Here is a 144,179-nt window from a genome sequence, read left to right as displayed (position 1 = left end):
GTCCATGGGGTCACAAAGAAACTATCATGACTGTGTGACTGAACTGAACTGAATACATAAGAATTTAGTATTTTCAAGTACTTGTTTTGAGAGGTCATGTAACAGAAAGCTCATCTAAACCAACTAATTCAAGTTTGTGTGGATGAAATGAGTTGATATATATGTGTGTGTGTGTGTACATATATATATATATGCATTGATGGAAGAATTTTTCACAAATTGAGGTGTAGAGAAGTCAGTCTGGTATACACACAATTTGATTTGAACTTTAGGCCAACCAAAATAGCCTGTTTGTGTCATATTAAACATGCATTGTACATCTGCTTTAACCATCAAAAAAAGAATGCGTTTAAAATCCAGCAAGGATCTACTGCATAACACAGGTGCCTCTACAGATCCTTATGTAATAACATAATGGTGAGTATAATAATATAATATAGCATTATATAATAACCTATAAAGGAAATAATCTGAAAATTATATATATATATAATATAAATATATATATTTCACTGGAAGCACTGTACACTTGAATTTTGATATTGTAAATATAATATTGTAAATCAATACTTCAATTAAAAGTGTTTTTAAAAGAATTTTAAAAATTGAGTAACTGTGATTCAGGCATCCAAAATGAAGCCAGGTGGCCAATGTGACTGTGGTTTCAGACACATTCTGCATGACTGAGACCTTGAATTTTTTGAACTGTATCAAACTGCACCAGTCACTCTCAAAACAATGTCTTTCAGCAGCTACCATCTCCAACTTTATGGACTAATGCACTCCCCTTGTAATTATGCATCCATTGTAGACCCCACCCAATCCTGGCTTAATAAGTGTCCTTCCTTCTTGCCAGCTCCTATCTTAATTCTTGACAAATGGCTTATGTAATTTTATGTTTCTTTGCTTTTATAAGCTTCCCTCATTTTGTGGTTTAGCAGAACACAATTCACGTGCTTTTTGTTTTTTTTTTTTTTTTTTTATGATGGTTGGGTAAGAGAATTTATTTATTTATTTATTTTTTTTGGTTTTAATTTTATTTTATTTTTAAACTTTACATAATTGTATTAGTTTTGCCAAACATCAAAATGAATCCACCACAGGTATACATGTGTTCCCCATCCTGAACCCTCCTCCCTCCTCCCTCCCCATACCATCCCTCTGGGTCGTCCCAGTGCACCAGCCCCAAGCATCCAGTATCGTGCATCGAACCTGGACTGGCAACTCGTTTCTTACATGATATTTTACATGTTACAATGTCATTCTCCCAAATCTTCCCACCCTCTCCCTCTCCCACAGAGTCCATAAGACTGTTCTATACATCAGTGTCTCTTTTGCTGTCTCATACACAGGGTTATTGTTACCATCTTTCTAAATTCCATATATATGCGTTAGAATACTGTATTTATGTTTTTCCTTCTGGCTTACTTCACTCTGTATAATAGGCTCCAGTTTCATCCACCTCATTAGAACTGATTCAAATGTATTCTTTTTAATGGCTGAGTAATACTCCATTGTGTATATGTACCACAGCTTTCTTATCCATTCATCTGCTGATGGACATCTAGGTTGCTTCCATGTCTTGGCTATTATAAACAGTGCTGCGATGAACATTGGGGTACACGTGTCTCTTTCCCTTCTGGTTTCCTCAGTGTGTATGCCCAGCAGTGGGGTTGCTGGATCATAAGGCAGTTCTATTTCCAGTTTTTTAAGGAATCTCCACACTGTTCTCCATAGTGGCTGTACTAGTTTGCATTCCCACCAACAGTGTAAGAGGGTTCCCTTTTCTCCACACCCTCTCCAGCATTTATTATTTGTAGACTTTTGGATCGCAGCCATTCTGACTGGTGTGAAATGGTACCTCATTGTGGTTTTGATTTGCATTTCTCTGATAATGAGTGATGTTGAGCATCTTTTCATGTGTTTGTTAGCCATCTGTATGTCTTTTTTGGAGAAATGTCTATTTAGTTCTTTGGCCCATTTTTTGATTGGGTCGTTTATTTTTCTGGAGTTGAGCTGTAGGAGTTGCTTGTATATTTTTGAGATTAGTTGTTTGTCGGTTGCTTCATTTGCTATTATTTTCTCCCATTCTGAAGGCTGTCTTTTCACCTTGCTAATAGTTTCCTTTGATGTGCAGAAGCTTTTAAGGTTAATTAGGTCCCATTTGTTTATTTTTGCTTTTATTTCCAGTATTCTGGGAGGTGGGTCATAGAGGATCCTGCTGTGATGTATGTCGGAGAGTGTTTTGCCTATGTTCTCCTCTAGGAGTTTTATAGTTTCTGGTCTTACGTTTAGATCTTTAATCCATTTTGAGTTTATTTTTGTGTATGGTGTTAGAAAGTGGTCCAGTTTCATTCTTTTACAAGTGGTTGACCAGATTTCCCAGCACCACTTGTTAAAGAGATTGTCTTTAATCCATTGTATATTCTTGCCTCCTTTGTCGAAGATAAGGTGTCCGTATGTGCGTGGATTTATCTCTGGGCTTTCTATTTTATTCCATTGATCAATATTTCTGTCTTTGTGCCAGTACCATACTGTCTTGATAACTGTGGCTTTGTAGTAGAGCCTGAAGTCAGGTAGGTTGATTCCTCCAGTTCCATTCTTCTTTCTCAAGATCGCTTTGGCTATTCGAGGTTTTTTGTATTTCCATACAAATTGTGAAATTATTTTTTCTAGCTCTGTGAAGAATACTGTTGGTAGCTTGATAGGGATTGCACTGAATCTATAAATTGCTTTGGGTAGTATACTCATTTTCACTATATTGATTCTTCCAATCCATGAACATGGTATATTTCTCCATCTATTAGTGTCCTCTTTGATTTCTTTCAAAAGTGTTTTATAGTTTTCTATATATAGGTCTTTAGTTTCTTTAGGTAGATATATTCCTAAGTATTTTATTCTTTCTGTTGCAATGGTGAATGGAATTGTTTCCTTAATTTCTCTCTCTGTTTTCTCATTATTAGTGTATAGGAATGCAAGGGATTTCTGTGTGTTGATTTTATATCCTGCAACTTTACTGTAGTCATTGATTATTTCTAGTAATTTTCTGGTGGACTCTTTAGGGTTTTCTATGTAGAGGATCATGTCATCTGCAAATAGTGAGAGTTTTACTTCTTCTTTTCCAATTTGGATTCCTTTTATTTCTTTTTCTGCTCTGATTGCTGTGGCCAAAACTTCCAAAACTATGTTGAATAGTAATGGTGAAAGTGGGCACCCTTGTCTTGTTCCTGACTTTAGAGGAAATGCTTTCAATTTTTCACCATTGAGGATAATGTTTGCAGTGGGTTTGTCATATATAGCTTTTATTATGTTGAGGTATGTTCCTTCTATTCCTGCTTTCTGGAGAGTTTTTATCATAAATGGGTGTTGAATTTTGTCAAAGGCTTTCTCTGCATCTATTGAGATAATCATATGGTTTTTATTTTTCAATTTGTTAATGTGGTGTATTACATTGATTGATTTGCGGATATTGAAGAATCCTTGCATCCCTGGGATAAAGCCCACTTGATCATGGTGTATGATCTTTTTAATGTGTTGTTGGATTCTGATTGCTAGAATTTTGTTAAGGATTTTTGCATCTATGTTCATCAGTGATATTGGCCTGTAGTTTTCTTTTTTTGTGGGATCTTTGTCAGGTTTTGGTATTAGGGTGATGGTGGCCTCATAGAATGAGTTTGGAAGTTTACCTTCCTCTGCAATCTTCTGGAAGAGTTTGAGCAGGAGAGGTGTTAGCTCTTCTCTAAATTTTTGGTAGAATTCAGCTGTGAAGCCGTCTGGACCGGGGCTTTTGTTTGCTGGAAGATTTTTGATTACAGTTTCAATTTCCGTGCTTGTGATGGGTCTGTTAAGATTTTCTATTTCTTCCTGGTCCAGTTTTGGAAAGTTGTACTTTTCTAAGAATTTGTCCATTTCTTCCACGTTGTCCATTTTATTGGCATATAATTGTTGATAGTAGTCTCTTATGATCCTTTGTATTTCTGTGTTGTCTGTTGTGATCTCTCCATTTTCGTTTCTAATTTTGTTGATTTGATTTTTCTCCCTTTGTTTCTTGATGAGTCTGGCTAATGGTTTGTCAATTTTATTTATCCTTTCAAAGAACCAGCTTTTGGTTTTGTTGATTTTTGCTATGGTCTCTTTTGTTTCTTTTGCATTTATTTCTGCTCTAATTTTTAAGATTTCTTTCCTTCTACTAACCCTGGGGTTCTTCATTTCTTCCTTTTCTAGTTGCTTTAGGTGTAGAGTTAGGTTATTTATTTGACTTTTTTCTTGTTTCTTGAGGTGTGCCTGTATTGCTATGAACTTTCCCCTTAGGACTGCTTTTACCGTGTCCCACAGGTTTTGGGTTGTTGTGTTTTCATTTTCATTCGTTTCTATGCAAATTTTGATTTCTTTTTTGATTTCTTCTGTGATTTGTTGGTTATTCAGCAGCGTGTTGTTCAACCTCCATATGTTGGAATTTTTAATAGTTTTTCTCCTGTAATTGAGATCTAATCTTACTGCATTGTGGTCAGAAAAAATGCTTGGAATGATTTCTATCTTTTTGAATTTACCAAGGCTAGCTTTATGGCCCAGGATGTGATCTATCCTGGAGAAGGTTCCATGCGCGCTTGAGAAAAAGGTGAAATTCATTGTTTTGGGATGAAATGACCTATAGATATCAATTAGGTCTAACTGGTCTATTGTATCGTTTAAAGTTTGTGTTTCCTTGTTAATTTTCTGTTTAGTTGATCTATCCATAGGTGTAAGTGGGGTATTAAAGTCTCCCACTATTATTGTGTTATTGTTAATTTCTCCTTTCAAACTTGTTAGCATTTGTCTTACGTACTGTGGTGCTCCCGTGTTGGGTGCATATATATTTATAATTGTTATATCTTCTTCTTGGATTGATCCTTTGATCATTATGTAGTGACCTTCTTTGTCTCTTTGCACAGCCTTTGTTTTAAAGTCTATTTTATCTGATATGAGTATTGCTACTCCTGCTTTCTTTTGGTCCCTATTTGCATGGAAAATCTTTTTCCAGCCCTTCACTTTCAGTCTGTATGTGTCCCCTGTTTTGAGGTGGGTCTCTTGTAGACAACATATGTAGGGGTCTTGTTTTTGTATCCATTCAGCCAGTCTTTGTCTTTTGGTTGGGGCATTCAACCCATTTACGTTTAAGGTAATTACTGATAAGTATGTTCCCGTTGCCATGTACTTTATTGTTTTGGGTTCGAGTTTATACACCGTTTTTGTGTTTCCTGTCTAGAGAATATCCTTTAGTATTTGTTGGAGAGCTGGTTTGGTGGTGCAGAATTCTCTCAGCTTTTGCTTGTCTGAAAAGCTTTTGATTTCTCCTTCATACTTGAATGAGATCCTTGCTGGGTACAATAATCTGGGCTGTAGGTTATTTTCTTTCATCATTTTAAGTATGTCTTGCCATTCCCTCCTGGCTTGAAGAGTTTCTATTGAAAGATCAGCTGTTATCCTTATGGGAATTCCCTTGTGTGTTATTTGTTGTTTTTCCCTTGCTGCTTTTAATATTTGTTCTTTGTGTTTGATCTTTGTTAATTTGATTAATATGTGTCTTGGGGTGTTTCTCCTTGGGTTTATCCTGTTTGGTACTCTCTGGGTTTCTTGGACTTGGGTGATTATTTCCTTCCCCATTTTAGGGAAGTTTTCCACTATTATCTCCTCAAGTATTTTCTCATGGTCTTTCTTTTTGTCTTCTTCTTCTGGAACCCCTATGATTCGAATGTTGTAGCGTTTAATATTGTCCTGGAGGTCTCTGAGATTGTCCTCATTTCTTTTAATTCGTTTTTCTTTTATCCTCTCTGATTCATTTATTTCTACCATTCTATCTTCTAATTCACTAATCCTGTCTTCTGCCTCTGTTATTCTACTATTTGTTGCCTCCAGAGTGTTTTTAATTTCACTTATTGCATTACTCATTATATATTGACTCTTTTTTATTTCTTCTAGGTCCTTGTTAAACCTTTCTTGCATCTTCTCAATCCTTGTCTCCAGGCTATTTATCTGTGATTCCATTTTAGTTTCAAGATTTTGGATCAATTTCACTATCATTATTCGGAATTCTTTATCAGGTAGATTCCCTATCTCTTCCTCTCTTGTTTGGTTTGGTGGGCATTTATCCTGTTCCTTTATCTGCTGAGTATTCCTCTGTCTCTTCATCTTGTTTAAATTGCTGAGTTTGGGGTGTCCTTTCTGTATTCTGGCAGTTTGTGGAGTTCTCTTTATTGTGGTGTTTCCTCGCTGTGTGTGGGTTTGTACAGGTGGCTTGTCAAGGTTTCCTGGTTAGGGAAGCTTGTGTCGGTGTTCTGGTGGGTGGAGCTGTATTTCTTCTCTCTGGAGTGCAATGAAATGTCCAGTAATGAGTTATGAGATGTCTATAGTTTTGGGGTGACTTTGGGCAGCCTGTATCTTGAAGCTCAGGGCTGTGTTCCTTTGTTGCTGGAGAATTTGCTTGGTATGTCTTGCCCTGGAACTTATTGGCCCTTGTGTGGTGCTTGGTTTCAGTGTCGGTATGGAGGCATTTGATGAGCTCCTGTGAATGAATGTTCCTTGGAGTCAGGAGTTCCCTGGAGTCAGGGTTTGGACTTAAGTCTCCTGCTTCCGATTATCGGTCTTATTTTTTACAGTAGTTTCAAAACTTCTCCTTCTATACAGCACCATTGATAAAACATCTACATTAAAGATGATAAGTTTCTCTACAGTGAGGGTCACTCAGAGAGGTTCACAGGGTTACATGGAGAAGAGAAGAGGGAGGAGGGAGTTAGAGGTGACCCAAATGAGATGAGGTGAATCAATAGTGGAGAGAGTGGGCTAGCCAGTAGTCACTTCCTTATGTGCACTCCACAACTGGACCACTCAGAGATGTTCACGGGGTTATACAGAGAAGAGAAGAAGGAGGAAGGTAACAGAGGTGGCCAGAAGGATAAAAGGGGGGAATGAAAAGGAGGGAGACAGATCCAGCCAGTAATCAGTTCCCTAAGTGTTCTCCACCGTCTGGAACACACAGAAATTCACAGAGTTGGGTAGAGTAGAGAGGGGTTAGGGAGGAGACACAGGCGACCTGGTGGAGAAAAAGGAGGGTCCAAAGGGAGAGAGAGTAGTCAAGCCAGTAATCTCACTCCCTAGTGAAAAATGGGTCCTGAAGATTGGGTCCTTAAAGGTACAAAATTGGTAACAAATACATAAAAGCAAAAATTAAAAATCTAGAGTAGATTTTGGAATTTCAAAAATACGATGTTAAAGAACAGAAGAAGGAAAAGAAAGAGAGAAAGAACGAACAAACAAAAACAAAGAAGGTCGCGAAAATTATAAAGAAAGTACAGGTACAAAATTGATAACTAATACCAGAAAGCGAAAATTAAAAATCTAGAGTAGAATTTGGAATTTCAAAAATACGATGTTAAAGAAAAGAAGAAGGAAAAGAAAGAGAGAAAAAACGAACAAACAAAAACAAAGAAGGTCGCGAAAATTATAAAGAAAGTACAGGTACAAAATTGATAACTAATACCAGAAAGCAAAAATTAAAAATCTAGAGTAGAGTTTGGAATTTCAAAAATACAATGTTAAAAAAAAAAAAAAAAAAGAAGAAGAAAAATAAAGAGAGAAAACAAACAAACAAATACGAACAATGTCACAAAAATTATACGGAAAATACAGGTACAAAATTGATATCAAATACCAAAAAGCATAAATTAAAAATCTAGAGTAAAGTTTGGAATTTCAGATATACAATGTTATATAAAAGAAGAAGAGAAAGAAACAGAGAAGAAGAAAAAAAAAAAAAAAAAGTCACAGAAATTATATAAAAAAAAACTATAGGTACAAAATTGATAACATATACCAAAAAGCGAAAATTAAAAATCTAGAGTAGAGTTTGGAATTTCAAAAATACAATGTTAAAGAAAAGAAGAAAAAAACAAAAACAAACAAACAAAAAAAAACAAGGTCAAAAAATTATAAAATATATATATATGAAGTTTGCTGAAGAAGAAAAAAATAGGGTCTTTTTTTTTTTTTTTTTTTGCAAAGTAATAGGTTATAAAAGTGAAAATTAAAGGAACAATAGAGGACTTAAAAAAATTTTTTTTTTAATTAAAAAAAAAAAAAGAAAGAATGATCGTAAAAATAATAAAAAATATATCTAGGACTTTTTTTTTTTTTTTTTTTTTTGTGGGTGTTGTGGGTTCAGTTCATTTTTGGCTAGTTCCTTGGTCAGATTTATATTTCTCAAGATCTATAGGCCCCTTCCTATGTAGTCCGTAGTAACCACAGGGTTTTGATCTATTGCCTGTAGCTTCCAAGGCGTTTCCCTCTGTTATATCTTCTTCTGTTTGCTAGTCTCTTCAGTATCTGGTTTCCGCCCTGACTCAAAGGGCACGGTGGCGGACACTTTTTTTTTTTTTTTTAGGCTTACTTGTTCAGTCGCGCTGTGGGGAGGGAGGGAGGGATGCTGCAAACAAATAACACTGGCGTGGGCTCGCAATGCCTCAGCCACCCTGGGTCTGCCCCTGCTCACGGCGCGTGTAGCCTCCCTGTCCACACTGCTCGGACTCTAGGTTGTTCCGCCGGGAACAATCCGAGGCTGGCCCTGGGCTGCATGCACCTCCCAGGTCCAAGCCGCTCAGGTTCAGGCACTCGGGTAGTCCTCAGAGGCGCAGACTCAGTTGGGCCTGCGTTTTGTGCTCTTCCCAGGTCTGAGCGCCAATTTGCTCTTCCCAGGCGAGCGCCAATGCTGCGACTTACCGCCTCCCCGCCACTCGGTTATCTGGATGTAAAACCGGCGCACCTTCTCAGGCAGATATTGACCGTCCAGACCCCCAAGAAGTTTTAGTTAGCAAAGAAGCCTGCTTACAGTTTTATAGATAATGTCTCTCTGGGGCTGCGATTGCCCCCTTCCGGCTCTGGCTGCCTGTCACCGGAGGGGGAAGGTCTGCAGCCGGCTATCTCTGTTCAGTCCTTTGTTCCGTGCGCAGGCCTGGCGGTCTTAGGTTAGGGCTGGCTTTTCGCGTGATAGGTATCCCACAGTCTGGTTTGCTAGCCCAAATTATTTCGCTCAGATAGCGCTCAGGGTATTCAGGCCAGATTCTTACTCTCAGCGATGCAGCCCACGCCGCGCCTCCCTGCCCAGCCCCGGTTTGCTAATGGCGGATGCAGGCGTCTGCGCTGCTTCTCTGCTGGGGGAGTTACCGTAGGGCTCGCAATCTGCGAGTTTTAAATTGTTTATTTATTTTTTCTCCCTGTTATGTTGCCCTCTGTGCTTCCAAAGCTCGGCACAGATTCGGCAGTGAGAAGGTTTCCTGATGTTTGGAAACTTCTCTCTTTTTAAGATTCCCTTCCCGGGACGGAACTCCGTCCCTCCCTCTTTTGTCTCTTTTTTTTTGTTTTTAATATTTTTTCCTACCTCCTTTCGAAGAGTTGGGTTGCTTTTCTGGGTGCCTGATGTCCTCTGCCGGCATTCAGAAGTTGTTTTGTGGAATTTACTCAACGTTTAAATGCTCTCTTGATGAATTTGTGGGGGAGAAAGTGTTCTCCCCGTCCTACTCCTCCGCCATCTTGGCTCCTCCCTCTTCACGTGCTTTTTGAATCTATGTCTCCCAGGCTATAGTCCCCAACTTGGCTCAAATAAAAACCATTTTTATACGTATTATAGATTGGTTGTTGATCATTGCATTGACAGCATTTCAAATTGCAAAACACATGACAAAAGTTATCTATTTATAGTTGTTAATGGGATCACAAACAATCAGCCATGACTTAGCGACTGAACAAGTTGTTAATGATCACCTCCCTTAAATAAACTGTATTATTCACACAGGCATCAGCATAGTAGTTGAACTAAATAATCGTTTTGTTCAATTATTGTAATTACAACATGCTTTAAGTTAATAGTATAGATCTTGCACTTTTTACTTTTACATTTTATAAGGAAAGTAAACTGTTATAAAAATATTCTAACCTGGTCACAGATATGAGGCGCTAGGTCTATATCTATATATCAAGTAACTAAAGTTAGTAAAGTTAAAATAGTATAATTATTGCACATATCTTCTACTTAGATAAAACTTTAAGGGAAATTTTATTTATACTTTTTTTATGACCTTTCCAGCAACTAATACTTTCTTCAAATTTTTACAGTCTATGGAAAAGCTAACCTGAGTATATTAGGTTGGATCCAGACCAAACGCCTTGACACAGACCAGGAGAGTTTCCAAGCTTCCAGATGAAAGAAAAATGGTTTCTTTTTGGTGGTCTACCTACTTTGGGATCTCGGAGATATTTCTTAAAACAGTGTTTCTAGAAAATGCGTGCAAGGTTATGATCCTGACCTGTTCGATGATATGGTGTCTATAGTAACAGACCTGAAGAAAAGACTGCTTGCTGCCAAAAGGATCACTGTGAAATTTAAAGAAATACTTTAGAGCAACAGAGACTTATGTATTTTTATTTTCCCATATTAAAATCTCTGCTGCTATTGTGTGTGGCTTGAAAATAAGTGACTTGATGGTAATTATAAGTAAGAATTTCTCATTTTACAGGGACAACACATATTTGTAATGGTTTATGTACACATATCTTTTAAGTTTATGTGTCTAAAAGGCAATGGCATTATTTTCCAAACAAGGGTGACTATCAGCATGTGGGTGAGGTCACAGCAAAATAGGAGAACTGTCAAAACTGTCAATGGAGGGTAGCCCTGGTCTCGCTTCTGGTCTCAGGGGGTCGGGGTGTCTTGTGGCAAGTGAGGGGCCACTCAGCTGACAAAATGACAGTGAGGCTCACAGCAGGAGTCCCTGTAGATATGGCTCACATGGGATTGGTCTGCTTGTGGCCATAGTTTTCTCTGGTGAGGTCAGATGTACAGAGAAGGAAGGTATATGAGTCCTGGAGGTTTGTTGGGTGGGGGGACGGTCTATACTCCCTTGTACAAGTATTTGGTAGATTATTGCTCCAGCAAACAAGAGACAATGTTAGTTCAAAGGACTTGGAAAAACAGAAAGTGCTACATAAGTTACCATCAGTGTAATTTAATTCATCTTAAGTTGCTTTTGAATGTCAAAGTTATTTAAATATTTAATTTTCTTCTGGATGAACAAGTACTGAGAACAGTCTTTCAGAAGTAAAGGCAGAAAAGCTTTGTATTTGCTCTGTTTAACACTATAAACATTTTTCATGAGCAGCTCATGGAGATGCAGTCATAAGGTCTATGTGATTGGTTCGGATGTTTTCCCAGAACTTTCCTAAGGAGACAATATTGAAAGTTATTGGAGAATAATCACAAATTCTATTTATCTTTTGATTACTATTCAGTCTAACAAGGGTTCAGAGCAGAGACATTTCTATGGGTATAGCAAGAAGGAATTTTTTTTTTTTTTTTAATCTTTTCTTCCTACAAAGTCCCTTCAATGAAGCTGCATTCAGTTTCCCAGATCAATGGCATTCCATTTTCCATGCCCACATTTTCTCCTTCTTAGGAAATGACAGTATCAAGCATCATGGATGCGAGTGTGTTACCCTGGATTAAACTTTATTGATTAAATAGATATTAAGTCAAAGTATTACCAAAAGTCACTGTCAACTCCTTGATACTCTTTTCTGTATCTCAGGGAGGGAACTACACTCCCAGCTGTGTATTGCTGTTCTGTGGTCAGGGTTCTCCAGATTTTCTTAGTAGCTCACACTGAAGTCAGAGGAACCGCTTACACGCTTTATTTAAAAGGACTTCTCTTTTCCCTCTGACAAGTGTTCTAGTTACAGGAACAAAAAGAAACAGATGGCAACACCAAGAAGCTGAACAAGTGACAGATATAAAAGTGCTGCTACAAACTGAAAGACAGATTTACCATTAATAATTTAGTGGGATAATTGGCAACTGTGGTGATGCCTCACCATTCCTCAGACTTCCAGTTCTTGGCTGCTAGAAGAAACCTCTAATCCCCAAAACTAAAAAACAGATACAGTTTCCCATCCTGCTTGCTGTAGGAGACTAGATATAAAAGATAATCTTGGTTATGGGATATGAGGCAAAACTTTCTGGGAGTTTTCTAGAAAGGATTCTTTTCCTCTAAATAAATAAAAATGTCCAAGGAGAGGCCTTTTCTTTCCTTCTGGCATTGCATAATGTTAAAGGAGACCTAATGCTTGAAGCTTCTGCAGCCATCCTGTTGAGAGGGTAACAGGCAGGAAGGCCAAGGGTCTCCAAACAGAGGAAATAGCCTGCAAGTGTCAGACATTTTTGTCTCTCTTGAGCTCCAGGAGGAAACAAACTAGTGATATTTTTTCCTTCTCTATACAAATTTAAAAGAAGGTGGTACATATACACAATGGAGTATTACTCAGCCATTAAAAAGAATACATTTGAATCAGTTCTAATGAGGTGGATGAAACTGGAGCCTATTATACAGAGTGAAGTAAGCCAGAAGGGAAAACATAATTACAGTATACTAACGCATATATATGGAATTTAGAAAGATGGTAACAATAACCCGGTGTACGAGACAGCAAAAGAGACACTGATGTATAGAACAGTCTAACGGACTCTGTGGGAGAGGGAGAGGGTGGGGAGATTTGGGAGAATGACATTGAAACATGTAAAATATCATGTAAGAAACGAGTTGCCAGTCCAGGTTCGATACACGATACTGGATGCTTGGGGCTAGTGCACTGGGACGACCCAGAGGGATGGTATGGGGAGGGAGGAGGGAGGAGGGTTCAGGATGGGGAACACATGTATACCTGTGGCGGATTCATTTTGATATTTGGCAAAACTAATACAGTTATGTAAAGTTTAAAAATAAAATTAAAAAAAAAAAGGAGGTTTCTCTTAAAATACTGTGTTGCCAGAATGACACCTGGTTTCACCTGAAGTTAACTATTCTCAAACCTAGGGATAACCAATGCCTTTTTCTTATGGAAATGTTTGTTTTAAGCTATGCTAATGTACTGTGCATTTACCCCAAACTCTGTCTTCAAGTCGGTTCTGCCTCTTGGCTCAGAACCTACTTGACAAACCAGTATGTTATACTCAGATATTGTTTCCCTAACCTATGTAAATAAAACTATTTGTATGATGGTCTGCCCTTCTTCACGATTCAAGTTAATAATTTTATGGCCCATGATAAACCATTTGGTGCCAAGATTATCCCAAAATGCATCTTATGGGTGAGGGGCCTTGTGCCATTCTGAATTTTAAGACATTCCTTTCTTTCATTAACAGACTGCTAGTGACTATATAACATCCAGCTGAAGACTAGCAGGGGGGTACTCTTTCTGCCCCCTTCTGATGCCTATGTTAGAAGCTTTTTCTGTCTCCTTGATACTTTAATAAAACTTTATTACACAAAAGCTCTGAGCGATCAAGCCTCGTCTCTGGCCCCAGATTGAATTCTTCTCCTCCGGGGGCCAAGAATCCTGGTTTCTTTGGGTGATTCAACAACAACCTTTCACTGTGATCATGAGGACAAAAGCAAGAGAATCACTGGAGGTTGATTCAGAGCTCTACTTTCACTGAACCAGTGCAGGAATACTTAGACTGCTATTTCCGAATAAGTATGTGATAAGAGATTATTTTTATTCAAAAGGGAAAAGAAACTGGTGGTAGACATACTTTGACGCTTGGGCAATCGGGAAACTAGTGAAGGCATTTGCAGAATGGTATTTATCCTTAGATGAAGCCTAGAGTGTAAACGGAGAAGGCAACGGCACCCCATTCCAGTACTCTTGCCTGGAAAATCCCATGTACAGAGGAGCCTGGTGGGCTGCAGCCCATGGGGTCGCTAAGAGTTGGGCATGACTGAGCGACTTCAATTTCATGCATTGGAGAAGGAAATGGCAACCCATTCCAGTGTTCTTGCCTGGAGAATCCCAGGGATGGGGGAGCCTGGTGGGCTGCGATCTATGGGGTCACACAGAGTCGGACACGACTGAAGTGACTTAGCAGCAGAAGCAGAAGCAGAGGGTAAAAAGGTATATAACTGAAGATAATGAGTATTTTAGAGTTCAGGTTCAAGCATGTTCATTAGCTTGGACCTCTCTGACTCTGCCTGCCCAGTTCCTCTGTCCTGGGATTATTCCAGTAGGAATACTGGAGTGGGTTGCCATTTCCTCCTCCAGAGACTCTTCCGGACCCAGGGATCAAACCAACTATTCATGCAGCTCCTGATTTGGCAGGCAGATTCTTCACTACTGAACCACCTGGGAAGCCCAGACATTAGTTACTGTGGTGAAAAAAAAGTGATTCAAATAAAGATATGTATATTTAATATGGGGACGTTCAGCCACATTCTCCTACTTGGCTCCAAATGTGCTGACCCAAGCACTATTACCTTCCAATCGAGGGGAGAAATAAGAAGGTTGATTATTAATGGAACTGACAAGGTCTAGAGATATTAATATATTGGGGCTCCACCTATAAAAAAAAAAAAAAAAGCAAAATTCCTTTCCATCTCTCTACTGTATTAGTTCAGTTGCTCAGTCATGTCCGACTCTTTGTGACCCATGAATCGAAGCACGCCAGGCCTCCCTGTCCATCACCAACTCCCAGAGCTCACTCAAACTCACGTCCATCGCGTCAGTGATGCTATCCAGCCATTTCATCCTCTGTGTCCCCTTTTCCTCCTGCCCCCAATCCCTCCCAGCATCAGAGTCTTTTCCAATGAGTTAACTCTTCTCATGAGGTGGCCAAAGTACTGCAGTTTCAGCTTTAGCATCATTCCTTCCAAAGAAATCCCAGGACTGATCTCCTTTAGAATGGACTGGTTGGATCTCCTTGCAGTCCAAGGGACTCTCAAGAGTCTTCTCCAACACCACAGTTCAAAAGCATCAATTCTTCGGCGCTCAGCTTTCTTCACAGTCCAACTTTCACATCCATACATGACCACTGGAAAAACCATAGCCTTGACTAGATGGACCTTTGTTGGCAAAGTAACGTCTCTGCTTTTGAATATGCTATCTAGGTTGGTCACAACTTTTCTTCCAAGGAGTAAGCGTCTTTTAATTTCATGGCTGCAGTCACCATCTTCAGTGATTTTGGAGCCCCAAAAAGTAAAGTCTGACACTGTTTCCACTGTTTCCCCATCTATTTCCCATGAAGTGATGGGACCAGGTGCCATGATCTTCATTTTCTGAATGTTGAGCTTTAAGCTGACTTTTTCACTCTTCTCTTTCACTTTCATCAAAAGGCTTTTTGGTTCCTCTTCACTTTCTGCCATAAGGGTGGTGTCATCTGCATATCTGAGGTTATTGATATTTCTCCGGGCAATCTTGATTCCAGCTTGTGCTTCTTCCAGCCCAGCATTTCTCATGATGTACTCTGCATATAAATTAAATAAGCAGGGTGACAATATACAGCCTTGACGTACTCCTTTTTCTATTTGGAACCAGTTTGTTGTTTCATGTCCAGTTCTAACTGTTACTTCCTGACTTGCATATAGTTTTCTCAAGAGGCAGGTCAGGTGGTCTGGTATTATCATTTCTTTCAGAATTTTCCACAGTTTATTGTGATCCACACAGTCAAAGGCTTTGGCATAGTCAACAAAGCAGAAATAGATGTTTTTCTGGAACTCTTGCTTTTTAAATGATCCAGCGGATGTTGGCAATTTGATGTCTGGTTCCTCTGCCATTTCTAAAACCAGCTTGAACATCTGGAAGTTCATGGTTCACGTACTGCTGAAGCCTGACTTGGAGATTTTTGAGCATTACTTTACTAGCGTGTGAGGTGAGTCCAACTGTGCGGTAGTTTGAGCATTCTTTGGCATTGCCTTTCTTTGGGATTGGAATGAAAACTGTCATCTCCAGTCCTGTGGCCACTGCTGAGTTTTCCAAATTCGCTGACATATTGAGTGCAGCACTTTCAGGATTTGAAATAGCTCAACTGGAATTCCATCACCTCCACTAGCTTTGTTCATAGCGATACTTTCTAAGGCCCACTTGACTTCACATTCCAGAATGTCTGGCTCTAGGTGATAGTTGTACCCAAAACACACCCACATAATCACATATTGCTTCCTACAAATATCAACAATAATTTGCTCTTAAATTTAACAGGATGACAAAAGATTACCTTCTATGCGGAAGAAGTAAGGTAAAAGCACCAGAAGAAAAACCCAAAGACACCTATAGTTAATGTCCTCTGAGTGGAAAGAGAATGTATTGTTTATAAGAAATGAGAACAAGATGCTATTAAAAATATTTAGTCAACGAAACTTTTGCTTTAGAAGTAAAATATTTGGAAATTATAAATCTAAGAGCAAAAATATAATTAACTGAAATTTCATTGAAGAACAATTCCCAGAAAGTAGAAAGAGAAAAACAAAGAAAGTTTTAGAAAAATTATAAAATTAATGTGGAAGGTTCAAAGTGAAAATGACAGGATTTTGGTACCATCTTTCTAAATTCTATGTGTGTGTGTTAATATACAGTACTTGCGTTTCTCTTTCTGACTTACTTCACTCTGTATTATAGTCTCCAGGTTCATCTGCCTCATTAGAACTGACTCAAATGTGATCCTTCTTATAGCTGAGTATTTGTATTTGTACCACAACTTTATTTATAGCACAAAAATAACCATTGTGTATACAGACCACAAATTCTTTATCCATTCTTTCAATGAACATCTAGGTTGCTTCCATGTCTTAGCTATTGTGAATAGGACTGCAATGAACATTGGGATACGTGTGTCTCTTTCAGTTCTGGTTGCTTTGGAACCAGAAAATTAATTCCTAGTTTTTTAAGGAATCTCCACAATGTTCTCTATAGTCGCTGTACCAGTTTGCATTTCTACTAACAGTGTAAGAGAGTTCCCTCTTTTCCACACCCTCTCCAACATTTATTTTTTGTAGACTTTTAGATGATGGCCATTCTGACTCGTGTGAGATGATACCTCATTGTGGTTTTGATTTGCATTTCTCTAATAATGAGCGATGTTGAGCATCTTTTCATGTTTTTATTAACCACCTGTATGTCTTCTTTGGAAAAATGTCTGTTTATGTCTTTTGCCCACTTTTTGATTGGGTTTTTTTGTTTTTCTGGTATTGAGTTGTATAAGCTGCTTGTATATTTTAGAAATTAATCCTTTGTCAGTTGTTTAATTTGCTATTATTTTTTCCCATTCTGACAGTTGTCTTTTCACCTTGCTTGTAGCTTACTTTGCTGTGCAAGAGCTTTTAAGTTTAATTGGGTCCCACTCGTTTACTTCTGTTTTTATTTCCATTACTCTAGGAGGTGGGTGATAGAGGGTCTTGTTTTGATTTATGTCATAGAGTGTTCTGCCGATGTTTTCTTCTAAGAGTTTTCCAATTTCTGGTCTTACATTTAGGTCTTTAATCCATTTTGAGTTTATCTTTGTGTATGGTGTTAGGAAGTGTTCTAATTTCATTCTTTTACATGTAGCTGTCCAGTTTTCCCAGCAACACATATTAAAGACACATTATATATTCTTGCCTCTTTTGTCAAAAATAAGGTACCCAAAGATGCATGGGTTTATTTTTGGGCTTTCTATATTGTTGCATTTGTCTGTATTTCTGTTTTTGTGCCAGTACCATAATGTCTTGATGACTGTAGCTTTGTAATATAATCTGAAGTCTGAAAGGTTGATTTCTCTGGCTCCATTCTTCTTTCTCCAGACTGCTTTGGCTATTTGGTATCTTTTGTGTTTCCATATGAATTGTGAAAATTTTTTATAGTTTTGTGAAAAATGCCATTGGTAGTTTGATAGGGATCACATTGAATCTGTAGATTGCATTTGGTAGTATAGTTATTTTCACAATATTGATTCTTCTTACCAAGGAATATGGATTATCTCTCCATGTGTTTATGTCATCTTTGATTTCTTTCATCAGTGTCTTAAAATTTTCTGTGTACAGTTCTTTTTTCTCCCTAGGTAAGTTTGTTCCTAGATATCTAATTCTTTTTGTTGCAATGATGAATGTGATAGATTTCTTAATTTCTCTTTCTGATTTTTCATTATAATTATATAGAAATGCAAGTGATTTCTGTGTATTCATTTTGTATCCTGCAAATTGCCCAATTCACTCATTATCTCTAGTAATTTTCTGATACTATCTTTAGGGTTTTCTACGTACAGTATATGTCAACTGCAAACAGCAAGAGCTTTACTTCTTTTCCAATCTGGATTCTTTTTATTTCTTTTCCTTCTCTGATTGCTTTAGCTAGGACTTCTAGAACAATATTGAATAATAGTGGGGAAAGTGGGCACACTTGATTTGTTCCTGACATTAGGGAAAGAGTCGGATACAACTGAGCAATTTCACTTTCACTTTAGGGGGAATGCTTTCAGTTTTTCACCGATGAGAATAATGTTTTCTATAGGCTTATATAAACATCAGAATGCAGAGTTCCAAAGAAAGCAAGAAGAGATAAGAAAGCCTTCCTCAGTGATCAATGCAAAGAAATAGAGGAAAACAACAGAATGGGAAAGACTAGGAATCTCTTCAAGAAAACCAGAGATACCAAAGAAACATTTCATGCAAAGATGGGCTCGATAAAGGACAGAAATGGTATGGACCTAACAGAAGAAGAAGATATTAAGAAGAGGTGGCAGGAATACACAGAAGAACTGTACAAAAAAGATCTTCATGACCCAGATAATCATCATGGTGTGATCACTGACCTAGAGCCAGACATCCTGGAATGTGAAGTCAAGTGGGCCTTAGAAAGCATCACTATGAACAAAGCTAGTGGAGGTGATGGAATTCCAGTTGAGCTATTTCAAATCCTGAAAGATGATGCTGTGAAAGTGCTGCACTCAATATGCCAGCAAATTTGGAAAACTCAGCAGTGGCCACAGGACTGGAAAAGGTTAGTTTTCATTCCAATCCCAAAGAAAGGCAATGCCGAAGAATGCTCAAACCACCGCACAATTGCACTCATCTCACCTGCTAGTAAAGTAATGCTCAAAATTCTCCAAGCCAGGCTTCAGCAATATGTGAACCGTGAACTTCCTGATGTTCAAGCTGGTTTTAGAAAAGGCAGAGGAACGAAAGATCAAATTGCCAACATCTGCTGGATCATGAAAAAACAAGAGAGTTCCAGAAAAGCATCTATTTCTGCTTTATTGACTATGCCAAAGCCTTTGACTGTGTGGATCATAATAAACTGTGGAAAATTCTGAAAGAAATGGGAATACCAGAACACCTGATCTGCCTCTTGAGAAATTTGTATGCAGGTCAGGAGGCAACAGTTAGAACTGGACATGGAACAACAGACTGGTTCCAAATAGGAAAAGGAGTACGTCAAGGCTGTATATTGTCACCCTGTGTATTTAACTTATATGCAGAGTACATCATGAGAAACGCTGGACTGGAAGAAACACAAGCTGGAATCAAGATTCCTGGGAGAAATATCAATAACCTCAGATATGCCAATGACACCACCCTTATGGCAGAAAGTGAAGAGGAACTCAAAAGCCTCTTGATGAAAGTGAAAGAGGAGAGTGAAAAAGTTGGCTTAAAGCTCAACATTCAGAAAACGAAGATCATGGCATAGTTCCCATCACTTCATGGGAAATAGATGGGGAAACAGTGGAAACAGTGTCAGACTTTATTTTTCTGGGCTTCAAAATCACTACACATGGTGACTGCAGCCATGAAATTAAAAGACGCTTACTCCTTGGAAGAAAAGTTGTGACCAACCTAGATAGCATATTCAAAAGCAGAGACATTACTTTGCCAACAAAGGTTCATCTAGTCAAGGCTGTGTTTTTTCCTGTGGTCATGTATGGATGACCACAGTCTTCTTCACAGTGAAGAAGACTGAGCGCCGAAGAATTGATGCTTTTGAACTGTGGTGTTGGAGAAGACTCTTGAGAGTCCCTTGGACTGCAAGGAGATCCAAGCAGTCCATTCTGAAGGAGATCAGCCCTGGGATTTCTTTGGAAGGAATGATGCTAAAGCTGAAACTGCAGTACTTTGGCCATCTCATGCGAAGAGTTGACTCATTGGAAAAGACTCTGATGCTTGGAGGGATTGGGGACAAGAGGAGAAGGGGATGACAGAGGATGAGATGGCTGGATGGCATCACTGACTCAATGGACGTGAGTCTGAGTGAACTCCAGGAGTTGGTGATGGACAGGGAGGCCTGGCGTGCTGCGATTCATGGGGTCGCAAAGAGTCGGACATGACTGAGCGACTGATCTGATCTGATCTGATCTAATATTGATTCAGGTTTCTTCTATGCCCATTTTTGGAAGAGTTTTAATCGTAAATGGATGATGAATTTTTCTCAAAGGCTTTTTCTGCATCTGTTGAGATTATCATATGCTTTCTATCCTTCAATTTGTTAATATAGTGTATCACATTGATTTATTTGCATATATAGAATCCTTGCTCCCCTAAAATCAGGAACAAGACAAGGGTGTCCACTCTCACCACTACTATTCAACATAGTTTTGGAAGTTTTGGCCACAGCAATCAGAGCATAAAAAGAAATAAAAGGAATCCAGATTGGAAAAGAAGAAGTAAAACTCTCACTGTTTGCAGATGACATGATCTTCTACATAGGAAACCCTAAAGACTCCACCAGAAAGTTACTAGAGCTAATGAATGAATATAGTGAAGCTGCAGGATATATAATTAAGACACAGAAATCCCTTGCATTCCTATACACTAACAATGAGAAAACAGAAAGAGAAATTAAGGAAACAATTACATTCACCATTGTAACGAAAAGAAAATAAAATACTTAGGAATATATCTACCTAAAGAAATATTGCCAGAGAAGGCAATGGCAACCCACTCCAGTCCTCTTGCCTGGAAAATCCCATGGGCGGAGGAGCCTGGTAGGCTGCAGTCCATGGGGTCGGGAAGAGTTGAACACGACTGAGCAACTTCCCTTTCCTTTTCACTTTCATGCATTGGAGAAGGACATGGCAACCCACTCCAGTGTTCTTGCCTGGAGAATCCCAGGGATGGGGGAGCCTGGTGGGCTGCCACCTATGGGGTAGCACAGAGTCAGACATGACTGAAGCGACTTAGCAGCAAAGAGACAAAAGATATATATATATATATATATATATATATATATATATATATATATATATATAAATAAACTATAAAATACTGATGAAAGAAATCAAAAAGGACACAAAAAGATGGAGAAATATACCATGTTCATGGATTGGAAGAATCAACATAATGAAAATGAATGTACTACCCAAAGCAATCTATAGATTCAATGCAATCCCTATCAAACTACCAACGGTATTTTTCACAGAGCTAGAACAAATAATTTCACAATTTGTATGGAAATACAAAAAACCTCGAATGGCCAAAGCGATCTTGAGAAAAAAGAATGGAACTGGAGGAATCAACCTGCCTGACGTCAGGTTCTACTACAAAGCCACAGTCATCAAGACAGTATGGTAGTGACACAAAGACAGAAATATAGTTCAGTGGAACAAAGTAGAAAGCCCAGAGATAAATCCACGCACCTATGGACACCTTATCTTCGACAAAGGAGGCAAGAATATACAATGGAGAAAAGACAATCTCTTTAACAAGTGGTGCTCGGAAAACTGGTCAACCACTTATAAAAGAATGAAACTAAAACACTTTCTAACACTATACACAAAAATAAACTCAAGCTGGATTAAAGATCTAAATGTAAGACCAGAAACTATACAACTCCTAGAGGAAAACATAGGCAAAACACTCTCTGACATACATCACAGCAGGATCCTCTATGACCCACTTCCCAGAATGTTGGAAATAAAAGAAAAAATAAATAAATGCGGCCTTTCACACAGCAAAGGAAACTCTAAGCAAGGTGAAAAGATAGCCTTCATAATGGGATAAAATAATAGCAAACAAAGCAACTGACAAAGAATTGATCTCAACAATATACAAGCAACTCCTACAGCTCAATTCCAGAAAAATAAACGACCCAATCAAAAAATGAGCCCAAGAACTAAACAGACATTGCTCCAAAGAAGACATACAGCTGGCTAACAAACACATGAAAAGATGCTCAACATCACTCACTATCAGAGAAATGCAAATCAAAACCACAATGAGGTACCATTTCACACCAGTCAGAATGGCTGCTATCCAAAAGTCTACAAGCAATAAATGCTGGAGAGGATGTGGAGAAAAGGGAACTCTCTTACACTGTTGGTGGGAATGCAAACTAGTACAGCCACTATGGAGAACAGTGTGGAGATTCCTTAAAAAACTGGAAATAGAACTGCCATATTACCTAGCAATCTCACTGCTGGGCATACACACCGAGGAAACCAGAATTGAAAGAAACATGTATACCCCAATGTTCATCGCAGTACTGTTTATAATAGCCAGGACATGGAAGCAACCCAGATGTCCATCAGCAGACAAATGGATAGGAAAGCTGTGGTACATATACACAATGGAGTATTACTCAGCCATTAAAAAGAATACATTTCAAACCGTTCTAATGAAGTGGATGGAACTGGAACCTATTATACAGAGTGAAGTAAGCCAGAAAGAAAAACACCAATACAGTATGCTGCTGCCAATACAGTATACTAACGCATATATATGGAATTTAGAAAGATGGTAATGATAACCCCACCTGTGAGACAACAAAAGAGACACAGGTCTATAGAACAGTCTTTTGGACTCTGTGGGAGACGGCGAGGGTGGGATGATTTGGAAGAATGGTATTGAAACATGTATATTATCATATGTGAAAAAGATCACCAGTCCAGGTTCGATGCATGACCAGGGTGCTTGGGGCTGGTGCACTGGGATGACCCAGAGGGAGAGGATGGGGAGGGAGGTGGGAAGGGGGTTCAGGATGGGAAACACATGTATACTCATGATGGATCCATGTCAATGTATGCAAAACCACTACAGTATTGTAAAGTAATTAGCCTCCAATTAAAATAAACAAATAAATAAATATATATATATATATATATATATATATATATATATATATATATATAAGCCTTGCTTTCCTGGAACAAACCCAAATTGATCATGGTGTATGAGCTGTGGCTCAAACGGTAAAAGCATCTGCTTACAATGTGGGAGACCCGCGTTCAATCCCTGGGTCAGAAAGATCCCCTGGAGAAGGAAATGGCAACCCACTCCAGTATTCTTGCCTTGAAAATCCCACGGATAGAGAAGCCTGGTAGGCTACAGTTCGTGGGGTCACAAACAGTCAGACACGACTGAATGACTTAACTTTCTTTTCTGAATTCTGTTTGATAAAATTTTGTTGAGGATTTTTGCACCTATGTTCATCAGTGATATTGACCTGTAGTTTTTTTTTTTTTTTTTTTGCATGTTGTCTTTGTCTGGTTTTTGTATTAGGGTATGGTGGCCTCATAGAATGAGTTTGGAAATGTTCCTTACTCTGCAATATTTTGAAAGTGTTTTAGAAAGATAGACATTAGCTCTTCTCTAAATGTTGGATAGAATTCTCCTGTGAAACCATCTGTCCTGTGCTTTTGTTTTATGGGGGATTTTTGATGACAGCTCCAATTTCAGTGCTTGTAATTGGGTTGGTCATAATTTCTATTTCTTTCTGGTTCAGTCTTGGAAGTTTGAACTTTTCTAAGAACCTATCCATTTCTCTAAGTTTATGCATTTTATTGTCATATAATTGTTAATAATAATCTCTTATAATCCTTTGTATTTTTGCATTGTCTGTCGCTACCTATCATTTCTATTTGTAATTTTGTTGATTTGATTCTTCTCTCTTTATTTCTTGATGAGTCTGGCTAAAGGTTTGTCAATTTTGTTTATCTTCTCAAAGTACCAACTTTTAGTTTTATTAATCTTTACTATTGTTTCTTTCATTTCTTTTACATTTATTTCTACTCAGATGTGTATGATTTCTATCCTTCTACTAATTTTAGAGCGTTTTTGTTCCAGTTCTTTTAGGTGTAAAATTTCTTGAGGTAGGATTGTATTGCTATAAACTTCCCTCTGAGGACTGCTTTCACTGCATCCCATAGGTACTTAGTTGTCATATTTCCATTGTCATTTGTTTCCAGAAATTTTTTATTTCCCTTTTGATTTCTTCAGTAACCTATTGATTATTTAGAAACATGTTGTTTATTCTCCATGTGTTTGTGTTTCTTACAGTTTTTTCTTGTAACTGATATCCAGCCTCATAGCATTGGAGAATGCAATGGCACCCCACTCCAGCAGTCTTGCATGGAAATTCCCATGGATGGAGGAGCCTGGTGGGCTACAGTCCATGGGGTCGCTAAGAGTCAGACACGACTGAGCAACTTCACTTTCACTTTTCACTTTCATGCATTGGAGAAGGAAATGGCAACCCACTCCAGTGTTCTTGCCTTGAGAATTCCAGGGATGGGGGAGCCTGGTGGGCTGCCGTCTATGGGGTCACACAGAGTCGGACACGACTGAAGCGACTTAGCAGCAGCAGCAGCAGCTCATAGCATTGTGTTTGGAGAAGATGCTTGATATAATTTCAATTTTCTTAAATTTACTGAGGTTTGATTTGTGACCCAAGATGTGGTCTATCCTGGAGAATGTTCCATGTGCACTTGAGAAGAAAGTGTATTCTTCTGCATTTGGATGGAATGTCCTGAAGATATCAAGGAGATCCATCTCATCTAATGTATCATTTAAGACTTCTGTTTCCTTAATAATTTTTTGTTTTGATGAACTGTCCATTGGTGTGAGTGAGGTGTTAAAGTCTCCTACTATTATTGTGTTACTGTCAATTTCTTCTTTTATGTCTGTTAGTGTTTGTCTTATGTATTGAGGTGCTCCTATGTTGGGGGCATAGATATTTGCAATTGTTATGTCTTCCTCTTGGATTGATCCCTGGATCATTATGTAGTGTCCTTCCTTATCTCTTGCAATCTTCTTTATTTTAAGGTCTATTTTGTCTGATATGAGAATTGCTACTCCAGCTTGCTTTTGCCTTCCATTTGCATGGAATATGTTTTCCTATCCTCTCGCTTTCAGTCTTTATGTTTCTTTAGCTCTGAACTGGGTTTTTCGTAGACAGCATGGGTCTTGTTTTTATATCCATTCAGCCTGTTTGTGTCTTTTGGTTGGAGCATTTTATCCACTTGCATTTAAAGCAATTATTGATATTGTTCCTATTGCCATTTTCTTAATTGGTATTGATTTTGTAGATCTTTTTTTTTTTCTTCTACTTCTTGACTAAATAAGTCCCTTTACCAGTTGATGTAAAGCTGGTTTGGTGGTAATGAATTCTCTTAACTTTTGCCTGTCTGAAAACCTTTTTATTTCTGTATCAAATTTGAATGCAATCCTTGCTGGGTACTGTAATCTTGGTTGTAGGTTTTTCCCTTTCAATTCTTTAAATATATCCTGCCATTCCCTTCTGTCTTGAAGAGTTTCTGCTGAAGGATCAACTGTTAAGTGTATGGGGTTTCCCTTACATGTTACATGTTGCTTCTCCCTTGCTGCTTTTAATATTCTTTCTTTGTTTTTGTCTTTGTTAGTTTGATTAGTATGTATCTTGGCATGTTTCTCCTTGGGTTTATCTTGTATGGGACTCTGTGCCTCTTGGACTTGATTTACTCTTTCCTTTTCCATGTTGGGGAAACTTTCAACTATAATCTCTTCAAAAATTTTCTCATACCTTTTCTTTTCCTATTCTTCTTCTGGGACCCCTATAATTTGAATGTTGGTGCATTTGATATTGTCCCAGAGGTCTCTTAGTCTATACTAAGTTCTTTTCATTCTTTTATTCTTCTCTTCAGAAGTAATTTCCACCATTTTATCATCCAGCTTACTGATTCATTTTTCTTTTTCAGATATTCTGCTATTGATTTCTTCTAGAGTATTTTAATTTCCTTACTTGTGTTTCTTGTCTCTGTATGTTTATTCTTTAATATTCTAAGTCTTTGTTAATTGATTCTTGAATTTTCTCCATTTTGTTTTCAAGGGTTTTGATCATCTTTACTATCATTATTCTGAATTCTTTTTCAGGTAGTGTGCCTATTTCATCTTCATTTATTTGGACTTCTGTGTTTCTGGATTGTTCCTTCATTTGTGTAGTACTTCTCTGTCTTTTCATAATTTTTTTTAACTTACTATGTTTGAGGTCTCCTTTTCCAGGCTTCAAGGTTGAATTATTTCTTCCTTTTGGTTTCTGCCCTCTTCATTTTGGTCCAGTTGTTTGTGTAAGCTTTGTATAGGGTGAGATTTATGCTGAGTTTTTTCTTGTTGGTTTGTTTTTCCACTGATGGTTGGTGATGCCAGGTATTTTATTCAAGTGGTTTTGTTTCTGTGAGTTATCACTATTTGATACCCCCTAGGGTTAGTTCTCTGGTAGTCTAGGATCTGGAGTCAGTGCTCCCACTCCAAAAGCTCAGGGCTTGATCTCTGGTTAGGAACAAAGATTCCACAAGTGATTTGTTATGGCATGAATTGAGATTAAAACAAATATCCAAAAATGAGAAACTGAAGATGAAACCCAGACAAATGGCAGTTACAAAATCAGGCAAATAATAATTAAATAATGGAATACACACACACACACACACACACACACACACACACACACACCCATGAGCAAAGTCAAAACAGTCCATCAAAAATAGAGTACAGTAGATTGAGTTGGCAAACAAAGGAAATGAAAAATTATATTTACCACTTAAGAACAAAACTAACTAAAGCACAAACTGGAAAACAAAATTAAAGCAAGGTGCCAAGTGGGGAATAAAGCAATGAAAACAAAACTAACAGATATATTGAGAGGAGAGAAAGAAAGAAAAATAAGAAAGAATAGATATGAAAAGTTAAACAGAGGTAGATGAAAAAGATGTATATACATTAAAGATTAACTGCGAGGGGAAAAGAACAGCAGGAAAGGCAGACAAAGTAATAAATGTAGAAAAATATAACAGGTTTAAAAAATTAAAAATTGAGTTTATAAAAAAGAGAAAATAAAAAAAAGGAAGAATAAAGAAAAAAAGAAAAAAAAAAAAAAAAGAAAACTCCATAGAACTGCAAAATCCAAATATAGAGGCAGACGTTTATAACAATAAAAAGTGTGACTGAATATACACATATACACATACACCCATAAGCAAAATCAAAACAGTCCAACAAAAATAAAAAGTACAATAGGTTGACCCAGTGAACAAAGGAAACCAAAAATTATATCTATCAGAACAAAACTAAATCACAAACTGGAAAGCAATACTAAAGCAAGGTGCCAATTGGGGAATAAAGCAATGAAAATAAACTAACAAATATGTTGAGAGGAAAGGAAAGAATGAAAAGAAAGAAAGAATAGATATGCAAAGTTGAATAGAGGTAGATAAAGAAGATTTGCATACCTTAAAGATTAACTGCAAGGGGGAAAGAACAGTAGGAAAAGCAAACAAAGGAATAAATGTAGAAAAAGTAATAATGAGTTCAAAAATTAAAAATTAAAATTAAAAAAGAGAAAAGAAAAAAGAAAAGAAAACTCCACACAACTGCAAAAGCTGAACATAGAAGCAGAGGTTTATAACACCAATAGAAAATGTGACTAAAAAAAAAAAAGCTCAAAAGCTTAATTAGATTTCATAGTGCCAATTAAAATCTACAATTACAACAGAGGGGGGAAAAAGAAAAAAAAAATCCAAAAGAATCTACAAAACAAGTCAAAACATAAGAATAATAAATGTTTTTCTTGAGTCACTGATGTCAGAGTCCTATCCCTTGCTGGGAGTCACAGTCCACCTCATCTCTCTAGGATGTCTTCCAACACTGTGCTGATCTCTGGACCTGCTGTGGGGGCAGCTCAGGTTCTAATCTGGTCCTACTCAACTGAGTTGCCTCCAGTGTCCACAGCTATCAGAACCAGTGCGCTTTCTTTTGTGGGAGCTCTCAATGTCCTTTTAGATATTCCATAGACATAGAGTCTGTCTAGTTGATTGTGTGGATTTAATCTGCACCTTGTACAGCTGGTGGTAAGGTTTTAGGTCTTCTTCCTTAGCCACACTGCCCCTGGGTTTCAATTGTGGTTTTATTTCCACCTCTGCATGTGGGTTGTCCACTGGGCTTTCCCCCTGAGGCTGTCTGGTGGACTTGGGTTTTCCCCTGTGAGGGCCAGGTGTAGAGGTGGTGCAGCTGCTTGGGTCGCAGAGGTTCTGTCAGCACCAGATATTCAGGCGGGTTGGCGGCTAGGGCAGCAGGAAATATAGTGCTCTAGAAGAGTATGGCGACCAGTATTGGCCAATACACTCCAGTATTCTTGGCTGGAGAACCCTCTCCCTGTCAGAGAAGCCTGGCAAGCCATAGTCTACAGGGTCACAGAGTCAGATAGGACCGAAGCAACCCTGAATGTATAGATGCAAGACTTGTTACGCCTATGGCAGCTCTGCCCCAGTGAGAGTTGAACGTGAAGATGCACAGCTGCTTGGCTTGTGGGATGCTGGCAGCATCCCCACAAGTGTGCAGAGACATGGACTGCCTCCACCACAGAAGTTATGGCCCTATCAAAGTCTTTTTTCGAGCCTTTTGTAGCTGGCAATCAGAAGGCTTCTTTGGCCAGTCTTTCTCCTAGCTCTGCTTGTTCAGGCACTTAGAGGACTTCTTTTCCTGGGGTCCTTCTCTGTTATTTGGTGCATCAGACACATAGAGGGGCCCCCCTGGGTGGGGTCCTAATCTGTAGATTGGTGCATCAGGTATTAAAGGGGCACCCTGGGTGGGGACCTACTCTGCAGTTCAGTGCATCAGGTGCTTGATGGGCCAGGCTCTCTATTGTTCAGGTGCCGCTGCTGGTGTGTGGGAATAGAGAGGCTATGGTGATGGCTCCATCCCTTATGCATGACTCAGCAGTATCACCTTGCTTCCATGACTGCCTAGCTTTCCTCCAAAGGCATTTCCCACCACAATCTCCCTCCTCACATCCCCTTTATCCATCTCTCTGCAGTCAACAACAGCCCTCACCCTGGGATGGCTCCACAATCCCCAAACTCCAGCTTCTAGCCACTGTGCCTTCCAGGGAACCCATATCCCTGTCTGGGATATATATGGCTGTGGCAAGGACTGTCTGATTCTCATTCCATTTAGGCTGCCCCAGATCAGCTGTTTCACTCTCAGCCTTAAATATTTTTCCTCTGACTCAGACAATTGCCCTGATGTGAAGATCATACCCTCCCTTCAGTTCTGCCACCCACCAAGGGTAGGTCCAGTCCTAACAACACTCCTGTTTTCCCACCTAGTTCCTTCATCCTACCAAGTTTTGCTTGAGTCTATATATTCTTTTTGGTGGTCAGGTACTCCTGCCTGCTCTCAGCTGGTATTCTGCATGCACTTCAGTGTATGAAGGTGTATTCCTGATGCATCCATGGAGAGATGTACTCCATGTCCACCTACTCTTCCACCAGGTTGTTCTCCACCCTTTCCTAGAGGTTTTATATTAACCTGTTTCACCTTTCATGCTACAACATCAGGTTGCTTTATCCTGTGCCAGATATATTACACACATCTGTCATTTCATGCTCAGGGTGACCTTTATGGAGTCCGAGCTGATTCTGCTCACTGCACAATAAGTCCATGAAGCTAAGACTAAGTGTTGGGATGAGGAAGGGATTTTTTTGGGGAGCCTGCTGATCAAGCATATGGCAGGCTAGCTCCTCAAAATAACCTTCTTGTTGGGGATTGGTGGCCAGGTTCTTTGTTCCACTTATATTGATTAAGTAAATGAAGTCACCATAATATTTCTAAGTGGTCTATTTAAACAAGTTCCTAGTACAATGGACGAAAATTCTTTATCTCTGGTGGCACCTCAAATATATTTTAGCAACATAGTTTTTAAAATGTGCTTAAGCTTTATTGGTATAATGAATCTCTTATATCAGCCTTATATAATAATTTATGACACCCCCCACACATATATAGATGTGTATATATATATATAGGCATGTATACACGTGATTTTATATACATGGTCATTCCATTTCTGTCACAACATCCTTGTGCATCCTTGAGTAACCTCTGTGGCACTTGCTACCATGTTTCTAAAGTAAGTATAATATCACTATCTAGCTTTTTGGTTTCTGTAAGAATTAAAGTAACACAAGTAAACACCTTAAGAGGACAGTCTGGCTTATTATAATTTTGGATAACATGCTGATTATTAATATGATAATGACAGTATACAGAACACTGAATTTGGATTTAATTCTTCTCTGGGTTCTTCTATTATGGAGCAAGACATTTAAATATGTGTTTTGCTTTCCTCATCTGTAAAGTGGAAAAAACTATAAGGGTGTACAACACAGTCCAGTAGAGTTTTCTGTATGTGATGGGTAATGGTTTATCACTGCACTGCTTTGTACAAAGCACTAGACACAGGAGAAGTAAAATTTTCTATTTAGTTTTAATTAATTTAAATGTATGGATGTGAGAGTTGGATTGTGAAGAAAGCTGAGCGCTGAAGAATTGATGCCTTTGAACTGTGGTGTTGGAGAAAACTCTTGAGAGTCCCTTGGACTGCAAGGAGATCCAAGCAGTCCATTCTGAAGGAGATCAGCCCTGTGATTTCCTTGGAAGGAATGATGCTAAAGCTGAGACTCCAGTACTTTGGCCACCTCATGTGAAGAGTTGACTCATTGGAAAAGACTCTGATGCTGGGAGGGATTGGGAGCAGGAGGAGAAGGGGACGACAGAGGATGAGATGGCTGGATGGCATTACTGACTCAATGGACGTGAGTCTGAGTGAACTGTGGGAGTTGATGATGGACAGGGAGGCATGGCATGCTGCAATTCATGGGGTCTCAAAGAGTCGGACACGACTGAGCGACTAAGCACAGCACCTGGGTCTAAAATGGATAGTGTTTATTCTTTCAGATATTTTGGTTTTGCATAGCTCTAAAGGCCACCTCATGCGAAGAGTTGATTCATAGGAAAAGACTCTGATGCTGGGAGGGATTGGAGGCAGGAGGAGAAGGAGGATGAGATGGCTGGATGGCATCAATGACTCGATGGACGTGAGTCTGAGTGAACTCCAGGAGTTGGTGATGGACAGGAGGCCTGGCATTCTGTGATTCAGGGGTCACAAAGAGTCGGACATGACTGAGCGGCTGAACTGAACTTAATTTAAATGTAAAGAATCCCATGTGTCTAGTAACTATTGTGTTAGTGAAGACATTAAGTCTTAACATTCTAAGATTCTGAACTTACCTATATTCATCAACAAAACAATATAAATGCAAGAATTTATTTGTAGGCCCAAGGTATTTATTTATTCCCCAAAGTGGTCAACTTTCAGACAACATCTGAGGTGCTGAGTATTATTGGGCCAAAATAACTTACTTCTCTTTACTTACAGACATATACTTTATTTTTCCCTTTGCATATTTCAATGATGAGTAGCCACTTTCCTAATAAAATCTGTGTTTCTGATTTTATGTATTTAAGATTTCTTAATATCTGGTGATCACACTTAAATTTCTCATCCATGCCCAGAGAAAGAGTTAACATACATTAATAGTGAGAAAAAAAAAAAAAAAAAAAAAACCACCAGGCTAGAATAGTTGTTTTTCCATTGTGGATGTACATTAAAATCAGTGGGGGGAGGGGCTTTAAAAATTCTGTTCCCAATGCTTCTGATGTAGTTGATGTGGACTGAGGCTATTTATTGGTGCATCCCCAGGTGCTTCAAATAGGCTGTCAAGGTGGGAGCCATTGGCTAAAACTTTGGGAAAGAAAATCATGTCATTAATTCTCCCAGAATTCAAGGAACTAGGGCTGTGTGTTGTTATTCTCATTTGAGAGTCATGTTTATTTAACTCTGTATGCTTAGAATTCCCTTGAGAGCTCAGAAGGCTCTTCATTTTGACAGGCAGAGCAGTGATTCTGATACAGGAGATGGATTGCCTGTGGAGAAGCAGGGCTTAGAGAACACACAGAGCTTATGGCAACTCCTTAAGTTTGGGATGAGATACAAAACAAAAGGAAAAATCTTGAAATGTTACATGAATGTGAAGTATTTCACATGTTTTAGATTGGGAATTCTTTATACTTGTTAGATTCCAGTAAGGAGGTTGGCACTGAATACAGTTATGGATGAGATGATGATGACGACAATGCAGACAGTGGTAGCACTAAAATGACTTGTCTGGGGGAACAAGGGACCTCATCTATTTGCCTCTTCATTGATGACAGTGGGGAGCTCCTTCCTCTTCAAGCTGTGACTGTGGAAGTTTAGGTGGGCAGAGAAGGGTCTCCCATGAGGATCATGACCATGAAACTTTTGGGTGCTTGTTGTCTGCTAAAAGTCTACTAGGTCACCTACTAGGGACCACTTATCACCATGGTCAATTTAAAATAACCTAGTTCTGGCCCACAGACCTAGAAACCTTATTTTGTCTGAGAGTATATACAGTCATTGAGTGTTTCATTTTTTATTAACCAAAGTAACTCAAATGTGAACAAAAATACCAATTTATCAACTCACAATAAAAATTTATTGCTGCACAAAGGATAATACTTATGTCCCATTAATGTACTTTATTCTCATAGGCTCATGTACCTGAGAAACAAAAGCATAATCTAAGCTCGTTTACAAGCCATAAAATAAGAAGAGAGTGTTCAGATTAATTGACCTGTCCTGCCTTCATACTAAAAAGAGATGGAATCTCCTACATCACAGCAGAGATGGTTTTATATGGGGCAAGAACACTTGCTGTCCCAGAGTTGGGCTTCCTCTCCCATGGGGCATGTTAGGATGGACATTGCCAATATTTTATTCTATGACTTTCTTTCCACTATGTTTCTTTCCACTGAGACTAAATAGCCCACTCTTTTAAAGGTACAGTCCTTTTCTAGAGATAATGCATTGAAATGAGTTTTAGTTTTCTACTAGCACTGGCTCACTGAAGTTGCAAAGATATTCAGATTTCCACAGGTGATGAGGTATGTAGGTTTATTTTGAGATTGCAAGCAAAGGGAACTTTGGTGGCTGGTATCAATCAACTTGAATATATATATACATACATATATATATATATATATATATATATATATATATATATATATAATGACCAAGAATAACACTAGTGACCTAGCATTAACACTTCTGTTGTCTTTGAGTGTCCTTACATCAGCATTCAGAGAGAGCACACAATCTAATCTCTTTCTTAAGTCAACCTAAATAAACCTAGGAGGTAATAAACAAACAGTGTTTATTTGGGAGCAGAGAATTGCCATTTGGTCACTAAGAGACAGCTGGCAGTCCAAACCGTGTCCTATTAGGAAGTAAAAGTCAGGGGCTTTTAGAGGCAAAGGAGAGAGGTTTACATTACAAAGAATTTTAATTGGAGCTGGAGGCAGAAGCCAGTATTGGCTGAAGGACTGATCACTAAGGCCATAACCAGAGGGAGGGAAAAGGCAGTGATGGTGACAGGCTGTAGGTTTTCTAGGATAGTCCTTGGAATATCAGTGACTTGACCCAGTTCAAACATTTATGGTTCCACCTGGTGAGGACACGGTTAATGCCCACCTTCTTAATTGCCTTCTGGCTCCACTTGAGAGCTCCTGGCACAAGTGACTCCATTTTTTTTTAATTTCACATTTCCCACTTACTAGGATAAAACAGCCATACTGGGTGGAGTTCCCACATGGTCTCTCTTCATAAGCCATTTGCTTTTTTACCTTCATTGTGTGATGACTGCCTTGCTTAGAATGCTGATCTGTGGTCTCAGTATAGAAGGCATGGGTAACTTGTGAACAAATTCCTGCTTTGGGCAGCCTCACTCACCAGAAGGCTATGGACTTGCTGGCTACCCAGGCCTTCATGCTACATGCCAGTCTTGCAGGACTAAAAGTCAGTGCATTTTTCTGAATGCTTCATAACTCTTAACTGTTGATATTCAAGTCTTGGGAGTAATTATTTCTTTTATTTATGAATTCCTAAGGGAATGCCCTCTTAATAACTACTATCAGTTCAGTTCACTTCAGTGGCTCAGTCGTGTCCAACTCTTTGCAACCCCATGGGCTGCAGTATGTCAGGCTTCCCTGTCCATCACCAACTCCCAGAGCTTTCTCAAACTCATGTGCATTGAGTCGGTGATGCCAACCAGCCATCTCATCCTCTGTTGTCCCCTTTGCCTCCTGCCTTCAGTTATTCCCAGCATCGGGGGCTTTTCAAATGAGTCAATTCTTTGCCTCAGGTGGCCAAAGTATTGGAATTTCAGCTTCAGCATCAGTCCTTCCAATAGTTACTATAACATAGATTAAATTGGGTCAACTTATTTTAAACAGAGTTAATTGCCCTAGCAAGAAAGTTCAGATATGAATTCTAGTCAAAGTAACTAGGAAAATTAAAAAAAAAAAAAAGACTATGTAGTAATATTTATTCAAAAGCTGATTGCATTCGAGAAGAAATGGCAACCCACTCCAGTGTTCTTGCCTGGAGAATCCCAGGGATAGAGGGAGCCTGGTGGGAGGCCATCTATGGGGTCGCACAGAGTCAGACACGACTGAAACAACTTAGCAGCAGCAGTAGCAGCAGCAGAATTTCCCCAGGTGGTGCTAGTAGTAAAGAACTTGACTGCCAATGTAGGAAATGTAAGAGATGCAGGCTCAACCCTTGAGTCAGAAAGATCCCCTGGAGGAGGGTATAGTGACCCACTCCAGTATTCTTGCCTGGAGAATCCCATAGACAGAGAAGCCTGGCGGGCTACAGTCCACAGTGTCTCAAACAGTTGGACATGACTGAAGTGATTTACCATGCACAATACAAAGGAAAAATTTTATAATCATCTTTAACATATGGTTACTATTTAGATGTGTTTTCATAATAGATAATATAAATTCAAGTTTTCATATTATAGCACAAAATACAGTTGCCATTTACAAAATAAGAAAAAGTGCAATCTTTTCATTAAAAGAAATGAGTGAATCTCAATTATTAAGTAAAATATACTTCCTGTTCTTTATTAAGCTATATATATTTTAGAGAAACCAGGATCTGCATGAACATAAAATTGGTATATATTGTATCTTTCATAAATATTAAATATCAAATCCAAACTCAAATGCTGCATGTAATAAATTCTTTGTAAATGTGTCAATCTAACTTTAAAGGAAATAAATATCAATATCTTCTTTAATTGCCATTAGAATTTTTTCAAACCATGTGTTAATATATTTCCTTAACATTTAATTATTTCCAGTGTATCTTATCAGAGAAGGCAATGGAACCCCACTCCAGTACTCTTGCCTGGAAAGTCCCATGGACGGAGGAGCCTGGTAGGCTGCAGTCCATGAGGTCTCAAAGAGTCAGACACAACTGAGCGACTTCACTTTCACTTTTCACTTTCATGCATTGGAGAAGGAAATGGCAACCCACTCCAGCGTTCTTGCCTGGAGAATCCCAAGGACGGAGGAGGCTGCCGTCTACGGGGTCACACAGAGTCAGACACGACTGAAGCAATTTAGCAGTGTATCTTATAGAACATATGTCATGTTGGACATAAAAATATATTTATGTTTAATATTAGTATCAGATATTTATGATTTTGACATTTGCCACCATTGTAAAATAAGTCTAGTGATTTACTTCAGTATTATATGTCTCTGGGAGTAAGTAGAAATAATAAGCAAATTCCGAGTCAGACTTAACTGGGTATGTACTATCAGCACTAATCAGCACTATCTTTCATGTGTTTTACACATAAATGCTTTGTGTTGCTCTATTATGCAAGTATAAATGTCAGTATAAGTAAAGACTCAATGTGAATCTAAATCTGCTTTCTTTCCACATTTTTGAGGATATGCTGACATTGAAATAAACAATTAAAAACGTTGAAACTATGGAGATACTTTTCCTCTTTCTGGAAAATGAAAAATTAAACAACTCTGTCAATTTGTCAAAGTAAACAAATCTGCTTACTTATGATTTCTTTCTTTGCCAATAAAATGTAAAAATGAACAAATTATATAGCTTTTAAAATACCTTTTAGTGCTGGTAAGTTTACAAATTCTCTGCTACATAAAGCAATAAGTGTGCTACTGGCTTGATGATGCTTGTCCTTCTCCACTGTATTTGTAAAACAAAGTCCCTAAGGTTGGAAGTGGGGAAAACCTTGAGCCACATACTTTATAACTTGCATTTTGTAGATGAGAAAAATGAAACTTAGAAAGCCTTGAGCTCCTTTATCACAGTTCTGTATGTTATAGGTGGATGCGCTGGGAAAACTCACAGTCCTGCTAACCAATGTTCTTTCCCTTATCCCAAAGCAGTCATTCTGTTGAATTTCAAATACTGTTTTTGTAAGGGTTTCTATAAGGGTCTGTTTTCCTCTTAAGGTTATTTCTATATCTAAAGGAAGGCAAATTTTTACATTTGATTGCTCCAAAAGATACCAGCTTTTCCAAAACCCAGCAGAGAAGATGTAGACAGGAAGGTAAACCTATGTTTTAAGACTCTAGCCTCTTTCAGGAATAGGTGGAGAATTTGAAATGGGAAAACTTGTCTTAGACACCTTTCCAAAGTGAAAAGGTATTTGAGGTTTACTTAGTCCTTCCTTTAAAATGTCTTTGTGGCTGGAGATTTAGTTAGATTATTTAAAAAATTATTTAATTTCCTTGGCTCATCTTTAATATGAAGAAATTCTAAAATCTTTCCCACATGATTTCAGTATATCTACACAAATATCTCAAAGCTTTCCCTTGAAAGGGATACAATTTTTAATCCCCCAAACATCAAAAGTATTTGTTTTGACCCTTCACCTAGTTAAAGCTCTCATATTGGAAATTATGTATTTATGATACAGATTCTTCAATCTATTGAAGTTTTAACTTATGAAATACAGCTTCTATTTCTGGATGTTCTCTGTGTGTTGAAGTCTAGTTTACAGGACATTAAAGCAGCCACTATCACCTTTTTAATGTTTACTGTTTGCACGGAATATTTATTTTTCATTTGATTACTTTTAACCAACTTGTTTTTAAAGTAGGTTTTACAGGCAACATAGAATTAATTTTCATTTCTTCATTCTAAATCCATGTTGATAATCTATGGCTAACTTTGAATCTGAGTCCTTAGTCAATGAACACTTTATTATTCAGTTTTATTTAGGTCTACAGTTTTACTATTATTATTGTTGTTGTCGTTATTACTTTCCTCTTTTACATTTTTTTCTGCCTTGTTTATAATTTTAAATACATACTCAAATAAAATCTTAAGATACTTATTATTTTTCACCTCACTATACAGATTTTTTAGTGGTAGTTCTAGGAATTACAATATATATCCTTTAAATCTCACAGTATATACAGAGTTGATTGTACCACTTCACATTGAATGTAGAAATCTTTCTACTGTCTAGGTCTATTTATCCTACCTCCCAACCTCTTCATAATAGATGTCATAGTAGAACTACATAGGTGCTATCTATTACAAAACATATTATAATATTTTTAAATTTCATATATGCTTAACAAATTAAAAAGAGAAACAGTCTTTTAAATGTTCTCTTATGTATATACTTTTCAGTGTTCTTCAGATTTTCTTGAAGATTTCATTTTCAATCATGTATTGTATTCTTTTAGTCTACTTAGCCTTTCTTGTAGTATACAGGTCTACTGGTGAAAAATTTAGTACTTTTTTAATCTGAAAAAAAAAAAAAACCCTATTTTTCTTTTTTAATATTTATTTATTTTTTAATTGAAGCATAATTGCTTTACAGAATTTTGCTGTTTTCTGTCAAGCCTCAACATGAATCAGCCATAGGTATACACATGTACCCTCCCTCTTGAACTGCTCTCCCATCATCTTCCCCATCCGACCCCTCTAGTTTGGTACAGAGCCCCTGTTTGAGTTCCCTGAGATATACAGCAAATTCCCATTGGCTATTTATTTTACATATGATAATATAAGTTTTCATGTTACTCTCTCCATACATCTTATCCTCTCCTCCCCTCTCCCCATGTCCATAAGTCTATTCTGTATGTCTGTTTCTCCATTGCTGCCCTGCAAATAAATTCTTCTATACCATCTTTCTTGATTCTGTATATATGTGTTTGTAAACGATAATTATCTTTCTCTTTCTGACTTACTTCACTCTGGATAATAGGCTCTAGGTTCATCCACCTCATCAGAACTGACTCAAATGCATTCCTTTTTAATGGCTGAATAGTATTCCACTGTGTACATGTAAGTAACAACTTCTTTATCCATTTATCTGTCAATGGAGATCTAGGTTGCTTCCATGTTCTAGCTATTATAAATAGTGCTGCAGTGAACATTGGGATACATGTGTCTCTTTCAGTTCTGGCTTCCTCAAAGTATATGCCTAGGAGTGGGATTGCTGGGTCATATGGTGGTTTAATTCCTAGTTTTTAAAGGAACCTCCAAACAGTTTTCCATAGTGGCTGTATCAGTTTGCATTCCCACCAACAGTGCAAGAGTGTTCCCTTTTCTCCACACCCTCTCTGGCATTCATTGTTTTTAGACTTTTTGATGATGACCATTCTGCCCAGTGTGAAGAGATATCTCATTGTAGTTTTGATTTGCATGTCTCTAATAAGGAGCGATGTTGAGCATCTTTTCATGTGTTTGTTAGCCATCTGTATGTCTTCTTTGGAGAAATGGCTGATTAAGTCTTTCCCCCACTTTTTGATTGAGTTGTTTGTTTTTCTGGCAGAGTTGTATGAGCTGCTTGTATACTTTGGAAATTAATCTTTTGTCAGTTGTTTCATCTGCTATTATTTTCTATCATTCTGAGGGCTATCTTTTCACCTTGCTAACAGTTTCCTTTGCCATGCAAAAGCTCTTAAGTTTAATCAGGTCCCATTTGTTTACTTTTGTTTTTATTTCTATTACTCTAGGAGGTGGGTCAGAAAGAATCTTGCTTTGATTTATGTCATCGAGTGTTCTGCCTATGTTCTTCTCTAAGAGTTTTATAATTTCTAGTCTTACATTTAGATCTTTAATCCATTTTGAGTTTATCTTTTTGTATGGTGTTAGGAAGTGTTCTAATTTCATTCTTTTACATGTAGCTGTCCAGTTTTCCCAGCAACACATATTGAAAAGTTGTCTTTGCCCAATTTTATATTCTCACCTCCTTTGTCAAAAATAAGGTACCCATAGATGCATGGATTTATTTTGGGGCTTTCTATATTGTTCCATTGGTCTATATTTCTGTTTTTGTGCCAGTACCATACTGTCTTGATGACTGTAACTTTGTAGTATAATCTGAAGTCAGGAAGGTTGATTCCTCCAGCTCCATTCTTCTTTCTCAAGACTGCTTTGGCTATTTGGGATCTTTAGTGTTTGCATATGAATTGTGAAATTTTTGTTCTAGTTCTGTGAAAAAATGCCATTGGTAGTTTGATAGGGATCACATTGAATCTGTAGATTGCATTTTTGGTAGGGTAGTCATTTTCACAATATTGATTCTTCCTACCCAGGAACATCTCTCCATCTGTTTATGTCATCTTTGATTTCTTTCATCAATGTCATAATTTTCTGTGTATGGTTCTTTTGTCTCCTTAGGTAAGTTTATTCTTAGATATTTGATTCTTTTTGTTGCAATGGTGAATGTGATGAATTCCTTAATTTCTCATTCTGATTTTTCATTGTTATTATATAGGTGATTTCTGTGTATTGATTTTGTATCCTGTGACTTTGCTAAATTTACTGATTAGCTCTAGTAATTTTCTGATAGTATCTTTAGTGTTTTCTATGTTTAGCAGCATGTTATTTCCAACCAGTGAGAGCTTTACTTCTTTTTTGATCTGGATTACTTTTATTTCTTTTTCTTCTCTGATTGTTGTAGCTAGGATTTCCAAAACTACTTTGAATAGTCATGGTGAAACTGGGCACCCTTGTCTTGTTCTTGATCTCAGGGGGAATTCTTTCAGATTTTCACCATTGAGAATAATGTTTGCTGTAGGTTTATCATATATGGCCTTTACTACGTTGAGGTAGGTTCTGTGTCAATTTTTGAAGAGTTTTAATCATAAATGGGTGCTGAATTTTGTCAAAGGCTTTTTCTGCATCTATTGAGGTTATCATATGGTTTTTACCCTTCAAATTGTTAATATGGTGTTCACATTGATTGATTTGTGTATATTGAATAATCCTTGCATCCCTGGAATAAGCTCAGCTTGATCATGATGTATGAGCTTTTTAATGTGTTGCTGAATTCTCTTTGCTAAAATTTTGTTGAGGATTTTTTCACATCTATGTTCATCAGTGATATTGGCCTATAGTTTTGTGTGTGTGTATCTGTGTGTGTTGCTTTGTCTGGTTTTGTTATCAGGTTGATGGTGGCCTCATAGAATGGGTTTGGAAGTGTTTCTTCCTCTGCCAATTTTTAAAGAGTTTTAGAAGGATAGACATTAACTCTTCTCTAAATGTTTGATAGAATTCTCCATGAAGCCATCTGGTCCTGGGCTTTTTTTTTTTTTTTTTTTGGAGTAGGGGGGTAGAGGGAGGTTTTTAATCATAGCTTTGATTTCAGTGCTTATAATGAAAGGTTGTTGTTGAATCACACAAAGACGCCGGGATTCTTGGCCCACGGAGGAGAAGAATTCAATCTGGGGCCAGAGACGAGGCTTGATCGCTCAGAGCTTTTGTGTAATAAAGTTTTATTAAAGTATATACTTCTGCCTGGGAAATCCCATGGATGGAGGAGCCTGGTGGGCTGCAGTCCATGGGGTCGCTGAGGGTTAGACACGACTGAGCGACTTCACTTTCACTTTTCAATTTCATGCATTGGAGAAGGAAATGGCAACCCGCTCCGGTGTTCTTGCCTGGAGAATCCCAGGGATGGGGGAGCCTGGTGGGCTGCTTTCTATGGGGTCACACAGAGTCGGACATGACTGAAGTGACTTAGCAGCAGCAGCAGCAGCAGCAGCAGCAGCAGCAGCAGCAAAGGAGATAGAGAAAGCTTCTGACATAGGCATCAGAAGGGAGCAGAAAGAGTACCTCCCTGCTAGTCTTCAGTTGGATGTTATATAGTCACTGCTGCTGCTGCTGCTGCTGCTGCTAAGTCACTTCAGTCGTGTCTGACTCTGTGCAACCCCATAGACAGCAGCCCATCAGGCTCCCCCGTCCCTGGGATTCTCCAGGCAAGAACACTGGAGTGGGTTGCCATTTCCTTCTCCAATGCATGAAAGTGAAAAGTGAAAGTGAAGTCGCTCAGTCGTGTCCGACTCTTAGCGACCCCATGGACTGCAGCCTACCAGGCTCCTCCATCCATGGGATTTTCCAGGCAAGAGTACTGGCATGGGGTGCCATTGCCTTCTCTGGCACAGTGCATTAGCATAGCTTAAAACAAACATTTCCATAAGAAAAAGGCATTGGTTATCTCTAGGTTTGAGAATAATTAACTTCAGGTGAAACCAGGTGTCATTATGGCAACATAGTATTTGAAGAGAAACCTCCTTTTAAATTTGTATAGAGAAGGAAAAAATATCGCTAGTTTGTTTCCTCCTGCCGCTTAAGAGAGAGAAAAATGTCTGACACTTGCAGGCTATTTCCTCTGTTTGGAGACCCCTGGCCTTCCTGCCTGTTATCCTCTCAATAACTGGGTTGTTCATAATTTCTATTTCTTCAGAATATTGAACTTTTTAAAGAATCTGTCCATTTCTTCCAGGTTATCCATTTTATTGCCATATAGTTGTTAATAATAATCTCTTATAATCCTGTGTGGGCTGCCCTGATAGCTCAATAGGTGCAGAATCTGCCTGCAATGCAGAAGACCCTGGTTCGATTCCTGGGTCAGGAAGATCCACTGGAAAAGGAATAGGCTGCCCACACCAGTACTTTCAGGCTTCCATTGTGGCTCAGCTGGTAAAGAATCTGCTTCCAATGGAAGAGACCTGCATTAAATCCCTGGGTTGGGAAGATCCCCATGAGAAGGGAAAGGCTTCTCACTCCAGTATTTTGGCCTGGAGAAGGCCATGGGCTGTATAGTCCATGGGGTTGCAAAGAGTCAGTCATGACTTAGCAACTTTCATTTCCACTTTCTTTCATAATCCTTTGTATTTCTGCATTGTCTGTTGTAACCTCTCCTTTTTCACTTCTAATTTTGCTCATTTGATTATTCTTTCTTTTTTCTTGATGATTCTAGCTCAAGGTTTGTCAATTTTATCTTCTCAAAGAATTAGCTTTTAGTTTTATTAATCGTCACTAATGTTTCTTTCATTTCTTTTTCATTTATTTCTGCTCTGAACTTTATGACTTCTTTCCTTCTAAATACTTATAGTTTTTTTTTGTTCTTTTCCAGTTATTTTAGGTGTAAAGTAAGGTTGTTTATTTGATGCTTTTCTTGTTTCTTGAGGTAGGATTGTATTGCTATAAACTTCCCTCTTAGAACTGCTTTTGTTACATCCCATAGGTTTTGAGTTGTCGTGTTTTCATTGTCATTTGTTTCTAGGAATTTTTTGATTTCCCTTTTGATTTCTTCAGTAACCTGTTGGTTATTTAGAAATGTATTGCTTAATCTAAATGTGTTTGTGTTTTTTACAGTATTTTTTTTTTCCCTTGTGATTGATATCTAGTCTCATAGCATTGTGGTTGGAAAATATGATTGATACAATTTTCAATTTTCTTAAATTTACTGATGTTTGATTTGTGACACACTATGTGGTCTATCCTGGAGAATGTTCCATGTACACTTGAGAAGAAGGTGTTTTCTTCTGCATTTGGATGGAATATCTTGAAGATATCAAGTAGATCTATCTCATCCAATGTATCATTTAAGACTTGTGTTTCCTTATTAATTTTCTGTTTTGATGATCTGTCCATTGGTGTGAGTGGGATGTTAAAGTCTCCTACTATTATTGTGTTACTGTCTATTTCTCCTTTTATGTCTGTTAGTGTTTGTCTTATGTATTGGGGTATTCCTATGTTGGGTGCACAGATATTTATAACTGTTATGTCTTCCTCTTGGATCGATCCCTGGATCATTATGTAGTGTCCTACCTTATCTCTTGCAATCTTCTTTATTTTAAGGTCTATTTTGTCTGATATAAGGATTGCTACTCCAGCTTTCTTTTGCTTTCCATTTGCATGGAATATATTTTTCCATCCTCTCACTTTCAGTATATATGTGTCTTTAGATCTGAACTGGATTTCTTGTAGACAGCATATATATGGGTCTTGTTTTGTATCCATTCAGCCAGTCTGTGTCTTTTGGTTGGAGCATTTAATCCATTTACATTTAAATTAATTATTGATATATATGTTCCATTTGACATTTTCTTAATTGTTTGGTGTTTGTTTTTGTAGATCTTTTTCTTTTCTTTTATTTCCTGACTATGTAAGTAAGTCCCTTGAACCTTTGTTGTAAAGCTGGTTTGGTGGTACTGATTTATCTTAATTTTGATTGCCAGAAAAGCTTTTGATTTCTTCATCAGTTTTGAATTAAATCCTTGGTTTGTTGAGTAATCTTCATTGTCAATTTTTCCCTTTCAGTACTTTAAATATATCCTGCCATTCCCTTCTGGCCTGCAGTTTCTGCTGAAAGATCAGGTATTAAACGTATGGGATTTCCCTTCTATGTTACTTGCTGCTTCTCCCTTGCTGCTTTTAATGCTCTTTCATTGTGTTTAATCTTTGTTAGATTAGTATGTGTCTTGGCATGTTTCTGCATGGGTTTATCCTGTAAGGGACTGCCTGCACCTCTTGGATTTAATTGACTATTTCCTTTACCATGTTGTGGAATTTTCAACTATAATCTCTTCAAAACTCCGTTTTCTCTTCTTCTTCTGAGACCCCTATAACTCTAATGTTGGTGCATTTAATATTGTCCAAGAGGTCTCTGAGACTATCCTTGGTTCTTTTCATTTCTTTTACTTTATTCTGCTCTTCAGCAATTATTTCCATCATTATTTCTTCCAGCTCACTGATCCGTTCTTCTGCTTCAGATATTCTGCTATTAATTCTTTCTAGAGTATATTTAGTTTCTTTACTTGTACTCTTTGTCTCTGTATGTTTCTTCTTTAATTCTTCTAGATCTTTGTTAATTGATTCTTGCATTTTATCCATTCTCTTTTCAAGGTTTTTGATCATTTTTACTATCATTATTCTGAACTCTTTTTCAGGTAGTTTGCCTATTTATTTGGATTTCTGTGTTTCTAGTTTGTTCCTTTATTTGTGCAGTATTTCTCTGCCTTTTCATTATATTTTAAATCTTATTTTGTTTGAGGTCTCCTTTCCCCAGGCTTCAAGACTAAATTATTTCTTTTGGGTTTCTTCCCTCTCTAGGTTGATCTATGGTTTATGTGAGCTTCATATAGGCTGAGATTTGAACTGAGTTCATTCCCCCCCCCCCCCCCCCCCCCCCCCGATGATCAGGGCGGAATGAGGTGATAATCCTGTCTGCTGATGATTAGGTTCATATTTTTGTCTTGTTTGTTGTTTGGATGAGGCATCCTGTACAGTGTGCTACTAGTGGTTGGGTGATGCTGGGCCTTATATTCAAGTGGTTTTCTTTGTGCAAGTTCTCACTATTTCATACTCCCTAAGGTTAGGTGTTCTCTGGTAGTCTAGGCTTTTAGAGTCAGTTCTCCCACTCCAAAGACTTAGGGCTTGATCTCTTTTATTTTTTCCTTTGTGCTTTCTGGAGTTTCACTAGCACCTAGGATGTGGCATGCAGAGGCTTTGTAGTCAGCACTTCAGATCAGAGCTCCTAGAGTGAAACAGCAGCTCCTAGAGCAGCTCCTAGGTGCTGCTCTCAACACCTCATCTGGGTGGCCAAGTGCACCCTCCTCCCATTCTTTTCACTTTGGTAACCATAGGTTTGTTTTTGAAGTCTGTGAATCTGTTTCTGTATTGTAAATAAGTTCACTTGTATCACTTTTTGGATTCCACATGTTAGTGATGTCATATAATGTTTATATTTCTGTTTGACTTATCTTACTTAGTATGATAATCTCAAGGTCTATCCATGTCTCTGCAATTATAGCATTATTTCATTTTTTATGACTGAGTAATATTCTACTGTATATATTCACCACATATTCCTTATCCATTCATCAGCTGATGGACATTTAGGTTGATTGCAATTCTTGGCTATTGTAAATAGTGTTGCAATGAATATTGGGGCTCATGTATCTTTTTGAATTATAGTTTTCTGTATATACAACTAAAAACAGAGCTACCATCATTGTTCAGTCACGACATTGTGTCTGACAATTTGCAACTGCATGGACTTTATCACAGTAGACTTCCCTGTCCTTCACTGTAACCTGGAATTTTCTCAGACTTAAATCCAATGAATTCATGATGCCATCCAACCATCTCATCCTGTCACCCCCTTCTCCTCTTGTCCTCAATCTTTCCCAGCATCAGAGTCTTTTCTAATGAGTCAACTCTTTGTATCAGGTGGCCCAAGTATTGGACCTTCAGCTTCAGTGTCAGTCCTTCCAATCAATACTCAAGGATCATCTCCTTTAGAATCAACTGGTTTGATCTCCCCACAGCCCAAAAGACTCTCAAGAGTCTTCTCCAGCACCACAATTTGAAAGCATAAATTCTTTGGTGCTCAGCTTTCCTTATGGTCCAGTTCTCACATCCATACATAACTACAGGAAAAACCATAGTTTGACTAGATGGACTTTAGTTGACAAGATGATGTTTCTGCTTTCTATAAGGTGCCTAGGTTTTCAATAGCTTTCCTTCCAAGGAGCAAGTGTTTTTTTAATTTGGGGGCTGCAATCATGCTCCACAGCAATTTTGGAGCCCAAGAAAATAATATCTATCACTGCTTTCACTTTTTACCCTTTTGTTTGCCATGAAGTGACAGGCTGGATACCATAAACTTCGTTTTCTGTATGTAGACTTTTAAGCCAGCTTTTTAACTCTCCTCTTTCACCCTCTTCAAGAGGCTCTTTAGTTCCTCTTCATTTTCTACCGTTATAGTGGTATCATCTGCATGTCTCAGCTTATTGATATTTCTCCTGGAAATCTTGATTCCAGCTTGTGATTCATCCAGCCTGGCATTTTGGATGACGTACTCTCATATGGGGCTTTCCAGGTGGCAACAGTGGTAAAGAACCCACCTGCCAGTGCAAGAGATATAAGAGACATAGGTTTGATCCCTGGGTCTGGAAGATCCTCTGGATTAGGAAATGGCAACCCACTCCAGTATTATTGCCTGGAGAATCCCATGGGCCGAGGAGACTGGTGTGCTACGTAGTCCATGGGGTCACAAAGAGTCAGACACAGCTGAAGTGACTTAGCACACACTCAGACACACTTTGCACATAAGTTAAATAAGCAGTGTGACATACAGAATTGATGTACTTCTTTCCTGATTTTGACCCAGTTCATTTTCCCATGTCTGGTTCTAATTATTGCTTCTTGACCCATATACAGGTTTCTCAGGAGACAGGTAAGTTTGTCCGGTATTGGTTTTTTACCTATGAGGCATGAAGTATCATATCTCTTTAAGAATTTTCCATAGTTTTCTGTGATCCACACAGTCAAAGACTTTAGTGTAGTCATTGAAGAAGATGTAGATGCTTTTCTGGAATTCCCTTGCTTTTTCTGTGATCCAACAAATGTTGGAAATTTGATCTCTGGCTCCTCTGCCTTTTCTAAATCCAGCTTGTACTCTGAAAGTCCTAAATTCATGTACTACGAAGCCCAGTTTGAAGGATTTTGAGCATAATCTTGCTCGCATGTGAAATGGGCTCAATTGTATGGTAATTTGAACATTCTTTGGGATTGGAATGAAAATTGACCTTTTCCAGTCCTGTGGCCACTGCTGAGTTTTCCAAATTTGCCAGCATAATGAGTGCTGCACTTTAACAGCATTATATTTTAAGATTTTATATAGCTTAGCTGGAATTCCATCACCTCCAGTACACTTGTTCATAGTAATGCTTTCTTACGTCCACTTGACTTCATATTCCACAATGTCTGGCTCTAGGTGAGTTAGTACACCACTGTGGTTATACAAATCACTAAGACCTTATTTGTACAGTGACAGACTTTATTTTGAGGGGCTCCAAAATCACTGCAGATGGTGACTGGAGCCATGAAATTTTTTTTTTTTCTCAACCTTTGCCTCATGGTTGTTTTTTTTTTTTTTTAATTTTATTTTATTTTTAAACTTTACAATATTGTATTAGCTTTGCCAAATATCGAAATGAATCCGCCACAGGTAATTGAAAGACGCTTGTTCCTTAGAAGAAAAGTTATGACCAACCTAGACAGCGTATTAAAAAGCAGAAGAATTACTTTACCAACAAAGGTCTAGTCAAAGCTATGGTCTTTCCCATAGTAATGCATGGATGTGAGAGTGGACTATAAAGAAAGCTGAGCGCCAAAGAATTGATAATTTGAACTGTAGTATTGGAGAAGACTCTTGAGATTCCCTTGGACTGCAAGGAGATTCAACCAGTCTATCCTAAAGGAAATCAGTCCTGAATATTCATTGGAAGGACTGATGCTGAAGCTGAAACTCCAAAACTTTGGCCACCTGATGTGAAGAACTGACTCATCTGAAAAGACCCTGATGCTGGGAAAGATTGAAGGCAGGAGGAGAAGGGGACAACAGAGGATAAGATGGTTGGATGGCATCACTAACTCAATGGACATGAGTTTGAGTAGGTTCTGGGAGTTGGTGATGGACAGGGAAGCCTTGTGGGCTGCAGTCCATGGAGTGCAAAGAGTCCAACACGACTGAGCGACTGAAGTGAACTTCTGAGAAAATGAAAAAGCAAAAAAACATCAAGTGTTAATGTCATTGGCCTAGAATATTCAAAATATAGAGTAATTTTTAAAATGATGAAAGAGGGAATGGAGGTTGATTAGAACATCTCAGCATTTATTGAAAGAGTGCTATTGGTAATATGATGTAATAAGCATAGAAGTAGAAACGTGAAAGACAAAAAACCCCACAAATATATCATTGTTTTATTCTATTTTTATCCATTGAAATACCACCTTTTCCATGTTACTGACTGTATTTGCCCATTAAAAGAAATTTAAGTCATAAATACTGGAAATGTTTTCAAATTGTGATAAAATCTGAGTGTTAAGATTCGTTGTCTTAACTGAGAACAAGATGGAGGAGGAGTAGGTGGATGTGGTGTCCATCTCTCTCCACAGATACATCAGGAATACACCTTCAGACACAGAATGCATGCAGAAAAATAGCTGAAAGCAGACAAGAGTACCTTACCAGCAGGAAAGAATATATAGATCCTCACAAAACTCGGTAAAATGAAGGAAATAGGGGGAAAACAGGAGTATTAGTAGGACTGGACCTTCCCTTGGTGGGTGGGGGAACTGAAGCAGGGATCTGATTCCCACATCGGGGCAATTGTCTGAGTCACACGAGAAATATTTAAGGCTGAGAGTGAAACAGCTGATCTGTGGCAGCCTAAATGGAATGAGAATCAGACAGTCCTTGCCACAGCCATACATACCCAGGTGGTACAGTGGCTGAGTGCTGGAGTTTAGGGATTGTGGAGCTTTACCCGGGTGAAGGCTGATGATGACTGCAGAGAGACAGATTGAGGGGATGTGAGGGAGGAGATTGCGGTGGGAAATGCCTGTAGAGGAAAACCAGGAAGCCATGGAAGCAAGGCGATACTGCTGAGTCATGTGTAGGGGGTGGAGCCATCACCAAAGCCTCTCTCCCACCACAAGCAAGCATCTGCAGCTGAACAATAGAGAGGCTGGCCCATCAAACACCTAATGCACTGAACTACAGAGTAGAACCCCATGCAGTGTGCCCCTTCAAGTGCCTGATGCACTAATGTAAAGAGTAGGACTCCAGCTGGGGGGCCCCTCTATGTGCCTGATGTACTGATATACAGAGAAGGACTTTGTGGGATTGCTTTAATAGTGTCCAACTCTTTGTGACTCTGTAGACTGTGGCCTGCTAGGCTTCTCTGTCAGGGAGGGTGGTTTTCCAGTCAAGAATACTGGAGTGTATTGGCCAATACTGTTTGCCATACTCCTCTAGAGCACTGTGTTTCCTGCTTCCCTATCTGCTAACTCCCCTGAGTACCTGGTGCTGCCAGAACCCCTGTAACCCAAAGAGCTGCACCACCTCCATACCTGGCCCTCACAGGGGCAAACCCAAGTCTGCCAGGGCAGCCTCAGTAGCAAACTCCAGGGGACAATCCACATGTAGAGCTCGAAAGAAAACCACAATTTAAACCCAGGGGCAGTGTGACAAGGAAGAGGACCCAAAACCTTCCCACCAGCTATACAAGGTGCAGATTAAATCCATAACAATTAACTAGGCAGACTCTGTGTCTATGGAATATATAAAACATCATTGAGAGCTCCCACAAAAGAAAACGCACTAGTTCTGATAGCTGTGGACACTGGAGGCAAGAACTCAGTTGAGTAGAACCAGATTAGAATCTGAGCTGCCCCCCACATCGGGTCCAGAGATAAGTACAGTTTTAGAGGGCATCCTAGGGAGGTGAAGTGGACTGTGACTCCGGTGAAGGAAACGACTCTGACAGCAGTGACTTAAGAAAAGCATTTATTATACTTATGTTTTGACTTGTTCCATAGATTCCTTAGTATTTTTTTCTTTTTTTCCTCCTCCTTTCCCCTCCCCCCGCCCCAAGTTGTAGTTGTTGATTTTATTGGCACTATGAAATCTAATTAAGCTTTTGAGCTTTTTTTTTTTTTTTTCCTCAGTCACACTTTTTATTGCTGTTATAAACCTCTGCCTCTATGTTGGGCTTTTGCAGTTCTGGGGAGATTTTTTTTTCCTTTTTTTTAATTTTAATTTTTTAAACCTATTATTTTTCTACATTTATTCCTTTGTTTGCTTTCCTACTGTTCTTTCCCCCTTGCAGTTAGTTATATATATATATATATATATATATATATATATATATATATATATATATATATATAAATCTTCTTTATCTACCTCTACTTAGCTTTGCATATCTATTCTTTCTTCCTTCCCTTTCAACATATTTGTTAATTTTATTTTCATTGCTTTATTCCCCAGTTGGCACCTTCCTTTAGTTTTGTTTTCCAGGTTGTGCTTTAGTTAGTTTTGTTCTTAATAAGTAGACATAATTTTTGGTTTCTTTTGTTAGCTGTGTCAGTCTAGTGCACTTTATATTTGTTGGTCTGTTTTGACTTTGCTCATGCATGTATATGTATATGTGTATATTCCTTTATTTTAATTATTATTTGCCTGATTTTGTAACTGTAATTTGTCTGGGGTTCATCTTTGGTTTCTTGTTTTTGGATAATTGTTTTAATCTCACTCAATGCCATAACAAACCACTTGTGGAATCCTTGTTCCTGACCAGAGATCAAGCCCTGAGCCTTTGAGTGGGAGCACTGACTCCAAGACCCTAGACTACCAGAGAACTAACCCTAGGGGATATCAAATAGTGAGAACTCACACAAAGGAAACCACTGGAATACAAGACTCCGAATCTTCCAGCCACCAATAGCACCCTGTGCAGGTTACCTCATCTAAACAACAAACAAAACAAAAATACAAACCCTATCATCAGCAGACAGGATTACCACATCACTTAGCCTTGCCCATTAGAGGAAAATCAAGCAAGCAAACAAAAATTCAGCACAAATCTCATCTTATATGAAGCTTACACAAACCCCTGGACCAACCTTGGGAGGGCAGAAACCAAAGGAAGAAATAATTCAGTCTTGAAGCCTGGGAAAAGTTGACCACAAACACAGTAAGTTAAAAAAAATAATGAAAAGGCAGAGAAATACTACACAAATGAAGGAACAAACTAGAAACACAGAAATCCAAATAAAGAAAGAGGAAATAGGCAAACTACCTAAAAAAGAATTCAGTATAATGATACGAAGATGATCAAAAACCTTGAAAACAAAATGGAAAAAATCAAGAATCAATGAACAGAGACCTAGAAGAATTAAAGAATAAACATGAAGAGACAAACAGCATAACTACTGAAATTAAAAATACTCTAGAAGGAATCAATAGTAGAATATCTGAAGCAGAAGACCGGAACAGTGAGCTGGATGATAAAATGGTAGAAATTACTTCTGAAGAGCAGAATAAAGTAAAAGGAATGAAAAGGAAAGAGAATAGTTTCAGAGACCTCTGGGACAGTGTCAAATGCACCAACATTCAAATTATAGGGGTTGCAGAAGAAGAGAAAAGAAAGGGTATGAGAGAAGTTTTGAAGAGATTATAGTTGAAAATTTCTACAACATGCAAAAGGAAATAGTCAATCAAATCCAAGAGGAATAAAGAGTCCTATAGAGGATAAACCCAAGGAGAAACATGCCAAGACACATACTAATCAAACTAACAAAGACTAAACACAAAGAAAGACTATTAAAAGCATCAAGGGAGAAACAATAGGTAACATACAAGGGAAACCCCATATGCTTAACAGCTTTCAGCAGAAATTCTGCAGGCCAGAAGGGAATGGCAGGATATATTTAAAGTACTGAAACGTTTCCTTTGATGTGCAGAAGCTTTTAATTAGGTCCCATTTGTTTATTTTTGCTTTTATTTCCAATATTCAAAGGAAACTATTAGCAAGGTGAAAAGACAGCCTTCAGAATGGGAGAAAATAATAGCAAATGAAGCAACCGACAAACAACTAATCTCAAAAATATACAAGCAACTCCTACAGCTCAACTCCAGAAAGATAAATGACCCAATCAAAAAATGGGCCAAAGATCTAAATAGGCATTTCTCCAAAGAAGACATACAGATGGCTAACAAACACATGAAAAGATGCTCAACATCACTCATTATCAGAGAAATGCAAATCAAAACCACTATGAGGTACCATTTCACACCAGTCAGAATGGCTGAGATCCAAAAGTCTACAGATAATAAATGCTGGAGAGGGTGTGGAGAAAAGGGAACCCTCTTACACTGTTGGTGAGAATGCAGACTGGTACAGCCACTATGGAGAACAGTGTGGAGATTCCTTAAAAAACTGGAAATAGAACTGCCTTATGATCCAGCAATCCCACTGCTGGGCATACACACTGAGGAAACCAGAAGGGAAAGAGACACGTGTACCCCAATGTTCATCGCAGCACTGTTTATAATAGCCAGGACATGGAAGCAAACTAGATGTCCACCAGCAGATGAATGGATAGGAAAGCTGTGGTACATATACACAATGGAGTATTACTCAGCCATTAAAAAGAATACATTTGAATCAGTTCTAATGAGGTGGATGAAACTGGAGCCTATTATACAGAGTGAAGTAAGCCAGAAGGAAAAACACCAATACAGTATACTAACGCATATATATGGAATTTAGAAAGATGGTAACGATAACCCTGTATACGAGACAGCAAAAGAGACACTGATGTATAGAACAGTCTTATGGACTCTGTGGGAGAGGGAGAGGGTAGGAAGATTTGGGAGAATGGCATTGAAACATGTGAAATGTCATTATGAAACGAGATGCCAGTCCAGGTTCAGTGCACGATGCTGGATGCTTGGGGCTGGTGCACTGGGACGACCCAGAGGGATGGTATGGGGAGGGAGGAGGGAGGAGGGTTCAGGATGGGGAACACATGTATACTAATTAAATAAAAATTAAATAGAAAAAAAAAAAAGTACTGAAAGGGAAAAATCTACACTAAGGTTACAGTAGCTGGTAAGGATCTCATTCAAAATTGATGGAGAAATTTAAAAAGGTTTTCAGACAAGCAGAAGTTAAGAGAATTCAGTACCACCAAACCAGGTTTATGACAAATATTAAAGAGGCATATATAGTCAAAAAATAGAAGAGAATAAAAAAAAAATATACAAAATCAACCCCAAACAATTAAGAAAATGGGAATAGGAACATATATATCAATAATTACTTTAAATGTAAATGGATTAAATGCTGCAACCAAAAGACACAGACTGGCTAAATGGATACAAAACCAAGACCCATATATATGCTGTCTACAAGAAACCCACTTAAGAGCTAAAGACATAGATAGACTGAAAGTGAAAGGATGGAAAATTATATTCCATGCAAATGGGAAACAAAAGAAAGCTTTTGTAGCAATGCTCATATCAGACAAAATAGACCTTAAAATAAAGAAGATTGCAAGAGATTAGGAAGGACACTACAAAATGATCCAGGGATCAATCCACAAGGAAGACATAACAATTGCAAATATCTATGTACCCAACATAGAAGCACCCCAATACATAAGACAAACACTAACAAACATAAAAGGAGAAATTGACAGTGACACAATAATAGTAGGAGACTTTAACACCCCAATCACACCAATGGACAGTTCATCAAAACAGAAAATTAATAAGGAAACACAAGTCTTAAATGATACATTAGATGAGATGGATCTCCTTGATATTTTTAGGACATTCCATCCAAGTGCAGAAGAATACACTTTATTCTCAAGTGAACATGGGACATTCTCCAGGAGAGACCACATCATAGGTCACAAATCAAACCTAAGTAAACTTAAGAAAATTGAAATTGTATCAAGCATCTTTTCTGACCACAATGCTATGAGACTAGATATCAATTACAGGGGAAAAAAGTGTAAGAAACACAAACACATGGAGATTAAACAACACGTTTCTAAATAACCAACAGGTTACTGAAGAAATTAAAAGGGAGATAAAAAAAATTCTATTAACAAATGACAATGAAAAGCTGACAACTCAATACCTATGGTTTGTAGCAAAAGCAGTCCTCAGAGGGAAGTTATAGCAATACAAATCTTAAAAAAATGGGCATAGAAAGAACCTACCTCAAATATAGTAAAGGCCATATATGATAAACCTACAGCAAACATTATTCTTATTGGTGAAAAACTGAAAGCATTCCCCTAAGATCAAGAACAATACAAGGGTACCCACTTTCCCCACTATTATTCAGCATTGTTCTGGAAGTCATAGCTATAGCAAACATATAAGAAAAATAAAAGTTATCCAGATCAGAAAAGAAGAAGTAAAGCTCTCACTGTTTTCAGGTGACATGATACTGTTCATTGAAAACCCAAAGTATAGTATCAGAAAAATTACCAGAGCGTATGGATGTGAAAGTTAGGCTGTGAAGAAGGCTGAGCGCTGAAGAATTGATGCTTTTGAACTGTGGTGTTGGAGAAGACTCTTGAGAGTGCCTTGGACTGCAAGGAGATCCAACCAGTCCATTCTTAAGATCAGCCATGGGATTTCTTTGGAAGGAATGATGCTGAAGCTGAAACTCCAGTACTTTGGCCACCTCATGCAAAAAGTTGACTCATTGGAAAAGACTCTGATGCTGGGAGGGATTGGGGGCAGGAGGAGAAGGGGATGACAGAGGATGAGATGGCTGGATGGCATCACTGACTCAATAGACATGAGTCTGAGTGAACTCCAGGAGTCTGTGATGGACAGGGAGGTCTGGTGTGCTGCGGTTCATGGGGTCGCAAAGAGTTGGACACAACTGAGCGACTGAACTGAACTGAATCAGTGAATTTATCAAGGTTGCAGGATATGAAATCAATACGCAGAAATCACTTGCATTTCTATATACTAACAATGAAAAATCAGAAGGAGAAATAAGGAATCAATCCCATTCACCATTGCAACAAAAAGAATTAAATATCTAGGAATAAGCTTACCTAAGGAGACAGAAGACCTATATGCAGAAAATGCTAAGGCACTAATGAATGAAATCAAAGATAAACTAAGCAGATGGAGAGATATTCCATGTTCCTGGGTAGGAAGAATCAATATTGTGAAAATGACTACCCTAGCAAATCCAATCTACAGATTCAATGTAATCCCTATGAAATTACCAATGGCATTTTTCACCAAACTAGAGAAAAAAATTCACAATTCATATGGAAACACAAAAGACCCTGAATAGCCAATGCAGTCTTGAGAAAGAAAAATGGAGCTGGAGGAATTAACCTTCTTGACTTCAGATTATACTACAAAGCTACAGTAATCAAGACAATATAGTACCAGCACAAAAACAGAAATATAGACCAATGAAACAAGATTGAAAGCCCAGAAATAAACTCATGCACCTATGAGTACCTTATTTTTGACAAAGGAGACAAGAATATAAAATGGGGCAAAGACAGTCTCTTCAATATGTGTTGCTGGGAAAACTGGACATGTACAAGTAAAAACTGAAATTAGAACGCTTCCTAACACCATACACAAAGATAAACTCAAAATGGATTAAAGATCTAAATGTAAGACCAGAAATTAGAAAACTCTTAGAAGAAAACATAGGCAGAACACTCGACAACATAAATCAAAGCAAGATCCTTGATGACCCACCATCTGCAGTAATGGAAATAAAAACAAAAGTAAACAAGTGGGACCTGATTAAACTTAAGAGCTTTTGCACAGGAAAGGAAACTATAAGCAAGGTGAAAAGACAAACCTCAAAATGGGAGAAAATAATAGCAAATGAAACAACTGGCAAAGGATTAATTTCCAAAATATACAAGCATCTTATACAATTCAATGCCAGAAAAACAAACAACCTAATCAAAAAGTGGGAAAAAGACCTAAACAGACATTTCTTCAAAGAAGACATACAGATGGCTAACAAACACATGAAAAGATGCTCAACATCAAAAGACACATGTATCCCATTGTTCATTGAAGCACTATTTACAACAGCTAGAACATGGAAACAACCTAGATGTCCATCAACAGATGGATGGATAAAGAAGTTGTGGTACCTATACACAATGGAATAATACTCAGCCATAAAAAGGAACACATCTGAGTCAGTTTTGATGAGGTTCAGTTCAGTTCTGTCGTGTCCGACTTGAGGTGGGTGAACCTAAAACATATTATATAGTGGGAAGGGAGTTAGAAAGAGAAAGTTAAATATCACATTCTAACACACATATAGAGAAGGGAATGGCAACCCACTCCAGTACTCTTGCCAGAAAATTCTCAAGGACAGAGGAGCCTGATAGGCTGCAGTTCATGGGGTTGCAAAGAGTTGGACACGACTGAGCGACTTCACTTTCACTTTTCATTTTCATGCATTGGAGAAGGAAATGGCAACCCACTCCAGTGTTCTTGCCTGGAGAATCCCAGGGATGGTGGAGCCTGGTGGGCTGCAGTCTATGGGGTCACACAGAGTCGGACACGACTGAAGCGACTTAGCAGCAGCAGCAGCAGCAGCAACATACATCTATGGAATCTAGAAAAATGGTACTGAATTATTTATTTACAGGGCAGCAATGCAGAAACAGACATAGAGAACAGATTTATGGACATGGGGAGAGGGCAAGAGAGGGTGAGATGTATGGAAAGAGTAACATGGAAACTTACATTACCATACGTAAAAAACATAGCTAAAGGGAATTTATTGTATGGCTTAGGAAACTCAAACAGGGGCTCTGTATCAACCTAAAGGGGTGGGGTGGGGAGGGAGATGGGAGGGAGATTCAAAAGGGAGGGTGTATATGTATACCTATCACTGATTCATGTTGAGGTTTGACAGTAAAAAATTCTGTAAATCGTTTATCCTTCAATTAAAAATAAATTAAAATAAAATTTAAAAAATCGGTTGTCTGTTTCAGTTTTAGGAGAAAACTTCAAAAAAGTGTTCACTTATGTTAAAATTATTTGAAAGTATTCTTCAATTTTTTTTTTAATTTATTTATTTTAATTAGAGGCTAATTACTTTACAATATTGTATTGGTTTTCCCATACATTGACATGAATCTGCCATGGGTATACTTGATTTAAGTTAACATACTTAAAATTACACTTGAAAATTTCCATAATTAATTTAAAATTAGTTAAAATTAATAATGCCAATATTTCCCTTAATTCATATAGTCTGGTATCTTCTCTTCAACAACACCAATGATAAAAAAAGAAAAAAAATTTTTTAAAGGATTTAGTTATTCAAGAAAACAAAAATATGTTCAAAGAGGAAATGACTTTATAAAATGCCACAGCGATTAATCACTATTCTTTTTAAAATATGTGAGAGTGGACTTCGCTGCTGATCCAGTGGTTAAGACTCTGCACTTCCACTGCAAGGGGCACAGGTTCTATCACTGATCTCCAAACTCTCTGCATGCAGACAAAAAGAAAAAGAGAAAGTGAGAAAACAACTTGAAAAGGCAGCAGGTAATCTTATTTTCTTTAAGAGAGCCTAAAACTTTAAGATCTTATTCATAAAGTTTTCCTATGGTTATTCTTTTAAAATTCATTAGTGCTGTGCTTCATATTTATAAAATTTGCAACAAGAAAAGACACAATAGGTCAAATATATAGCTTATCTAAGAAGCTCACAATATTCCAAATGATTTTTTAATGTGGTCTATTGTAAGTGGCTTATTTTGAGGACTGAAATCAAAATAGAGCTTCTCCCTTTGGGATGGAAAAATAGCTATTGGAACTTTTTATAATTAGCAGAGGGTCTTAACACTTTTATTGTTGTTCAGTCACTCAGTTGTGTCCAATTCTTTGTAACTCCACAGACTGTAGCTCGCCAAGCATCCCTGTTCTTCACCATCCCACGGAACTTGCTCAAACTCTTGTCCACTGAGTCGGTGATGCCACACAACTATCTTGTCTTCTGTCATCCCCTTTATCTCCTGCCTTTAATCTTTCCTGGCAGCAGGGTCTTTTCTAATGAATCAGCTCTACACACAAGGTGGCCAAAGTATTGGAGTTTCAGCTTCATTATCAGTCCTTCCAATGCATATTCAGGACTGATTTCCTTTAGGGTTGACTGGCTTGATCTCTTTGCAGTCCAAGGGAATCTCAAAAGTCTTCTCCACCACCACATTTCAAAAGCATCGATTCTTTGGCACTCAGACTTTGTGGTCCAATTCTCACATCCATACATGACTACTGGAAAAACCATAGCTTTGACTATTCAGACCTTTGCTGGCCAAGTAATGTCTCTGTTTTTTAATATGCTGTCTAGGCTTGTCATAATTTTTCTTCCAAAGAGCAAGTGTCTTTTAATTTAATGGTGGCATCACCATCTGCAGTGATTTTTGAAATAAAGAGTGTTACTGTTTTCCTTGTTTCCTCATCTATTTGACATGAACTGATGGGACTGGATATCATTATCTTAGTTTTTTGAATGTTGAGCTTTAAGCTTTTCATTCTCCTCTTTCACTTTCATAAAGAGGCTCTTTAATTTCTCTTTGCTTTCGGCCATAAGGGTGGTGTAACTGGCATATCTGAGGTTATTGATATTTCTCCTGGCAATCTTTATTTCAGCTTGTGTTTCATCCAGCCTGGCATTTCGCATGATGTACTCTCCATAGAAGTTAAATAAGCAAGGTGACAATACACAGCCCCGATATACTCTTTTTCCAAATTGGAACCATTCTGTTCCTCCATATCTGTTCCTAACTTTTGCTTCTTGACCTGCATACAGGTTTCTCAAGAAACAGGTCTGATTTTCATATAACTTTAAGAATTTTCCACAGTTTATTGTGTCAAAGGCTTTGGCACACAGTCAAAAGCTTTGGTATTATCAATAAAGCAAAAGTAAATGTTTTTTTCTGGGATTTTCTTGCTTTTTCTATGATCCAACTGATGTTTGCAATTTGATTTCTAGTTCCCGTCTTTTCTAAATCCAGCTTGAACATTTGGAAGTTCACAGTTCATGTACTGTTGAAGCCTGGCTTGGAGAATTTTGACCATTACTTTGATAGCGTGAGAGATGAGTGCAGTTGTGTGGTAGTTTGAACATTCTTTGGCATTGCCTTTCTTTGGGATTGGAATGAAAACTGACTTTTTCCAGTCTTGTGGCCACTGCTGAGTTTTCCAGATTTGCTGTCATATTGAGTGCAGCACTTTCACAGCATAATCTTTTAGAATTTGAAATAGCTCAACTGGAATTCCATCACCTCTACTAGCTTTGTTTATAATAATGCTTCCTAAGGCCCACTTGACTTCACATTCCAGGATGTCTGGCTTTAGGTGAGTGATTACACAATTGTGGTTATCTTAGATCTGAGGTCATGAGGTTTTCTGAGATCATGAGATCTTTTTTGTACAGTTCTTCTGTGTCTTCTTGTCACCTCTTCTTAATGTCCTCTGCTTCTGTTAGGTCCATACCATTTCTGTCCTTTATTGTGTCCATCTTTGCATGAAATGTTCCCTTGGTATCTCTAATTTTCTTGAGGAGTCTTTCCCTTCAGAACAAGTCTTTCTTCATGCATCGAACCTGGACTGGTGACTCGTTTCATACATGATATTATACATGTTTCAATGCTATTCTCCCAAATCTCCCCAATCTCTCCCTCTCCCACAGAGTCCATAAGACTGATCTATACATCAGTGTCTCTTTTGCTGTCTTGTACACAGGGTTATTGTTATCATCTTTCTAAATTCCATATATATGCGTTAGTATACTGTATTGGTGTTTTTCTTTCTGGTTTACTTCACTCTGTATAATAGGTTCCAGAGGGAGGGTATGGGGAGGGAGGAGGGAGGAGGGAGGAGGGTTCAGGATGGGGAACACAGGTATACCTGTGGCAGATTCATTTCAATATTTGGCAAAACTGATACAATATTGTAAAGTTTAAATAAAAAAATAAAATAAAAATAAAAGATCTTGAGGAAACTTAAAAAAAAAAAAAAAAGAAGAAGTCTTTCTTCTCTAGTCTTTCCCATTTTATTTTTTCCCTCTATCTCTTTGCATTGATCACCAAGGAAGGCTTTTTCGTCTCTCCTTGCTATTCTTTGGAATTCTGCATTCAAATGGGTATATCTTTCCTTTTCTCCTTTGCCTGTAGCTTCTCTTATTTTCTTAGCTTTTTGTAAGGCCTCATCTGAAAACCTTTTTGCCTTTTTGCATTTCTTTTTCTCCGGGATGGCCTTGATCCCTGCCTCACGTACAATGTCATGAACCTCCGTCCATAGTTCTTCATGCATTCTGTCTACCAGATCTAATCCTTGAATCTGTTTGTCACTTCCACTGTATAATCGTAAGGGATTTTATTAAGTCATACCCAAATTGTCTAGTGGTTTTCCCTACTTTCTTCAATTGAAGTCTGTATTTGGCAATAAGGAGTTCATGATCTGAGCCACAGTCAGCTCCCAGTATTGTTTTTGCTGACTGTATAGAGCTTCTCCACCTTTGGCTGCAAACAATATAATCAATCTGATTTTGGTATTGACCATCTGGTGATGTCCATGTGTAGAGTCTTCTCTTGTGTTGTTGGAAGAGGGTATTTGCTATGACCGGTGCATATTCTTGCCAAAACTCTGTTAGCCGAATTCGATTGGTCGAATTTAAATCAAGGGCTATTGTTTCTTTCATAGAAACCTAAATTATTAGGGAATTGATGTTGGAAGAACTTTATTTGATACTGGGGGTTCCTTAGAAAATATCTGATAAACACAAAAACTGTGGAATACATGTCACAAAAGAGATCAGTCTAATTTGTATTACTGTCAGTGAAATTCATTGTTCTTATTGGTACCACTCAATTTATAATAGTAAAAATAATTCTTATCATCTATTAGTAGACATATGTAGGGTCTTTAAATCTGTTACATCAATTTTTAACCAAATGACTGATTTTCCCATATTATACAGACATAGTATTTATTGAAAAATATATATAAATTAAATATAATTCTGATAATTAGAGATAAAATGGTAAATATTTTAATTCTTTGAGAGAAAATATACTGGTTTATATAGCCATTATTTACTATTATATTTCTCTTCTTTGTTATTTTAAGGAAGAATTTATCAAAACTTCTACAAAGCTTTATCTTTTTTGTTTATAAACCTTTATCGTTTTATCTTAGTAAGACAAATAACTTGATTTTTTAAGTAAATGAAATGAGAAAGTTAAAACTTCAATCAAACCCAACTAGCAGACAAAAATCCTTGTCAAATAATTTACTTGTAATTTCATGAAACCTATTAGAAAAGAAGGTGGCATAGTCAATAGACTTTTTCCTTTGTTACAATTTTAACTGAGAATGATTATATATGCATATTTGATATATATATAATAGTTTTAATATATTAAATAATATATTAATATATAGTGTTGGTAATATATTAACTGTATACTTAATGGGCATCTAAAATTTTTTATTCAAAGATGAGCTACTATTATTTTTTTAAGTCTCAGAAGTTTGCTGCTATATTATGAAATAAGCATATCAACCAGTGATATTCCAACTGTAATTTACTCAAGAAGTGGCATCAAAGCCAAATATTTTTTGAAAGCTTTCATTTGAAAAATATGTTTGTTTTTGAATCTTTAACTACTCTTTCCTATGATATTAAAACAGATACAAAGTTAGAATTTGTACTTTAAAAACAGGTTTGTATTCAATATTTTCCCCTGAAATTGTGTTTAGCATTACATTAGGAAATAACTATACTTGTTTCTTAAATAAAAGGTAAGCCACTTTTTGTTTTTAAAGCAAGTGCAATGCTAACTGTTTCACTGTATCAGGTATGACGTAGTTGATGTACCTTGATGAATGAGAATTTATTCATAGCCTCTGGGAGTATTGATGACTTTATATTATAAAGAAAAAAATGTCACGACTGTACCAGCAGACATTCAGAAAAAAAACATGCTGAGTGTTTTTCAGTTGACATTTGGGTTCTTCAGCGCCAGTCCTGGACAGCATTTGTAAAGCTTTTGTAAGGAAATGGTAGTAGCTGAATCAATAATCTGAAGCAATAACGTGTTGAATCTATACACAGTCCTAGAGCTAAAATGATCCACACAGTTGATCCTTTCATTCTCAGCTTGAGTCCACACTGGGTTAAAATATAGCTAAACAAGAAAGCATAGACCTCTACAAATACACAACATTTTTACAAGTGTTTTCTCTACTTCCACTCCAATGCAAAATGATAGCTATAGCCCTTGACAACCCTTAGAGTATTCAACATATCAGAGAATATAGCTTCATTCTAAGTCAGTAAAAACTGTTTGCAGTGCAGGAGACCCAGGTTCAATCCCTGGGTCAGGAAGATCCCCAGGAGAATGAAATGGCAACCCACTCAAGTATTCTTGCCTGGAGAACCACATGGACAGAGGAGCCTGGCAGGCTACAGTCCATGCGGTCATAAGAGTCAGACATGACTTATCGACTAAACCACCAAACCACTACTGAAGTAGGTATAAAGGAATTGGCGTCTAACCAAATATAATCAAATAATTCTCGTATTTGTGAGGATCATGAATCTGCCAATTCCTTTGAACTTACTGAGAAAGTCTATTAGAATGGAAAATCTGATTTAATTTGAAAATTGTATTTTGACTTTTGTTGGTAAAATTACATGATATAAATAATTTTGAAGCTAACATGATGATAATATTAAAAATTACTTTAAAATTCTGTGGATGATGTCCTTATATATAAAACAAACATAAAATATCATATTATTGGCAAGCATAGACTTTTGCAACTCCTTAAAAATCTTACTATGGTTTAGTTCTACTGATTACATCATGTTTTACTTTAGAGCCATGAAGGTTGATAACCAGGCTGGCTGAGTGACCAGAGCAGGAGATATGGGTAATGTGCATCCATATTTAAAATAACCTTGGGATGCTGACTTCCGTTTGCCAGGGAAACATCCAGTCTCAGATAAAGAGGAATAAATAATGTGTTGTTCATACTAGTGTCCTTTCCTCTGATCTGTTGTAGTGTCCCCTATTGACCAGTGTCCCCAGAACCCAGAAGGGGCAGAGCTCTTTTTTTTCTGTGTGATGAGCCAGTCTGTCCAGATCAGAGACAGAGAACAGGTGGCTGAGATTGGAGGACAAGTCTGGGGCGGGGGTGGGGGAGGGAGATCACCAGCATGTTGTTTTCTTTTCTTTCTCCTTTAAGATTCTGCCATGAGTTTAATTTGAAAGCTTAAGTTTAAAAACACTTTATTGAATGTTATATTCTGGTCACTATTATCTTTTCCACTTATAATAATCTTGTAAGATACAGAGGGAACAAACATGTTTTCTTTTAGAAAACCAGACCAACCTCTATTTTCCTGTCACTCTTATTAAGACAAAAACATTATGATGTTGAATGATATCAACCAAGTAGAGAATGGAATCCTATGGTGGAGTTTAACCCCATCATACCGATGAGTGGCCTTCACAACTAATTTAGTTTATGTTGTGTTTAAAAGTAATACTAAATGGGAGAAAATGTTTTTTCCGTATTCTGGAATATACCCCTTGTGCTATCTACAAGTGTTTCCCCCTCCCCCACCAAAACATCACACAGAAAAAAATCAAATGCTGAATACATAAGCAAAAGGAAATTGTTCCTGACCCATGTAGGTGACTGGTTTGCATCCTGAATATGATGTTTTATTACCCATATCATTGTCCTAGCTTGAAAATATTTATGAGTCATCATAAAATTAACTCTTTTTCTACCAATATTCAGTCTGCAGCATGTATGTTATTGACTTCCAGTAGAGGGCCTTGTCCTGGTTGACTATTTTATGTACCTTATTTAAAAAACTACTTCTTTTTAATTGGCTTGAAATTTCTCTCACCTTAATTTTCCATATTGTTCACAATTTCATATCATGAAAAAATTAAAGTTCAGAGAATATTCAGTTTTCATTGTATCTTTCACAATAGTTTCCAGCCAACTATATTTTCATGTTTAACTGTTTCAGTCAACAAACTTAATGTATATGTGTATTTATACTGGGAATAAAGCAGAAAAGCTCACTTATAAGTATTGTCTTGATATAGGAAACTAATTACACCACTTAGCATCCTTAACTTTTCTGTTGAAGGAAACGTTATCTTCAGTGAGGTCTTTTTTTTTTTTAATTTTATTTTTTATTTTTAAACTTTACAATATTGTATTGGTTTTGCCATATATCAACATGAATCTGCCACAGGTATACACGTGTTCCCCATCCTGAACCCTCCTCGCTCCCCGTACCATCCCTCTGGGTCGTCCCAGTGCACCAGCCCCAAGCATCCAGTATCGTGCATCGAACCTGGACTGGCGACTCGTTTCATATATGATATTATACATGTTTCGATGCCATTCTCCCAAATCATCCCACCCTCTCCCTCTCCCACAGAGTCCAAAAGACTGTTCTATACATCAGTGTCTCTTTTGCTGTCTATACAGAGTGAAGTAAGCCAGAAAGAAAAACAACAATACAGTATACTAATGCACATATATGGAATTTAGAAAGATGGTAACAGTGAGGTCTTAATACAGGATTTATGCAACAGAGACTATATCCTAAAGAAGTACAGTACGTCAGTTCCTAATTTGACTGTGTTTAATTTTCAAGTAACCCAGGTTTGATCCCTGGGTTGGGAAGATCCTCTGGAGAAGGAAGTGGCAACCCTCTAATACTCTTGCCTGGAAAATCCCATGGACGGAGGAGCGTTGTAGGCTACAGTCCATGGGGTCGTAAAGAGTCCGACACGACTGAGTGACTTAACTTTCACAGTATTAATATTAGAAATCAAAGCCTGAGGGAGGATTGAAGTGCTGCCACTTTCTTTAGGAAAGTCAAGTCCAAGGTGTACAGAATGAAAGACAGTGGATACAAGACAGAAGAAAGGATGAAAATGGCTACCGCGTCATAACCCCAAAGTGACACAGGCCCTTGTTGAGAAAGAGGCATGTTATCTGTACACGTGAGACTTTACTTGGAAGTATCAAGAGGAGAAATAACACCTGAGAGAAAAGTATAGGAAGCAGAAGGAGGAGGGTGGGTCTGTGTGTTTCCTTTTTCTGCCCATTTCTCACTGGTCAAGGGGCATTTTATGCAAGGATGTGTCCTGCCTTTCTGGCTGTGTCATCCCTTCACTTGGGAACCACCCAGGAAGCTATAGCCCATGCTCAACAGAGTGGCATTTTGTCAAAGCAAGAAAAGGCAGGAAGGTGAGGAACTCAGTGATTTAATCCACTATCCATGTAGGTGAGCTTGTCAAAGGAAATGTGTTTAGAAAGACAGGGTCAAGGACAAGAATCTGAGAAGGTTGTGTGCACTGGAAAAATAAATTAACTTCATGGCTTGAACTTGATAATGACTTAGAATGAGGAAACATTCAAGACTATGAGATATCTAATATTTAATGGTAATTATACTAGAATAACATCTGTGCTTGTTTTTCCCACTGAATTGTGAATGTTTGTACAAACACTTTTTCTCATTTAATGTTACAATTCATGAATGCCAGGGCTATATAATTAGTGGACACAGATATATGTATGCATTTATGTACCTATTTTCATTGCCACAATATTTCAAATAGTAGAGTTCTAAAAATGGATCATATATAAATATATAATTTCTAAAGGTGGTAATTTGGAGGGGAAATTATACTGTCACTTAGTTAAAACTTTAGAGTTAGCATTTGTAGGGAAAACTTACTGGATAGAAGTATACTTGGGAGATAGAAATTGGAAATCTTAAGCAGTGAATAAGTGGGGCACTATGCATTATCTCATTAACAAGGTCTTGGTTGTATATTGTAAAAACTAATTTATTTTATTTATTAAAAAAAAAAAAATCCAGGAACTTCCCTGGCAATCCAGTGATTAAGACTCTGTGCTCCCAATGCAGGGGTGGGAGTTTGATCACTGGTTGGGAAACTAAGGCCACACATCTGTGCCCCCACTCCAAATAATTCCATCCAATAATACTCATGAAATACCATACTATTCTCTATCCTGTTGCAGTATTGATGATGTGAAAATCAGTATAATATTACCTTCAGAAACTTGGAGTCTAATGAGGGAGACAGGCATGGAAACAATTCATTATTCATTATAATAACTTACAAGGGGTTCTTTCAGTTCAGTTCAGCCGCTCAGTCGTGTCGGACTCTTTGCGACCCCATGAACCACAAACCACTCCAGTGTTCTTGCCTGGAGAATCCCAGGGACGGGGGAGCCTAGTGGGCTGCCATCTCTGGGGTCGCACAGAGTTGGACATGACTGAAGTGACTTAGTAGTAGTAGTAGAAGAAGAACTGCAGCATGCGGTTCTACTCTCTGTCCATCAACAACTCTCGGAGTCCACCCAAACCCATGTCCATTGAGTCAGTGATGCCATCCAAACATCTCATCCTCTGTCGTCCCCTTCTTCTGCCCTCAATCTTTCCCAGCATCAGGGTCTTTTCAAATGAGTCATCCCTTCACATCAGGTGGCCAAAATATTGGAGTTTCAACTTCAACATCAGTCTCTGCAATGAACACTCAGGACTGATCTCCGTTAGGATGGACTGGGTGGATCTCCTTGCAGTCCAAGGGACTCTCAAGAGTCTTCTCCAACACCACAGTTCAAAAGCATCAATTCTTCTGTGCTCAGCTTTCTTTATAGTCCAAATCTCACATCCATACATGACCACTGGAAAACCAATAGCCTTGACTAGATGGACCTTTGTTGACAAAGTAACGTCTCTGCTTTTTAATATGCTGTCCAGGGGTTCTTTAATAAGCAAATAACAAACTAAGTTTCCACAAGCCAGCTTTTACAGCAGCAAAATTACTCTGGACTAGTTCCACTTAAAACTACAGCCATGACAAACAGAAAATCAAAATAATGCTGATGATTTACAGCACCTCCAACATATATAAAGAAGGAAATAGAATAAAAATACTAGAATAAAATCTGGTGCATAACATTGTAAAATCTGGTGCATAATTGTAATGTAGTCAATACACAGACTCATATTTCCTATAGGATAAATAAAAAATCCCCAAAATTTGTGAAACACAAAGGTCCATATATACAAAAATCTCAAATAATTTATTAAAGAAAAAAACCCGTTTCATTTTAAATATCACATGGTCTGAAGTTTCTTAGAAGATGTTTCTTTAAAATTAATTAATTATTTATTTTTATTGTTGTTTGTACGGTATCTTTGTTGCTGGACATGGGCTTTCTCTAATTGTAGTGAGTAGGGGCTGCTTTTCATTATGGTGCACAGGCGTCTATTGTTGCAGAACACAGTTTCTGGGTACATGAAGTTCAGTAGTTGCAGCAGGCCAGCTCAGTAGTTGCCCCATGCAGGCTCTAAAGTTCGCGGGCTTCAGTAGTTGTGACTCATGGTCTCTAGCAGGTGGACTTAGAATTTGTGGCACATAGGCCTTAGCTACCCGGTGTTATGTGGGTTCTTCCCCTACTAAGGATCAAACCCACGTCCCCTGCAATGGTAGGCAGATTTTTATCCACTGTACTACCAGGGAAGTCCTCAGAAGATGTTTTGTTTTATATTTTCATTCTTGTGCCCAATAGCAATAGCACATACTTGAGCAAGAAGAAAAGATGAAACTCTGAATTATAATTTTGATGATGTGGAATTAAAAACTCAGAACAATATACTTCTTTCTTCTTCCTCTCTACACCTCTAAAAAGTATATATATATAAGACAACTTACAAAGATGAGTCAAATCAACAAAAACCAAGAAAATGAAAAGTAAAAGGAAAACAGGGTAAAAAAAATGTTGTAAACAGCTAATTTAAGATATTTGATTTAGAATATAGTATGCTGGAATGTGGCACAAATGGGACCATAATATTTGTTGTTCTGTGTGTGTGTGTGTGAGAGAGAGAGAGAGAGAAACAGAACGTGAGTCTTGAAATTTAGAATTTATTGCATAACACTATTTTCTAAAGAGAAACATGATTGTTCTTGATACTGAAGTTTAAGTTATACTGCAACCTGGTGACATGTTTCAAATACCAATTTTCTCATATCGCCCTTTGTTTGGTGGTGTAACACCAAAGCAATGAGTACCCTTATAGGAAAAGAGAACAAAAGTAATGGGAGTCAGGTATTTGGCTCTCTGATGATCTATATTATTTAGGGGATAGATTTTAAATTCTCTGAAGAATGAATGAGTTGATATAATTCCTGCTATATTACAGGGATAACAAACTGAATACCCATTTACTCCATTTACTGAGTTTTTGAAAGCTTTATGTTTCAAATCAGAGCTTTTGAAGTTATACTCCAAGACAGGGGGCTAAAGCACCTGTATTCATTACAAAATAAGGTCACAGCTGTGTGCAGTTAGTAGCTGAGCTGGGGCTATGGCAGAAATTGTAGAACCCAATAAAGAAATATCCTTTGCAGTCAAATATGGAGAAGTTCTACACAGTCAGAAAAAAAAAAAAAAAAACAACTGGGAGTGGACTGTGGCTCAGATCATGAACTCCTTATTGTCAAATTCAGACTTAAATTGAAGAAAGTGGGGAAAACCACTAGACCATTCAGGTATGATCCAAATCAAATCCCTATGACTATATAGTGGAAGTGAGAAATAGATTTAAGGGACTAGATCTGATAGACAGAGTGTCTGATGAACTATGGACAGAGGTTCATGACATTGTACAGGAGACAGGGATCAAGACCTTCCCCAAGAAAATGAAATGCAAAAAAGGAAAATGGCTGTCTGAGGAGGCCTTACAAATAGCTGTAAAAAGAAGATAAGTGAAAAGCAATGGAGAAAAGGAAAGATATACCATTTGAATTCAGATTTCCAAAGAACAGCAAGGAGAGATAAGAAAGCCTTCCTCAGCAATCAATGCAAAGAAACAGAGGAAAACAACAGAATGGGAAAGACTAGAGATATCTTCAAGAAAATTAGAGATACCAAGGGAACATTTAATGCAAAGATGGGCTCATTAAAGGACAGAAATGATATGGACGTAACAGAAGCAGAAGATATTAAGAAAAGGTGGCAATAATACACAGAAGAACTGTACAAAAAAAGATCTTCATGATCCAGATAATCAAGAAGGTGTGATCACTCACACTCACCTAGAGCTGGACATCCTGGAATGTGAAGTCAGGTGGGCCTTAGGAAGCATTACTACGAACAAAGCTAGTGGAGGGATGGAATTCCAGTTGAGCTATTTCAAACCCTAAAAGATGATGCTGTGAAAGTGCTGCACTTAATATGTCAACAAATTTGGAGAACTCATCAGTGGCCACAGGACTGGAAAAAGTCAGTTTTCATTCCAATCCCAAAGAAAGGTAATGCCAAAGAATACTTAAAGTACTGCACAATTGTACTCATTTCACATGCTAGTAAAGTAATGCTCAAAATTCTCCAAGCCAGGCTTCAGCAATATATGAACCGTGAACTTCCAGATGTTCAAGCTGGTTTTAGAAAAGGCAGAGGAACTAGAGATCTAATTGCCAACATCTGCTGGATCATTGAAAAAGCAAGAGAGCTCCAGAAAAACATCTATCTCTGCTTTATTGACTATGCCAAAGCCTTGACTGTGTGGATCACAATAGACTGTGGAAAATTCTGAAAGAAATGGGAATAGCAGACCACCTGACCTGCCTCTTGAGAAACCTGTATGCAAGTCAGGAAGCAGCAGTTAGAGCTGGACATGGAACAACAGACTGGTTCCAAATAAGAAAATGAGTACGTCAAGGCTGTATATTGTCACCCTGCTTATTTAACTTATATGCAGAGTACATCATGAGAAACGCTGGGCTGGGAGAGGCACAAGCTGGAATCAAGATTTCTGGGAGAAATATCAATAACCTCAGATATGCAGATGACACCACCCTTATGGCAGAAAGTGAAGAACTAAAGAGCCTCTTGATGAAACTAAGAGGAGGGTGAAAAAGTTGGCTTAAAGCTCAACATTCAGGAAACTAAGATCATGGCATCCTGTCCCATCAGTTCATGGCAAATAGATGGGGAAACAGTGGAAATAGTGGCTGACTTTATTTTTCTGGGCTCCAAAATCAGTGCAGATGGTGATTGCAGCCATGAAATTAAAAGACGCTTACTCCTTGGAAGGAAAGTTATGACGAACCTAGACAGCATATTAAACATAGAGACATTACTTTGCCAACAAAGGTCTGTCTAGTCAAGGTTATGGTTTTTCCAGTGGTCATGTATGGATGTGAGAGTTGGACTGTGAAGAAGGCTGAGTGCCGAAGAACTGATGCTTTTGAACGGTGGTGTTGGAGAAGACTCTTGAGAGTCCTTTGGACTGCAAGGAAATTCACTCAGTCCATCCTAAAGGAGATCAGTCCTGGATGTTCATTGGAGGGACTGATGTTGAAGCTGAAACTCCAATACTTTGGCCACCTGATGCAGAAAGCTGACTCATTTGAAAAGACCCTGATGCTGGGAAAGATTGAGGGCAGGAGGAGAAGGGGACACCAGTGGACGAGATGGTTGGATGGCATCACCAACTCTATGGATATGGGTTTAGGTGGACTCCGGGAGTTGTTGATGAACAGGGAGGCCTGGTCTGCTGCGATTTGTCGGGTCGCAAAGAGTCGGACACCACTGAGCAACTGAACTGAACCGAATAAAGAAATGGAGGGAGAGTCAATGTGGAATGCCATCCCAAGTTTCCATGAAAGTAAAGAAAAGGAGTGTATCACTGATTCTGTCCATGACACCAATTGTCTCGCTGATCCTGTGTACAGTGCTTGCTGAACTCAAAGAAGACAAGGCGTGAGCTATGAGGCTGGAAGGAGACTGGAGCAGCCTTAGGAACTGCAGACACATTTATTGTCTTCTGGCTGGCACAGCAGGCGTAGTAGCAGGCATGCTATATTTTCTCTTCTAGTGGCTGACCCAGCGGACACAGCCATGATGTAGCAGTCATGTGGCTGCTTTTTAGGTGGAGCTCACATAGGCATACTGCTTGCAAACCCATGACCAAGCACGTACCTCAGGACATGCATGCACAGTGCTATGAATGATCTTAGCTGTTACACAGTGTTATTTACAAAACGTGGGGCGAGAGAGCCTGAATATGCCATCTTGGCTAATTTGCTCTCTCCCCAAAAGGATATATAATTGAAGCTGCATTTCTGTTTTGGGTGATTTGAGGTCTTAATAAACTTCCAAAGAAGATAAGAATAATGTTTTATTTTATTTATTTTGTCTTTTATTGAGATATAATTCACATATAATATTGCATAAATTTCAGGTGTGCAGCATGTTGATTTGATGCACGCGTGTTACAATATGATTCCCTACTAGAAGTCCCATATTGTCACAAAAATTGTCACTTATTTTTTGAGGTCAGAACAATGAAGACCTAGTCTCATTATCTGAAGAAACTCTTATTACCTAGTCATTTATTATCTGAAGAATGAATAAATTGAATGTAGTATTGCTGATTCTAATCCCTATGCTGTGCATCAGATCTCCAGGATTTATCCTCCCATCACAAGTTAATTCTCTGAAACATCTACCCAAACACCCTACCCTCTCATTCCTGGTAACTAGCACTCTACTTTTTGTTTCCCTGAGGTCAGCTTTTTGCCATTCTATATGTAAGTGATTCAAGCAGTATTTGGAGAGATGGGGTCGATTCAGTTGTAAGAAAACCCAAGACAAATAATACACACAAATAAAACACTTGAAGAACATAGGAGCTATGAGCTGTGGAAAATTCTGAAAGAGATGGGAATACCAGACCACCTGACCTGCCTCTTGAAAAACCTGTATGCAAGTCAGGAAGCAACAGTTAGAACTGGACATGGAACAACTGACTGGTTCCAAATAGGAAAAGGAGTATGTCAAGGCTGTATATTGTCATCCTGCTTATTTACCTTATATACAGAGTACATCATGAAAAACACTGGGCTGGGAGAGGCACAAGCTGGAATCAAGATTTCTGGGAGAAATATCAATAACCTCAGATATGCAGATGACACCACCCTTATGGCAGAAATTGAAGAGGAACTCAAAAGCCTCTTGATGAAAGTGAAAGAGGAGAGTGAAAACATTGGCTTAAAACTCAACATTCAGAAAACTAAAATCATGGCATCTGGTCCCATCACTTCATGGGAAATAGATGGGGAAACAGTGGAAACAGTGTAAGACTTTATTTTTTGGGGCTCCAAAATCACTGCAGATGATGATTGAAGCCATGAAATTAAAAGACACTTACTCCTTGGAAGGAAGTTATGACCAAACTAGATAGCATATTCAAAAGCAGAGACATTACTTTGCCAACAAAGGTCCATCTAGTCTAGGCTATGGTTTTTCCCATAGTCATGTATGGATGTGATAGTTGAACTATAAAGAAAGCTGATGCTTTTGAACTGGGGTGTTGGGGAAGACTCTTGCGAGTCCTTTGGACTGAAAGGATATCCATCCAGTTCATCCTAAAGGAGATCAGTCCTGGGTGTTCATTGGAAGGACTGATGCTAAAGCTGAAACTCCAGTACTTAGACCCTGATGCTGGGGGGCATTGGGGGCAGGAGGAGAAGGGGATGACAGAGGATGAGATGGCTGGATGGGATCACCGACTCGATGCACATGAGTTTGGGTAAACTCCGGGAGTTGGTGATGGACAGGGAGGCCTGGAGTGCCGTAGTCCATGGAGTTGTAAAGAGTTGAGAGACTGAACTGAATTGAAACCCACTTGTTTATTTTTGCTTTTATTGCCTTTGCTTTTGGTGTCAAAACTGATAAAAAAACAAATGCCAAGGTGGATACCAAGGAGATTATTCACTATGTTTTTTCCTAGGAATGTTGCGGTTTCAGATCTTACCTTCAAATCTTTAATCCATTTTGAGTTGACTTTTATGATGTAGAATAGGGGTCCAGTTTTATTCTTTTGCATTTGGCTGTCCAGTTTTCCAATTTTCCCAACACCATTTATTGAAGAGATTATCCTTTCTCCTTTGTATATTCTTATTCTTTTGTCATAAATTAACTGGCCATGTGTACATGGCATATAACAGAAAATTAAATTTAAGCAGTGCTTTGAGAAATTTTGGGGCTTCCCTGGTGGCTCAGTGGTTAAAGCGTCTGCCTGGAATGTGGGAGACCCGGGTTCGATCCCTGGGTCAGGAAGATTCCCCTGGAGAAGGAAATGGCAACCCACTCCAGTACTCTTGCCTGGAGAATCCCATGGACGGAGGAGCCTGGTAGGCTACAGTCCTTAGGGTCCCAAAGAGTCGGACACTACTGAGCGACTTCACTTTCACTTTGAGAAATGTTATTGCTATTTTATTCTTGATTTGAACTAAGTTTAACAGAGATGTCATATCTAAAGTGTGAACTAATGATATAATTGATTGAAAGTTGAGGAAAAATGTTTTTTTCTGGGGGTGGTTACTAGGGGGAAATATTTATTAACTCTTCTCCTTAGCATTGAATTTATTATATTTTAGAATGTAGCCTTTGTGCTCTAATGATCTATTTTTTCCAATGTCAAAATGAGCCAAGATTTGGGGAGCCTTGAATATTCTTTATTATTAGAATTAATATTTCTTTATTTTTCAAGAGATATGCTCTTTTTGTCTGTAAGCTTTTTAAAAAAAATAAATCCAAAGTAGAGTTTTAGTGGGAAGAAGGCAATGCCAGCCTAATGATGACAGTTCCCCAAAAGTCATTTTGTGTGTCAAGTAGATCAGTACAGATTAATTATATTTTGAAAGCTGAGATAAACAACAGATTACTAAATGTGAATTACATATTAAGAAATGTGAGTTCAACAATTTTGAAAATAAAGTGATTTTAATGAGTGAGTCAGAAGATTTTAGTAACAAAACGATCATTTAATTATGTGTATTAAACAAGAATGTACACAAAATGGAAAAAATAGTAAAACCCATTGCTTGTCTATAGCTGTTTTGTATAGTTTTTAATCTGTACACAAAACTTGATGATGCTTCTTTGTTTATAAGCCACCTGGTCATTTTATTAAGACATCTGTTTGTTCTTTTTATAAAAATTGTAGTGAAATCAGAATCAGTTCAGTTCAGTCATTTCAGTTGTTCAGTCATATCCGACTCTTTGCAACCCCATGAATCACAGCATGCCAGGCCTCCCTGTCCATCACCAACTCCTGGAGTTTACCCAAATTCATATGTATCGAGCTGGTGATGCCATTCAGCCATCTCATCCTCTGTCGTCCCCTTCTCCTCCTGCCCCCAATCCCTCCCAGCATCAGAGTCTTTTCCGATGAGTCAGCTCTTCTCATCAGGTGGCCAAAGTATTAGAGTTTCAGCTTCAGTTTCAGTCCTTCCAATGAATATTCAGGACTGGTCTCTTTTAGGATAGACTGGTTGGATCTCCTTGCAGTCCAAGGGACTCTTAAGAGTCTTCTCCAGCACCACAATTCAAAAGCATCAATTCTTTGGCGCTCAGGTTTCTTCACAGTCCAATTCTCACATCCATACATGACCACTGGAAAAATAAGAATAGATTTAACTTAAATGCAAACTGGAGATTGAATTTGTAGGTGTTCAAAGAAAGAACAACAAAATATACACTTTTTCTCTATTGGCAGTGTTGTTGACATAAAAATTTCAAGAATGGCACAAGGAAATATAAATTTTCTACCTGAAAAACATTTCTTCTTTTTCTCACTAAATCTTCCATTGCCCTGATCCTAAATGGCTCTGCCTTTGCAGAGTAAAAGTACTGAATCACTATGGTTTAAAATTTAATGTAATTCAGCCAGTTGTTAACTTCTAAAAGCTTGAGTGATCTAGCTGAAGTGAAATCTTTTGCAAACATAGTGGTTTTTATTGAGAAGAGACATGAATTATATGCTGCATGAAAAAAAAAAAAAAAAAAAAAGAAGAAGAAGAAGGTTTAGCTAATAGATCTCTTCTCCCACTTGTCTTTCTCCTCTCACATCTAGAATAAGGATCTTTTTATTTCCTAGAAGGCATTTGATGCTGATCCCCAAGAACTTTGACAGTACTTTCCCCAGTCTGATCTATGACCTTGTTATGATATGAATGCTGTGACCCTTCAAAATTGAAATAGTGTGATAGTATTAGGAAGTGGGGCCTTTGGGAGGTGACCAAGTTTAGATGAGGCCAAGAAGGTAGAGTGTGATTAGTGCTTTTGCAAGAGTCACAAGAGAGCTTGCTTCTTTATCTGCTTCCACCCTGTGAGAAGCCTGCAACTCAGAAGAGGTTCACCAGAACCTAACATGTTGGAACACTGGTCTCAGACTTCCACCATCTTCAACTGTGAGAAGTATATGTATGTTATTCCTAAGTAGGAGAAGGAAATGGCAACCCACTCCAGTGTTGTTGCCTGGAGAATCTCAGGGATGGCAGAGCCTGGTGGGCTGCCGTCTCTGGGGTTGCACAGAGTTGGACACGATTGAAGCTACTTAGCAGCAGTAGCAGCAGCAGGATTCCTAAGTAAGGGTTACAAGGACATGCACTTATCTTCTCCTGCAAGAGCACCAAAATTGCAACTAGCTGCTGAACAACCATTGATAGGAGAATGTTGTATCACCCCCTCCCCCCAACAAAACATACCCAGGTGCAAGGGCAAAGGGAAAGCCCCAACTAGACAGTAAGACGGGTGAGTCCATGTTTAGAATCAAACCTCATACCCACCAGAGATGCTCAGAGGGGGCAAACAAAGCCATTGTGCATACCAGCACCCAGAGAAAGGAGCAGTGATCTCCAAAAATTAAGCCAGACCTGCCTTGGAGTGTTTGAGTGTCTCCTGCAGAGGCAGGGGTTAGCAGTGGCCTGCCGTAGGAACAGGGGCTCTGGTTTCAAGGCCTGGGAGGCAAGGCATGTGGCATAAGTCCTTCTGGAGTAGGTGGGGCATTAGCCCCACCACAGAGTAATGGGGCAGAAGAGTCACAAACTGGAAAATAATTATACCAAAGAAGTTCCTGCACTGTTGCAAAAGTTCTAGGGACTACAACAGATTTCCCAACCTTGGAATCTGGCAAGGAGAATGAGAACCCCCAGGGAATTTGAGTTTGGAGGCCAGTGGGATTTGATTATAAAACTTCCACAGGAATGTGGAAACAGACTCTTGAAGGGCACAAACAAAACCTTGTGCACACCAGGACCCACAAGAGACTGAGCCAGACATGCATGTGAATGTCCTGGAGTCTCCAGGGGAGGCATGGATCTACAGTCAGGGGCACTGAATGCAACAGTTCTGGGAGCCATGGCTTCTGGCATATGTCTTTTTGAAGGAGGTTGCTAGTACTGCCATTAACCCTACCATAGTTGGCCTCAGCCCAAACCTACAGTGAAGGAACACAACCCTACCCAATAGCAGAAAACAGCATTAAAGATTTACTGAGCATGGCTCTTGCATTTACAGAGCAAGATATAGTTTCCCCACAGCCAATCCCTCCCATCAGGAAGCTTCCACAAGTCTCTTACCCTCATCCATTAGAGGGCAGATAGAATGAAAACCACAATCACACCAAACTAACCAATCTGATGGCGTGGATCACAGCCTTGTCTAACTCAATGAAACTATGAGTCATGCCATGTAGGGCCACCCAAGACAGAGGGGTCATGGTGGAGAGTTCTGACAAAATGTGGTCAACTGGAGAAGGAAATGGCAAACCACTGCAGCATTCTTGCCTTGAAAACCCTATTAACAGTATGAAAAGACAAAAAGATATGACACCAAAAGATGAACTTCTCAGGTTGGTAGGTGCCAAATATACTACTGGAGAAGAGCAGAGAAATAGCTCCAGAAGAAATGAAGAGGCTGAGGCAAAGTGGAAGCAACACTCTGTCGTGGATGTGTCTATTGGTGAAAGTAAAGTACAATGATGTAAAGAACAGTATTGCAGGGGAACCTGGAATGTTAGGTCCATGAAGCAAGGTAAATTGGAAGTGGTCAAACAGGAGATAGCAAGAGTGAACATTGACATGTCAAGAATCAGGGAACTAAAATGGGCCAAAATGGGAGAATTTAATTCAGATGACCATTATATTTACTACTGTGGGCAAGAATTCCCTAGAAGAAATGGAGTAACCCTCATGGTCAAGAAAAGAGGCCAAAATGCAGTCCTTTGGTGCAATCTCAAAAATAACAGAATGATCTCTGTTAGTTTCCAAGGCAAGTCATTCAATATCACAGTAGTCCAGGTCTGTGCCTCAACCCCTAATGCCAAAGAAGCTGAAGTTGATCAATTCTATGAAGACCTACAAGACTTTTTAGAACTAACACCAAAAAATATGTCCTTTTAATCACAGGGGACTGGAATGCAAAAGTAGGAAGTCAAGAGACATTTGGAATAACTGGCAAGTTTGGCCTTATAATACAAAATGAAGCAGAGCAAAGGCTAACAGAGTTTTGACTAGAAAATGCACTGGTCATAGCAAACACTTCTTTCCAAACACAAGAGATAACTCTACATAGGGAATCACCAGATGGTCAACACCAAAGTCAGATTTATTATATTCTTTGCAACTGAAGATAGAGAAGCTCTATACAGTCGGCAAAAACAAGACCAGGAGCTGACTGTGGCTTAGATCATGAACTCCTTATTGCAAAATTCAGATTTAAATTGAAGAAAGTATGGAAAACCACTAGATCAGTAAGGTATGACCTAAATCAAATCCCTTGTGATAATACAATGGAAGTGACAAATAGATTTAAAGGATTAGATCTGATAGAGTCCCTGAAGAGCTATACATGGGAATTCATAACATTGTACAGGAGGCAGTGATCAAAACCATCCCCATGAAAAAGAACTGCAAAGAAGGCAAAATGACTGTCTGAGCAGGCCTTACAAATAGCTGAGAAAAAAAGTGAGAAGCAAAGGAAAAAATGAGATATATGCATTTGAATGCAGAGTTCCAAAGAATAGCAAGGAGGGAAAGAAAGCCTTCCTAAGTGATCAATGCAAAGAAATAGAGGAAATCAATAGAATGGGAAAGACTAGAGATCTCTTCAGAGAAGGCAATGGCATCCCACTCCAATACTCTTGTCTGGAAAATCCCATGGATGGAGGAGCCTGGAAGGCTGCAGTCCATGGGGTCTCTGAGGGTCAGACATGACTGAGTGACTTCACTTTCACTTTTCACTTTCATGCATTGGAGAAGGAAATGGCAACCCACTCCAGTGTTCTTGCCTGGAGAATCCCAGGGACGGTGGAGCCTGGTGGGCTGCTGTCTATGGGGTCGCACAGAGTCAGACATGACTGAAGCGACTTAGCAGCAGCAGCAGCAGAGATCTCTTCAAGAAAATTAGAGATACCAAGGGAACATTTCATGCAAAGATGGGCACAGTAAAGGACAGAAACAGTATGGACCTCACAGAAGCAGAAGATATTACAGAGAAGTGGCAAAGATATACAGAAGGACTATACAAAGGAGATCTTAATGACCCATATAACCCCAATGGTGTGATCACTCACTTTCAGCCAGACATCCTGGAGTGTGAAGTCAAGTGGACCTTAGGAAATATCCCTAAGAACAGAGCTAGTGGAGCTGATGGAATTCCAGTTGAGCTATTTCAAATCCTCAAAGATGATACTGTGAAAGTACTGCACTCAATACACCAGCAAATTTAGAAAATTCAGCAGTAGCCACAGGACTGGAAAAGGTCAGTTTTCATTCTAGTCCCAAAGAAAGGCAATGCCTAAAAAATATTTAAACTACCACACAATCGCATTCATCTCACAAGCTAGCAAAATAATGCTCAAAATTCTCCAAGCTAGGCTTAATTAAACAGTACATAAACTGAGAACTTCCAGATGTTCAAGCTGAATTTAGAAAAGGTAGAGGAACCAGAGATCCAGCATTCGTTGGATCATAGATAAAGCAAGAGAATTCCAGAGAAGCATCTACTTCTGCCTCATTGATGATGCTAAAGCCTTTAACTGTGTGGATCACAACAAACTGTGGAAAGCTCTTAAAGAGATAGGAATACCAGACCATTTTACCTGTCTCCTGAGAAACCTGTATGTGGGTCGAGAAACAACAGTTAGAGCCCTGTATGGAGCAACTGACTGGTTCGAGACTGAGAAAGGAGTATGACAGAGCTGTCTGCTGTCACCCTTTTTGTTTAATCTACACACTGAGCACATCATGAGAAATGCTGGGCTGGATGAGTTACATGTTGGTGTCAAGATAGGCAGGAGAAACAGCAACAACCTCAGATATGCAGATGATACCACTTTAATGGCAGAAAGTGAAGAAGAACTAAAGAGCCTCCTGATGAGTGTGAAGGAGGAGAGTGAAAGAGCCAGCTTAAACTGAATATGAAAAAAAAAAAAAAAAGATCATGGTATCCAGCCCATTACTTCATGGCAAATAGAAGGGGAAAAGGTGGAAGTAGTGACATATTTCCTCTTACTGGGCTCTAAAATCACTGCAGATGGTGATTACAGCCATGAAATCAGAAGACTTTGTTTCTTGGCAGGAAAGCTATGACAAACCTAGACAGTGTGTTGGAAAGCAGAGGCAATAGTTTGCTTACAGAGGTCCGTATAATCAAGGCTATGGTCTTCCAAGTGGTCATGTATGGTTGTGGAGAGCTGGACAGTAAAGAAGGCAGAGTGCCAAAGAATTGATGCCTTTGAACGGTGGTGCTTGAGAAGACTTGTGCGAGTTCCTTGGACAGCAAAGAGATAAAATAAATCAATCTTAAAGGAAATCAACCCTGAATAATCACTGGAAGGAGTGATGCTGAAGCTGAAACTCCAGTATTCTGGTCATCTGATGCGAAAAGCTGACTCACTGGAAAAGTCCCTGATGCTGGGAAAGATTGAGGGCAGGAGGAGAAGGGGGAAACCGAGCATGAGATGGCTGGATGGCATCATCAAAGCAATGGACATAAACTTGGGCAAACTTCAGGAGACAGTGAGGGACAGGGAGGCCTGGCGTGCTGCAGTCCATGGGGTTGCAAAGAGTCAGATAAGACTGGGTAACTGAACAATAACAAGAACATGATTTAAATACCACCAACCTTTTAAAATATTAAAAATTTACCCCCTGTGAACTATTCCTTTTCATGGGCCCTAGTGTTATAAATCTTGATTTGCACAGATCTCCAATCCTAAATGGCTTGGACAAAGACTGAAGTTCACTGCCATTCTGTACAAGAACAGGCATTACATGTTGCCCAAATGCAGAATTCTGCTGCTGCTGCTGCTAAGTCGCTAAAGTCGTGTCCGACTCTGTGCGACCCCATTAGACGGCAGCCCACCAGTCTTCCCCGTCCCTGGGATTCTCCAGGCAAGAACACTGGAGTGGGTTGCCATTTCCTTCTCCAATGTGTGAAAGTGAAAAGTGAAAGTGAAGTCGCTCAGTCGTGTCCGACTCTTTGCAACCCCATGGACTGCAGCCTACCAGGCTACTCTGTCCATGGGATTTTCTAGGCAAGAGTACTGGAGTGGCTTGCCACTGCCTTCTCCAAATGCAGAATTAGCCCTGCTCAATTCCTTTGTTTAACAAATGCTATTTTAGTACCTTCTATGTGTCAGAGACTATGCTCAATGTCAGATATATAATAATAACAATTATAAACTGTAGTGTAAAAGCTTGGTAATACAAGCCAATTAGTGAGTGTAGTAAGTATTGTGAGCCCAACACAAGGTGTCTTAAAAGCTTTCTCTGACCACCCCCACCTTCCGGCCCCTGCCGTCGTCTCATTGGATTAGATACTTCGAAAATGAAGGTTGTAAGCTCTGAAAGGCTTCTACAAATATATGGTGTCTAAGCCAAAAGCTGAAACAAAGCAAGACTTGGCCAGATGATCGGGAGGCAGTGGACTGAAAGATTATCTCAAGATCAAGGAACAGTATATGCTAATTCCTTCTAGATTATTAGGGAGCCTGATCTACTTAGTGATTAAAGAATATTTCAGTAATGCTGAAATATAGTGTAAGGAGAAAGGTAGAGAGTGCTGTGTAGAAAGATGAGCTTAGTGAACAAGCAGATGCCTTTTCAAGAATATTTTCAAACCATACTGTGATATAGCTGTATATTTGGAAGTTCCTCATTCATCTTAAGAATTGGAACTTGGAAGTATTCTTCTGCCTGTATGAACCTAATGGATGAAATATATAGCCCATGTGCCTGTGTAGCTTTTCGCTTGCATCCTGGTTTCTACTCTTCTGCTTGTGTGGGATAGAAGCTTCTACTCTCCTCAAATTCCTGTCCCCATCCTCTGGTTTTCACACTTCTTTGCATTTTGTTGGTTTACTGGTAAGAGTTATCCAGAGAAACAGAACCAATAAGATATATAGATAGATGCACAGATATATAATACAAGATAGATAGTTAGGGAGATAGATAAATATAGAGACAGAGACATAGAAAGATATTTATCATGAGTGATTGGCTCACATGATTATGGAGGCTGAGAAGTTGTATGACCAGTTGGAGGCCCAGGAAAGCCAGTGGTGGAGTCCCAGCCCCAACACTGAAGACGAGGGGAGCCAAAGGTGTAAGTCCCAGTTCAAGTCCAAAGGCCTGACCCAGATGCTTATCTTCCAGAAACACTCTCATGGACAGACTCAGAAGTAAGGTTTTACTAGCCATCTGGGCATTGCTTAGACCAGTCAAGTCTACATATACAATTAACTATCACAGCAAAACAGTGTCCCCCAATGCTTGAGCACTGCCTCTCTTAGGCCACTCTGATCACTGGTTAACCTACTCACTAACTCTCTTAACTCTCATCTTGGATACATATATGAATAAGAGTTAGACTAGACTGGCTATTTCCATATCTGTCTGAAGAATGTTAATTTCTTATGAGGAATACAAGTCCCATAGTCAAGTCTTTCAGGAAAGTGTTGTGAGGGATGGCTCTGATTGGGGCCCCACTAAGCTTGGACAAATCCACAGCAACCACACAGGCGACGCCTTCATCAGGCATAGAGAGCTACTAGCTCAGAGCTACCATGAAGGAAATAATAGAATTGGAAAGCCTAGAGATCTCAAGAAAATTAGAGATACCAAGGGAACATTTCAGGCAAAGATGAGCACAATAAAGCACAGAAATGGTAGGGACCTAACAGAAGCAGAGGATATTAAGAAGAGGCAGCAAGGATACACAGAACTGTACAAAAAAGATCTTCATGACCTAGATAACCACGATGGTGTAATCACTCACCTAGAACCAGACATCCTGGAATGAGAAGTCAAGCGGGCCTTAGGAAGCATCACTCTGAACAAAGTTAGTGGAAGTGATAGAATTCCAATTGAGCTATTTCAAATCCTAAAAGATGATGCTGTTAAGGTGCTACACTCAATATGCCAGCAAATTTGAAAAGCTCAGCAGTGGCCTCAGGACTGGAAAAGGTCAATTTTCATTCCAATCCAAAAGAAGGCAATGCCCAAAATATTCAAACTACTGCATAATTGCACTTGTCTCACAAGCTAGCAAAGTAATGCTCAAAACACAACTGTGAATTTCCAGATGTTCAAGCTGGATTTAGAGAAGGCAGAGGAACCAGAGATCAAATTGCCAACATCCGTTGGATCTTAGAAACAGCAAGAAAATTCCAGAAAAATACCTACTTCTACTTTATTGATTACACCAAAGTCTTTGTATGGATCACAACAAACTGGAAAATTCTTAAGGATATTGGAATACCAGAACACCTTACTTGCCCCTTGAGAAATCTGTATGCAGGTCAAGAAGCAACAATTAGAACCTGACATGGAACAATGGACTGGTTCCAAATTGGGAAAGGAGAACGCCAAGACTGTATAATATCACCCTTCTTATTTAAGCTATATGTAGGGTACATCTACATATGAAATGCTGGGCTGGATGAAGCACAAGCTGGAATCACAATTGCCAGGAGAAATACCAATAACCTCATATACACAGATGACACCACCCTTATGGCAGAAAGTGAAGAGGAACTAAAGAGCCTCTTGATGAAAGTGAAAAAGGATAGTGAAAAAGCTGGCTTAAAACTCAACATTCAAAAACTAAGATCATGGCACTGGTCTCATCATGTTTTGGCAAATAGATGGGGAAACAATGAAAACAATGGTGGACTTTATTTTCTTGGGTTCCAAAATCACTGCAGATGGTGACTGCAGACATGAAATTAAAAGACGCTTGCTCCTTGGAAGAAAAGCTATGACCAACCTAGACAATATATTAAAATGCAGAGACATTACTTTGCCAACAAACGTCCATCTAGAAAAGATATGGTTTTTCCAATAGTCATGTATGGATGTGAGACTTGGACTATAAAGAAAGCTGAGCACTGAAGATTTGATGTTTTTGAACTGTGATACTGGAGAAGACTTTTAAGCGTCCCTTGGACTGTGAGGAGATCAACCAGTCCATCCTAAAGGAAATCAGTCTTGAATATTCATTGGAAGGACTGATGCTGAAGCTGAAACTCCAATACTTTGGACATCTGATGTGAAGAACCGACTCATTTGAAGAGACCCTGATGCTGGGAAAGATTGAAGGTGGGAAGAGAAGGGGATGACAGAGGAAAAGTCCATCATCAACTTGATGGGCATGAGTTTGAGTAAACTCCAGGAGTTGGTGATGGACAGGGAAGCCTGGCATGCTGCAGTCCATGGGGTTGCAAAGAGTCAGACACGATTGAGTGACCGAACTGAACCATGAGGTCATCTACCATTGTTTGTCTGGCTCCCCGGAAGGGCTGGCATGAGACAGATTCTTATCACCCCTGGACTCTGATAAGATGTGGGGCTCTCTGCCCTGACTGCCTTGGAATTGGGCTGCAGAACTGTCAGAATCTAGATTCACCCAGCTGCATTCTCACATTTCTAGCCATGGAGAACATCACAACATGAATCATCCATTCCCTTTCATTTCAGGGTAGTCCTCTTGGGTGTGTGGACAGGATGACCTTCTTTTCAGTGTGTAAATAATTGCCTAAATCTGAAAGTGTCTTGTCACATCTTTACCAGTAAAATCCTTCAGACCCTGCCTTGCCTTGTCCTGTGTATGCTGACCTACTGCAACCAATGTGCACCTCTTAGAAACTCACAAGTTAGGACCTCATGGATATGAGTAGTCTAGTACTAAAGACATTTGAGCATTTTGTTCAACTCAGTATTTCCTAATTTGTTTCAATGCAAAGTTTTCCCCACAAAATCCTTACTAAAACCACAGGGAACAAACACACTCTGAGAATCACTGGATAAAATATTGCTGTGGAACTCACATTTTTTGTCCTTTGGAGAAGCTTATAAATGTCAGTTTCATTTGCATTCCTGTAAGAATTAGCATGTCCTCTCTCATTGTCTGAAGAGTATGTTTGCACATTCATGGACAGAATCTCTAATTCTCTAAGGTAAGTGTCAGCATTTAGTTCACTGCCTTCAGAAATTTTGTAAACATGCAGTAAAACTATATTCTCTAGAATAAAATACTACAATTTTTTTTTTTTTCATTTCCAAGTCTCACATTCAGAAGAGAAACAAGATTATAGGGTAGCTAGTGTTTGTTGAAACCAGCAGCAGCAGCTAAGTCGCTTCAATCATGTCCAACTCTGTGTGACCCCATAGATGGCAGCCCACCAGGCTCCTCTGTCCCTGGGATTCTCCAGGCAAGAACACTGGAGTGGGTTGCCATTTCCTTCTCCATTGTTGAAACCAAGGCACTTGTTAGTTTTACACAAACTAGCCTTCCTTAGAGGAAGGCTACTCCTTGCTGTTTAGGTTAGGTTAGCTGTGGGACGATGGGCTGTTGCTATTATGCAGACACAGACCATACTTCAAAATTCCTAAATTTTGCCCTCTAGTACTTGATTTAAAAGTGTTTTCAAACTTAATATACATTTGAAAACCAAATTATCTTCTTTTTTGACTATTTAGGGATAAACTGCTTTTCAGCAGTTTAAGGGGTGATTTTGGATGACAAATAATGCCATAAGTAGTACTGCCTAGGGAAAAAAAAATGTATCTGGAAATATTTCCATTAATTAATCTATAAGTTTTTAAAGGGTCAACATTCAAAAGGTACTCTCCAGAATCTGGAAAATGATATGAGTAATATTGACTACTTAATCTTAAAATGGTAGGTTTATATTTTGTTTTTAGATGAAGAATAAAAGTTATTGAAGTGAAGGGATAATTTAACAACTGACAGAATGGAGTAAGTGCTTCACAGAGGTGGGTTGATATTTCCTTCTTTGATCTGATTATTAAGGAATTTTGGTTGGCATCTTACCAGTGTGTGACTATTAATCAGTGTAAAGCAATGAATAAAAAAATGGCTTGTAATAAAAGCAGAGGCATAGATTTCAAAATTGGTTATTAAATGTTCAACAACTTAATCAGCATTTTAAGGTTAAATTGATATTTAAGGATAAAAGCCTCGGGCCTTTAAAACTGGCTATTATGAAGATATATATATATCAAAATATTATAAAGATATATTTGACTTTAGAGAACTCAAAAGTTCCTAACAGTTTAATCAAATTTGATTTCATAATATGAAATTTATGAGGTGCTTAGTAGGCACTTCATAAAATATTTGTTACATGAGTGAATGATTTTCATATTGGTATTTAATTCTAATAGGTGCTATTGAGTAGAATAAAATTATTTCAAGAAGGAAAGAATCTATAATGTTTCTGGCCAATAGCTGTCTCTCTTCTCTCTCTCTCTCAAGCATCTTACCCACCCTAACAGCACAAACACACCTTCAAACACAAGCACATAAACCCTTGCCCCTGAATCAATGTAAAGTGTATTCTAATGAGATACAGCTAATTAAAAACCAAAAAACCATTGTGTATTCAACTGGTCCCATTCCGAGAGAGAGGATACAGGTGGATGCATTAGTCACAGAAGTTTTCTTGAGTTGGGAGGAGATGGCAGATGGATAGGAAGCAATGAAAGACTTTCAAATGTGGTGCCAGAGACACAAATGACTCATGTGTGAGGGGATCAAATGAAACTGCATTGCTGAGAGTGTAAAACCTGTGTTTTTGAGAAGTTGTGAAAAAGTTAATAAGATGAGAGTGACTTAGTACAGAAAAAATATTAATATTTTTAAATTTCATTTTATTAAAAGAGAGGTTTCCCTGGTGAAATTCTTTCCCTCAGTGGGTAAAGAATCTTCCTGCAATGCAGGAGACCTGGGTTTGATTCCTGAGTGAGGAAGATACCCTGGAAAAGGGAATGGCAACACACTCCAGTATTCTTGCCTAGAAAATCCCATGGACAGAGGAGCCTGGCAAGTTACAGCATGGGATTGCAGAGTCAGACACGACGGAATGACTAACACTTTCACTTCACCTTTACTAAAAGAAGCAGGGGAAACTTCCAAAAAAGAAATAAGCAACATGTTTAACTTGAGGAAATAATTGGGGACCAGACATCTTTGAATCTCTAGAGCCTAACAGAGTGTGATATAGTGAATGCTCAATATTGATTACCAGTATCAAACTATTAGCTTCTGAGAAGGCACTGCATACTGTACTGGCTTGGAGACTTGAGAGACTGGTGCCTGGGCTTAAATTTAATGTCCACCACTTACCCTGTGGCCTTGGGAAATTATCGCCTTCATAGAAAGGAAATGATAACACCATCCAGATTACATGAATGAATATATGTCAAGTCCTTTAAATTGTGCTGGTAAGTGCTATATTAAGTTTGAGTGCTGAGTGCTGAGTTGTTCAGGCATGTACAACTCCTTGTAACCTTATGAACTGTAACCTGCCAGATTCCTCTCTCTTTGGAATCTTTCCAGCAAGACTACTGGAGTGGGTTGCCATTTCCTACTCCAGAGGATCTTTCCAACCCAGGGATCAAGTCCCAGTCTCTTATATCTCCTGCATTGGCAGGCAGATTCTTTACCACTGTGCCAGAAATCAAGTTTAATATGGCATTTTATTTTATTTTATTTTATTTTTGCAAAGTTAGGGAAAGTCTTTAGAGAAGTCTAAGGAAGTTGGCAAAGAAAACAGGAAATTGATCTATGTATTTTCTTTTGCTTAGAGTATTTGATAAAATGCTGATTGAAATTGGACTTACCAAAGAAGTTTAGTGATCATATATGGGACCTAATTTATAGAAAAATGTGGTAAATTATTTCCAAAACTTTTTGTACAAGAGAACAAAAATATCATGTGCCCTTGACATAAAGATACGCATCAGATATATGTACAAATCATATATTGAACATATGTATAATGTACAGAAGTTATTTTTTTATAATTAACTATAACATTAGTAATAGAACTTTATGAATGTATGAACCAAGAGACTCTTGGTTAGATTCTTTCATTTTCCAAATAAGAAAACAGACTCAATGAAAGTAATCAGTATTTCAATGACACACAGCCAGAACTCTGGAGTAATTCTACTGCTCAATGCCTTGTTCATTACAGCATGCTGCCATTAAATCAAAAATTCTTTTCTTGACTCACATGTAGCCTTTTCAGAAGAAAATAGAACTTGAAAATATTATTTAAGCCATAAATATCTTACATTATAATTTTTTAAAATAATAATTTTGTTAGTTGTATAAAATTGTAATATACTTTAAAATGTTTTAAGCAATGTATAAAAGTATAAAAAAGTTTCTACAATGAAATTAAAATGAATACTTCTTCAAAGTAATAAACACTAACAGAAGATAAATATCCTTTCGTGTATCTTTCTAGGGATAAATGTGATGCAAAATGAAATATAAAACACATAGAAATTGTATTAGTATTTCTAAATATTTTAGTATTTCTATTCTATATTCCAGTCCCAAAGAAGAGCAATGCCAAAGAATGTTCAAACTACTGCACAGTTAACTCATTTCACATGTTAGTAAAGTTCAAAGTTCTCCAAGTTAGGCTTCAAGAGTATGTGAACTGAGAACTTCCAGATGTTCAAGCTGGATTTAGAAAAGGTAAAGGAACCAGAGATAAAATTGTCAACATCCCTTGGATCTAGAAAAAGCAAGAGAATTCAAGAGAAACATCTACTTCTGCTTCATTGGCTACATTAAAGCCTTTGACGGTGTGGCTCACAACAAACTGGAAAATCTTGAGAGAGATGGGAATACCAGTCCTACTTACCTGCCTCCTGTGAAACCTCTATGCATGTCAAGAAGCAAGAGTTAAAATCAGGCATGGAACAGCGAACTGTTGCAAAATTGGTAAAGGAGTACATCAAGGCTGTATATTGTCACCCTGCTCATTTATCTTCTATGCAGAGTTCATCATGCAAAATGCCAGGCTGGATGAAGCAAAAGCTGGAATCAAGATTGCTGGGAGAAATGTCAATAACCTCAGATATGAAGATGACACCACCCTTATAGCAGAAAGCAAAGAGGAACTAAAGAGCCTCTTGATGAAAGTGAAAGAGGAGAATGAAAAAGCTGGCTTAAAACTCAACATTCAAAAAATGAAGAAAATGGCACCTGGTCCCATCACTTCATGGCAAATGGGGAAACAGTGACAGACTTCATTTTCTTGGGCTCCAAAATCACTGCAGATAGTGAATGCCATCACAAAACTAAAAGACATTTGCTCCTGGAAAAAAAGCTATCACAAACCTAGTTCAGTTCAGTTCAGTTGCTCAGTCACGTCCAATTCTTTGCGACCCCATGAACCATAGCACACCAGGCCTCCCTGTCCATCACCAACTCCCGGAGTTTACCCAAACTCATGTCCATTGAGTCGATGATGCCATCTAACCATCTCATCCTCTGTTGTCCCCTTCTCCTCCTGCCTTCAATCTTTCTCAGCATCAGGGTCTCTTCCAGTAAGTCAGTTCTTCACATCAAGTGGCCAAAAACTGGAGTTTCAGCTGCAACATCAGTCCTTCCAATGAACACCCAGGACTGATTTCCTTTAGGATGGACTGATTGGATCTCCTTGCAGTCCAAGGGACTCTCAAGAGTCTTCTCCAACACCACAGTTCAAAAGCATCAATTCTACTGCACTCAGCTTTCTTTATAGTTCAACTCTCATATCCATACATGACTACTGGAAAATCTAGTAGTTTTCATAAACCTAGACAGCATATCAAAGCAGAGACGTTACTTTGCCAACAAAAGTCTGCTTCGTCAACACTATAGTTTTTCCAGTAGCCATGTATCAATCTGAGAGTTGGACCATAAAGAAGGCTGAGGGCCAATAACTGATGCTTTTGAACTGTGGTGTTGGAGAAGACTCTTGAGAGTCCTTTGTACTGCAAGGAGATCAAACCAGTCAATTCTGAAGGAAATCAACCTTGAATATTCATTGGAAGGGCTGATGTTGAAGCTGAAGCTCCAATAATTTGGCTACCTGATGAGAACGGCCAACTCATTAGCAAAGACCCTGATGGTGGGAAAGATTGAAGGCAGGAGGAGAAGGGGACAACAGAGGACGAAATAGTTGGATGGCATCACTGACTCAATGGACTTGAGCTTGCACAAGCTCTGGGAGATGATGAAGGGCAGAGAAGCCTGACATGCTACATTGCATGGGGTCACAAAGGGTCGGACATGACTGAGCGACTGAACAGTAATATGCTAGTATGTATTGAGTTGGCTAAAAACTTCACTTGAGTTTTTCCAAAAGATGGTACAGAAAACCCAAATGAACTTTTTGGCCAACCCAATATTTTAAAATTAAATTAAATATATTTAAATTTAATTTGAGTTTAACCTGGAAATTTAGCTAATTTGAATGTAAAAAATTGTTGAATTATAGTCAGCTACCAAAAACTCAAGATCTTAATTTTGATTTCTGTTTTGGCTAACTTTTAATGACATTAAAAGATGCTTGCTTCTTGGAAGGAAAACTATGACAAACTAGGAAGCTTATTAAAAAGCAGAGACATCACTTTGCTAACCAAGGTTTAAAGGTATGGCTTTTCCAACAGTCATGTATGAATGTGAGAGCTGGACCATAAAGAAGACTGAGTGCCAAAGAATTGATGGTTTTTAATTGTGGTGCTTGAGAATCCCTTAGACTGCAAGATCAAACCACTCAATTCTAAAGGAACTCAACCCTGAATATTCATTGGAAGGACCTATGCTGAAGCCACTTTGGCCACCTGATATGAAGACCCTGATGCTGGGAAAGATTGAAGGCAAAAGGAGAAGGGGGCAGCAGAAGATGAGATGATTAGATAGCATCACTGATTCAATGAATGTGAGTCTGAGCAAACTCCAGGAGATGGACGACAGAGGAGCCTGGTGTGCTACAGTCTATGGGGTTGCAAAGAGTCAGACATAACTTAGCTACTGAACAACAACAAGTGAATTTCATTTATGTGTTATTAAGGGTTCTTGGTTGCCAATAGTAGAAATTGACTGTGTAACATGAGGAGAGAATAAATAAGTTCATTCTAATGCTATTGAGTAGCTCAAAGAATTTACAGGATTGTTCAAGAACTAGGTTCAGGTAGGTCACAGGGAAACAAGACATAGAAAGGTACCGCCATTTTACCAATATTCTCTGTATTTAACCATTTGACAGTTGGGCACTTGCTGCTGATTTGATCATTGAAATGACTGGATATACATTGCAATGATTGTGGACTTTCTGCTCTTGTGTATTTCTCTCTCTCTCTCTCTCTCTTTTTTTTTTTTTTACTTTACAATATTGTATTAGTTCTGCCACACATCAGCATGAATCCTCCATGGGAGTACACGTGTTCCCCATCCTGAACCCCACCACCCCAACCCCTGTACCATCCCTCTGGGTCATCTCAGTGCACCAGCCCTGAGCATCCTGTATCATGCATCAAACCTGGACTGGCAATTCGTTGGATGCTTATAGCCTTTCAACAATATACTTCTTTAATTCCAGTATCCATAAAAATATCTAAATATTCTTAAACTGGACATCACACTCCATATTGAATATGGGCATCTTGGCCACACTCACTGCACATGTCTACAGACCAATTGACAGAATATGAGGAAAGTGAACAGCTAATATTCAAAATATTTTTACAGGGCATCTGAAACAGAGCTCATATCTGTGGGATTCCTTAAAAACAGGGAGTGGATTTGAGTGCTAGAAATCCAAATTTCTGATTATCCATTACAATAGTCAAGTTGTGTGTGTGTGTGTGTGTGTGTGTGTTAACTCTCAGACACATCTGACTCTTTGTGATCCCATGGACGACAGCCCACCATACCCTCTTTCCATGGAATTCTCCAGAGAAGAATATTGGAGTGGGCAGTCATTTCCTACTCCAGGAAATCTTCCTGACCCAGGGATCAAACCCAGGTCTCCTGGACTGCAGGCAGTTTCTTTACCATCTGAGCTACCAGAGAAGCCCAATAGTCAAGTTACTTTTTGTAAATATTCAAAATTTCAGTCTTTTCTGGTTTATATATTGTTTGAGGTTTACTTTTTTAATCTCTAGATTTATTTTCTTTTAAAGTTTATTTTTGATTGGAGAGTAATAGCTATCAGATGCTATCTTAGTTTCTGCCATATGACGATGTGAATCAGCCATAAGTATACCATATCTTCTTCTTCCTGAACCTTTCTTTCATACTCACCCCATCCTGCCACTCTAGGTTTGTCACAGAGTACTAGGTTGAGCTCCCTGTGTTATAAAGCAACCTTCCATTAGCTATCTATTTTACATATGGCAATGTACATGTTTCAGTGCTATTCTCTCAATGTGCCCCACCCTCTCCTTCCCATGCTGTGTCCTCAAGTCTGTTTCCTATATCTGTGTCTCTATTCCTGCCCTGAATATAGGTTAATCAGTACCATTTTCCCAGATTCCATATGTATGCATTAATATACAATATTTGTTTTCCTCTTCTGACTTCGCTCTGTCAAAGAGTCTCTATGCTAATCCACCTCACTAGAACTGACTCAAATTCATTCCTTTTGATGGCTGAGTAACATTTCATTATATCTATGTACCACAGCATCTTTATGCATTCATATGTCGACAGACATCTTGGTTGTTTCCATGTCCTGGATATTATAAATAGAGCTGCAATGAATATTGGGGTATTGTGTCTTTTAGAAGTGTGATTTTCTCAGGGTTTATGCCCAGTAGTGGGATGGCTGGGTCATATGGTAGCTTTATTCCTAGCTTTTAAAGGAATCTCCATAGTGGCTGAATCAATTTACATTTCCACAAACAGTGCAACAGTGTTCCTTTTTCTCCACACTCTCTCCAACATTTATTGTTTGTACATTTTTTGATGATGGTCACTCTGACCAGTGTGAGGCGACACCTCATTTTAGTTTTGCTTTGCATTCTTCTAAAATGAATAATGTTGAGCATCTATTCATGAGTTTGTTGGCCATCTGTATGCCTGCTTTGGAGAAATGTCTTTTTAGGTATTCTGTCCATTTCTTCCTTGGATTCTTTGTTTTTCTAGTATTAAGCTACATGAGCTGCTTGTATATATTGGAAATTAAATTATTGTCTATTGTTTCATTTGCAAGTATTTTCTCCCACTCTGAGGGTTGCCTTTTCATCTTGTTAATACTCTCCTATGCTGTGCAAAAGCTTTAAAGTTTTATTAGGTCCCACTTAGTTATTTATTTTTATTTCCATTGCTCTCAGTTCAGTTCAGTTAGTTGCTCAGTTGTGTCTGACTCTTTGTGACCCCATGTACCACAGCATGCCAGGCTTCCCTGTCCATCCCCAACTCCCAGAGTCCACCAAAACCCATGTCCATTGTGTCGGTGATGCCATCCAACCATCTCATCCTCTGGCGTCCCCTTCTCCTCCTGCTCTCAATCTTTCCCAGCATCAGGGTCTTTTCCAGTGAGTCAGCTCTTTGAATGTAGTGGCCAAAGTATTGGAGTTTCAGCTTCAACATCAGTCCCTCCAATGAACACCCAGGACTGATCTCCTTTAGGATGGACTGGTTGGATCTCCTTGCAGTCCAAGGGACTCTCAAGAGTCTTCTCCAACACCACAGTTCAAAAGCATCAGTTCTTCGGCGCTCAGCCTTCTTCACAGTCCAACTCTCACAACCATACATGACTACTGGAAAAACCATAGCCTTGACTAGATGGACATTTGTTGGCAAGTAATGTCTCTGTTTTTTAATATGCTTTCTATGTTGGTCATAACTTTCTTTCCAAGGAGCAAGGGTCTTTTAATTTCAGGGCTGCAACCACCATCCACAGTGATTTTCTGAGGCCAGAAAAATAAAGTCAGTCACTGTTTCTACTTTTTCCCCATCTATTTGCCATGAAGTGATGGGACTGGATGCCATGATCTTCGTTTTCTGAATGTTGAGCTTTAAGCCAACTTTTTCACTCTCCTCTTTCACTTTCATCAAGAGGCTCTTTAGTTCCTCTTCACTTTCTGCTATAAGGGTGGTGTCATCTGCATATCTGAGGTTATGGATATTTCTCCCGACAATCTTGATTCCAGCTTGTGCTTCCTCCAGGCCAGCATTTCTCATGATCTACTCTACATATAAGTTAAATAAACAGGGTGACAATATACAGCCTTGACGTTCTTTTCCTGTTTGGAACCAGTGTGTTGTTCCATGTCCAGTTCTAACTGTTGCTTCCTGACCTGCATACAGGTTTCTCAAGAGACAGGTCAGGTGGTCTGGCATTCCCATCTCTTTCAGAATTTTCCACAATTTATTGTGATCCACATAGTCAAAGGCTTTGGCATAATCAACAGAACAGATATAGATGTTTTTCGGGAACTCTCTTGCTTTTTCGATGATCCAGCGGATGCTGGCAATTTGATCTCTGTCTTTTCTAAAACCAGCTTGAACATCTGGAAGTTCACAGTTCACATATTGCTGAAGCCTGGCTTGGAGAATTTTGAGCATTACTTTACTAGCGTGTGAGATGAGTGCAATTGTGTGGTAGTTTGAGTATTCTTTGGCATTGCCTTTCTTTGAGATTGGAATAAAAACTGACCTTTTCCAATCCTGTGACCACTGCTGAGTTCTCCAAATTTGCTGACATATTGCATGCAGCACTTTCACAGCATCATCTTTCAGGATTTGAAATAGCTCAACTGGAATTCCATCACTTCCACTAGCTTTGTTCTTAGTGATGCTTCCTAAGACCCACCTGACTTCACATTCCAGGATGTCCAGCTCTAGGTGAGTGTGAGTGATCACACCTTCATGATTATCTAGTTCATGAATATCTTTATTGTAAAATTCTTCTGTGTATTCTTGCCACCTCTTCTTAATATCTTCTGCCTCTGTTGCTGCTGCTGCTGCTGCTGCTGCTAAGTCGCTTCAGTCATGTCCGACTCTGTGCAACCTCATAGACAGCAGACCACCAGGCTCCCCCATCCCTGGGATTCTCCAGTCAAGAACACTGGAATGGGTTGCCATTTCCTTCTCCAATGCATGAAAGTGAAAAGTGAAAGTGAAGTCACTCAGTCATGTCTGACTCTTAGCTCCATACAATTTCTGTCCTTTATTGAGCTTTATTGTCCTTTATCTTTGCATGAAATGTTCCCTTGGTGTCTCTATTTTTCTTGAAGAGATCTCTAGTCTTTCCCACTCTGTTCTTTTTCTCTATTTCTTTGCATTGATGGCTGAGGAAGGCTTTCTTATCTCTCATTGCTATTCTTTGGAACTCTGCATTCAAATGTGTATATCTTTCCTTTTCTTCCTTGCTTTTCACTTCTTTTCTTTTCACAGCTATTTGTAATGCCTCCTCAGACAACCAATTTGTTTTTTTTTTTGTTTTTTTTGCATTTCTTTGTGTTGGGGATGGTCTTGCTTCCTGTCTCCTGTACTATGTCACTAACCTCCATCCATAGTTCATCAGGCACTCTGGGTCTATCAGATCTAGTCCCCTAAGTCTATTTCTCACTTCCACTGTATAGTCATAAGGGATTTGATTTAGGTCATACCTGAATGGTCTAGTGGTTTTCTCCACTTTCTTTTACTCTAGGAGGTGTATCAAAGAGGTCCTTGCTCTGGATTTTTGTCAAAAATTGTTCTGCCTATGTTTTTCTCTAAGAGTTTTACAGTTCCTGGCCTTACATTTAGGTCTTTAATCCATTTGAGTTTTTTTGTTTTGTTTTGTTTTTTATAGTGTTAAGAAATGTTCTAATTTCATTTTTTTACATATAGCTGTCCAGTTTTCCCAGCACAGCTTATCAAGGAGGCTGTCTTTTCTCTATTGTAATTCTTGCCTTCTTTGTCAAAGATAAGGTGCCCATGGGTATGTGGGTTTGTCTTTGGGCTTTATATCTTGTTCCATTGATTTATATTTCAATTTTTGTGCCAATACCATAGTATCTTGATTACTATAGCTTTATAGTATAGTCTGAAATAAGAAAGTTCCATTTTTCCTTCTCATGATTGCTTTGGCTATTCAGGGTCTTTTGTGTTTCCTTAGAAATTGTAAAATTTTTGTTCTCATTCTGTAAAAAATGCTGTTGGTAATTAGTTAGGCAGTGCATTGAATCTTTAGGTTGATTTGAGTCATATATTCATTTCACAATATTGATGCTTCTAATTCAAGAACATGATATATATCTTTCCTTCTGTTTATGTCTTCTTTCATTTCTTTCATCAGTCTCTTATAGTTTTCTGTACATAGGTCATTTATCTCATTAGGTAGGTTTATCCCTAGGTATTTTATTCTTTTTGTTGCAACAGTGAATGGGGATGTTTTTAAATTCCTCTTTCTGATTTTTCATTGTTAGTGCATAGAAATGGAAGAATTTTTTTCTCTGTGTTTTAATTTTGCATCCTGCTACTTTACTAATTCATCATCATCTAGTAAATTTCTAATTATCTAGTAAATTTCTAATGGCATCTTTAATGTTTTCTAATCATCTAGTAAATTTCTAATGGCATCTTTAATGTTTTCTATGTATTGTATCATGTTGTCTGCAAAGAGAGTTTTAATTCTTTTCCAATCTGTATTCCTTATATTTCTTTTCTTCTCTGATTGCTATGGCTAGCACTTCCAAAACTATGCTGAATAATAGTGGCAAGAGTGGGCATACTTGTCTTGTTCTGATCTTAGAGGAAATGTTTTCAAATTTTCACCATTGAGAATAATGTTTGCTGTGGATTTGTCATATATGGACTTTACTATGTGGAGGTAGGTTCTTGTCAAAATTTTTTCTGCATTTATTGAGATTATCATATGGTTTTTATCTTTCACTTTGTTAAGAATTGCTAGAATAAAACCCACTTGATTATGGAGTATGATCTTTTTCATGTGTTGTTGAATTCTGTTTGCTACTATTTTATTGAGAATTTTTGCATTTATGTTCATCAGTGATATGGGCCTGTACTGTGTGTGTGTGTGTGTGTGTGTGTGTGTGTGTGTGTGTGTGTGTGTCTGTGATATCTTTGGCTGGTTTTGGTATTGGGGTGATGGTGGCCCCATAGAATGAGATTGAAAGTTTTCCTCCCTCTGCAATTTTTTGAAAGAGTTTGAGAAGAATAGTTGTTAGTTCTTGTCAAAATGTTTGATAGAATTCACCTGTGAATCCGTCTGACCCTGGGCTTTTGTTTGTTGGAAGATTTTTGATCACAGTTTTGATTCATTGCTGGTTATTGATTTGTCCATAATTTATATTTTTTCCTGGTTCAGTCTCAAAAGGTTTAACTTCTCTAAATTTGTCCTTTTCTCCCAGGTTGTCAGTTTAATTGGCATATAGTTGCTCATAGTAGTCTCTTGTGATCTTTTGTATTTCTGCACTGTTTGTTGTAACTTCTTTTTGTTACTAATTTTATCATTGACTCCAGACCACCAGGTTCTGGTCCATTAAAGGACCTCAAAAATGTCTGACTATTTGTGACCCTATGGACTGTAGCCCTTCAGACTCCTCTGTGCATGGGATTCTCCAGACAAGAATACTGGAGTAGGTTGCCATTTAGTTTTCCAGAAAATCTTCCTGACCCAGGGATCAAATTTACGTTTCTTATGTCTCTGTATTGGCAGGTGGGTTCTTTTCCACTAGCACCACAGATCAGATCAGATCAGATCAGATTAGTCGCTCAGTCGTGTCTGACTCTTTGTGACCCCATGAATCCCAGCACACCAGGCCTCCCTGTCCATCACCAACTCCTGGAGTTCACTGAGACTTACGTCCATCGTGTCAGTGATGCCATCCAGCCATCTCATCCTCTGTCGTCCCCTTTTCCTCTTGCCCCCCATCCCTCCCAGCATCAGAGTCTTTTCCAATGAGTCAACTCTTCACATGAGGTGGCCAAAGTACTGGAGTTTCAGCTTTAGCATCATTCCTTCCAAAGAAATCCCAGGACTGATCTCCTTCAGAATGGACTGGTTGGGATCTCCTTGCAGTCCAAGGGACTCTCAAGAGTCTTCTCCAACACCACAGTTCAAAAGCATCAATTCTTTGGCACTCAGCCTTCTTCACAGTCCAACTCTCACATCCATACATGACCACAGGAAAAACCATAGCCTTGACTAGACGAACCTTTGTTGGCAAAGTAATGTCTCTGCTTTGGAATATGCTATCTAGGTTGGTCATAACTTTCCTTCCAAGGAGTAAGCGTCATTTAATTTCATGGCTGCAATCACCATCTGCAGTGATTTGGAGCCCAGAAAAATAAAGTCGGCAGTGTTTCCACTGTTTCCCCATCTATTTCCCATGAAGTGATGGGACTGGATGCCATGATCTTCGTTTTCTGAATGTTGAGTTTTAAGCCAACTTTGTCACTCTCCTCTTTCACTTTCATCAAGAGGCTTTTTAGTTCCTCTTCACTTTCTGCTATAAGGGTGGTGTCATCTGCATATCTGAGGTTATTGATATTTCTCCCAGCAATCTTGATTTCAGCTTGTGTTTCTTCCAGCCCAGCGTTTCTCATGATGTACTCTGCATATAAGTTAAATAAGCAGGGTGACAATATACAGCCTTGATGTTCTCCTTTTCCTATTTGGAACCAGTCTGTTTTTCCATGTCCAGTTCTAACTGTTGCTTCTTGACCTGCATACAGGTTTCTCAAGAGGCAGGTCAGGCGGTCTGGTAATTCCCATCTCTTTCAGAATTTTCAACAATTTATTGTGATCCACACAGTCAAAGGCTTTGACATAATCAATAGAGCAGAAATAGATGTTTTTCTGGAACTCTCTTGCTTTTTCAATGATCCAGTGGATGTTGGCAATTTGATCTCTGTCTTTTCTAAAACCAGCTTGAACAGCTGTAAGTTCATAGTTCACATATTGCTGAAGCCTGGCTTGGAGAATTTTGAGCATTACTTTACTAGCGTGTAAGATGAGTGCAATTGTGCGATAGTTTGCGCATTCTTTGGCATTGCCTTTCTTTGGGATTGGAATGAAAACGGACCTTTTCCAGTCCTGTGGCCACTGCTGAATTTTCCAAATTTGCTGGTGTATTGAGTGCAGCACTTTCACAGCATCATCTTTCAGGATTTGAAATAGCTCAACTGGAATTCCATCACCTCCACTAGCTTTGTTTGTAGTGATGCTTTCTAAGGCCCACTTGACTTCACATTCCAGGATGTCTGGCTCTAGGTCAGTGATCACACCATCGTGATTATCTGGGTCGTGAAGATCTTTTTTTGTACCACATGGGTGGTCCAAATTGAACTGCCCCCTCTGAGTACTTTCTAATTATGAGACTGACACACTGAAGTAAAAATAAGAGGGAACAGAATAATAATACGGAGTAAAAAATAAAATAAGTTTAGAAAACTAATAGAAATAGTATAAAAAATAAGAATATGTATGAGACAACTTCTGGAGGATAAAACTGAATCCACTTACAAGGAGTTTAAAAACATCTTGACAACAATAACAACAAAAGTAGAATAAATCTTAGCCATGTAGGGTGGGGCTTAGATGGGGAGGGTCTTAGGCAGTGACAGGGTTTAGAAGGAAGTGGGATTTAGGCCGGGCGTGTGTCCTGATTCACAACCCATGCCTCCTGAAAAGACCCTGGGAATTGGTAGGGGGAAGCCTGAGCTCAACCCAGCTGAAGATGCCTTTGCAGTGCCTCTGACTTCAGGGTATGGAGGATCAGGAGAGGGTCATACGGAGACTTCCTGAGGTCAAGTTGGTGGAGAACACCAGACAGGTTCCTTGCCCTTCCACAACTCAAGGGACATCTTTCTAGTCAGCCCAGTTGTGTCTCCTCTGTCCTCCTTCTTGTGCTTGCATGACCTATGTGAGTAGAGGGTGCTTGGAGGGTGCTAAGAGGGAGAAGGGGTACCTTGGAGGGAGAAGAGGGGTCCCGTGGGCAGAGGGATCCATAGAGGATGGACTGGCCCACGGTGGGAAGAGGGAACCAGAGAGATGAGAGGGGCTCCAGAGGGTTCAAGTGGGAGAACCCGAGGGAGGAAGCAACCAGAGAGTGAAGGGGGATCCCAGAGGGCTTGGCCAGGAGAGCTGAGGGCACTCTGGAGGGAGGAGAGGTTCCTAGAGGGAGAGAGGGAACCAGAGGGCAGAGGGAGACCTCAGAGGGTAGAGAAGGCCCCAGAGGGTGCCTCACAGGGTGAAGGAGATTTTAGGGTACGGAAGGTTTGGCCATGGGTCTCAGGAGGCTTTCAGGGCCCAGTGGGTGGGGATACACCAGGTGGTTCTCTGCTCCTTGAACCATGTGTGTGCTTCCCCTTTTGTTTTTCAGTCACTCAGTCATGTCAGACTCTTTGATATCCCATGGACTACAGCATGCCAGGCTTCCTTGTCCTTCACTATTTTACAGAGTTTGCTCAAACTTACCTCCATTGAGGTGGTTGAAGCCATTCAAACATCTTATCCCTTGTTACACTCTTCTCCTGCCCTCAGTCTTTCCCAGCATCAGGGTCTTTTCTAATGAGTCAGCTCTTCACATCAGGTGGCCAAAACAGTGGAGCTTCAGCTTCAGCATCAGTCCTTCCAATGAATATTTGGGGTTGATATCCTTTAGGATTGACTGGTTTGATCTCTTTGAAGTCCAAGGGACTCTCAAGAGTCTTCTTCAACACCGCAGTTCAAAAGCATAAATTCTTCAGCATGCAGCATCCTTTACGGTCCAACGCTCACATCCACATATAACTACTGGAAAAATAATAGCTTTTTGGATGGACCTTTGTTGGCAAAGTGATGTCTCTGCTTTTTAGTATGCTGTCTAGGTTCATCAGAGCTTTTCTTCCAAGGAGCAAGTATCTTTTAATTTCATGGCTGAAGTCACTGTCTGCAGTGATTTTGGACCCAAGAAAATAAAGTGTCACTGTTTCCATTGTTTTAACATCTATTTGCTATGAAGTGATGGGACTGGATGCCATGATCTTCATTTTTTGAATGGTGAGCTTTAAGCCAACTTTTATACTCTTTCACCTTCATCAAGAGACTTTAGATTCTCTTCACTTTCTGCCTTTAGGGTAGTGTCATCTGCATATCTGAGGTTTATTAATATTTTTCCTGGCAATCTTGATTCCAACTTGTGCTTCATTCAGTCTGGCATTTCACATGATGTACCCTTTATAGAAGTTAAATAAGAAGGGTTTCAATATACAGCCTTGAAATACTCCTTTCCCAATTTTAAACTAGCCCACTTTTTCATGTCTGGTTCTAACTATTTCTTCTTGACCTGCATACAGATTTCTCAGGAGGCAGGTAAAGGGGTCTGGTATTTCCACCTCTTTAAGAATTTTCCACAGTTTGTTGTGATCCACATAATCAAATGCTTTTGCTTAGTCAATGAAGCAGAAGTAGATTTTTTTTTAAATTTGCTTGCTTTTTCTATGATCAAGCAGATGTTGGCAATTTGATTTCTTGTTCTTCTGCCTTTTCTAAATCTAGTTTGAATCTGGAAATTCTTGGTTCATGTACTGCTGAAGCCTAGCTTAAGGGATTTTGACCATTACTTTGCTAACATGTGAAATGAGCACAATAGTTTTATAGTCTGAATACACAGTATTTTTTGCCCAGCATTTCAGTTTGGTCTGGCTGTCAGAACAATGTATCTGAGACTGGGTGTGGTTACTATAGCAAGACTGGGTCTTTGCATGGATCTGGATACTGGAAGTCTGAGATCAAGATGTTGACAGGGCTGCTTTCTCTAGAGGCCTCTCTCCTGGCCTTGTAGATGGCTGTCTTCTCCCTGTGTCTGCACATGGTCTTCTGTGCTTCCCCTGTGTCTGTGTCATAATCTCCTTTTTATAAAAACATGTTCTGTGGATTAGGGCCCACCTTAGACCTAATTTTAGCTTAGTTACCTTTTAAAAGACCCTTTCTCCCCACACAGTTTTAGTCAAAGATGCAAGGGTTTAGAATGTCAATAATATGAATTTTGGGGGCACACATTTCTGTCCATAACACACAGATAATTTCAATCTTTTGATCTATTATTTTAGGTTTTATTTGTAACTCTTTCCATTCTCCCCTCCTTTCTTTCTTCTTTCCTTTGTTTCATTATACTGTAATTTTTTTCCACTTTCTATGCTTCCTTTTTGAAATATGGAAGCAAAGGGGGGATGATCATTTCATCTCCAACAATGATGGCTGTACTACTCAAGCTATAGGATGTCTCCTTCTTCACAAATGGCTCTGTGCTTGGTGAGATCCCAGGAAAGGTTAAAAATTATCATAACATGGAATTAACTTCCAAAAACCATTTTATTTTTTTCTAAGAGGAATGACAAATTACCTGGTTATAAAATAAAGGTGAATTTATATCAAGCCTTGTTACAAAGTTTCCAAAGGTGATGTGGAAATGTGTGCTTTGACCTTGGCTGAAAGTGAAACCTATGACTAATAGAGCAAGCTCTGCTTGTGGTAGACATAAAGTAACTTATTTCTGTTCTTGGCAAACAAGCATTTCCTGTGTTTGGGCTTTCTACCATTTGAAAAATACTTATACTCAAAACTATTGCTGTCTTTTACCGTTAACTGATAACTTGGGCAAAGTTTGCAAAAAATAAACCAAGTTATAATTTATTCTGATTAACAGATATTTCCCCTAAAACATTGCTGAATACATTTATCAGACAATACAGCATCTATATCTTTTGTTAAAATGTCTCCATTTTAGTGTTTTGAGTTATATTCAACTAAATAATGTGGCAGAATCTTTAAAACCTCTATGCTAATGAACATAAAGCATAACTTATTCTTCCATAAACTAATTCTCATATTAAATGATTTTTCCATGTATATGAGGCTGTAAATAGCTTGGTCAGTTACAGGCTGAGCTGATATGAGACTATGCTATTCAGATGTAAAATCTATATAGAGCTAGTAGCTAGGATTACAATGAATCTTACAGAGCATTTATTTATGAATGCACCAAGAGTGAGTGCTTGAAAACTTTGTGTGAAAGGAATAAAAGATTGCAGAACTAAATACTAGCAACCTAGAAGTAAATCATTAAAGAGTAGTAGTTTCATAGTTGGAAAAAGTGACATTTTATTTTATTATTATTTTTAAGTCTAAAGTCTTGAAAGGTAATTTTATTTTTTCCTTTTTTAACTGAAAATACTTGTTATACAATAGTATATTAGTTTCATGGGTATTGTGTAGTGATTTGATATTTGAATCTATTATGAAAGAAGTTTAGTAACCATCTGTCCCTATACCAAGTTACTAAAATACTATTGACCATATTCCTTATGCTGTATGTTGCATCATTTGTAGCTTATTTATTTTATAACTGGAGATTTGCTCCCCTTCACCAATTTCATCTTGCCCCTAGTCCCTTTTCCTTTGGCAAGGAAAAACCGAATTCTCTGTATCTATAAATCTGTTTTCTTTTATTTTCCCTCTTTGTATTTTATTGGAGGATAATTGCTTTACAATATTGTGTTGGCCTCTGCCATACATCAACATGAATCAGCCACAGGTGTACATATGTCCCCTCCTTCCTGAATCCCCCTCCCATCTCACACACTATCTAACCTCCCTAATTCTGTTACAGAGCTCTGGGTTGAGCTCTCATTGTCACACAGAAAATTCCCACTTGCTATCTATTATACATATGGTAATGTATATTTTTCCATGCTATTCTCTCAGTTCATCCCAGTCTCTTCTTCCCCCACTGTGTTCACAGGTCTCTTCTCTATGTCTTGCCTCTCCCTTGCTGCCCTGAAAATAGGTTCATCAGTACCATCTATCTAGATTTCCTACACATGCATTAATATGTAATATTTGTCTTTCTCTTTCTAACTTACTTCACTCTGGATAATAAGCTCTAAGTTCATCCACCTCATTAGGACTGATTTGAAGGCATTCTTTTTATAGCTGAGTAATACTCCATTGTATCTATGTACTACAATTTCTGTATCCATTCATCTATCTGTTGATGGACATCTAGGCCCCATGTCCTAGCTATTGTAAAAAGTGCTGCAACAAATATTTGGTTTATTATGGTTTTCTCAGGGTATAAGCCTAGGAGTGGGATTGTTGGATCATATGGTAGTTTTATTCCTAGTTTAATAAGGAATTTCCTTACTGTTCTCCATAGTGGTTTATCAATTTACATTCCTACCAGCAGTGCATACATCCTCTCCAGCATGTATTTGTAGATTTTTAAATAAGGACCATTCTGACCAGTGTGAGGTGATACATCACCGTAGTTTTGATTTCCATCTCTCTAATAATGAGTGACATTGAATTGAGCATTTTCTCATGTGTTTGCTGGCCATCTGTGTGTCTACTTTGGAGAAATGTCTGTTTCACTCTTCCACTCATTTTTTGATTGGTTTGGTTATTTTTCTGGTATTAAGCTGCATGTGCTGCTTGTATATTTTGAATATTAATCTTTTGTCAGTTTCATTTGGAGTTTCTTCCACTCTGAAGGTTGTCTTTTAATCTTATTCATCGTTTTGTTTGCTGTGCAAAACTTTTAAGTTTAATTGAGTCTCATTTGTTTACTTCTGTTTTTATTTCCATTACTGTAGGAAGTGGGTAAAGAGGATCCTGCTATGATGTATGTCAAAGAATGTACCACCTATACCACCTATGTTTTCCTATAAAAGCTTTCTGGTTTTTGGCCTTATATTTAAATTTTTAACCCATTTTATTTTTGTCTATGGTGTTAGTGTTCTAGTTGCATTCTTTTAGATGTAGCTGTCCAGTTTTCCCAGAACCACTTACTTCACAGAATCTCTTAGAGGCTGCCTTTTCTCCTTTGTATATTCTTGCTTCCATAGGTATGTGGGTTTATCTCTGGGATTTCTATCTTGTTCCATTGATCTATAGTTCTGTTTTTGTGACAATAAAAAACTCTCCTGATGACTATAGGTTTGTGGTATAGTCTGAAGTCAAGAAGGTTGATTCCTCCCAGCTCCATTTGTCTTATTCAAAATTGCTTTGGTTATTTGTGTTTTTTTTTTGTGTTTCCATACAAATTGTGAAACTTTTAATTTTAGTTCTGTGAAAAATATTATTGGTAGTTTGATAGGGATTATACTGAATCTGTAGATTACTTTGGGTCATATAGTAATTTTCACAATATTGATTCTTCCAATCCAAGGACACAGTTTATTTCTCCATCTCTTTATGTAGTCTTTGCTTTCTTTCATTACTGTCATATAGTTTTCTGCATACAGTTTTTTTGTCTCTTTAGGTAGGTTTATCCCTAGTGTTTTAAAATACTTTTTGTTGCAGTGGTGAATGAGATTTTTTCTTTAACTTCTCTTTCTGATATTTCCTTGTTAGTTCACAGGTATGCAAAGTATTTCTATATGTTAATTTTATATCCTGCAAGTTTACTATATTCATTGATTAGCTCTAGTAGTTTTTTGGTGAAATCTTTGGGTTTTTTATGTATAGACTGATGCTGAAGCTACAATACTTTGGCCACCTGATACACAGTGCAAACTCATTGGAAAAGACCCTGATGCTGAGAAAAATTGAGGGCACTAGAAGAAGGGAAGGAGGAAAGAGAGAATGAGGTGGTTGGATGGCATCACCTAATCAATGGACATGAGTTTGAACAAAGAGATAGTGAAGGACATGAAAGCCTGCCATGCTTCAGTTCCTGGGGTCACAAAGAGTGGGATATGACTTAGAGACTGAACAACAACAATGCATTGTATCACGTTATTTTCAAATAGAGAGAGTTTTACTTCTTTTCTGATCTGAATTACTTTTCTTTCTTTTTCTTTTCTGAGTGCTGTGGCTTGCAAAACTATGTTCAATAATAGTGGTGACAGTGGACATTATTGTCTTGTTCTGGATTTTAGGGGAAATATTTTCAGTTTTTCACCATTGAGAACAATGTTTACTGTGGGTTTGTTGTATATGGCCTTTATTATGTTGAGAGAGATTCCTTCTAAGCTTACTTTCTGGATTTTTTTTTTTTTTAAATCATAAATGTGTGTTGAATCTGTTTTCTTTTTGTTCGGACTGTTTGTTTTTTAGAGTCAACATATAAATGAGATCATATGGTATTTTTCTGACATTTCATTGACAAACTCTTGGTCCATCCATGTTGTTCTAAATGGCAAGATTTTTTTTTTTTATGGTCAAATAACATCCTTTCATGTATACATCACATCTTTATCCATGTATTTGTTGATGAGGATTTAGGTTACTTCTGTATCTTGGCTATTGTAATCATTCTGGAGTGAACATAGCAGTGCATATATCTTTTCAAATCAGTAGTTTTGTTTTATTCAATGCCCCAGGAAGTGGAATTTGTGGATCACATGGTAGTTCTATTTTTAATTTTTTGAAGAACTTCCATATTGTTCTTCATAGTGAGTTTATCAGATTATATTCTCACCAACAGTGAAGGATGGTTCTGTATTCAGCACATCCTCACCAACATTCATTATTTGCTCTCTTTTGATGATAGCCATTCTAACTCATGTGAGGTGGCAACTCATTGTGGTGTTGATTTGCCATTTTAATTTAACATAGAAAAAGAAGTGATTTATTTAAGGTTAAATGGCCAGTCTCAGCAAAACAAAGATGAAAGCTTTGTCATTACATTCTATAGCAATGCTCTTTCCACACATAAATAATAAAATATTTAATTATCATAGAATACAAATGGTAAATATGACAGATCATATGTGTATTATGTGTTTGGCCTGCCTATAGATTTGTTATTGAATATGTGTTAATGAATGTCAAGGAATCTGAGCTTTAGTGACATTTACATTATTCCAATTCTCCTGATAAAAGGGGATTTTGCAGGATTTTGGACCCTGTTTCTGTGCTCTTTGCAATACAATATTGTCTTTTGTTTCTTTGTTTGTTTGTTTTTTTTAACCATGTTGATCTATTTTCTATATAGTAGTTTTTATCAGTAATCCTAAATCTCTAATTTATCCCTCCCCTACCCCTTCTCCCCTGTGATAATCATAAGTTTGCTTTCTATCCCTACAATGGAATATTGTTTTTAATCTCTGAGATGAAAGAAATACTAATGATCAAATTTACATTCTAAGCAAACTATTGGACAATCAGGATAAGCTGGATTTAGTTAAGGTCTACCATCACAACTTCTTCAGAGAAATCAATCCCTCAGTGTGGACACTGTACAGGCTCTGTGCAGGATCCTAAGGACATGTCAGATCACAGTATGGCCTGCTCAATTGCTTTAGATGACAATTTTGTTCTGTGTTTCCCTTCGAATAAAACATTGGATTAGGGGAAAGATAGAGTTCAAATTCAGAAGCTGACTATTTCCAAAAAGGGCTCCCTCCAAAAGCTGCAAACATTTCAGATTAACTCTATTCTTGTGTCAAGTATCTGATTGTCCCTGACTATAGTCCTACTATGTCTACCATAAGTATTTACTTCATATTGTTGTATGTTCACTGAACTTACAACCAGGAGTGAAACAGATTAGTAACAGAGTTAAACAGATACTATCCCCAGTTATCATCTAGAGTTAGTGGAACCAACCAGGAGCTGGTACAATGTAGAGACCAGTGGAACAGATGGCAACCCACTCCAGTGTTCTTGCCTGGAGAATCTCAGGGACAGGGGAGCCTGGTGGGCTGCGTCTATGGGGTCGCACAGACTTGGACACGACTGAAGTGACTTAGCAGTAGCAGTAGCAGTGGAAAGGAACAAGAAGGCCTCCATCTTAGATACTCCGTCTACCACTCAGTAGCCATATGATCTTGGGTTAATTCATTCTTAACCTTTCAATTTTTGTTTGTATGCAAAAATGGAGACAATGACTTTGTCTGCCTCTCAACACTGCAAAAATAAATAGAATAATGTATTTTATAACATGCTTTTAAATGGAAGGGCTTATTATTAAACAGTGTGTTTTATTATTGGGCTTATAGTCCATTTTAATTGAATTTAGACTTTGAAGCTGGAACTTACCAAATACCACATCATACAGAAAGCACAGCTTTCAAAGAACCAAATAATACTTTGCTATTAGGAAAATACCACACGTGTCTGTAGCCTAGAGGAATAAAGGGTATGATTATCATTTTGGGGATTATTTGAGAAGAGAATACTGACTCATTGTGCATGTATATGTATGATTGGGTCCCTGACTGTTCACCTGAAATTATCACAACATTGTTAACTGGCTATACTACAATACAAAACAAAACATTAAAAAAAAAAAAAAAAAAACCTGACTTCGTCACATAGCTGTTATTCAATTAAATTTTTACAAATATTATAATGAAACAGTAAATAAACAATTTGGAAGATAAAGTAGGAAAACCAGTTAACAAACTTGTAGGAAGGCAGATGCAACCTAATAGGATTGAGAAAAATAAGTTAATGCATCTGCACTGATGCATTCTATCCACATATTGAAAAATAAAAAAATATGCCTATTAACTTCCAGGAAGACTACAATTTCTCTCCATCTATGTGCTGGAGGGTTTAAAATATAACTGATTTTGGTAAATCTGATTTTGGTCTCACTTATCATGGAATGAGCTTGGAAAGCTTTGAATCTTTTTGGAGAGACAATACAATTTTAAAACTTTGGATTAAAAAATCAAGGTTCTCTTCTCCCGCAGCCCTGTGGTTTGCTGCATTTCAAGGTGGATACATGAGGATGAAGAACACTGAAGAACATGGTTGGAAACTAAGTGCAGTTTGATAGCAAGAGTCTCAGGCTGTTAAGATGATAGAAAAGAAATTGACCCTTACTGCACACCATGCAGTTACTGTACTGCTTAACCTATGCAGAAACCATGAAACTCCCTCACTTAATATGCACATTCAAGAATGTATTTTAGCCCCTTACTTAAATTCTAAAATCAATCAGGCCCCACATTTCATCTCCTCATCAGCCCTGTTTGTTGACCCAGTGTTATTTTATACAGTCAATCCCCATGTCCATTTTTAAAAAACAAAAAATTATTTTTCATGCTTTTCTTCTAGAAAGAATTGAAGTAGATAATTACAGCAGTCACCTGTTGTGGAAAGTCTAGTTTAATTGCTCCCAAACATCAGAAGCATCAGTTGCGTGTGGGAGCTTGTAAAAATACAGATTTTTGTCCCTGAGTTCCAAAGATACATTCCAGAACTGGAACTGGTGAATCTGTTTTTTGTTTGTTTGTTTGTTTGTTTTTGTCTTTTTACTAGCACAGTCATTTTGAAGCAGGTAATCTCTGGATACACTGAGAAACTCTGGACTGGATATGTGTGAATACTGGTGAGAGGAATTTGGAATTTGCTGTCCATAGTGGCTCAGTGGTGGAAAAAAAAAAAAAAAATCCACCTTCAAAGCAGGAGACATGAGTTTGATCCCTAATTGAGACATGGAGAAGATCACCTGGAGAAGGAAATAGTGATTTACTCTAGTATTCTTGCCTGAGAGATCCCTTGGACCAAGACCCTGGAGGGCTATAATCTTTGGGGTTGCAAAAAAGTCAGACATGACTTAGTGACTAAAACAACAATAAACAATAAATTTTTGAGAAACTTAGAAACTTGTCTCAAGGGTATGAGGAAAGGAGAATTTTAATCAAGCAGGGGCTAAGTCCATGTGCTAGGAAGTTAACCTGTGATGTCTCAATCTTTCCAAAGCCTATCAAGGTCTGGACACTGTCATTACAATTATGAAATCATAATTTATTAAGTAGTGAAGCTGGAAATTAAGTGTTTTTTCTTTTCTTTTTTAGCATTGATTAGAGAAATGTTCACATACTGAGATATAGGGAAGTCATTCTGGCTTATACATGAGTTAACTTGAATTTTTTGCTAACTAAATGGCCTATTTGTGGCCTATTAAACATACATTGTACATGTGCTTAAATGACTTAAGAAAGGATGCACTAACCAGAAATCAAGAATGTCCATTTTAAAAGCGGAGATTAAATGCCTCCCTTCCTAGTCTTCTTTGCTGATTAGACTCTCTTCCCCGGTGCCAAGGCCATGCTGACTTTATTCTTTCTCTCTTTTTTATATGTTGAGGAAATGTAACCCTGACTTGTTTAATGTTCTTTGTTCTGACAAGACATAAAACTGTGCTGAAAACCTTGCTTCTTTGGAGCAGCTTCTCAGAGTAATCTGAGAGACTCTCTTCTGAGCTATAGTTCTGTCTGGCTCAAATAAAACACTTTTCTATTCTTAGTATATATTACTGATTATTTTCATAGATAGCATCAATGCTTAATAAGATCCTGCTTTTCACTATAATTCATAAACATATTATACTTTAAAAAACCTCACAGCAGGACTTCTCTGGAGGTTCAGTGGTTAAAACTCCATGCTTCCACTGCCAGGGGGCTGGGCTCACCCCTGATCAGGAATGATGCTACATGTCATGAAGCAAAATAAAACAAACAAAAACAAGCTTCAACAATATTGGGTTGGCAAAAAGTTTATTTGGGTTTTTCTGTTACCTGAGTGATTTTTTTTTTTTTTTTGCCAAATACTATGAAATAAATCTGGGAATGTTCAGTGTGATGGGCAAGGAAAAAAGAACTTTTATAGGAAACACTTTCTAGCAATATCATGAATTAAATCCAAAGAAATAGTAAGATAAAGAATTCAGTCAGTTCAGTTCAGTTCAGTTGCTCAGTTGAGTCTGACTCTCTGCCACTCCATGAATGGCAGCACGCCAGGCCTCCCTGTCTATCACCAACTCCGGGAGTTCACTCAAGATCATGTCCGTCGAGTCGGTGATGCCATCCAGCTATCTCATCCTCTGTCGTCCCCTTCTCCTCCTGCCCCAAATCCCTCCCAGTATCAGAGTCTTTTCCAATGAGTCAACTATACACATGAGGTAGCCAAAGTACTGGAGTTTCAGCTTTAGCATCATTCCCTCTAAAGAACACCCAGGGCTGGTCTCCTTTAGAATGGAATGGACTGGTTGGATCTCCTTGCAGTCCAAGGGCCTCTCAAGAGTCTTCTCCAACACCACAGTTCAAAAGCATCAATTTTTCGGTGCTCAGCTTTCTTCACAGTCCAACTCTCACATCCATACATGACCACTGGAAAAACCATAGCCTTGACTACACAGACCTTTATTGGCAAAGTAATGTCTCTGCTTTTGAATATGCTATCTAGATTGGTCATAACTTTTCTTCCAAGGAGTAAGTGTCTTTTAATTTCACGGCTGCAGTCAACATCTGCAGTGACTTTGGAGCCCCCAAAAATAAAGTCTGGCACTGTTTCTACAGTTTCCCATGTATTTCCCATGAAGTGATGGGACCAGGTGCCATGATTTTCGTTTTCTGAATGTTGAGCTTTAAGCCAAATTTTTCACTCTCCACTTTCACTTTCATCAAGAGGCTTTTTAGTTCCTCTTCACTTTCTGCCATAAGGGTGGTGTCATCTGCATACCTGAGGTTATTGATATTTCTTCCGGCAATCTTGATTCCAGCTTGTGTTTCTTCCAGTCCAGCGTTTCTCATGATGTACTCTGAATAGAAGTTAAATAAGCAGGGTGACAATATACAGCCTTGACATACTCCTTTTCCTATTTGGAACCAGTCTGTTGTTCCATGCCCAGTTCTAACTGTTGCCTCCTTACCTGCATATAGGTTTCTCAAGAGGCAGGTCAGGTGATGTGGTACTCACATCTCTTTCAGAATTTTCCACAGTCTATTGTGATCCACACAGTCAAAGGCTTTGGCATAGTCAATAATGCAGAAATAGATGTTTTTCTGGAACTTTATTGCTTTTTCCATGATCCAGCGGATGTTGGCAATTTGATCTCTGGTTCCTCTGCCTTTTCTAAAACCAGCTTGAACATCTGGAAGTTCACGGTTCATGTATTGCTGAAGCCTGGCTTGGAGAATTTTGAGCATTACTTTACTAGCGTGTAAGATGAGTGCAATTGTGCGGTAGTTTGAGCTTTCTTTGGCATTGCCTTTCTTTGGGATTGGAATGAAAACGGACCTTTTCCATTCCTGTGGCCACTGCCGAGTTTTCCAAATTTTCTGGCATATTGAGTGCAGCACTTTCACAGCATCATCTTCCAAGATTTGAAATAGCTCAATTGGAATTTCATCACCTCCACTAGCTTTGTTCGTAGTGATGCTTTCTTAGGCTCACTTGACTTCACATTCCATGATATTTGGCTCTAGGTGAGTGATCACACCATCGTGAATATCTGGGTTGTGAATATCTTTTTCATACAGTTCTTCTGTATATTCTTGCCACCTCTTCTTAAGGTCTTCTGCTTCTGTTAGGTCCATACCATTTCTGTCCTTTATCGAGCCCATCTTTGCATGAAATGTTCTCTTGGTATCTCTAATTTTCTTGAAGAGATCTCTAGTCTTTCACATTCTGTTGATTTTCTCTATTTCTTTGCATTGATCGCTGAGGAAGGCTTTCTTATCTCCTTTTGCTATGCTTTGGAACTCTGCATTCAGACGCTTATATCTTTCCTTTTCTCCTTTGCTTTTCACTTCTCGTCTTTTCACAGCTATTTGTAAGGTCTCCCCAGACAGCCATTTTGCTTTTTTGCATTTGTTTTCCATGGGGATGGTCTTGATCCCTGTCTACTGTATGAACCTCAGTCCATGGTTCATCAGGCACTCTATCTATCAGATCTAGTCCCTTAAATCTATTTCTCATTTCCACTTTATAATCATAAGGGATTTGATTTAGGTCATACCTGAATGGTCTAGTGGTTTTCCCTACTTTCTTCAATTTAAGTCTGAATTTGGCAATAAGGAGCTCATGATCTAAGCCTCAGTAGCTCCTGGTCTTGTTTTTGTTGACTGTATAGAGCTTCTCCATCTTTGGCTGCAAAGAATATAATCAATCTGATTTCAGTGTTGACCATCTTGTGATGTCCATGTTTAGAGTCTTCTCTTGTGTTGTTGGAAGAGGGTGTTTGTTATGACCAGTGCATTTTATTGGCAAAACTCTATTAGTCTTTGCCCTGTTTCATTCTGTATTCCAAGGCCAAATTTGCCTGTTACTCCAGGTGTTTGTTTACTTCCTACTTTTGCATTCCAGTCCCCTATAATGAAAAGGACATCTTTTTTAGGTGTTAGTTTTAAAAGGTCTTTTAGGTCTTCATAGAACCGTTCAACTTCAGCTTCTTCAGCATTACTGGTTGGGGCATAGACTTGAATTACTGTGATATTTAATGGTTTGCCTTTGAAAAGAGCAGAGCTCATTCTGTCGTTTTTGAGATTGCATCGATTAATTACTCAGTTGTGTTCAACTCTTTGGGGCCCCATCGACAGTAGCTTGCCAGTCTCCTCTGTCCATGGAATTTTCCAGGCAATAATACTGCAGTGGGTTGCCATTCCCTTCTCCAGGGGATTTCCAGGCCCAGAGATCGAACCTGGGTCTCCTGCCCTACAGGCAGATTGTTTACCATCTGAGCAGGGTGTAGAGATAAATGAAGGACTGTAGTTTATCAGTAATTTCCCAATTTTGCACAAAAGTGTGTCCCGTCCTCAAAAAGTAAAGAAGCTAAGACATATATTAAAAGATGACATTAATTAGAATTTTCCAAAGGAAACAATTATTAAGAAAATTATTAAACATTATTAAAATTTTGGACTGGGTCCTGAAAAAGGAGCCTGTATGTTTATTTGACCTTTGTGGGGAATTAACAAGATGGTGCCAGTCAGGCTCTCTCACTCCATGCTCTCATGCCCTCTCACCCCATGTTCTGTAAACAGTGACTCTGCATGGTTATGTAACAGCTGAGATCACTTATAGCACTGTGCATACGCAGCATGAGGTACTCACTTGGTTATGGGCTACTTTGTACAGTCCACCTGCATGAGCTTTACCATGAAAGCCCTGGCTGCTGCTGCACTGGGGCTAAACTGGAGCAACAGCATGGTTATGTTATACGAGGTTACGCTATGGCTATGTTATGGTTACGTTATGTCTATTATGACTGCTGCATCAGCCAGGAGAGAGGCTGTGTTATGGCTGCCATGCCAGCTAGGAGAGAATAAATGTGTCTGCAGTTCTGATGGCTTCTCAAGTATCCTTCCAGCCTCTTTGCTCAAGCCTTGCCTGTTTTGTTCAGCAAACAGTGTGCAGAGTGAGATACAACAAGACAATTGACATCACCAACAGGATCAGCAATACGCTATTATCAATTGACATTATATTTGACATTATACTATTCCACACAGAAGCACATCATTTTTATTGTGTGGAGTGTGTGTGTGAGCATGTTTGTGGTCGGAAAATTCTGATATTTATTCCCAGCCTCAACCTGCAACTTTATTTTTCTCACTGATTTTTACTTTGCCCAATGTTGTCTTTTCACCTTTTACTTTGTTCCTTGTCTTTCCATCTTTTACGAAAAACTTCAATAATTTTTCATTGCTCTATAAGTCTGAGGTACAACACCAGTGTGTTACTTTTTCTCCTCACTCAAGCCTTTGGGTCTTCTCAAAGCTCTGATCTCTGACTGACAAGTTTTCCCTTAAGTGTAGGAATAATTCTGAGTTCAATACCTACAAGTTACCTTCCATAATTAGTCCAACCAAGTGGCTTCCTCATATTGATTGCACATTTGAACAGGCCATTCCCACATTTATTAAACTTGAAGACCATCTCAATTATACACTTGGCTTTACATTTCTCCCTAAATTCAGACTAAAAGCAAAACTCCCAAGTGAAATAAAACTCCATATGGAAAACAGTGACCCTATGGACTAGAGCCCACCAGGCACCTCTCTATGAGGATTCTCCAGGCAAGAATACTGGAGTGGGCTGTAATGCCCTCCTCCAGGGGATCTTCCTAACCCAGGGATCAAATCCAGGTCTCCTGCATCACAGGTGGGTTCTTTACCATCTGAGTCACCAGGGAAGCAGTTGAATATAATCATACAGGTTTAATTTTTCAGAGAGTTAAAGATGAGAGTAGAAAACTAGTGACGGATAATTTTCCTCATGCTCGAGTTTCACTAATGGAATGGTTCAAAAGTAACCAGTGTTTCACTTCTTAAGAGTAACTAGCAATTATATAAAAAATGTATCTCTCAAGCCAGTGCATCAACTGCTTGTGATTTAAAAGGGTAAATTTTTGGAAACAGTGCATGTTGAGACATTCGACCTTGAGTCAAATAAATAAATATATGAAAAAGAAACTAACTTTTTATTCCACCAATTATTTTATTTACAGATATATATGTATCTCACTTTATTTTACCAACAAAGGTCTGTCTAGTCAAAACTATGGTTTTTCCAGTAGTCATGTATGGATGAGAAAGCTGGACTATAAAGAAAGCTGAGTGCTGAAGAACTGATGCTTTTGAACTGTGGTGTTGGAGAAGACTCTTGAGAGTTCCTTGGACAGCAAGGAGATCCAACCAGTCAATCCTAAAGGAAATCAGTCCTGAATATACATTGGTAGGACTGATGCTAAGGCTGAAACTCCAATGCTTTGGCCACTTGATGCAAAGAACTAGCTCATTAGAAAAGTCCCTGAATCTGGGAAAGATTGAAGGCAGGAGGAGAAGGGGATGATAGAGGATGGGATGGTTGGATGGTATCACTGACTTAATGGATACATGTTTGACTAGGCTCTGGGAGTTGGTGATGGACAGGGAAGCCTGGTGTGCTGCAGTTCATGGGGTAGCAAAGAGTCAGACACGACTGAGAGAATGAACTGAACCGGTGTATCTCACCTCGTGCTTTGTGGAACTCAGGTGATGCAGCTCTTGTTCAGTCATGGGCTGGGATAAACTCAGGCCACTGTAGGAATTTTGAGTAGGAAGATGCTTAATCAAGATAATATGCCTGGAACGCATATGTTGCAGAGCAGGAATTCTCCAGAGGACCTTTAGATCATCCAATAGCAGTTGGAAGGGGCTGCCAATGACCTCAGCCACCTGTAATGAGAGCACAAGCAAAACTCCATGCTATCATTAGAGACTAACCCATCGGGCTCCCCCCTCTTTCTATACCCAGCCTGAACTACAGAGCTGCCATCTAATGCAGCATGAGCCAAGAGGAGACCTCGGGAGAGTGGGGCTTGCACTGAGTATAGTCAAAGTGCACCTGAAGCAGTGAAAGGATGATAGGTCCTCATTCACAACTTCGTGAAAAGGTTCAGCCATCACCAGTCCACAAACTCTTAAAGAAAGCTTTGGCTTTTTATTCTTTTCTGATAGCTCCAATTGTTAAGAACATTTATCTTTGAACAAAACTGCACTATCCTTAACTTGATCCTATGTCTTGGTTTGCTGTGTGGCAGTGAGCAAACTAAGTCTTCCTGATTCACACAAGGAGGCTACATAGCTCTGTGGCTTTGTGATTTTTATCATACAGTGGGTTTAAGCTACAGTGTATTTCAGTATTGTGAAGGGCCGTATTAGAATGTGCTTTAGTTATCTGATATTGATATGAATATGCTGATGTGGCCTGACTCATGTAGCTTGCAGAGGAAATCATAGCTCTTTCTCCTAATTTAACGTAATATTGTGATGCTTATGTTTCTGACATTCAGATTAATCTTATAGATCCAAAAAATTCTATGTTTTCTTTTATAAACAGTTGTCCATTACTCATAATTTTGAATGGTATTTTGACTCTAACTGTAGAATATTTTCTGAATCTCTGTTAAATTTTATTTTGGTCATTTTGACTGTTGTTGTAATGTATCAGGATTTTCTTGAATACAAGTTTTATTAAAGACTGAATTAAATTTGAATAAGTGAATTAGATGAATAAAAATAAGTATTTTTGTTAGAGTCAGGATATATTTTAACCCCATGTACACATATTCATGTATATTTTGTTTTTCTTTTTCACTGTTCTCTGAATGAACATAACTCCCAAAGTTCGGGTATCAGGTTGTGGGCCCCCTGGGAAGTGATTAGGTCAAGATGTGGGGTGCGGGGGTTAATGAATGAGATTAGTGCCCTTAGGCTGCAAGGGAATGCTTAGCCCCTTCTGCCAGGTGAGGACACCATGAGAAGTCTGCAGTCTTCAGCCTGGAAGAGGAGTTTTACCAGAACTTGATCATGCTGGCACCAGATTCAGGACTGCGAGCCTCCAGATTTGTAAGAAATAAATTCCAGGTGTTTGTGAGCATTTGTTAAAGTAGCCTCAATAGTGACATTCCTAGAAACCTGTCCTCTTGGGAAAATTCTTCTAGTTGTGCGTTTCCTCGTGCTTCTTTTCCTTTCTCTTTCTTCCATAATTAAATTTTGGTTCAGTTATTGGAGATGGGAGATCAAATTTTAAGGCTGAGTTTTATAAACTAGGAAACATCTGCCTAGTGTTGTTTCCCTGATCCTTATGGAACTGTTGATTAGAACTTGTTTTCCTATGGCTGCCATAATAAACTTATGGGTAGACTTATGTTTTCAGTCATGGCAGATTGGGGAATTTTGGACAACTCTCCTGCTGAGAAAAATGAAAGAAGCTGAGGGATATTTACTTTAAGCCATGAAAAACCAACAAGGCAGTGAAGAATAGGAAGGTTCACCCAGTACTTAGGACTGCTTGAGCTTCAAGGGCTTTTGTGGATTTCAGGTGAAGTGACTGATTGCCTGAGAAACTGAAGGGGACTTTTGCAAATGTCATCACTCAGAGAGAGGGAAATCCAGATCTAACTGTCCAGAAGGGGGTACTTACATTTATATTTCATTGAGATCTTGAAGGACTCTAGGAGTAAGGATGCAGTCACAACAGGGCTGCCTTGTACAGGCTGAAGCTCAGCTTTATACTCATGGTGTCCCAACAGAAGATTGATTAGACAGAGAATTTATAGCCATGGTTAAGACTCTGAAGAGGATAAAACGTGGGACTGGAGATTTTTAGATGAATATTGAAAGGTATAAAAATCAAATAACAGTTCTAGAATGGAAAAAACATATAACATTTAAAGCTGAAGAATCCATGATTGGATTTAACAACAGATTGGACATAGTTGAAATGAGAATTAATTAATGGAAATATGGCTTTGCTACTGTATCAGTGAAGGCTGGAGGGAATGGTAAATTTAAGATGTCAAAATAAAAGAACTGTGGATAAGAACTCTAAACTCAAGAGATTTTTCTTTAGCATTGAAGATGAAGACAATTTTTGAACAACAAAATATCCAGAATTTATCACTGAAAACTAAATAAAGAAAATAATGAATTGCTTTTTGATGAAAAGAAACAAATACCAAATGGAAGGTCAATGGTACAGAACGGAATAAGAAAACAGTAAAATTATAATTTCCTGAAGAAGTGTAATTATCTTCATAGAAGAGCAATAACATCCATTTCTAGGGTTTAAAATAAATGTAGAATGAAAGACCTGTTGACAGTATCCCCAAAGCGTTAAATTGCTTTAGCACGTTGCATAGTCAGATAACAGGGTAAATATACCAGCTAGCCTCACCACATCCTAACAGCTTTCCCACCTCTTTCCCACCTCTATTTTTCTGCATAGTTTTATCGGCATCCAACTGTCTATGTGTATTGAGGTTTATGTGTATCATTAATCATATTTATTGCTTCTCTATGTCTTCTTGAATATAAGCTCTGAAGGGATGGACTATTTTATTTATTCTGTTGGTAACACCTGACACCAGTAATTATAATGGCATGTGCCCCGACATATTTGCTGAATCCCTGAAATATTTGTGCAAATATTTGCAAATCTACTCTTCTTAAAATGCAGTGATAAACAAATAATTGTTCATATGTAAGAAGTACTGTTAAAAATAATAAATCCTAAAGGAGTTAGTTGGAAAAAACAGTCCTATCTTAACCTGCTTTTTAGCTTTGACTTATCAAAATCTGCTTCCCTGGTGGCTCAGAGGTTAAAGCGTCTGCCTGGAATGTGGGAGACCCGGGTTAGATCCCTGGGTCGGGAAGATCCCCTGGAGAAGGAACTGGCAACCCACTCCAGTACTCTTGCCTGGAGAATCTCATGGAGGAAGGAGCCTGGTAGGCTACAGCCCATGGGGTTGCAGAGAGTCAGACATGACTGAGCGACTTCACTTTCACTTTCTATCAAAATCAGGTAGATTTGATAGTATTATATACTGACATAGTCCAAGTGAACATGACATTTTAATAATAGGTACTGCCTGAAGAAATGATGGCAAAATTGGACTATAGTATTACGGAAAATGTGATTAACGATTACCTTCATACTTTTTTTTTTTTTAATTTTATTTTACTTTTAAACTTTACATAATTGTATTAGTTTTGCCAAATATCAAAATGAATCCATCACAGGTATACATGTGCTCTAATGGTATTTTTGCTGTAGGAGCAGGTTAACCTAACTGTAGAAGAAGACTTATGATATCATCATCTTTATGTATGAAAATTCTTTATTTGTATTTTGAAAAAATGATACAAACTCCTTAAATATATTTAGAACTTTTCCCTCCACAACTACTTAAAAATGGACCAAGAAAAGTTTATTGAATTAAGATATTTGATAATATTAAGCTCTCCATGTCAACTATGTATCTTTCAATAAACCAATACAATATTGTAAAATAATTAACCTCCAATTAAAATAAACAAATTTATATTTTTTAAAAAAGAAAGTAAATGCCTACAAGTGGGATTGCTGGGTCATACGGTGGTTTTATTTCTAGTTTTTAAAGGAATCTCTATACCATCTTCCATAGTAGCTGTATAAATTTAAACTTATATTAACATATGAAATAGGTAGCCAACAGGAATTTGCTGTATGGCTCTGGAAACTCAAACAGGGGCTATGTATCAATCTAGAGGGGTGGGATGGGAAGGGAGATGGAAGGGAGTTTCAAAAGGGAGGGGATATATGTATACCTATAGCCTTTGACTGTGTGGATCACAAGAAACTGTGGAAAATTCTGAAAGACATGGGAATACCAGACCACCTGATCTGCCTCTTGAGAAATTTGTATGCAGGTCAGGAGCAACAGTTAGAACTGAACATGGAACAACAGACTGGTTCCAAATAGGAAAAGGAGTTCGTCAAGGCTGTATATTGTCACCCTGCTTAGTTAACTTATATGCAGAGTACATCATGAGAAACGCTGGGCTGGAAGAAACACAAGCTGGGATCAAGATTGCCAGGAGAAATATCAATAACCTCAGATATGCAGATGACACCACCCTTATGGCAGAAAGTGAAGAGGAATTAAAAAGCCTCTTGATGAAGGTGAAAGTAGAGAGTGAAAAAGTTGGCTTAAAGCTCAACATTCAGAAAACATTCAGAAATCATGGCATCCAGTCCCATCACTTCATGGGAAATAGATGGGGAAACAGTGGAAACAGTGTCAGACCTTATTTTTCTGGGTTCCAAAATCACTGCAGATGGTGACTGCAGCCATGAAATTAAAAGACACTTACTCCTTGGAAGGAAAGTTATGATCAACCTAGATAGCATATTCAAAAGCAGAGACTTTACTTTGCCAACAAAGGTTCGTCTAGTCAAGGCTATGGTTTTTCCTGTGGTCATGTATGGATGTGAGAGTTGGACTGTGAAGAAGGCTGAGTGCCGAAGAATTGATGCTTTTGAACTGTGGTGTTGCAGAAGACTCTTGAGAGTCCCTTGGACTGCAAGGAGATCCAACCAGTCCATTCTGAAGGAGATCAGCCCTGGGATTTGTTTGGAAGGAATGATACTAAAGCTGAAACTCCAGTACTTTGGCCACCTCATGCGAAGAGTTGACTCACTGGAAAAGACTCTGCTGCTGGGAAGGATTGAGGGCAAGAGGAGAAGGGGACAACAGAGGATGAGATGGCTGGATGGCATCACTGACTCGATGGACATGAGTCTGAGTGAACTCCGGGAGTTGGTGATGGACAGGGAGGCCTGGCATGCTGAGATTCATGGGGTCGCAAAGAGTCGGACACGACTGAGCGACTGAACTGAATTGATGGACAGGGTATGGCATTCTGGTAAGTGATGCTGGTGTTCTCAGAGCTAGAATAGCTGGGACTGCATCTATCCTGGGCTGAAGAAGCAGGAGCAGAGCCTCTGTGGCAAGGTGGGGGAGGGTAGGCTCTGGTCCAGGGAGAGAGCTGCCCTAAACCTTCCAAAAAAGCATGCAGTCCATCAGGCAGGGAGCTGGAGTCGATGTCCTACCTCTTCTCCTTCTACCTCAGACTGCCTCCTCTTGGGTCCTCTGTAGTCCAAACACCTCTCAGAAGCCAGACCATAGAAGAACATGGCTGCTGCTGATGCTAAGCCGCTGCATTCCTGTCTGACTCTGTGCGACCCTAGAGACGGCAGCCCACCAGGCTGCCCTGTCCCTGGGATTCTCCAGGCAAGAACACTGAAGTGGGTTGCCATTTCCTTCTCTAAAGCAACTAGAAAAGGAAGAAATGAAGAACCCCAGGGTTAGTAGAAGGAAAGAAATCTTAAAAATTAGGGCAGAAATAAATGCAAAAGAAACAAAAGAGACCATAGCAAAAATCAACAAAGCCAAAAGCTGGTTCTTTGAAAGGATAAATAAAATTTACAAACCATTAGCCAGACTCATCAAGAAACAAAGGGAGAAAAATCAAATCAATAAAATTAGAAATGAAAATGGAGAGATCACAACAGACAACACAGAAATACAATAGACAACATGGAAGAAATGGACAAATTCTTAGAAAAGTACAACTTTCCAAAACTGGACCAGGAATAAATAGAAAATCTTAACAGACCCATTACAAGCACGGAAATTGAAACTGTAATCAAAAATCTTCCAGCAAACAAAAGCCCAGGTCCAGACAGCTTCACAGCTGAATTCTACCAAAAATTTAGAGAAGAGCTAACACCTATACTGCTCAAACTCTTCCAGAAAATTGCAGAGGAAGGTAAACTCCCAAACTCATTCTATGAGGCCACCATCACCCTAATACCAAAACCTGACAAAGATCCCACAAAAAAAGAAAACTACAAGCCAATATCACTGATGAACATAGATGCAAAAATCCTTAACAAAATTCTAGCAATCAGAATCCAACAACACATTAAAAAGATCATATACCACGATCAAGTGGGCTTTATCCCAGGGATGCAAGGATTCTTCAATATCCACAAATCAATCAATGTTATACACCACATTAACAAATTGAAAAATGAAAACCATATGATTATCTCAATAGATGCAGAGAAAGCCTTTGACAAAATTCAACATCCATTTATGATAAGAACTCTCCAGAAAGCAGGAATAGAAGGAACATACCTCAACATAATAAAAGCTATATATGACAAACCCACAGCAAACATTATCCTCAATGGTGAAAAATTGAAAGCATTTCCTCTAAAGTCAGGAACAAGACAAGGGTGTCCACTTTCACCATTACTATTCAACATAGTTTTGGAAGTTTTGGCCACAGCAATCAGAGCAGAAAAAGAAATAAAAGGAATCCAAATTGGAAAAGAAGAAGTAAAACTCTCACTGTTTGCAGATGACATGATCATCTACATAGAAAACCCTAAAGACTCCATCAGAAAATTACTAGAACTAATCAATGATTATAGTAAAGTTGCAGGATATAAAATCAACACACAGAAATCCCTTGCATTCCTATACATTAATAATGAGAAAACTGAAAGAAAAATTAAGGAAATAATTCCATTCACCATTGCAACGGAAAGAATAAAATACTTAGGAATATATCTACCTAAAGAAACTAAAGACCTATATATAGAAAACTATAAAACACTGGTGAAAGAAATCAAAGAGGACACTAATAGATGGAAAAATATACCATGTTCATGGATTGGAAGAATCAATATAGTGAAAATGAGTATGCTACCCAAAGCAATTTATAGATTCAATGCAATCCCTATCAAGCTACCAATGGTATTCTTCACAGAGCTAGAACAAATAATTTCACAATTTGTATGGAAATACAAAAAACCTCGAATAGTCAAAGCTATCTTGAGAAAGAAGAATGGAACTGGAGGAATCAACCTATCTGACTTCGAGCTCTATTACAAACCCACAGTTGTCAAGACAGTATGGTACTGGCACAAAGACAGAAATATAGATCAATGGAACAAAATAGAAAGCCCAGAGATAAATCCACGCACATATGGACACCTTATCTTTGACAAAGGAGGCAAGAATATACAATGGATTAAAGACAATCTCTTTAACAAGTGGTGCTGGGAAAACTGGTCAACCACTTGTAAAAGAATGAAACTAGAACACTTTCTAACACCATACACAAAAATAAACTCAAAATGGATTAAAGATCTAAACATAAGACCAGAAACTATAAAACTCCTAGAGGAGAACATAGGCAAAACACTCTCCGACATACATCACAGCAGGATCCTCTATGACCCACCTCCCAGAATACTGGAAATAAAAGCAAAAATAAACAAATGGGACCTAATTAAACTTAAAAGCTTCTGCACAACAAAGGAAACTATTAGCAAGGTGAAAAGACAGCCTTCAGAATGGGAGAAAATAATAGTAAATGAAGCAATCGACAAATAGCTAATCTCAAAAATATACAAGCAACTCCTACAGCTCAACTCCAGAAAAATAAATGACCCAATCAAAAAATGGGCCAAAGAACTAAATAGACATTTCTCCAAAGAAGAAATACAGATGGCTAACAAACAAATGAAAAGATGCTCAACATCACTCATTATTAGAGAAATGCAAATCAAAACCACTATGAGGTACCATTTCACACCAGTCAGAATGGCTGCGATCCATAAGTCTACAAGCAATAAATGCTGGAGAGGGTGTGGAGAAAAGGGAACCCTCTTACACTGTTGGTGGGAATGCAAACTAGTACAGCCACTATGGAGAACAGTGTGGAGATTCCTTAAAAAACTGGAAATAGAACTGCCTTATGATACAGCAATCCCACTGCTGGGCATACACACTGAGGAAACAAGAAGGGAAAGAGACACGTGTACCCCAATGTTCATCGCAGCACTGTTTGTAATAGCCAGGACATGGAAGCAACCTAGATGCCCATCAGCAGATGAATGGATAAGAAAGCTGTGGTACATATACACAATGGAGTATTACTCAGCCATTAAAAAGAATACATTTGAATCAGTTCTAATGAGATGGATGAAACTGGAACCTATTATACAGAGTGACGTAAGCCAGAAAGAAAAACACCAATACAGTATACTAACACATATATATGGAATTTAGAAAGATGGTAACAATAACCCTGTGTATGAGACAGCAAAAGAAACACTGATGTATAGGACAGTCTTATGGACTCTGTGGGAGAGGGAGAGGGTGGGGAGATTTGGGAGAATAGCAGTGAAACATGTATAATATCATGTAAGAAACGAGTCACCAGTCCAGGTTCGATGCACGATACTGGATGCTTGGGGCTGGTGCACTGGGACGACACAGAGGGAGGGTATGGGGAGGGAGGAGGGAGGAGGGTTCAGGATGGGGAACACAGGTATACCTGTGGCGGATTCATTTCGATATTTGGCAAAACTAATACAGTATTGTAAAGTTTAAAAATAAAATAAAATTAAAAAAAAAAAAAAAAGAAAGTGAAGCTGCTCAGTTGTGTCCAACTCCTAGCTACCCCATGGACTGCAGCCTACCAGGCTCCTTCATCCATGGGATTTTACAGGCAAGAGTACTGGAGTGGGGTGCCAGTGCCTTCTCCGTGGGGCTGCCATCAAATTCAGTGTGGGGCACCTGAGAAAGGTGTAAGAGAGTTTCTGGGAGGTCAGAGGCACAGTATAGTACTCTTGCCTGGAAAATCCCATGGACGGAGCCTGGTAGGCTGCAGTCCATGGGGTCACTAAGAGTCGGACACGACTGAGCGACTTCACTTTCACTTTCCACTTCCATGCATTGGAGACGGAAATGGCAACCCACTCCAGTGTTCTTGCCTGGAGAATCCCAGGGACGGGGGAGCCTGGTGGGCTGCCGTCTATGGGGTCGCGCAGAGTCAAACATGACTGAAGCGACTTAGCAGCAGCAGCAGCATAGTAACTCAGAGAGAAAGGTGAAAGGAAACATGAAGGTATAAACATGTTTGGCAGAAACCAACACAATTCTGTAAAGCAATTATCCTTCAACTAACAAATAAATTAATTAACGTAATAAAATAAAAACAAAACATTGCCTTCTAGTCATCACTGTTGCTCCAGATACTGAAGCTGTTCTGTGTAATTATGTAAGAAGATATTGTAACATTTAAAGAGATTAAATAAGTTTATCATTCAAAACAATCCATTTCATAGAAAACACATTCCAAATTAAGTCAAACTTTTTCCATGACCATAGAAAACCAGGTAGATAAATTTCGGTAATGCAACTGCTTATCAGTTAAATGTAGATTTTGAGAAATTAATGGATGCTAAAGCCACAAAGAGAATATATTAAATGAAGATTAAATCATTTCAGTAAAAAATATTTTTAAAAAATATTTAATTTTTAATCTTTCCTAGATTAACCAATGCTTTGAAGATATTTCAAATTGGAAACTCATTTAAGCATTTGGTTAGCAGCTACAATGTTTCAAGGATTTACACTACAAATCAGTGATAAATATTGCAGAAATCTGACAACAATAATCCCTGCACTTCTTGAACTCACATGTAAAATATACTAGTTAAAATAATTGCTTATAGTTTTTCATACTAGAAACATAATACATTATTGGGATCTAATTAAAATTTCAATGTTAATGAAATAGTAACATTGGAAGCAATGTGTTAATAGGTGCCCCTGAATCTATCAGAAAATATTACTGTATTTAGTGCTATATTGACTGACTCATTTCTTTTATGATAAATATTGCAAAGAAGATTTCTTTAATAATACCCTCAAAGGAAGATCATAAAGATTTTCTCTAAATTTTATTTTTAGTTAATTTCAAAGTCAACATGGAATATTCTATTAACATTAAAACCACTATAATTAATATACTTTTGGGAGTATATTAAAATAGAGACACGGGGATAAGTTCAATGAACCCTTGCAGGATTTTAGGTAGCAAATCCTGAAATTGTAATCAATTCAAAACTTTGATGCAAATTACTAAGAGTTTCGTGATTGTAACATACCTGAGAAATAAGATTGACCTTAGTTATTGAAAAATTGAGGTGTGACATCATTTCTTAAGACGTCTTATTTCTTTTATGATAAATATTACAAAGAAAGATTTCTTTAATAATAATACTCTCAAAATTATTTCTTAATTGCCTGCATGATTTGCTTCAGTCATGTCTGATTCTTTGCGACCCTATGGACCATAGCCTGCCAAGCTGTCCTGTCCATGGAATTCTCCAGGCAAGAATCCTGGAGTGGGTCTCCATGCCCTCCTCCAGGGAAATCTTCCTGACCCAGGGATTGAATCTGTGTCTCTTATACATCCTGCATTGGCAGGCAGGTTCTTTACTACTTGCGCCACCTGAGAAGCCCAATGTCACATCATCCCAATGAAACAATGACTAACATGCTTTTAAATTAGTATGCAGTATTGTTTCAGGACACAAGAAACACATAGTAGGAGATTTTTCCTTCAGAAAAAGTTCATAGCATGTAAAATTCTTGATATGCTTATTTTTATCCTTTTATTTATAGTATGCTGAATTTTATATTTTTCATACTGTGATATATGAAACTCTTAGTCTGTGATTCCAAAAACAGTAATTTTATTATCTATCATATATGAGCAGTGTTCCCGAATCCATTGATTCGGGAATCCCGAATCCCTAAGCCATTGAGATGGCTTAGTTAAGGTATATGTATGGACAGGACTAGGTAAGGGAAACATCCAGAGACTGTCACCAGTAGGAAAGCATCATCACCCAGGAGAGAGGTGGACAGTTTACTGGAACCAGTGGAAGAGCTGAAAAGAGAGATGCAGTTGCCACCACAAGAGCAGTTCTGATGAAGAAGGAAAGGAGACAGAAATATCCCAACTGAGAGAGAGTTTCCACCCTTTAATCTCCAGCTGTTACTTCTTATTGGCCAAAATCATTCAAAGTCAGAGGGCAAGGGTGTCCAGGTAATACCTCCTATGATTTAGAAACAATGGATATGGGAGAAAATGCAGAATAACCAGCAGAAAAAGTAAAATGCTTCATCATATCCACTTCTATAAAAGGACTGATTAAATTTACAGGCATTCCCCCCTTTTTTGGTTGAAAATTCAAAATATTATTTTTTCTATTGTTTTGCTTTATGTAGATGGTGAAGAAAACCATATTTGGAAATATGCAAAATGCATGTATCCATTTGTTGGGTGTACATTTCTAATTTCAAAAATGAATCTCAGAGTTCTTCACTGATATAAAGGCAAGAAAAGTTTATTAATGACTACAATTTCAAAACACCTTTGATTAACTAGTGTCAAGTAAACTGACAGGCAAACTACTTTTCACTAATGATTCTTTTTATTGTTTCTATTACAAAATGTCTCTAATTGACAGAACATGTTTCCCGAACAATCTGTGTTATTAGATTAGAAGCCTGATGCTATTCACATCTGGGTATAGGAGCAAAATCAATTAAATTTAATAATAATGAAAATAACTTACAGTAATAAATCATGCCACTACTGTAGTGTGAGTAGGGAAATTGAACAGGGACTAAATTAGAAAATGAATTCATAAAAATATGCCAATTACTGTAACCATAATAACATTTCTGTCCTAATTCAGGCTAATGTGAACCATGTTCTGTTCAGTTCAGTTCAGTCGCTCAGTCGTGTCCGACTCTTTGCGACCCCATGAATCGCAGCATGCCAGGCCTCCCTGTCCATCACCAACTCCCGGAGTTCACTCAGACTCACGTTCATCGAGTCAGTGATGCCATCCAGCCATCTCATCTTCTGTCATCCCCTTCTCCTCCTGCCCCCAATCCCTCCCAGCATCAGAGTCTTTTCCAATGAGTCAACTCTTCCCATGAGGTGGCTAAAGTACTGGAGTTTCAGCTTTAGCATCATTCCTTCCAAAGAAATCCCAGGGCTGATCTCCTTCAGAATGGACTGCTTGGATCTCCTTGCAGTCCAAGGGACTCTCAAGAGCATACCTCAAAACAAACCCCTTTAGGATACCATTACAAACATTAGATGATTTCCAAAAACATGATTGATACAAAAATTTCATGAAAACTTAATGAAAATATCCATTTTTAAGATAATGATAACCCGATTAGATTATGTAACCCAGCTGTTGAAACTCATTCCTTTATCTGAATATTCATGGCTAACACACCTGTGATTTACTTTGCATGTGGCTTGGCATCATCTCCAAGCATACTTGGACAAATCGAGCCACATCACCACAGAAAATTGAGAGGATCAAACCTAAGTCACTGTGTTTTTTACCACACTCTCTTCCTATCCATATATGAGGTTATTACCATTCAGTTGGGTTTCCTAGGTGGCACTACTGGTAAAGAACCCACCTGCTAATGCAGAAGACTAAGAGATGCAGGTTCAGTTCCTGGGTCAGAAGGATCCCCTGTAAGAGGGCATGGCAATCAACTCCAATATTCTTATTTTATTTATTTATTTATTTTTTGAAAATCCCACGGACAGAGGAGCCTGGCTGGCTACAGTCCATAGAGTCACAAAGAGCCAGACATGACTGAGTGACTTAGCATATGTGAATGCAGCATTTAATTAACTAAAATGTTGAAAATAACCTTTAAGTTAAAGACTACTCTCATTATCTATCTTATATTTTTGGTAAAGAGCTTCTGTTCCCTCCAGTCCCCAGATTTCATGGATTTGTGTTCTTTTTAAAAATTGAAAACTTAATTTAAATATATTTCCTTGTATCTTTGTGGTTTGGGCATGAAAATGAATTTGTCAAGTTCTATTTATAGGCAGGACAGTGGAGGTTGGGAGAGAGAAGAGATTCTAACTATGTACTGAGGTCCAGAGTCCCCAATATCTGTAGCACATGTTTCTGGCTTTGTAAGCTGTAAGTTCCTTCTACTTGCTTGGAATTTTCCCTCAAAGCAAAGTACTAAATTAATCTTGTAGAATTCCCTGTTTAATGTTAAGCAAAATATATTAGTGAGGAACTAAATTAAGGTTCTTAAATTTGTGGAGAGAGAAAACCTTATCAGAGAATTTGTTAGTGGAAAAATTGCTGGTCTGAAATTGGAAATATGCTGTGTTCCTTAGAAAAGAGGCATAGAGGTGGACACTGACAGGAGGCTTGAGACTGCAGAAATATTTGCTCATCATTAAACATAACTTCCCTGCTCACTGAGTTGTTTTCTAAGTGTGACATAAATGTGTTAATGTCCTTTCCATGGCAGGTTTCGGGAAGAAAAAAAATGGAAGAGAACATGAAAAAATAGGCATAAACAGAGAACATGAAAAAAATAGATATAGAGGAATGTCATAGGTTTATAAAAGAAATACATATGTTCTACAGTTTCTACCAGATCTAAACTAGACAGGTTCCAAATCTTTGATATCAATTGAATTATCAATTAAGATCATTCAGAAACAAGACAGGCTTACTGGTGAATTGTTGTTTTCTTAAAAAGTAACTTCTTGCATCTTTGTTCTTGCTGAATATGAGAAATAATATAAGAATTCTTTTATAATTATATAAATATATATATGTATAATTATATATATATGTGTGTGTGTGTATATATATATATATATATATATGTTTCTATCTCTTGTAAATTTAATGAATAAAAGCACCTGAGTACCTTATTCTCATTTTCTATGGCATAGAGGTGTTTTCTCTTTTACTTGAACTAGTGGGATAAAAGTTTAAGATTAATATCTTAAACTTTCATTTTTCTTAATTTCACTCATCATATTTTATTTTCTACTCAAGGCAGCATACAGTCTACATTCTGTTTCTAAAACTCATAGCTGAGAGTGGGGAGAGGATGGATCTGGAATAATAAAGTGAGCTGGATTAGACCCCCAAACCTGGCACAGTACCAAGTCTGTGGAGGAAGATGACTCAGATTTGTCTGGTTCCTTTCAATTTGGTTTATTACCAACTGGAATAAAAATTTGGGGCATGGAACAAACACATTAAGAGGAGGCATGCTTCACAAAAGGGTGCTTCTAACTTGAGAAGTCTTAGGAGCCTGTGTGAAATGAAGAATCTACCAGATGAGAGGAAGCCAGGACTGTGGGTCCCTCCCTGTATTCTGGGACTCGATGGCGGGAGGCTGGTGGCCCCGCCTGTCTTCAGTCTCCTCAGGATACTGCCAGGCAAGGGAATTCTGGCTTGGCCACAGTCACAAATGTCCAAGTTCTTTTTTCACTGCATCACCCAGCCTACGTGAAGTTGTCATTCAGTAGTCTTCACCACATCAGTCTAAAAAGATATTTTTCTCAGGGAGAAGAGATGAGGGAGAGAGAAAGTGGGATAAGGGAGAAGCTGGTGGGTTTACATTCAGGGCAGCTCACCAAGAAGGTAACATGACCCAGAAAAAACTGTGTCAAGGATCTAAGCTGATAAGAAAAACAAATATCATGTATTAATACTTGTATGTGGAATCTTAAAAAAAATGGTAAAGATGAGTTTTTGAAAAGAAAAAAATAGAGACACACGTAGAGAAGTAATGTATGGATAGCAAGAGGGGAAAGGAGGGTGGGACGATTTGGGAGATTAGGATTGACACATATACACTATTGATTCTGTGTATAAAATAGAAACTGATGAGAACATACTGTATAGCACAGTTCAGTTCACTTCTGTCACTCAGTCATCTCTGACTCTTTGTGATCGCATGGACTACAGCACACCAGGCTTGCCTGACCATCACCAACTCCTAGAGTTCACTCAAACTCACGTCCGTTCAGTCAGTGATGGCATCCAACCATCTCAACCTCAGTTGTCCCCTTCCCCTCCTGCCTTCAATCTTTCCCAGCATCAGGGTCTTTTCCAATGAGTCAGTTCTTCAAAACATTTGACCAAAGTGTTGGAGTTTCAGCTTCAACATAATAAATAATTCAGGACAGATTTCATTCAGGATGGACTGGTTGAAACTGTTTGCAGTCCAAGGGACTCTCAAGAGTCTTCTCCAACACCACAATTCAAAAGCATCAATTCTTCAGCGCTCAGCTTTCTTTATAGTCCAACTCTCACATCCATACATGACTACTGGAAAAAACATAGCTTTGACAAGATAGACCTTTGTTGACAAAATAATGTCTCTGCATTTTAATATACTGTCTAGTTTGGTCATAGCTTTTCTTCCAAGGAGCAAGCGTCTTTTAATTTCATGGCTGCAGTCATCAGCTGCAGTGATTTTGGAGACCAAGAAAATAAAGTCTGTCACTGTTTCCATTGTTTCCCCATCTATTTGCCATGAAGTGATGGGACCAGAGATCATGATCTTAGTTTTCTGAATGTTGAGATTTTTTTTTAAGTTTTTTTTTCTTCACTTTATTTATTTATTTTTGGAGGCTGATTACTTTACAATATTGTATTGGTTTTGTCATACATTGACATGAATCCACCACGGGTGTACATGTGTTCCCCATCCTGAACCCCCCTCCCACCTTCCTCCCTATCCCATCCCTCTGGGTCATCCCAGTGCACCAACCCCAAGCACCCTGTATCATGCATCAAACCTGGACTGGCAATCTGTTTCACATATGATAATATACATGTTTCAATGCCATTCTCCCAAACCATCCCACCCTCGACCTTTCCCACAGAGTCCAAAAGACTGTTCTATACATCTGTGTCTCTTTTGCTGTCTCGCATACAGGGTTATTGTTACTATCTTTCTAAATTCAATATATATGCATTAGTATACTGTATTGGTGTGTTTTTCTTTCTGGCTTACTTCACTCTGTATAATGGGCTCCAGTTTCATCCACCTCATTAGAACTGATTCAAATGTATTCTTTTAATGGCTGAATAATACTCGATTGTGTTTATGTACCACAGATTTCTTATCCATTCGTCTGCTGATGGACATCTAGGTTGCTTCCATGTCCTGGCTATTATAAACACTGCTGCAATGAACATTGAGGTACACGTGTCCCTTTCTATTCTGGTTTCCTCGGTGTGTATGACCAGCAGTGGGATTGCTGGTTCATATGGCAGTTCTATTTCCAGTTTTATAAGGAATCTCCACACTGTTCTCCATAGTGGCTGTACTAGTTTACATTCCCACCAACAGTGTAAGAGGGTTCCCTTTTCTCTACACCCTCTCCAGCATTTATTGCTTGTAGACTTTTGGATAGCAGCCGTTCTGACTGGCATGAAATGGTACCTCATTGTGGTTTTGATTTGCATTTCTCTAATAGTGAGTGATGTTGAACATCTTTTCATGTGTTTGTTAGCCATCTGTATGGAGAAGGCACTGGTGACACACTCCAGTACTCTTGCCTGGAAAATCCCATGGGAAGAGGAGCCTGGTAGGCTGCAGTCCATGGAGTCACTAAGAGTCGGACACGACTGAGCGATTTCACTTTCACTTTTCACTTTCATGCATTGGAGAAGGAAATGGCAACCCACTCCAGTGTTCTTGCCTGGAGAATCCCAGGGACAGGGAGCCTGGTTGGGCTGCCATCTATGGGGTCACACAGAGTCGGACACGACTGAAGTGACTCAGCTTAGCTTGTTCCTAAGTATTTTATTCTTTTCATTGCAATAGTGGTTAAGCCAGTTTTTTCACTCTCCTATTTCACTTTCATCAAGAGGCTCTTTAGTTTCTCTTCACTCTCTGCCATAAGGGTGGTGTCATCTGCATATCTGAGGTTATTGATATTTCTCCCAGCAATCCTGATTCCAGCTTGTGCTCTATCCAGCCTGGCATTTCCCATGATGTACTCTGCATTTAAGCTTAATAAGTAGGGTGACCATATACAGCCTTGACATACTCCTTTCCCAATTTGGAACCAGTCTGTTCCATGTTTGGTTCTAACTGTTGCTTCTTGACCTGCATACAGATTTCTCAGAAGGCAGGTAAAGTGGTCTGGTATTCCCATCTCTTTAAGAATTTTCCAGTTTGTTGTGATCCACAGAGTCAAAGGCTAGTCAATAAAGCAGAATTTGATGTATAGTAAATTCTACTTAATGCTCTGTGGTGATCTAAAATGGGAAGGAAGTCCAAAAAAGAGGAGCTATATGTTTACATATGGCTGATTCATTTTGCTGTACAGCAGACACTAACACAACATTCCAAAATGAATATTCTCCAATAAAAATTAAAAAAAAAAAAAGAAAAGAAAAAAAAGAAGAATCTAACCTCATGGAAACAAAGAGCCAGTGTTTCAAGTGCAGCAAGAATTGTCTGCATCTGCACTCTCTATGTTGGCTGCTGGAGTCTCTGTACAGGGTGATATGAAGGTACCAGGAAACCCAGCCTAGGCACTGTGTGGGGTAGACCTGAGTTACATCACAGAAGCCAATGGCAGGTAGAAGAGATGGTCATGAACAATAGATGTTAATTTATTTTTTATCTGCCTGACAGAATAGGTGCTCAAACTCTAAACTTAAGTACCAAAATAAAATATTTTTTAAATACTTGAATTTGTGAACTGATGGAATTAAGTTTTGACCTTGAGAATAAGCCTTTTCTTGAACTTATTCCTTTTCCTTTTCCCCTCATTGGCTTTTCAAGTTGCTTCCATTTGATCTTGCAATCCAGAGTCCATGCTGCTACACAAGGTGTGTTGTTGACAACACGGTTATATAAGCACAGCTTTTGGTCTGTGTTCAGACCCAGGATACAAACGTGCATACAGTGTGCTCATTTCTTACAATTAATAAAACCTGAAGCAATGTATATTTATCTTTTTGTTTCTTTTGTGAAATCACATTTGACCATCTTCTAAATTTTCTTAGATAAATATATATTTTGGTGCTGTACATATTGGATTATTTAAAAATATTTCCATTAGGATAATACTAATTTGTTTAAAGAATGAGTTGAAGTATATAAATTGGAACATTAGGCCTTTTCAGTTATATTGTACCATAGAAGAACTTTTGTTTTTGGGTTGTAACTTTTTATTAGCAAGAACATAATTGTGTAAATGTCATCTTAAAAATACATTGCATGCATGAATGTCAAGCCTGTATTATTTTTTCCATATAGAAGAAAGTCTCATAAGAATTATCTTCATTATAGTTTCTCCAAGACAACTTGCAGCTGTCTGTGTGGACTCTTAAGAAATCTTCAAACTGAACATAAATTATTTGAAATACTTTAGGAGATCCAACCAGTCCATTCTGAAGGAGATTAGCCCTGGGATTTCTTTGGAAGGAATGATGCTAAAGCTGAAACTCCAGTACTTTGGCAACCTCATGCAAAGAGTTGACTCATTGGAAAAGACTCTGCTGCTGGGAGGGATTGGGGGCAGGAGGAGAAGGGGACGACAGAGGATGAGATGGCTGGATGGCATCACTGACTCGATGGACGTGAGTATGAGTGAACTCCGGGAGGTGGTGATGGACAGGGAGGCCTGGCGTCCTGCGATTCATGGGGTCGCAAAGAGTCGGACACGACTGAGCGACTGATCTGATCTGATCTGATACTGTGAAATCCTTGCCTTGACTGAAGCAATTGCTTTTTAAGCTAGTTGGATATAGTTACTCCTTAAGACCAGTATAATAACTCTTAAAAAATTGATCTATGCTTTTAAGTAGATATAAACAAATATGTATATATGTTGTGTGTGTGTGTGTTTACAGAAAATATTTCAGGATGATGCCAGGAATTTATAATTTCTTTAATGTTTAATATATCATAAAATTATTATATACCTACATGATCAAAATAATATTTTTAATATTCTCCTAATGAACCAAATACAATACTATATATAGTTTGAGTGCTTGGAACTCAAAAAATAAATGTGAGATCTCAGTGGTAAAAGGCTTCAGATTTTTCTTTACTATAAAATTAGTAAACTGTTTTATATAAATATAAAATTAAAATAATTAGATTCACTGGATTAATAGGAAAATATCTATACATTTTAAAGATGAATAAAGAAAAACCTGTGCAAATTAAATAGTCTGAAATGGAAGTCTCACACAATGTGTAGATAGTTCTATACAGAATAAACTTTGAAAATTGTCATTGATGAGTGGTAATTTATGATCAGCAATAATTCTTGATCAGAGATTGATTGATCATTGCTAATTTCTCTTGAGAAGAACAGAGTGGCTATGCATTTAACCAAGGATGTATGTGTGTGTGTGTGTGTGTTCTTGGGTATGTTTGTGTGTCTAAATTTCCTATTTTGCATTTTTCCAGGATGGTTCTATTTTAAAATATTACCTCCCTTTATGCCCACAAGTTTATTCATATTTGTCAACCAATTTGTCTCAATTTTTAGTTTAGAAAAATAGTCATCACAGGCATCCAATCTCTAGGTAAATTTTGAGCCATCCTCTCTCCTAATATCAGACATCTGGTTAACACCTAGCATACAAATTAGCTGGAAGACATTCCCAAAGTGAAGCCTGTCACAGCACAGATGCAGAAGGTCAGATAAACATTTGATGTTTGGGTCAGGGGCACGTGCTGTGTGCCAGGGAGCAGAGAATCAATCATGATGTCAGAAACAGGAATCTGGATCTAATCCAAACCACGGAGAGCTCATAGAATACCACAGGGAGACAGGGCTCAGGAAGATTTTACTCTTATACCACACAATTTATCTGTGTTTCGGTTTTAAAAAAGAACACTTTAAGCAACAGGCTTCAAAGTAGCACAATAGCAATGCAGGTCTTTTGTCACTTTGAAAAGTCACCTTATTTAACAAAAAACACAAATTTGTAGGTAAACAAAGCCCACCTATGATAAAGCTTGTGAGGCATTTAGGGAAGAAGAAAGTGCATGAAAATTAGAAAAAGTTGGAAAATAAAGGTCTTTTACTCTTGGCATTTAGGATATGTGGAGCAATGTGTGATGCTGTATTAGTTTCCAAAGTGCCTTTTGTTGCCATCCTCTGTTATGGTGTGTGTATCCTCCAATATATATCATGCATCACAGAGGAAATTATTGGTGGAAAAGTAGAGACAAACAAATAGGACATAATATTCTAATACCTTGGAAAATTATGTCCAGGTCTGTATGGAGCATCTCAGAAAAGAGGCTTCATTCCAAACTTAAAATTTACTCTGAATCCCTCCCTACAAGAATGCTCCTAGCCATTAAGAAACTTTTCAGTTTTTGTTAAGTTTTACAGCACATTTACAGATGGTAAATAATTGTCAGTGGATCTTTAAAAATTACAAAGGTTTATTTCTCCAAGCTTCTTCCTAAGAGACATAGCAGTGCTATCAAGGCAACTATCAAATTTAAAGAAAAAGTTAGAATCATCTTTACGTAAGTTTTGCAGGCAAGAAATAAGCTGCGTAGTGGATATATATGAAATGCTACCCACCAAAAAGGTCTTAAAAACTGGAGATAGTTTTTAAGTTTTAAACACACACTGCCCTTTGTTCCATAACCAAGCTCTAGTGCTGAGTTGGAAGCATAAACTAATTAGAAAAAAAATGGCCTGAAATAATATAAAGTCACAATCTTTCCTCAGAACCAGAGTCACTGAAACTTAGCACATTGTGTTCACTGTGGGATGCTTGCATGAAACTGACTTGCAAAATTTCTCAGATGGAAATAAAACACACATTGCTTTAAATATCAGTAGGACTAAACAGTTTCTTTAGATTTTAAATGAACATATTATGTACACCTAAAGACCAGATGTGTAAATATTTAATGTTCCTGTCAACTAGATTGAAGAAGAGCTAAGGTGACTACTCTGTTGTAAATGTATCGGGTTTTTTTTTTTTTTTTTTTAATATTTTTCACAAAACTGGTAGACAATCTTTCATTTGTTTGCAGTATATCCTAATGAATGCTCCAATAATATAAGTAGGAAAGGATGCCAAGTCTTAATGTGCTGATGTCAAGTCCACAACCCAGGACCATATCTCAGACAAGAGCTTTTATATGAAGATGTGATTTACTGATGAGAAATTGATTGTCTATTATAAATTAAAAAACTGTTTCAATACATCATTAAATAAACTCAAATAATGTACATGAGAATTCCTTTAATAATAGCTTTCATTTTATAAAGAGCATTTTTACTACAAAACTGGTTTTGAATAAAATGGATTTAAATATCAATATATCTTCCAATAATGCTAGATAGTAGATTGATGTGAGAAGTACTCAAACAAAGATTGTTTATAATGAAATCATCGTAGGTAGAAAACTAGTACTATAAATTGTTTGCCAAAGAAAGGTAGATTACCAAGTACCCTACACTTGCATATTTGGTTTGATTTTCCCCATTTTCCTCATAGAAATCCTCTGAAGTACAAATTAGAATTGATGTTTCACAAATTTTAGGTTATGGGTCCATAACCTGCAGAGTCTCTTGTAGAATCCACTCAAATGACTGAAATAGGATACACTGAATGGTTTAACAGCAAATGCCTCAGTTAGTGATAAAAAGTACATGTAGTCTACACATAATTTAAGACTCTTAATAACATTTGTAAATGCAGATACTTTCTCGTGTCTGTTTATCATGGATGACCAGTCCCAACCAATTAGTTTTGTACTTCAATATTTTAAATTGATTCTATGTCCTACAGCTGCTTATTCCAGGCACTTTATTCTTCTGACAATTCCTTGAATCTGCCAAGCCTGTTTCTCTGCCCACATTGTTCTTTCTGCCTAGGACACTGTTTCATCCAAGGGGTTTACACACAATTACTCACCAGCAGCATAACAAAGGGCCCACTCATCCCCTCATTCTGCTTGAGTTGTCTTTTATATTCTACCAATCACTTCCTAATGTCTCCCCTAACAATTACATATATTTATGTATTCAAAGTCTGCTCATTTCTCTCTAAAATATGTTTACCACTATTTTGAGGAAGAGATCGTTTCTCTCAGTTTGGGATCAGAGATTGTCATGGATTTTAAGCACCCAGATGGTATGACAGTGCCAGTTATGCTGCCTTGTCGGAGTTTGCTGGTTATGACAGGAGAATCTAGATACCTTTGGACCCATGGAATCACACCCCGAAAATGTGATACTGTTCAAGCATCCAAAGGTCACAAAAGTGGAATTATCACCAGTGATGTTGAAGACTTGACTTTAAACAAGAGGGGAATACAGACATCATTTATGTTTAGAAAAGTGAAACAAACACCTTGTAATTGTAGTTACCCTTTGGCCTGTGATAGCCAGATGAAGGATACTCCTGCATCATTTCCAGAGAGTAATAAAGAAGCCTAGAGCTTCTTTATTACAACTGGAGCTAGATTATGTCCATCGGGTTTATGAAGAAATTGCTAGGAACTTCAGCAGCATGAGACACACCCCTTGGCCACATATGGTAGAGTTTTTGAAAGCTTTGCCAAGTGGTTCATTAGTTGCTGATATTGGATGTGGAATGGAAAGTATCTTGGCATCAATAAGGAGTTACATATGATTAGCTGTGATCATAGCCAAAACCTTGTGGACATTTGTAGAGATAGGCAGTATCAGGCCTTTGTCTGTGATGCTTTGGCAGTACCAATTCACAGTGGATCTTGTGATGCTTGCATTTCCATTGCTGTTATTCACCATTTTGCTACAGCAGAGCATAGAGTGGCAGCTCTCCAAGAACTTGTTTGACTCCTAAGACCTGATGGGAAGGCACTCATCTATGTTTGGGCTATGGAGCAAGAATATAATAAGAAGAAGTCCAAGTATCTTAGAGAAAACAGAACTAGCCAAAGCATGAAAGAGGAAATCAGCAATGATACATCAGTGCAAGAGTTGCTTGTGAAGCAGTTGCCTAATGTAGGCAATCAAGACTCAGCACATTCTGTCTCCTCCATAAATGACTTTCAAGATGGAGGATGTAATTCAAGGAATGTTGCTAATTCCAAGTTGCCTATTCATACTAACAGGACTTCTTTTCATTCTCAAGACTTACTGGTTCCCTGGCACTTTAAGGGAAATCCTGGTAAGGACAAGCATGTTGAGCCATTAGGTTCATTAGGATCCCGTGACCCAGGTCCTGTGTTTCATCGTTATTACCATGTGTTTTGTGAGGGAGAATTGGAAGCTGCCTGCCAGACTTTGAGTAATATTAGCATACTACAAAGTTACTATGATCAGGGGAACTGGTGTGTAATTCTTCAAAAGGTCTGATTATCTCTATGAACATATTATATATAGGGAAGAAGTGCTCAACGTTTTTTTAAAAAGTGATATTAAATTACCTATATTTTTTAATTAAAGAGAAAATGTGTGGAAAAGTATCAAAGGAGAGTGCCTGGGAGAAATTTGAAAATAGAGACTAGTTAGGATATATTCAGTCTACTACTATTACTGACATCACTTAATCCGTGATGGAGGAACAGGGATGGTTTTTAAAAGTAACTGAAGTAGTTTGTGAAATATTTGGGACCTTAAGGTAAGAGTACAGCATTTTGAATATAAACTTTTGTTATAAAGTGTCGCTAAATGAACTAAATTATGTAGAATCTTAATGAAGTAATCACATAACATTTTATCAATAATAAAATATTCCTGTTCAGTAGAAAATTGTCTGAAATTTTATCTGTGATTGTTAGCTCTGTAAAATCACCGATGAAAACCACTCTGTCACTGCACTTTACTAGCACAGGGCTTGACACATCATAGGTACTTAGTAAAATTTTAGTCAGTTGGATAGTACCCATACATTAAGGTAGGGGTTTTCATCCAATAAAAACTTACTGAACTGTACAATATACCAGTCACTATTTTAAGTTCTGGGAGGTGAACAGTGAACAAGAAAAATATAAAGTTGATGCCCTTGTTGAGCTTATATTCTAGAAGGAAAGACAGACAATAAACAATGCAGGACACGGGTTTGATCCCTGGATCAGGAAAATCCCCTGGAGAAGGGAATGACAACCCACTTCAGTATTCTTGCCTAGAAAATTCCATGGACAGAGGAGCCTGGTGGGCTGTGTAGTCCATGGGGTCACAAAGAGTCGGACACGACTGAGTGACTTCATAGTCATATTCCCTGAACCTAGAACTCTCTGGTTCATAGGGACAGCACAAAAACGTGTTTTAATGAATGAGTGAATTTCAATGGCTGTTTCTTAGTGTTCATGTTGCTGATGGCGACTAAATGCCCTTTAAACTTCTCCACATTAAGAAAAGGGAACCCTCCTACACTATTGGTCGGAATGTAAATTGATGAAGCCACTACGGAGAACAGTATGGAGGTCCCTCAAAACGCTGCAAAAGAACTACCATATGATCCAGCAATCCCACTCCTGGGCATATATCTGGACAAAACTAACTTAAAATGATACATGTATTTCAGAGTTCATTGTAGCATTATTTACAACAACCAAGACATGGAAGCAAAGTAAATGCCCATTGATAGGTGAATGGATAAAAGAAAATATAGTACATATATACTGAATACTATTCAGCCATAAAAAAAGAAAGAAATAATGCCATTTGCAGCAACATGGATGGACCTAGGGATTATCATACTAAGTGGAATAAGTCAAAAAGAGAATGAAAAATATCATACGATTTCACTTATTATATTGTGGAATCTAAACTATGATACAAATGAACTCATCTACCAAGCAGAAACAGACTCACAGATCTAGAGGACAGACTTACAGTTGCCAAGGGGGAGAAGAATAGGGGAGGGGTGGATTGAAAGTTTGAAATTAGTGGATGGAACAAGAAGAACTAGAATATATAGAATGGATAAACAAGAAGGTCCTACTGTATGGCACAAGGAACTATAGTCAATATCCTATGACAAACCATAATGGAAAAGAATATGAAAAAGATATATATATCTGAATCACTTTGTTGTACAGAAGAAATGAACATAACATTGTAAATCAACTATACATGAACCAAAAAATAAATTTCTCGACATAACGGGGAAATGTTTCTTTCCCTAGAGAGTGAATTAAAATTGTCCCATGATAGTTTTTGGGAGGGTGAAGTAGGCATTTTCATGCTTTTAAGAAAATCAACTCCTCAGTAGTCAGAAACTGCCCAGTGTACTAGTTCTAGCTGAAAAGTTAATTTGCCAATCTCTTTGCTTTTTTTTTTGTATCTCCACTTTTTTTCAGACTACATATAATGTAAAACAATAAAATTTTGCTATTTAGATCAGTGATAAAGCCATCTAGTCCTTAAAACAGAAAAGAAGTTAAATGAACCAGTAACTAAAACTTTAGGCATTGCTATCCATCCACAAAAAGATAGTAATAAACTCACATTCCCTGTCTGTAACATGAAGAGGAGGGTGGTATACTTTGATCTATCTCAACAAGGCATTTTGTAATTACAAACATATGAAACAGTTCTTTCTTTTTTATTTTTTTGAACAAATAAATTGTCCCTTTTATTGAGTCTTTCAAGTAGATGATTTAATTTTTTTAACTGAAGTCTATTCGTTTTACAACATTGGGTTAATTTCTACTGTATAGCAGCATGAGTCCTTTATACCTTTTTTACATTCTTTTCCATTATGGTTTATCACAGGATATTGAATAGAGTTCCCTATAGTTCCCTATACTATGCTGCTGCTGCTGCTGCTAAGTCGCTTCAGTCGTGTCTGACTCTGTGTGACCCCATAGACGGCAGCCCACCAGGCTCCTCTGTCCCTGGGATTCTCCAGGCAAGAATGGGTTGCCATTTCCATCTCCAATGCATGAAAGTGAAAAGTGAAAGTGAAGTCATTTAGTCATGTCCAACTCTTAGCGACCCCAAGGACTGCAGCCTACCAGGCTCCCCCGTCCACAGGATTTTCCAGGCAAGAGTACTGGAGTGGGTTGCCATTGCCTTCTCCACTATACTATGCAGTAGGGCCTTATTGTTAGTCCATCCTATATATAATAGTTTGCATGTTCTAACCCCAAACTCCCATTCCATTCCTCCCTCAACTTGGTAAGCACAAGTCTGTTCTCAATGCCCAGTCAGTCTTGAAACGGTTCATTTTATTTTATTTTTTTAATCAAACATCTGGTGAGAGGAGGTACGCCATGTCCAAGGTCAAGGGTGGCGGCCAGGAGGAGCTACCCCGCATCTGAGGTCAGGGGTAATGGCTGGGAATGCCAGGCTGCGACAGCGCAGGAGCAACCTGGAGGAGCTACTCCACACCCGAGGCCAGGGGCGGTGGCCAAGAGGAGCTACCCTTCGCCCGAAGCCATGGGCAATGGCCAGGAGGAGCAACCCCATATTCCAAGGAGCAGTGGCTGCAAGGGCGCAGGAGGGCCTCGAGGAGCTATTCCATGTTCAAGGTCAGGAGGGGCAGCAGAAAGGAGATACTCCTCATCCAAGGTAAGGAGCAGTGGCTGAGCTTTGCTGGAACAGCTGTGAAGAGATACCCCATGTCCAAGGTAAGAGAAACCCAAGTAATATGGCAGATGTTGCAAGAGGGCATCAGAGGGCAGACACACTGAAACCATAATCACAGAAAACTAGTCAATCTAATCACACAAGTACCACAGCCTTGTCTAACTCAATGAAACTAAGCCATGCCCGTGGGGCTACCCAAGACAGACAGGTCATGGTGGAGAGGTCTGACAGAATGTGGTCCACTGGAGAAGGGAATGGCAAACCACTTCAGTATTCTTGCCTTGAGAACCCCATGAACATATGAAAAGGCAAAATGATGGGATACTGAAAGAGGAACTCCCCAGGTCGGTAGGTCCCCAATACGCTACTGGAGATCAGGGAAGAAATAACTCCAGAAAGAATGAAGGGATAGAGCCAAAGCAAAAACAATACCCAGCTGTGGATGTGACTGGTGATAGAAGCAAGGTCCAATGCTATAAAGAGCAATATTGCATAGGAACCTGGAATGTTAGGTCCATGAATCAAGGCAAATTGGAAGTGGTCAAACAGGAGATGGCAAGAGTGAACATTGACATTCTAGGAATCAGTGAACTAAAATGGACTGGAATGGGTGAATTTATCTCAGATGACCATTATATCTACTACTGTGGGTAGGAATCCCTTAGAAGAAATGGAGTAGCCATCATGGTCAACAAAAGAGTCTGAAATGTAGTACTTGGATGCAATCTCAAAAACGACAGAATGATCTCTGTTTGTTTCCAAGGCAAACCATTCAATATCACAGTAATCCAAGTCTATGCCCCAACCAGTAACGCTGAAGAAGCTGAAGTTGAATGGTTCTATGAAGACCTACAAGACCTTACAGAACTAACACCCAAAAAAGATGTCCTTTTCATTATAGGGGATTGGAATGCAAAAGTAAGAAGTCAAGAAACACCTGGAGTAACAGGAAAATTTGGCCTTGGAATATGGAGTGAAGCAGGGCAAAGACTAACAGAGTTTTGCCAAGAAAATGCACTGGTCATAACACCCTCTTCCAACAACACAAGAGAAGACTGTACACATGGACATCACAAGATGGTCAACACTGAAATCAGATTGATTATATTCTTTGCAGCCAAAGATGGAGAAGCTCTATACAGTCAGCAAAAACAAGACTGGGAGGTGACTGTGGCTCAGATCATGAGCTCCTTATTGTCAAATTCAGACTTAAATTGAAGAAAGTAGGGAAAACCACTAGACCATTAAGGTATGACCTAAATCAAACCCCTTATGATTATACCGTGAAAGTGAGAAATAGATTTAAGGGACTAGATCTGATAGATAGAGTGCCTGATGAACTATGGATGGAGGTTCTTGACATTGTACAGGAGACAGGGTTCAAGACCATCCCCATGGAAAAGAAATGCAAAAAAGCAAAATGGCTGTCTGGAGAGGCTTTACAAATAACTGTGTAATGAAGAGAAGTAAAAAGCAAAGGAAAAAAGGAAAGATATAAGTATCTGAATGCAGAGTTCCAAAGAATAGCAAGAAGAGATAAGAAAGCCTTCTTCAGTGATAAATGCAAAGAAATAAAGGAAAACAACAGAATGGGAAGGACTAGATATCTCTTCAATAAAATTAGAGATACCAAGGGAACATTTCATGCAAAGAAAGGATAGAAATGGTATGGATCTAACAGAAGTAGAAGATATTAAGAAGAGGTGGCAAGAAGAAGAACTGTACAAAATAGATCTTTATGACCAAGATAATAACAATGGTATGATCACTCACCTAGAGCCAGACATCCTGGAATGTGAAGTCAAGTGGGCCTTGGAAAGCATCACTATAAACAAAGCTAGTGGAGGTGGTGGAATTCCAGTTAAGCTATTTCAAATCCTGAAAGGTGATGCTGTGAAAGTGCTGCCCTCAATATGCCACCAAATTTGGAAAACTCAACAATGGCCACAGGACTGGAAAAGGTCAGTTTTCATTCCAATCCCAAAGAAAGGCAATGCCAAAGAATGCTCAAACTACCACACAATTGCACTTATCTCACATGCTAGTAAAGTAATGCTTAAAATTCTCCAAGCCAGGCTTCAGTAGTATGTGAACCATGAACTTCCAGATGTTCAAGCTGGTTTTAGAAAAGGCAGAGGAACCAGAGATCAAATTGCCAACATCCGCTGGATCATTGAAAAAGCAAGAGAGTTCCAGAAAAAAAACATCTATTTCTGCTTTATTGACTATGCCAAAGCCTTTGACTGTGTGGATCACAGTAAACTGTGGAAAATTCTGAAAGTGATGGGAATACCAGACCACCTGAGAAACCTGTATGCAGGTCAGGAAGCAACAGTTAGAACCGGGCATGGAAACAACAGACTGGTTCCAAATGGGAAAAGGAGTACGTCAAGGCTGTATATTGTCACCCTGCTTATTTAACTTATATGCAGAGTACATCATGAGAAATGCTGGGCTGGAAAAAGCACAAGCTGGAATCCAGATTGCTGGGAGAAACATCAATAACTTCAGATATACAGATTACATGACCCTTTTGGTAGAAAGTGAAGAGGAACTAAAAAGCCTCTTGATGAAAATGAAAGAGGAGAGTGTAAATTTGGCTTAAAGCTCAACATTCAGAAAACGAAGATCATGGCATGTGGTCCCATCACTTCATGGGAAATAGATGGGGAAACAGTTTCAGACTTTATTTTTTGGTCTCCAAAATCACTGCAGATGGTGATTACAGCCATGAAATTAAAAGACGCTTACTCCTTGGAAGGAAAGTTATGACTAATCTATATAGCATATTGAAAAGCAGAGACATTACTTTGTCAACAAAGGTCCATCTAGTCAAGGCTATGGTTTTTCCAGTGGTCACGTATGGATGTGAGAGTTGGACTGTGAAGAAAGCTGAGGGCCAAAGAATTGATGCTTTTGAACTGTGGTGTTGGAGAAGACTTTTGAGAGTCCCTTGGATTGCAAGGAAACCCAACCAGTCCATTCTGAAAATCAGCCCTGTGATTTCTTTGGAAGGAATGATGCTAAAGCTGAAACTCCAGTAGTTTGGCCACTTCATGCGAAGAGTTGACTCATTGGAAAAGACCCTGATGCTGGGAGGATTGAGGGCAGGAGTAGAAGGGGATGACAGAGGATGAGATGGCTGGATGGCATCGCTGAGTCGATGGATGTGAGTTTGAGTAAACTCCGGGAGTTGGTGATGGACAGGGAGGCCTGG

The 144,179-nt window shown here is 38.4% G+C and overlaps 1 pseudogene; it reads left to right on the top strand.

Moving 5' to 3' along the window:
* The first annotated feature begins 77,825 nt into the window (after positions 1-77,825).
* LOC109576544 (tRNA (carboxymethyluridine(34)-5-O)-methyltransferase ALKBH8-like) lies at positions 77,826-137,987 on the top strand (annotated as a pseudogene).
* The last annotated feature ends 6,192 nt before the right edge of the window (positions 137,988-144,179 follow it).

This window comes from Bos indicus, chromosome 23, assembly GCF_029378745.1.
Source record: "Bos indicus isolate NIAB-ARS_2022 breed Sahiwal x Tharparkar chromosome 23, NIAB-ARS_B.indTharparkar_mat_pri_1.0, whole genome shotgun sequence".
Taxonomy (NCBI): domain Eukaryota; kingdom Metazoa; phylum Chordata; class Mammalia; order Artiodactyla; family Bovidae; genus Bos; species Bos indicus.
The sequence above is the reverse complement of the archived record's forward strand: the minus strand, read 5'-3'. Positions and strand labels throughout refer to the sequence as shown.